General features: G+C 38.6%; 3 protein-coding genes across 6 annotated transcripts; 2 read left to right on the forward strand and 1 right to left on the reverse strand.

Annotated features, from left to right (window-relative positions):
• Window positions 1-1,832: 1,832 nt before the first annotated feature.
• On the reverse strand, window positions 1,833-8,069 carry larp6a (La ribonucleoprotein 6, translational regulator a). The gene is made up of 3 exons (XM_084928718.1): window positions 7,074-8,069; window positions 5,189-5,387; window positions 1,833-3,820 (listed from the first exon to the last, which is right to left on the reverse strand). The coding sequence occupies exons 1-3, from the start codon at window positions 7,838-7,840 to the stop codon at window positions 2,726-2,728; spliced, it is 2,061 nt and encodes a 686-aa protein (XP_084784844.1). The 5' UTR covers window positions 7,841-8,069; the 3' UTR covers window positions 1,833-2,725.
• A 12,487-nt stretch (window positions 8,070-20,556) lies between these two features.
• Window positions 20,557-52,288, forward strand: lrrc49 (leucine rich repeat containing 49). Of its 3 annotated transcripts, XM_084928753.1 has the most exons (19): window positions 20,557-20,645; window positions 20,733-20,854; window positions 20,980-21,045; window positions 21,141-21,189; window positions 21,643-21,846; window positions 21,975-22,068; window positions 22,606-22,809; window positions 23,602-23,668; window positions 26,397-26,540; window positions 31,019-31,080; window positions 33,964-34,111; window positions 36,037-36,120; window positions 37,409-37,584; window positions 38,495-38,590; window positions 43,986-44,220; window positions 44,767-44,952; window positions 45,555-45,664; window positions 49,069-49,222; window positions 51,489-52,288. In XM_084928753.1, exons 2-19 carry the CDS (start codon window positions 20,771-20,773, stop codon window positions 51,702-51,704), a joined length of 2,379 nt encoding a protein of 792 aa, XP_084784879.1. In that variant the 5' UTR covers window positions 20,557-20,645; window positions 20,733-20,770; the 3' UTR covers window positions 51,705-52,288. The 3 variants fall into 3 exon arrangements, with proteins under 3 accessions (XP_084784879.1, XP_084784888.1, XP_084784897.1); XM_084928762.1 differs by lacking the exon at window positions 22,606-22,809; XM_084928771.1 differs by lacking the exons at window positions 21,141-21,189; window positions 21,643-21,846.
• A 3,379-nt stretch (window positions 52,289-55,667) lies between these two features.
• thsd4 (thrombospondin type 1 domain containing 4) lies at window positions 55,668-104,374 on the forward strand. 2 transcript variants are annotated; one of them, XM_084928730.1, is made up of 18 exons: window positions 55,668-56,873; window positions 57,610-57,664; window positions 57,907-57,976; window positions 59,161-59,480; window positions 60,849-61,281; window positions 62,436-62,538; window positions 66,659-66,795; window positions 93,794-93,998; window positions 96,518-96,693; window positions 96,881-96,977; window positions 97,151-97,342; window positions 97,746-97,875; window positions 98,306-98,510; window positions 98,731-98,904; window positions 99,631-99,804; window positions 99,923-100,102; window positions 101,149-101,293; window positions 101,464-104,374. In XM_084928730.1, exons 2-18 carry the CDS (start codon window positions 57,636-57,638, stop codon window positions 101,604-101,606), a joined length of 2,913 nt encoding a protein of 970 aa, XP_084784856.1. In that variant the 5' UTR covers window positions 55,668-56,873; window positions 57,610-57,635; the 3' UTR covers window positions 101,607-104,374. The 2 variants fall into 2 exon arrangements, with proteins under 2 accessions (XP_084784856.1, XP_084784865.1); XM_084928739.1 differs by lacking the exons at window positions 55,668-56,873; window positions 57,610-57,664; window positions 57,907-57,976; ... (2 more) ...; window positions 62,436-62,538; window positions 66,659-66,795 and adding an exon at window positions 81,855-82,218 and having other exon boundaries at window positions 101,464-104,373.
• The last annotated feature ends 17,609 nt before the right edge of the window (window positions 104,375-121,983 follow it).

Raw genomic sequence — 121,983 nt, forward strand, 5'->3', positions numbered from 1 at the left:
CAATGCAATGATGGAGTAATTGAGCAGTATACTGCTTAATTCACAGTGGTGTTACATAAAGTTATACAATACTTAATACATATGAAAAGCTGTGAAGTTTTATTCTTTAACAAATGTACTCTCCTCATCCTTCTAATTCTCTCAAGTCCTAAATAAATAGCGTAATGACCTTACTAAATAATTTTATTCATATGTAACTGCACACTGCCCAATTACAAATAATGGCCCCTGTGATAGTTGGTTTTTCTATTATCTGTCTTTATCCTATTTGGTGTAAGTATGAAACTCTCCCTAATGGTTATTATAGAGAATCATCATATGAGAATAATAGTTTAATCTTGTGGTACTTTTCTCAAACAGTCATTATTCTCCCTGCTAACATTAACAGTTACGTGGAGTTGAGCCAAAATATCTGTTTAAGGCAGACAGTATCACGACTTCCTAATTTTGAATTGCTAATCATGCAAAGAGAACAAAAGTTTATTCATCCCTCTCTTACGCAACCACACTTAGTCCCTTTGCATCTCTGAATTTTAGAGCATAGTCCCTGAACCTCTGCATCCAACACTGCCTAAGAGCTTGTGTCCTCCCATTGTGCTTACTCCTACAGGAAATAAGATTTCTAACAAAAAAGTGGATCGACAGAATGATGCAACCACATGAATTTAAAAGTCGTAACAGCTCTACGAGCATCCAACAGCACGGTCCCTTCTTTCATATCTAAATGGTTGCTCAGAACTATTGGAAACCGCCTGAGGACAAGGCACAAATTACATTCTCATAAAAAGTAATACCCACTATTGTATCTTTTCATTTGGCTTTGCAACAACATGGGATCACAATGGAGTAATTAGTTTTATACAAATGAGCAGAGATGATTTATCTGTGTAAAAAGGGAAAACAAAGCTCTGAAATATCTGAATTGAGGACAATTGGTTTTGGCCTCCTTTGTTCTGATATTTCACTATTGTGGTAGGAAGTTGTTTTTGTAGTCATTGAGTGGCTAGCAATTTTCAAATACATAAAATCTGTATGTAAAATGCAGAAAAGGAACATCTGCAGGAAAAATGTAAATGTATAAGGAAAGCAACATGGACATGCTTCTCCATAGCAGACCCTGAAAGGCTTGTAAAAGAATCTTTACATAAACTGAACAAACAGACAAAATCAAGGGGGGGGGGGGGGGGGGGACCATGCTGCAGTGTACAAAGACAGATGTGATATTCCCCAGCAGACAACACCAATCACCAAGCCAAATTTAGACAGGAATGTACTAAAACAATGATCCTGTCCAATAGTCACTTCAGAATCCAAACCTCAATCTAATTAAGATGCTGCGGCAAGACTCGAGAACAGCTGTTCACTTGCAGTCGCTGTGCGACCTGACAGAGTTAAGTGCATGAATGGTATGTGTACGAAAGGTTATTCTCTTAATCTAAATTCAATGGATAGTTTGCATATTACCATAGCAAGATGCAATAAATGATCAGTATTCTAGTAAATACATGTTGCATTTTTTAAAATAATCCCCGCCCCCCCATGTTTCCTTTTCTCAGATGGTTTGTTATATATCCATCCAATGATAAAGTCATAGGATCAAATAATCCAAAAAATGTCATCATCCTCCCATCTGTGCAATTCATTTAAAAAAACAAAAAACCCAACAACTTGAATGAGCCAATTTTGCTTTCCAAGTTTGGAATAGCTTCTACAGTCTGGGCACAGTAACAACATCTCACTTAATCCTTCTCACATATTGAAGTCAAAAATAAGATTAGTCGTGTTCATTTGAAATGACCAAAAGTAATGTCACAAAAAGAACTCAGGCAGAGTGCATATTTAGTGATTTATTTGTACAATAGGAATTGCAGTGTACAAATACCCCAGCTCAGATGTAAAGGCAAGAACATAAGAGCATCTATTCTGCCCGACCTGAAAATCCCTCAAACCTCATTGTGGGCTTAGACTGATGAAAACATGGAAAGGAGAAGTAAAACTTAAAAAAAAAAAAAAAAAAAGCAGCAACAATCAGGCAGCTAACTGCTGAACATGTATAGGGATAAGGAGAACCTTTCCAACCAAGTGTACCAAAAATAAAAATAAAACAAATTTACAAAAATAATGTCCAATTTGAACATTCCAATCTTCGTGGCAGTGGAGCAATTATGGCCTCAGTTTAAGTAGTTTGTAAAAATGGAACTCACATTAGACAGACACAGAAAAGGCATATGGCGATATCTCTATCAAGTCCATGTGCCTGTGAGACTTACACATTTATACGCCATCCACAAACAAGATCTTTTTTTCCTTTTTTAAACACATACAAGAGGACAAGACAACCCCCCTCCCCCCCAACTAAAAAAAAAAAAAAAAAGGAATTCCTTCCTCCAGGTCACCCCAAGTAGAACAAGCTCTCATACAATGGAGGTGGCATGGTTCATGTCAGTGGTGTATTCAAAGTTCTCTCTCAAAACAATATTAATTTACATTCACTCAAATTTCCATTAGTAAATCACTAATGTTACCATGGTAACTCAAAATGTTGTATAAAAATATAACAAAGACTCAAAACTGATGCACTAAAAAAAAAAAAAAAAAAAATTATATATCTACACAGTCTGAAATGTGGGGTGGGGCTTGAGCAACATGGCCAAGAACTGTTTAAATTTCCAATATCTCATTTTATTTCTGGGGGCTCAGCGAATACATAATGAGGCTCAACATATCAAGTCTGAGTAGCAGCAGTCTTTCCCCTCTCAATCGCCACACAGTGAAAGCCACGAGTTCCATCAGGACCCCTTGGCAGCCTCATTACTCCTGGCGGCAGGCCATCAGCATTCTGGATCTTTCTACCTAGCATCGGGCTGCCGACCGGGCTGCTTTCCTGTGATGCCACCTGCTTCCGCCGCTGAACCCACGGGCTCCCTGAAGGTGTGAGGCTACTGTCTGAGGAGTAATCTGCCCAACGACGCCCGGCCTCAGGGCTCAGTCTACCCTCAACAGCTAAGGGAGACTTGTGGGAATGAGGAGATTTGCGCTGAGAACACGGGCTGGCACGAGGGCTAGACCAGGGACTGTTACGTGGGGACATACTTGGACTCAGGTGATTATTCTGGAAGCTAATGCCTGCAGTGGTGGGGCTGAGCTTGTTGCACGACTGGGATTTTCTAGCCAATCTGGGAGATGTAGGGGTGCTCTCTGTCTCTGAAGAGCTGCAAGCAGAGTCGTCCCCATGATACTGAAGCTCTCGTACCCGGCTATTTAGAGAGCGGCTTTTCCGCATCCCTCCTTCCTCACGAGGTCGTTCTTTTGGTACCTTCTTTTTAGGCGGCTTGGTGCCAATCAGAACCACTTTCAACCCCAGTAAACTGGGTCCTCCGTTCTCACTCCCCGCAGCTTCGTTGGCTTTAACAGCAGCCTCCACCTCCTCAAACTCCACAATGGCACATTCTTCAGTGCCCAGCTGAGCGTAGCGACCACTCAGCCTCTTCAGGTCAGCTGGCAGGTCCTTCCCAGGTTTCAAGACTCTAACAGAGGCAATGGCACCGTATGTTCCAAATGCTTTCAGTAACAGTTTCATCAGCTGCTCCTGTTGAGTGGCTCCTCCTTCAGCACTTCCATTATCCTTAGTGAGAGCAGCCAGCTCTGGCCACCTCTGCAAATCACTTAATAGTAGCATGCGGCTGGGCAATGACTCGCTGGCAAAGACTGGTACTGCGGATTTACGTCGCACCTTACGCCCCTCATCATTCAGCTCAAGGATCTTTGAGTGTCTCAGAGCATAAGCAGTGGTTCTCCAGTCACGAGTTAAGTGTTTCACCTGGGGAAAAAAAACAAAAACAAAAACATCTTTGTTACAGTCATATACCCAGTGACCATCGGGTCACAATTTCAGTGAAACTACCTTTAATTATGAGTTATTAAGCTTCAGTAAAAATTGCCATGCTAACTTCAGTCTGTCATCAGGATAGACTAAAAATGTTTCACAGCTTCTTGTTAGTCATACTTCCTAAATCTCTAATTATACCCATTAATTTAAGCCAAAAATTCTGACTTTACTATATTGCCCAAACTTATGTTTTAGCTCAGTGATTCTGAGCTCATTGTTGAATCAGATTAAATCAGCAAGTGCTCGTCCCTTACTATAGTCAGTTTGCCATATAGTACATTCCAAACGTGTAGTGACTAGTACTCTGTTAAAGTATCTCACTATGCCTTAAACTGGTCTACAGCTGTCACTACCCAAATACTGTACATTGCTTGATACTGCACCGAAGGAAAAATTAAACTGACTAGAGTAAGGAGTATGATGTTCTTTATTGTCTACCACATGTACTGTTGCACAGGTGTATACTTATTACATAACAAAAAAACAATGTCAATATGATCCTCTCAGGTACAAGTTTTGGATGTCATCAGGACAGTCCCACCCACCTGCTGTTCAAACTGTTTGCAAGAAGCAACCGGTCATGACAGTTGGCTTTTTCAGAACAGAGCCTGCACCAAGTGCAAGGCAAATAATTAATTTGAACTGTAGCACTATTCTGTTTGAGTCTAAAAATATTGACCTGGAAAGATTTTTATTCATCAAATTCAGAAAATATTTTTTTAGAAAATGCACATCAGTATTTTTCTTCTGGCCAATGTATGGAAGCCCGTTTCCGCCACACAAAAAAAAAAAAAAAAAAAAAAAGGATCCATAACTCAAAATTTCGAGTTAGCGCTGCCAATCAGTGATCTACGTGAATGACGTCATTTCCTCATTACCCGGAAGCTGAAGCCCTCAGCTACAAATGCTACAGCTAAGCTACCGGTATTACATCCAGTCGTGAATGCACAGATTGCTGAGTGTTTTCAGCCTGGCTTCACAAATGATGAAATCCCTGTGTTATTAGCTGAATCACATGGTGTTACTATCAGCAAACGTACTCGCAAAAGCGCCAATTTGTTGGGATCCATTTTTGAGTGCGCGTTCCTCTGTGCCATATGCTTCCGGGTAACAAGAAAGCGACCTCATTCAGGTATATTTTTGATCGGCAGAGCTAACTCAAAATTTTGAGAAAAGTAACTCGAAATTTTGAGTTATGGATACTAGCTTTTTTGTTTTTATTTAGTGGCGGAAACGGGCTTCCATAGAAATGAGACCTTGCCGTGTTTCTAGACTACCCCAAAATTTTGCCACCGTTACCTTTTTGAAGGAGGTGAGCAACTTGACGCTAACAAACCCGAGTTTGTTACGTCTGACATGTTTAAGCAGGAAGGCATCATGCTCCAAGTTTTCATCAGACAGGTAGTACTCAATCTGAGTAACCAACTTCTGGATAAGCTCTGGATCCGGGGGCTGCCAGCTCTCCTCCTCCAGTTCTCCTCCACTGGTCCCGGCACCACTGTGTGTGGGAAGATAACGTGCATCATGGCCAGAGAACCTTTTTTTTTAGTGCGTTACCGAAATAGCAGAATGTTTCATATTCTCAACCACCAACATTACAACTGTTACACATTTTACTTTCATTAATACAATAAGCCAGAGGCTTACAAGTTTTTGGCAGTAATACAATCTTATCCTGTCAATTCTCCAAACAACATGCTGGCATGAGAAGCGTTTGACCGTTTGCTTCCCTTCTTCCTGATTTTTCTTTCAGCAGTTGACAAGCTGCGTCTCTAGCCACAGTCACCATGCCTCAGTGCCAGACCTTTACACCAGTGTCCCGCCAATCCTGAAACTGCCAAGACCTCTCCATCTGAAGGCCAGAGACACAGGCTCTCCCTCCCACATAGAATATGGTGGTTCACCACATCAACTTCACACAGTTTACAAAAACTGGTATCAACAGTGCATAACTGAAGCTTTGAGGCATAATTTGACAGCAGCCTGACAGCTGCCGTAAAGCTGCACAGTCAGGTAGTCTTACAGATTAGAGTGAGGGTCTGAATGAAATTTTGTGGATGACTCATCACCTCCTCCAGCCTCCTCCCTCACACACCCTCGCTCAGCAGCTTTCCAGCCCACTGACCATACAGCTGGCACGAGCCCACATCTTCCCCAGGATGTCAGATAAAGCACGACAAGAATTTAGAAGAGAATACCTTCCTGCATTCCTCAAATAATAGGGCGAGAGGCACGAGCAAAGACAACGCAAGAGATTATTAGATAGTTAAACATTTATTTTCAGGTCACTCTACACAAGTTCTATGGAGGAATGCAGGAGGAATATTAGACTAACAAACCAACAGCTTACATTTAACACGTCCTAAAAACGATTCCTAGACCTTAACCAATTAAAATACCAGCTGTGTGAAAAACGTGCTGTAAAGCAGTAGCTTGCAGGCATTACCTAGCCCTTTGTCACACAGGTCACACCTCAGTAGCTCCAAGTAAACAAATGCTTGGTATGAAGAAAGCGATTTATTTTCCCCTTTGGCCTTTCTATCACTGACTCACTCTTTGCGCATGTAGTTCAAGTAGGGACCTTATAGGCCAGAGGATAAAAATAGCAGGCCATGACGCAGGGGAATTAGATTAAAGTGAAGGTGCCATCCTTTATCTCTCCGTCTCAGGTGTCTAGCTTTATAGCTATGATGCTGCCTACAGGTGGTTAAACACTTCCAACCCAAAAGACAATAATAATAAATAATAATATCCCTCAATAATATCCCTGTCAGGATTTACACTCCCAATTGTAAGCATCTATTTTCATCTCTCGTACTGCACTCGTTGCCGGGTTTTGTTGTGCCTGTGATGCACCTGTTGGAATTTGTGACATTTCTACAATAGCCTTTCATGTAAGTGGCATTCTTATACTGAAACAAAACAGTCCAACTGTGCCAAAGCTGCTCCCGTGCTATCATCATCAGCTTAAGAATAAAATTCAGAGCACAAAGACACTCGTGGGGCTCCAGTAAGAACTAACAGTCACTTGTTTTACTTCCAACCTTGCTGAACTTCTTTGGAGGGAATTGAACAACTAAACTAACAGGTTTCACATAAACGTGTAGGATATGATTTAGTTAGTTTGAGTTTTCACAGCACTAGGTATTACGGTAATTAACTTAAAGTAGCAAATAACACAAACCTCGATTTGTCATGTCTTCCGATTTCGTCCTCGCTACAGCTACCTCCGAGGAAGTCAGCATTATTGGATGTCACTTCCTCGGGTTCCTCGTCCTCAGCCGCTTGAATGGCCACTGTTATCGTCACCGTCCCCATCTCCTGCGAGAGCTGGTCCACGGTAATTACCTCATCTATGCCCTGCTCCGCCGACGCATCCGAGGCGCATTCCGTTGAGTTCACACTGGGTACCCCCACGGACCCGCTCATATTCTTCGAATAAGTAGAGGTGGTTTCACCCGGTCCCTTCACGTCCACGATTTTAGCAGCAGCAGCAGCGCCTCTCTGGAAGCTTTTAATCTTACCCGACTCGAAGGCACAGACAGGATACGGGGCGCCCAAAGCTGCACGTCGCCTTTTCGGGCACAGGTGATGGCGGAAAAGGACCCAGGGGGCTCCGAAGACGCGCTCCACGGCTCGCCAAAGACCCCCGATCCAAATCAGACCCGACGAAGGGCCCTTAGGAGCAGCGGGGCTTGTAGCAGCCAGCGAGACGCAGTCTGGACCTGGTGAGACCGACGGTCTGGAGCCTCCTTGTGCTTCTGCTTCTGCTGCTGCTTTTACTTCCTCATATGTAAGAGGCTCTCTGCTTTTGAAACGAGCTCTGGGATTGGGCCGCTGTAGCGTCTCTTCGCACTCATTCCCAACCCACAAGCAAAAGCTGACACAAAGCCAAGAAGGAGGCAAGAGAAAGGAGAGGCAACGCATGAAGGCGTTCACCAAAGCGTACATCTTTTGGTTTTTAGTTTTCCCCCCAGACAGAGTGTTGTCTAAGTCTGCGAAAACACGAACGTCCCGGCCACATGTCTCTAAGTAGGGGAGCAAATTCACGTGTTTCTAATTGGAAAATTGCCATGCCAAGGACGAACCCCTCCGCTAACGCTGCTAATTGGATAATAGGGTTTTAGCGTGTAGTGGCAAGCAGGAGGCAAGTTTTACAGGTACATGTCCCCAAAGCAAGCAGGAAAGTAGAACAACAGTAACCGCTCGGGAACGGTAGAGGCGGCAAGGGGTTAAAAGTACAGATAACTAAACGTTATATTTGTTTTATTCTGTTATACTTTATTCAAAAACGATGTATTCAAGATTTGTATGCAACTGGCCAAATGTACGGGCCCACTGAAACCGACCCTGAACTGGCAGTTTAAGGTTTAAAAAACAGTTTTATGTTCTTGTTATAGAATTTTTTTTCCTGCTAAGTTATTGCAATATACTGTTTCGAAGCCATGTCAGGATTTTTACTTTTTGTTAAATTTTATTTGAAATAAGCCTCTGTCAGTGCGCCCCAGGGTGGCTGTGGCTACAATGTAGCTTGCCATCACCAGTGTGTGAATGTGTGTGTGAATGGGTGGATGACTGAATGTGTAAAGCGCTTTGGGGTCCTCAGGGGCTAGTAAAGCGCTATACAAATACAGGCCATTTACCATAAATTAATCCAAAGAATATTAATTCCAAAAATGATTGCCAATATCAGTGACCATTATTGATGTAAGTAAAAAAACCCCAAAAAAAACAGTAAATATTTAACATTTTTATTTAAAATGTGTGCATTTTCTACCAAACCATACCTCTCTTGTAATTATTACTTTGCTTGCTCTTTAATGAAACTAGTAATATAAAAGTGAAACTTTTTGTTCTTTGACTTAGGCCCTGAGCCCTTAATAAGAATATTATATTATATTATATTTTCAGAGTCACTGATTTCATTACTGTTGTAGAGGAAATGTATGTAGGTGTCCAGCTAGAATATTAATTCTAATCATATGGTCACTTTTTTATAGGCTTTACCTGAGGTCCATTTTTGCAGCTAGCCATTGGCTTTCAGCTAATAACCCTGCAAATCACCCACACCGATGTCATGCAGCTCTGCGTGAAATATCTTTACTCCTCCCCACTGGCAAGCCAGGCTCACAGCTGGTGGGCAGTCTGACTCATTCTCTGCACCACATGCCATACAGTGCTCCAGTTTGTGTACAATGCAACATGGGGAGAGAAGGGGGGAAGGAGAGAGACAATGAGTGAGAGAAAGGAAAGAAAAGTTTGCCAACAAATAATCTAAAGCATTTAGTGTCTTATTGTATGCGTATCTGCTAGGATCAACTGAGAGAGCCTGCCAGTTTGTAGAAATACCCAGGATTGCATTTGTGTTTTCTGTCTTTTTCGGTTTGTAAATCTAGTGAATTAGAAAAGTTTTCTGTGAAACAGAAGTCAGAAAACACTGTTAGGGTGATTGTGTTCATGGTAAAAACCTCTAAATAATCCCGCAGTCCACTTCCTCTTAACTATAATTGTTCCTTGGCATACATAGCCACTTTCATTTCTTTTTTCAAACATCTGTTCATCTCTTTATAGTGTTTACAAAAAATTTACAATGAGGTACAAAAAAATCTTGTTTATGTGATTGGAGTGGCTCTGTATGATTCATCTGCATTTCATAACAAAAACAAAGTAAAAAAGAACTATGGGGAGTTTCAAAAATCAGAACTCTTTGATTGGACTATTTGCAGGCACCTTTGTCCACATCTTACTCTTTCATCTTTCATGATCAGTATTTTCTACTTCTTGGACCAAGAAAACTCTGAACATTAACCATGAAAGAGGGAATTTAAAGAGTTTTTCACTCCTTTTTTCCCACTTTTTTGAGGTTTTCTGTTTTCAATTAGATTGTTTGTATAATCCCACTTGGGCATTTAAATTAGTCACAAACAGAGTATATAAACTAATCTAATGCATACAAAGTCTGGAAACAATTTAAAAGATACAGACATATTTATAGATTGCAAAACTGCACAGTTATTAAAACAACATTAAGAGCATAACAATGAAAAGACATTTGTGCACTGCACAATAGCAGACTTGATATAAAACATGTTACTGAAATGCCCCAGTGAACAGATATGCCTTTAGCTAATTTTCTGAAGTCTGTATAATCAGCAAATCTCAGGTGAGCGGGAAGAGCATTCCATAGGTCAGGTGCCATGGCCTCAAAAACCTGCATGCCCACAGGCAGGTTTGTAAAACAGACAATAATTTTCTGGTATTCAGTTATAGAGTAATGAAAAGGAAAAGGTTCGGCTCTGGTAAGGAAGCAAATGTGCTGTCACCAATGATTAATTGTCCAGCCTTTGATTTAAATCCAACCCAATATGGCATTGATTTTATAAAATAAAGCTTGAATTCCTGATGCTGTGTGAGTCCTTATTAACCAGTCATTAGGACTGAAACCTCTCAGTTTTAGATTTTTACAGATTTACTTTCAGAAGACAAATGTTACCATATTATTTAAATATATCAATGTATTATGACCTCAAAGCAGAGGTCAGTCATGCTCATAACTTTCTATTAAAATCAAAAATTCTAAAATTCACAGACCTGGTTCATTTTCTCACTGCACAAATTATGTATAAAGCAATAAATAACCTGCTTCCTGACAATATTCTAAAACTGTTTTCTAAAAGGGAATGGGAATGCAATTTGAGGGGGAATTAAATTTAAAACATCCTTGTATCCGTACAACATTAAAGAGTTTTTGCATCTCTGTGTGTGGAGTGAAGCTGTGGAACAGACTAAGTAAAGATACGAAGCAATGTCCGAACATGGCGCAGTTTAAAAAGCGGTTTAAGGATATGGTTTTTACAGGGTACAGGGAGGAGGTAGAGATTTGATAGGGTGTTATTGTCCAATATTTTCATGTGTGTGCGGGTGCATGGGTATGTTGGTATAGGTATATATATCTGTAGGTTGTGTATCCTTTGAGGTGTTACTGGGGTTATTGAAAATGTGTATATGTGTGTATGTGTATATACGTATGTATGGATAGATAGAAACATAAAAAATTAATAATAAAAAAAACACATAACATATAATGTAATTGCAAGGAGGTATTTCTGTTGTCTATTGATTACTAGATAGTGGAAAAGGGGTGGGATTAAATAAGCTTGTGCTTCTTCCTGCTCCTTTTTGAACATGGAAGTTATTTGTAGTTGTGGTTGCTCGTTTTCCTTTTGTTTTGCTTTGTTTATTTGTCTCTTTTACTTCTATGTTGTTGTACTTTTTCAACATGTTCAAAATAAAGATTCAATCAATCAATCAATCAATCAATCAATCAATCACTTTAACATTTCCTGTTTGGTCAGTGTTGTTTTGTCAGTTTCTGGGTTTCATTACTTTGGACTAAAACATCTCAACAGCTGTAGGATGGGTTATGATGAAATTTTGAACTGACATTACCCTAAAAACTTGTGTAACCCCATGACCTTTCCCCTAAATCTATGACATTTGATCTACGTTGCCTGTCCTTTATCTTTGTTGCTGGTGCTAATGTTACTATATTTATGTTAGCACAGCTGTGCAGCCTGACAGCCGCTAGCAAATGTTTAAAAGCAAAGGAACCACTTACAATGACTCATTTAATTCAGAGAAAGCTTTCAGATGGGCAGTATATCCAGCTGAGTTTAGGATTCTTAAATAGAAAGAGTACCACTGCGAAAACCTTATTTGCTATTTTTTTGATGTTGCTGTCTTGTTGTTGTTTTAAGTATGTAAGGATGTACACTAATGCTCGTCTCTTTAGCAGACCCTGCCATTATTGGTATGATTTCACATGATTGAACGAATGGTGCTGAACAACCAGGCAAATTTTCCCTTTCATGTTTCTATTTTACTTTCCTGTTTGAAGAAATGAGTCACGGTTGTAACCCTGCTAGTCCCCACTTATTCCAATCCACATGACAAATAAAGTGCTGTTTGGGCATGCATACATTAAAGTAATTCTTTCAGTTTTGTTCCACTGTGTGTTTTCTCTTATTGCACTTTTTTTTCCAAACACTGACCTTGTTATGTAACATATAATGATACTGTGGATCATACAATCTGTCTGTAGGCAAAAAGACAGAATTACAGTTATAGTTAAAGAAGCACAAGGAAATAAATGTTTAAAATGATTAACCCCTCATTGTCATGTTCATTTAATTTCACACAAACTGTGATGTGACATAAATTGTTTCAGCTATTAAGGGTTAACCAAAAATGTTTGCTAACCGATTTGAATGACAAGAAAAACTGGAGCGAACTCAGTCACCCCCTTGCACTCTTTCTCTCTTTTTCTCTGTCTCTCTGTCTTTAACCCAAGTGTTCGCCCTACACTGTAACCATGTACACGTACATGGGGGTTGCTTTTTGTCCGTAGCAGGGAGGCAGATCGCTTCAATATGACTAAAGGGGATCTGTTTTATATCCCCACAGCATGAGAAATGCAGGCATACACACACTTCTTTCTTTTTTCCTTTTGAATGTTTAGAAATGATGTTTGTACATCTAGATTTCATCTGTCAGTCAAGGCAAAGGCCACGCTGTGCTTTTGCCAACAAATCAGCACTGCTGGTACAATTACACTATATTTTGATTATTTGTTGTTTCATGATGAAAAAACACATCCCCCGAGGGTATACGTTTCTCTGGCAACCAACAATATATGTCCCTTTTGCTGTGTTGTATGTCAGACTTATACAGAATGTGATATTTTCAGGTTCACATTTCAAATGTTTGAGGGCAAGCTGTACTCATTTCATATTTATGTGTGGACGTATCTACCTCTTTGATCTTTGTTAACTATAATTATAATCTTTTGTAGTTGTTTTTTGGTCAATTTAAACTTTTGATGTATTAACAAAATACGTAATGGCAGAAATTTGCAAAACAAAAATTTGGTGCTGTGTCTGTTTTCTGTCCAGGAAACAACAATCTGAATTAGAGCACCAAATATCTGTCTATATAGAGCTAAATTTAAATAGTACTTTGTCAATATGGCCTGCCACTCAAACTGTTCATCACCTCCCATCATATGTGTCAGCCTGTGCTTCATGAATAGACAATGACAGGCAGTGTGTGGGATGTCCCTTTTGATGAATCTGGACTTGTCTTCACTTAGCAACAGCTTATTACTGCCAGAGTAAAAAGGGCTGAAAATACATCATAATCTATTTTATGACAATTGTTGTTTTGGCAAGGCTGCTGACTAACCAACCCCTGGATTAAATGGTTCTTAGAGTGAAAAGACTGGTAAATCTATGGATAAAGACAAGGTGCAAAATACCCTCTGTTTATGATATTACAAGAATAAAACAAAAATATAACTTGTATTCCGACTTTGCTCTGTACTTTGTTGAAGCACCTTTGGCAACAATTATTGCATATGATGCAACGAGCTTTAAATGCAAGAATGCACACCTATTTTGGGGCAGAACCTCTCAAACGCCATGTGGCTGGATGGGGAACAGCAGTGCACAGCCATTTTCAGATCTCTCAAGAGATGTTCAATCAGATTCAAGTCTGGGCTCTGGTTCTGATAGGACATTCACAGAGTGGTCTTGAAGCCACTCCTTTATTATCTTAGCTGTGTGCTTAGGCTTGTTGTATTGTTGGGAGATGAACCTTAGCCCCAGTCCGAGGTTGGGGGTATTCTGGAGCAGGTTATCATCAGGCATGTACATTCCTCCATCCATCTTTCCCTCTACCCTGACTCAACCCTCCCACTTTTGCTGCCAAAAAAAAAATTATCCCCACAGCATAATGCTGCCACCACCATGCTTCACTACAGGGATGATTTTGGCCAGGTGATGAGTGGTGCCTGGTTTCCTCCAGACATGACACTCGGCATTCAGGCCAAGGTGTTCATTCTTTGTCTCAGACCACAAGACCACAAGAAGATATGATTTTATCCATGACAATGCCAAACCATTGTCATGGATAAAATCATATCTTTCCGAAAGGAGTTTTTGTGTCAAGCTGGGACTGGCCGCTTCCTCTGTGGCCCCTCTGCTTTGGGGTGTGCCCCAGGGATCTATCCTTGGGCCATTATTTTTCTCGCTGTATTTACTCCCCCTTGGTGCGATTTTTCGTAAACACGGAGTGTCATTTCATTTGTATGCCGATGACTATCAGCTTTACTTACCTTTTAGTCATTTGGATACCTCCCCATGTCAACCACTGCTTGACTGTCTTAGCGATATTAAATTATGGATGGCAAATAATTTTTTGAATTTTAATGGTCGCAAAACGGAAGTAATTTTATATGGCCTGCATCGTTCTACTGATACCCCAGATGTTGATTTTGGTGATTTGACCTCTCATCTGAAAAGTTCAATCACTAATCTTGGTGTTAAACTTGATTCTGCGCTTACTTTTGAAGGTCATGTAAATGGGGTGGTAAAATCAGCTTTTTATCACCTCAGACACCTGTCGAAGGTTAAGCCTTTCCTTTCTAAACCCAATTTGGAAACTCTTATTAATGCTTTTATCACCTCACGTCTGGACTATTGTAATTCCCTTTTAATAGGGGTCGGGTCGGGCACCTTGTCACGCCTGCAGTTAGTGCAAAATGCGGCGGCGCGATTTTTAACCGGTAGTAGGAAATTCGATCACATCACTCCGGTTCTGGCTTCCTTGCATTGGCTTCCCATTGAATTTAGGGTTCGTTTTAAAGTCCTTTTATTGGTTTTTAAATCTTTAAATGGCCTGGCTCCCGTCTACTTATCTGATTTGCTGAAGCCACATGTTTCTCCTCGCTCGCTCCGTTCAGCTGAGCAGCTGCTGCTGTCAGTCCCTAAGTCGCGGCTGAAATGCAGAGGAGACCGTGCCTTTTCAATTGCGGCTCCGATGCTCTGGAATAACCTTCCCCTCCAAATTAGACAAGCGTCATCAGTGCAGGTCTTTAAGTCCAGATTGAAAACCTATTTTTATTCCCTGGCTTTTAACTCTGTAGGAAACTGACACCTTCTTATTTATTTTATTGTATGTAATGATTTTATGGTATTTTTAATTTGGTAGTTGTTTTGATCTGTGTTGTTCAGCACTTTGGTCTGCCTGGTGTGTTCTTAAAGTGCTATACAAATAAACGATGATGATGATGATGATGATGATGATGAATCAGCATTCTGAGAAATTCCAAAATTGCTGTTGACTCACTGCTATGACTTACCGACACAGCTAAATAGAACATAATTAGTGCTATGTGTTGCACCTGTGCCTTTTCTTATACTTACAGAGAAAAACAGTGCAGAAGGTCTGCTACGAGTGTTAATGTGCGTTTAATTTTATTTTTTGTCAGCACTGCATCAATTATATGGAGTGCAATAAAGTAGTGAAAAAACCCCTCAATATTTTCACAGGTGCAGGTCGAAGTAATTACAGGGTTTTGAAATACTTTGGTTTAATTGTATTCAGAAATTTGATGGGAGAAGTGCATACAATACACAGCTAATGTGTTTTATATGCAAATGTTGTTTAGTTGTGTTACATATTACACATTACACTACAATTAGGATATGTTGAAGATACTGCTGCTCATATTCTTTCGACCTATCTAACTTTCTTCTGTTGGTTGGCTGGCTTGAAAACACTGACTCGACCTCAGTCTCAAAAGTTGGTGTGACTGACCAGGGCAAAGGTTAATAGTCTTTGCTTGGTCTACCTCTATGTCAAAGCAGTGCTTTTTTCTTCTGCATTAACTTTGAGATAGGTGTCTTCTGAGAGGGGATATTGGCTGATTGGCTGAATGCTATCCCTGACCTGTTTAACTGAGAATGATCTTCAGTGTGATGTAAAATGGAAACAAGACTCAATACTCTGTAAACACGGATAGCCCTAAGTGACCCTCGTACTGCCCACTCTCTGTTATGTATGTAATTTGTCAGATGCAGCTTATACAGTGAAAGACTAATTACAGCAGCTTAGAGAGCCAGTGCTGCTGCTTTGGGATACTACTTTCAGTACCCCAGTTCTACTGTTTCATGATAATTTGACCAAAAACAAATTAACTTGTGACATAACCTTGATGCAAACATGGTATGAAATAATAGCTTACAAGGCAATAATATATTCTATTGAAAGATAAACAAATTAAGCACAGGGTGTTAGGATGCCTGGGTCGTTGACCCAGGGTTTTTTGAGTTTATTATTATTTATAAATTCTAGTCTTTGGTTTCTTTGTTAGAGTTCTGTCTTTTGGTTTATGTCTCTGTCTTCTCTAGTCGCTCTGTCTCCCCTGTCAGCTGTATCCCCTTGTCTAGTTCGCGTCTCTGTGTATCCTTAGTTGCTATATCCCCGTGTCCAGTCAGTGTCTGTGTCTGCCCTGGTCCCACGTCTCTGTTCCCTCTGTAGTGCCTGCATGTGAGTCTGTGTCTTTTGTTCAGTCTGTGTTTTGTGTTTCCTGTTTTACTTTGAAGGTCTCTGTCTCATCTCAGTGTGTTCAGTTTACGCTTCCTTGTCTCGTCAGTTCTGATTTGCCCCAGCTGTGTTTCCCTCCTGTTACCCATTCCCTGATTGCTCCCTCTGTGTATTTAAGCCCTGTGTTTCTTTGTGTCTGGGTCGCGATCTACTGTTTACCTAGCTGTGTGTTCTGTCAGTCCTCCGGTTTAAGTTTATTTTGATTTTTTCCCCAGTTATGTTATATTTGAGTTTAACATTAAAGCTGTTTTGAGTTCATGTTTGTCTCCTGAGTCTGCACCTTGGGTCCTATTCCTGTCTGCACACAGCCGTCACATAACAGAAGATCGCGACCATACTATGGACCCAGCAGACATTGAACTTCAGGAGCGACGCCGAGCAGCCTTTGCCCAGCTGGAGGAGGAACTCCGCTGGAACCCTGACGTTGGGCGCATTTTCCATGGCACTCGGCTGGCTCTCGGCGGTCCCCGGAGCTGCCAGAAGTCTCCACCTGTTGCTCCGCTGGCACTCAAGATGCGGCCGCTTCAGTTGGGAGTCCTCCGTGTAGCTTCAGGCGCTCACGCTCCAGCCTCAGCGTCACCGTTCTGTGCACCAGAGGCTCAGTTGCTCACACCGCCAGCTACCTCTGCCCAAAGGAAACGGCGCTCACCTCGTCGTCATATGGACACTTCGGAGCAACCTCCGGTGGTGAGTCAAAAGGACTACACTTTCCAAACTCCACCTGAGCCGTTAAACAGTAAAGACTATGAACTCGCCTCAGACACTTTTGGGATTTCTTTTCTCGACGAGGATTTGGATTGGGAGGCCAGTTTTGGTTTGAATCTTCCCGCGCTAGTTCATCACAATAAGCATTCGTCTGAGATTTTTAGTTCGAGGTCTGCTCGTTGGGGTGGGAACAAATTAAAACCTGAGTTTGCTGAGTCTGTTTTTTCTGAGACTGTGAACACTGCTAAACCTAGGACTGTACAGACTGTTAAACGTGGTGGGAAAGGGTCTTCACCTATTTTTGATGAGCCAGTTTTCAGTGCGCCTGCTCCTTTGCCTTCCGGTGCTCCTCCGCCCAGGGCAGCTGCGGTCCAGCCATCTCCTGCACCTATATCAGTTCCTCGGGTGAGGGGGGCTAGGGCCCAGTTTGTCTCTGCTCCAGTTTCCAGGCCACCTGAGGCTCTGCTAGTCTCTGCGCCCGTGCCCATTCCGCGGGTGGGAGCGGCTACTGCCCAGCAGGCCCCTGCACCGGTTTCTGTCCTCGCTGGAGGCTCAGGTGAGCCCGTCCAGCAGTTTTCCGTAGGCTCGGAAGACATAGCTCAGCTTAGTGCTCATCCACCACCTCACCCACCATTACTACCATCGTTACAACAGTCAATACAATTTAAACTTCTATCCATAGCTCGAACATTAGCTCACCTATCAGTCCAGCCTCCTGCCTCGTCAGCTGGGGGGCCCGAGGAGCCCGTCCAGCCTCCTGCCTCGTCAGCTGGGGGGCCCGAGGAGCCCGTCCAGCCTCCTGCCTCGTCAGCTGGGGGGCCCGAGGAGCCCGTCCAGCCTCCTGCCTCGTCAGCTGGGGGGCCCGAGGAGCCCGTCCAGCCTCCTGCCTCCGCTGGAGGGTCCGAGGGGCCGCTTCAGCCGTCTGTTCGCGCTGGCGGGTCCGAGGGGCCGCTTCAGCCGTCTGTTCCCGCTGGAGGGTCTGAGGAGCCCGTCCAGCAACCACCTGCGGCTCCCTCGCCTGGTCCCGCCTCCGAGTCGTCAGCTCTGCCTGGTCCCGCCTCCGAGTCGTCAGCTCTGCCTGGTCCCGCCTGGTCCAGCCGTCAGCTCTGCCTGGTCCCGCCTGGTCCAGCCGTCAGCTCTGCCTGGTCCCGCCTGGTCCAGCCTTCGAGTGTTCGGCTTCGTCCGCGCCTGAGGTCCCCATGCCGTCTAGGCCTGCTCGTCCTGTCCGGCCTGCTCGTCCTGCACGTCCTGTTCAGCTGCTTTCCAGGCCGATGACTGGACGTCATTGCCGTCATGGACGGCCCCCTGAACTACGTCGCCGCCGGTGCCTCCCGCCCGGACGGCCCCCTGAACTGTTTTCTGGGCTCTTGGGCCGTCAGCCTCTGGGCCGGCCCCCTGACCTTTGTGTGAACTGTTTTTCCTGGCCGCCTGCGCCTGTCGTGAGCCTGTGTTTTGTTATGTTGCTTTCCGGGCTCCGGTGTTTGCACTTTTTTGTTTCTGGTTCCTTGTTTGGTTTGTTTCGTTTGTTTTTTGAGTTTATTATTATTTATAAATTCTAGTCTTTGGTTTCTTTGTTAGAGTTCTGTCTTTTGGTTTATGTCTCTGTCTTCTCTAGTCGCTCTGTCTCCCCTGTCAGCTGTATCCCCTTGTCTAGTTCGCGTCTCTGTGTATCCTTAGTTGCTATATCCCCGTGTCCAGTCAGTGTCTGTGTCTGCCCTGGTCCCACGTCTCTGTTCCCTCTGTAGTGCCTGCATGTGAGTCTGTGTCTTTTGTTCAGTCTGTGTTTTGTGTTTCCTGTTTTACTTTGAAGGTCTCTGTCTCATCTCAGTGTGTTCAATTTACGCTTCCTTGTCTCGTCAGTTCTGATTTGCCCCAGCTGTGTTTCCCTCCTGTTACCCATTCCCCGATTGCTCCCTCTGTGTATTTAAGCCCTGTGTTTCTTTGTGTCTGGGTCGCGATCTACCGTTTACCTAGCTGTGTGTTCTGTCAGTCCTCCGGTTTAAGTTTATTTTGATTTTTCCCAGTTATGTTATATTTGAGTTTAACATTAAAGCTGTTTTGAGTTCATGTTTGTCTCCGGAGTCTGCACCTTGGGTCCTATTCCTGTCTGCACACAGCCGTCACATAACACAGGGGTGTTTAGTAATGGATTACATGTAATCACAATTATATAACCTAAATACAAAAAAGTAAACATAATTAGCCTGAATTAGATTTGCAAGATGTGAGACCAGGTTATAGTTACAGTACTTGATTGTATTTTGATTACTTGGTAAGTAAAGTTTATTTATATATTGTTTTTCACAGTCAAAGCACTGTACAACTGAAATTACAAAAGAATGTCGACAGAAGGAATGATTAAATAGAAAAGGTTTTAGCAGTTTTTTAAAGAGTCCACAGTCAGCTAAACTGAACTGATGCGGTCAGCTGTTACAGAGTCTTGGTTCTTTACATATATTATGTATTCTTTCAAAAAGGACAATTTGATATGGAATCCATTGTTTGCTATTTTTAAGGGATTTTTTTTTAATTTATTTTTTTACCAACTTTAAGTATCTAGATCAGGATATATGATTTTAAGTTAAAAATTATATTTATAATTTTTATGTTTAATGATTTGACAACATTTTAAACATATGTTTAAACAGGAGAATGACAAAAACACTTACATAACACTAAATGATGGCCGGGTCTTTTTTCTTCAACAACTGGGCTTAAAAGACAAAAATATGAATACATGAACACAGCTGAACCTTTTGTGGCAAACTGTGATTATTCCTGACACATATTTTAATAAAGAATATATTGCGATCAAATTCAGAAGCAGCACAGCTTCTGCTGTAATGCTATGTGCATGAAAGCAGAATAATAGCTAAGAAGGAGTTAGAAGGGAGAAGGAGAAGGTCTGCCATTAGGAAGTTTTCCCTCAAAGTCTAAATAGTAAGCAAGTTGTTAGATGTTGCTACTTTTCTAGATAATTCTAGGTAATTTTGCCTGCCCTTATTGTGTTAGTATAGATTTTTCTAACATAGTCTACATCATATTTATTCCTAAAATTATTCCCAAACTTAGGAATGACATGTTTTAAATATGTGGAAAGACTTGAAAGAGGACAGAATTCTTCCTGAAAGAGATATGAGCTGTTAAAAACCGGGAGTTGATAAAGTAATATGAATTGATTTTCTTTGTCATGTACATATTTCAGCAGTTTATTTCTCAAAAAAACACAAAACAAAAAAGCATCAATCAGGCAGGATGCACACCGACACCAGAGCACAGCAGATGTTTTCTATAGGCTATGTGTCTTGACTCACTAGCAGTAATATTAAATAAGAAATATTCAGGATCAGTTTTTGAAAAAGGCTAAGGAGACCCACGTAAATTCCCGATTATTAAGTCTTATTACTTAGAAAAAACCCACGTTGACTTAATTAAACACCACCGAAGCGGGAAACGTGTTCTCATTTCCTTGCACAGTGCTTATTAGCGACACCGGAAGTGAGTGTAACCAAGCAACGCCCGTCGTTGCCGTGGTAACAGTGTTGCCCTCGGGGAAGTTTGTAGCTGCAGAGGTGAAGAGCTATTCTGTACGAGAAACGAATCTAGGGTATAACTTAGCTGTAGCAGTTGAATTCACATATTTATTTTAATCATTCATAAATAATACGAGTTTTCTTTTGTTTTGTTTTGTCAGGTGTGCTTTAACTGCCATCTTCAGTAAACGTTAGCTAGATGGAGCAGGATTTGGCCGAGGGTAAAATCATCCGCTCTCATAAACAGAACACAAGCGAAAAATGGATGTTTCTCACCCCTATGGTAAATACCGTTTTTAATAATTTTACGGACGTTTTCCAAACACTACTTAAAGTGTCGATACACGGTTATGTCTGAGCATATTTGCCTGTGTCTTATTAAATAAACACTGTTCAATATTTCTGTAGATCAACAGCTGCAAGTTGCACCTCACGACTGTGAAATCTCTCGTGCCAGCGGGAGCACAAGCGATGGTGAGTCATTAAAAGAGCACACTGGAATAGTAATGGCTATGTAGTGCTTATAGTTTTCAAGGCGTTTAGAGGTTGGTCTCTTTATCGTTTTTCAGAGTGACTCTCAAGATCATGTAAAAGAAACATTTAACCACTCTGACCTAGGTAGGTTTGACCCACTTAACTCATTCAAGTACTCACCACCCAAGAGGATTTTGTGTGATTCAGCAGCATATTAGCATATATTAATTACTGGGCATGGCTGTGGTTCTCAAACTTTCTCTGGAGATGCCCTGCTTCAGACGACAATAAAGGTCATCTGGCATCTTACAGTTTTAAAATAAATCATCAACAATAGTAAGTATCTATTTTGGATTATAGAGAAATAAAAGTCAACATAATAGTCTCAGCAAAATCTGTTTTGTGCATTTTCCCTTCAGGGTCATATTAATTTAACCAAAGTTTACATCACACATTTCTCTGGTTGTCCACAGCCCACTTGCAATGGCTTAAAGTCTAATCAGTGGGGCCTGCTCCGCAGTTTTAGAACCACTGACATGCAGCTGCTGTGTAAAAATGTTTTCTTTGCACTTATTTACTATATTTTATCTTTCGTAGAAAACAGTTTACATGCAGGCATCCAGAAAAGAGCTGTACAGGAACTATTTGCAAGTGACAAATGTACATATAATCAAAAAGTGCTGCTCAGTAGAGCTGCCGTTTCAAATGCTGCATACAAAGCAAGACACAAAGCAAGGAGACAAATCCCGTGTACGGGGGAAACTTTTGGCCAGAATGCCTTAAAAAATGCAAAACCTACAGGTACTTTTCAATTAAAAAAAATTATAGAATTAAGATAACCTTTGCATGCACAGTTTTGTAGACATATTTTATGTTGTGCACTTTGCTTTTAAGTGTACCCTGATTTCAGTTTGTGATATCTATTTCAGGTGATTTTCCTGGATGTAATTACAGTGCTGTGCCTGGTTTTCTCTCCACTCAATTGCCTTTCACATCCAGTTTTCAACGAATTGACTTGGAAAGGTACCCTTTATCTGCCTATGTATTCTATATTGTCTGTAAAGTGTATGTGTTGTAGTACAGAGTTGTAGTACATTGTTGTCTAGCTTAAAGTCACTGTAAGCTGGAACTATCTTTAACATGTCATATGTGTCAGCTGTTCTTTGAATCTTTTACCTTCAAAGGCATTCATATTCTTCTGACATGCTTATGCCACTGAATTTTATTAACTCATTCTGACCTTCACAGTCGTCATTTGCTGTAGGAACCATGAGACTAACTAAAATGGCAAAGGCTTAAGATTGCCACAAGGGAGCAGCAGAGTCTCTTTAAATAACTAACCAGTATCTCCAGATAAAATGGCAGTAATTCTGACTAAATATTCTACTGACAGACTGAGCAGAAATCACTTAGTTAATATGTATATTGAAAAACTGATCTAGTTATTTGAATCATTAACCTGAGCTGACAATATTTGTTTCATTAATTATGTCACAAAAATGTATAGATTTTATTTAAAGTCTAAATCTTGTAATATGTTTTTTTCCCCCAATACTTTAGACAATCTCTGGAGGAATGCCCACAGTTGGACTTTGTAAAAGAACTGCAGTTTCTCAACCTTCAGCACAATCTAATTACAAAGATCCAAAATTTGTCACATTTGCAGCAGCTGGTTTTACTGAATTTGCATGACAATCACATCAGTGACATGGCTGGCATTGAAGTTCTGAGGTCTCTCAAGATCCTCATACTGGGGAAGAACAGGTTAGTTGCCATGACAGGAAGTGTAAACAAACAAAGACAGCACAGATAGTACAATTATAGATACTATGAAGCTTATTTTTAGTATGATAAAAACTTAATTGACTTTGACAATGTGCAGTTCAGTTGTGCTAGTGCAAGATAACCAGTTGAGTAGCTTTATTGTTCTTTTGTTAAACATCTCTAATAATATGGTCAATATGCAATGAAAGTTGCAGCATTTATTAATAGTTAAAAGGGGTTCAACAGTGCTGCCATGAAATGAAAATGTTGTTTACATTTAGCATTTAATGCATTTGAATTAACTAGGTACGGCTACATGGTCAGCATCAGAAATGATTAAACCCAGTTTCATTTGAAAAGCAATCATCTTAGTGACATTTTTGGTCAGCAGGTTCAGGATCAAAGTAACATCTTTTTGACATAAAGACCTTGCAGGTGAACTCTGGCATTTCTTCCACTTTCTTTCAAACATGACATTTGTCTTTGCAAATCAGTATCTGAGGTCATAGTAACTGAACAGTAAGAAATTCCTCTACTTTATTTGTTGGCATTTTCAAAAGACCACAGCAAATTATTGTTCAGTGTTATATGATCTCCATCCACATGGAGAGCTCTGAACAATATATTACTGGATATTATCTGTACTGCTGCTGTTCCCTCAAAAACTGCAACCTTTTTAAATTTTCCTGTTGGTTTTTCATTGAGCCATAATTAACATAATACGTGTTATGTAACTGTTGTTTCATGTTGTGTTTTCCCATTATGTGTCACATTTTTCCTTGTACTTTGCAGAATTCATGAAATCTGCTGCCTGGACAGGTTGTCTAAACTGAATATGTTGGATTTGCATGACAATCAGGTGCTGTTCCTTTACCGTCATCCCTCCTACAGGACATGTATATTAAACAGTGTTAATTTAATTGCCAGTGGTGTAAAGGCTGATCATGGTTGTAGGCTTCAAAGTTCAGTATGAGCGGATTGACTCTTCCATGTTTTAAACCATGTATTAGGAGCAGTTAATTCACTTTAATACTGAGGTTTATTTTTAAAGCCAGAAATCTGGCTCGTTGTTTTGGGCACTTAACTTCAGCTTTTCACATAGTTCACAGCACTCTAAGAGAAGAAAGCACTGAAAACCATCAGAACCCACAAGCTGTTGTCTAATACCTACTCCCACATTAATTTCCTCAGTGGCCATCGCATAATTTATCGAACAGATGGAACTGTTTTTTTTATGTTTTCAGCACTGGGTAATGTTTTGAGCTCTTGTAGATTATAGTGTTCCTAAATTAATGTATGTCTCATTCTATTATTATCTATTATTATACTGTTTTGTTCCTTGAGAGTAGAGCCTGCTTAATGATATTAAAAGCCTGAGAAATAAAATTATGTCAAATGAGAATTTTAACAGCTAATGGAAAAGGAAGACAACGTAGAAAGGCTTCCCTTGGTCAAATTAGTGTTTTGCCAGAATGCCGCCTACACGCCTCCTCAGAGAGCTACTCCAGAGCTCTGGTAAGACTTGCTCTCTTTCTGAGGTCGGTTGCTCTTTACATGAGCAAGCATTACAGTTGCCATTCAATGATTGTTAGTTTTAGGTTCTTTTTCCTGACAGAGATTTCTTTGATGCCTCAACAGTGTTGACTTGTGCTTACTAACTACATCTATATGGTTAATTTTAGCAGTTTTTATAATCTTGAAGTTGAATTAATAATGAAACTTCTTTAGCTCTTTTGCTCTTATTTGTAATGCAAGCACATTATATTTAGGCTCGTACTCTGGCAGACACCTATTGTGAAGCAGATGATAAATCTATCATTCTGACAGGGCCAGTTTGTCTTTCAAACACTGAACTTAAAACCTTCTGTTTTGTGCAGCTCAATAACTGTTCAGTCATATTTTTAACACATTTTCCAAACTCACAAGCGATCTGACCACCCAAATGTATTCTGAATTGCTGCATAATGATAATTCAAGATTATGAAGTGGATGAATTATAGTTGTTGTTTAGGAACTTTTGGCTGCAGAACACCAGCTGCTTGTCTTTTTCCCCCCCTTTTGACCACAAGCTTTGCATCACTGTTATCCTTTCTTCCCCCCATCCTTGAGCTGGGAAGCTCACAAACATCTAAAACTCAGCCATTTTACCCATTTATTGCTGTACCAGCGAGAGGTTTCTTTTCCAGTTTGCTGGAGCTATTCAGAATGAGATATTCTCTCTGGGAGTCGGCCTTCAACCCACTCAGTCTCAGTGACCAAGTCTTGGGGTTACAATGTGAACTGAGATTGTTGAATAACCAATTCTTTACTTAGGCTGTGATGTTTTCCACTTGAACAGTTTGACTTAAATGTTCTCAAGAAATAGCTGAGAATGCCCTGTGGGGTCACTGAATTGAAAAACAAAAAATATCACTCTCTTAGAGAAGTTGGCTAGAGTCATGTAGAACTCTCGCTCCTACAAATGATGATGTTGATTAAGTTTGACTCTGTCTGCCATGTTTGGTTGGCACATCACTCTGGGATGAGGTGAAGTTTAGACAGGATTTCCCCACAAGAATATCCGTGACCAACGATACTTGTGACACATACTTATTTTTCCTATGTCATTTGAAATAAACATACCAAGTTTATAAGAACAAGCCTTTACCTGTGAGACAGAAGCCTCTTGCCAAACTCCGGGTCCTGACCTTCTTTACTGGAAATCACCAAATTCATGGTCTGTAACTCAAGATTCTCATATATTTTAGAATGGGGCTATCCAAAATCTATTTCAGTGTGTACAGAGATACAGAGTTTATGAATTCATATCCATGTGTCTGTCCGTTGTAAAGGTTATATCCTTTGATTTTAAAATGCGTGTTACAGAACAATTCGTTTTATCAATTCCCAAAGTGAGATATAGGTAAAAAGTCTACACTTGCCCCTTTGTTTAATGATTCTCAGCAACATTTATCATGGTGGCTCGATTGTTTAATTTGATGAACACTTACAGTGTGCAGACTGTATTTCGGGCCAACATTCATAATCTATTTATTTCTATTTTAATGAACGCCTATCTGAGCTCCCAAAACAAGATATAAATCAGATGCAATTTATGCTGTGGTGCTGACTAAGATCATACTGCAGTGTTTCTGCTTTATATTACTAAATAAATGTCTCTTTAGCTTTTACATTTATAAACACTGATATTTCAGACCATCTGAAAAGACATCCTACAAAGACACGAACTTTTTTAGTCTCATGTTCAATATAGATTTTCAATCCATCTATTAAAAATGTCACTCTTACAGAGGTTTATACATGTTTTTCTCCAAGCAGTATGATGGAGAAGGTGGGGTAAGATTCCACCATTGACTGACTCTTAGTTATTTCTTTTGTTTTCATGATTTGGTTAGCCAGACAGCATTATGGAGTGTCATTTTAGAGAAAGAAATTCAAATGTACAATTCAAGTATGTTATACTCTGCTAATCCAGCCTTAATCTGTGCCTCACTGCATAGAATTGGGTAATATATGATATGATTGCTCTTTTACATGCATTTTAGTTTTGTTTTTAACTAATTTTGTCATACTGTGCTTTCCTTTAGATCTGCAGGATAGAAAATGTGTCTCATCTGAGCGAATTAAGAGTGTTGAACCTAGCAGGAAACAACATCTCCAAAATGGAAAACTTGCAGGGTCTTGACTCTTTGACTGAACTGAACCTAGGGCAGAACTGCATCTCTGTTGTGGTGAGGGAACTCTTTTCCAACTAATTATAGATTTTTGTATGTAAGTGTTTTGCATGCGTACTGTCCTTTTCCTTCATGTTAAAAAACAAAAAACAAAAGCACTTCCTGCTTTTTGGCCTTTCTTTCTGTTCCCTTATTCAGTTCCCTTATTTCCATCAGTTTGAAAGTACAAATACAAAAATGTTTGCACGCTTAGATCTTACATTGTGCATTGATTTAACTTAGCTATATCCGACTTGTAGACCCTAGTGTGATGCAGCACACAGCTATATCCCAACACTACAGCTACCCCGTGGTTCTTTGAAGTTCCTGCAGCTACCAATTATTTTTTTTTCTTATTACTGTTCAGAAAATGTGCCTCTGAAGATGAAAGCAATAGCAATTGTACTTTATCTTTCATGTTCAAATTACCACTTGTGGACCAGGTCCCTTGGATGGTTACTGTTACCTTTGCTATGGATCAACATATCAGTTTTTACAGCCACAAAAAAACAAAAATAAAAATAACATTAATGGAACCTTTGTGAGAAAGTGGTGGTGAAGTATATCACTGTTGGTGTTACCTAGGGAGACATAACTCATTACCCACAACCTCCCACCGACTTTCTGGCACGCTGAAAGAGAAACTGGATATTCTAAACACGGAAACTTACTCCCTTTGGTTTCTATAGTTTTAATCTGATAAACACAACAGTGCATGCCAAAACAGGCCCCTTCATTTGTATGCAAATCCCCTAAGCCCTTTCAAGCGTTTTAAGATAGAAAATAAAAACGGATTTCAACATTTTGAATCAGTTGAAAGCCCTTCCCGTCACTCATCCTGTCATCTGCCTGCAATTTCTGATCACAAAACACTTCCAGTCCTAATTATCGGATGTTGTATTTTATTTGATACACAGGAGAGGAAAAATGCTACCCCTCAGCAGTTTCTCGGTCTCTGTCATTATTGCTGCTTGCTGCCAAGTGCTTATACCTTGTACAAACTAAATAACCACGTTCCAGGTGCTCAGGTTTTCTCTCTGTCATGAAAGGGAAAGCAGATAAAAAGTGAAATTCTTAACCTGAAAAAAACACTGACACTGTCTTTCTTTGAAAGCAACTCTTAAACTTGATTACTTTGCACCCAGTCCTCCATCCTTCCTCTTAGGTGTTCCTTTCCATTATGAAATTCACTGCATGTCACTAAGGGATCCATTTTATATTTTTGGCTGTGGGAATGATGATTTGTTTGAAAGAAAAGCGCAGTCAGCTTGAGCAGTGATAAAGCAGTCTAAGAAAAAAAGGCATGGCACTGGCAGACTGACTTTATGCATTAACAGAAGGGTTTGTCTGTGAGCCAAAAGACTACACCATCATCAAAACATAGAAAAATTTAGAAACTCTATATTCTCTTTGGTAGTTTTACTGTAGAATAATTAATTAGGTGAGTTTTATATATTGACACGGTTTATGGGAAAGAGGATTTTTGGATGTTCCTGAGTAAATAGCTTGAAGTGTTTCCGAAAACAGGTCAGTAAACAGTAACAGCAACTTAGTAATTTCTATGTTTTTCCAGTATGACCTGGGAACATGGAAACTGTGTGTTATGTTATGTTGTTACAGGGAGAAACTCTTAACTTCTACAATTTAAAAGCCAAGTGAAGACCACAAAATGTTTTGGCTGACATGTGAAGTGTCTCAAAGGTCATGCAAGAACAACACAGGAGTGTGTCCCATGTCACAGCATCTGCAGTTATAATGCACAGTCGCATAAAGCAGATGAAATCACATCTCAAGCCTGTGCTATTGAAGGAACTTCCACAAAACCCACCAGCTTACGGTCTTAGAAACCCCCCCAGCAGCCACATGTACCTGTGTTTACATGAGCAGCTTTCTTGCTCTTTTGTGGTGTGTTGGTGTTGCATGCAGACGAGACAACGGTGATGAGAGGTTTTTCTGTGTTTATTGAATAATGCCTCAGCCAGAGCTGAGTATGAGTGTGAAAAATGAAGACACGCAAGCTGTCAGTAAAGAGAGGGTGGAGCTGGGATAAAGAGGTGAAGGCACGGGCACACAGATACATAAATACACACCCGCAGGCATACAGGCAAACAAGAATACAAACACACACCGCTCTACCCAGCCTCATAAGAGATCCTGTCAGCTGATCTCTTATGAGACTTTCTAAAAAAGGACCACATTGGTGGGCGATTGTTATGCAGCTCATCAGCTCAGTGATGACATCATTCTGTCTGAGACAGGGCTGCTATATTTAGTTTCAGACAGCCAGGAGTGGCTGCTAGTTCACTAGCATCCATACAAAAGCAGGCATAGACAGAGACTGTAAATGTGGTTGATGGTTGAGTTGAGTTGGTTGAGCACTGCATAGCATTACTTGCATTTGTCATAGAAGAAAGAAAGAAAAAAACCCTGCTTATCTATCTATCTATCTATCTATCTATCTATCTATCTATCTATCTATCTATCTATCCATCCATCCATCCATCCATCCATCCATCCATCCATCCATCCATCTATCCATCTATCCATCTATCTATCTATCTATCTATCTATCTATCTCAGTTCTATTGAATTATCTCCTTTGAGCAATAGCTCTCGTATGTGTTGTTAGATGTTGTTTTTAGTAGAGTTGTTGGGGGCAGGGATAGCTCAGTAGGTAGAGTAGTGGCCCCATGATCGGAAGGTCAGGGGTTCAAATCCACTGAACGTCTACCCTGAGGTACCCCTGTGCAAGGTACCGTCCCTACACACTGCTCCCCGGGCGCCCAGTGGCTGCCCACTGCTTCACTGAGTAAATGGGTTAAATGCAGAGAGGAATTTCCCCACAGGGATCAATAAAGTATAAATGATTATTTATTACATATATATTACATATATTTATTACAGGACCCACCTTATGTGCCAATTAGAAATTTGAGTTTACAACCCTGATTTAGTGTTTACTAACTCCTTGTCTCACCACTATTTCATGCACATATGCACATATTTCTAATTCAACATTTTTGGTTATCATGATGCAGAAGTCTAGATAAGGAGGCATAGTGTAAACTAATGTAAATTAATGTGTTAAACAAGCTAAAACATCTTGCTAAAATCTCATGCAGAACTTAAAAATTAAGTGTAGGTTGTTACTAGCTTAAAAAAGCCAAGTTGTAAATATTAAATGTTTCTTTTAACTGAGTTTTGATGTGTATAATTGTAGGGGAGGAACGGCACAGTGATACAGTGGTTACCATTGTTACCACTGTGTCTGTATGGATTTTCTCTCGGTACTCCAGCTTCCTACAGATGATCTTTGGCATTGGCCTTGTGAGTTTTGTGTTGGTCATGTGATGGACTGATGACCTATCTAAGGTTAACCCAGCCTATTGTCAGCAGGAAAAACCTCCTCCCCAGTTTTTTCTGTAGAAATCTTTCACAGTTATCAGTATCTCTAGCACTACTGCTGATGTTGCATAGCCTACTACTCTATCTGTAGTAAATATACTGTACTCAGCTTGTTGGTCTTATATGCAGTTGATAACGCAGTGTTGCATAACTGTGTTATATCTATATGCTTGTGTGGGAGGGAATTTTGTGGATTTCTAAATGATGAAACCTGCCTGCACTGTTCTTCTGCAGGGGTGCTAGTATGACCTGAACACCAGTCTAACCTCCTAATAGAACAGAGCCTAGCAGGAAACTGAAGGAGGTTTGTGAGGCGTTGGCTGCAGTGTGGGTGGATAGTGACGCAGCCCAGTCAGACTGCTGATGGGAGTGTCCTCTTTGCTTCCAATATAGCCAACATTGTCCAGCGACACACATAAAGAAAGCCCAGACCTTGATACTAGAGAATGTGATTTACCCCATGCTGTCATCCAAATAGTTTATGTGATTATGACATTGCACTTGTCCCTGTGTGTCCAATTCAGCGTGCCAGCTGCCCAGCTGCTGCTTTTCCCCCACCCCCTCAGTAAATTGTGCATCGATTTTTGATGCTGAGCCTGCCTGATGGTAAAACTCTCCACATCCCTGTCAGTTTCCACTGAATTTTCTCCAGCTATTGCATGATGAGGTGCACTACCTTAGTTAGCTGCTCGTTTTATATCACTATGCTTTCCACTGAGCATTTCAAGTTAGCTTCCTGCAGCAGGGGATCTCTGCATTAGCGCAGCACATTCTCCACTCTCCCCTCCCCTCCCCCCTTTCCTCCTCATAGTCTATCTATTCTCGCTCTCTTCCTCTCTCTCTCTCTGTTGCCCCTCCTCTCCATGTGCAGACAAGGCAGCATGCTGTATGTGTGTGTGTATGTGTGTGTGCATGCGCAGGGTGGATGGGGATGCTGCATGCTGGAGCTGAGAGCTGCAAGGTGACTGAGGGAATGGAGAGGGATACAGAGCCTTGACGACAGTGACGATGCAGTGCCCTCTTCCTGAGCACCTTCTCATCTTCACATCCCTCCATCTCTCTGTCTTCCCTCTCCCTCTTTCTCTTTATAGACTGAGGTGGACCGCCTGCCCTTGTTGCAGCGCCTCTTTCTCAGCTGCAACAACATCACCAGGTAAGAGCTTGTACCGCTTAACTCCCTCCTCCCCGCAGGATAGAAATAGGGATGGTGGCCGGACAGTGCCACGTCCCCTCCCATGGCTTTGGGCAGAGAATACATACCCACAGCCAGACACACTCACAGATTTGCTGTAGTGGGCAATTTCTGCAACCTAGAAAATAACAAATCCTCGATGTGTTCTTTATTGTTAGTATTTAATCATCTGTTACCTAAGAAATGGGTGTGAGAATGTTTAAAGTTATTTGGGCAACAAAGAAGCAGGTTGTGAGAAGATAATTATTGATGACAGATTTGGAGGTTGGATGAATTAATGGAAAATATACCTAGGTAGGGGCATGTAGGATGAATGAGAGGTATGATTTTTTTTGTCTTAGTGCTAACTGTCAAACAGCTTTACACACTTTTTTCCAGTATCTGTCCTCCTTTTTTTCTTTTATTCTTCATTTCTGAGCCCAGCAATAAAAACCTCATAGAATAAACTTAACACAGCATCATCTTGGCCCTAAATGAGGCCATTTGCTTTATTTTTGCCTAGTGGAGGATAATTTCTGAGGGATCATTGGCTTCCTTGACCATAGTCACCTTGTGCTCTGATAGATCTGAGCTGACAGTCCAAACCAGCTTTGCTGTTCTTGTGTCTCCATGCTTCACACATTGTGAGAATCATGACATAGTCGCAAGGAATAAAATCCTATATTCTTAAACTTCTGATTTTACAGTGACATCTAGTTCCAGATATAATATGTGAATAAAAATATAAGTAAATTTTGATTATGCGAAACATATATGTATCATTTATCCTGCTTCATGATAGGGTATTTTAATGTATCGTCTTTAATGTACTCATGTAGTGGCAGTATAGAAGGCTGGTTAGCGTGTGTGCACCTTTTTGAACTCTTTAGTGCTGATAAGAGAACAGCTGTGCTCTGTTGCTAGGTAAAGAGACAGAGCACACTCATCACCTTGATGGAGTCAGTTTACCCAGTTCAGGATCTTGGATCAAACATCTCTCATGAAATAATATTAAGACTGAAATATTCATTTGAGCTTACATTGATATTGCTTTTTAAAAAAACAAAACAAAACAAAACAAAAAACCCCATGAAAATAGGATCAAAGCAGAACTAATAATTACCAATAAGTCATTGAAGAATATGTGCAGGGTAGTGCTAGTATAGATAAAGCCTGAAGCGACAGTTTTCATTCACACCGCACTCTGTACTCACATCTTAAAAATAGCTTTGATATTCACTTTTTATTGGACCATTAGTAGCAATCAGAAACTGGTGGATGGTGCAAGAATTAGAAGTTCTGTTTTTGTAAAGGTTCTGGTCTTCATCATTAATGTTATTATTATTCCTTATTATGAATACACCAATTAGGCAGAATGTGTTAGATGCACTCAAGCACCTCTTTATTATGTTTATTATTTTATGTCTCTTTTATATTTTTATGGTAGGAATTGATATTCCGTAACAGAAAGGGTCTAAGCTACTGCATGTGTTTGAGATTGGAAGACCCCTGGTATCTCCAGCATGGTGTTTAGCATTTAGTTAAACCTCTGGCTAGGAACAGGCACAGTGTACTAGGACTTTGAGTGGTTCCAGGCAAATGATTCATCAAGGTTATTATCATAAATTAGCAACGATAGAATATCCCCTGCCGTGCATGGCGTGACTTTGCTTTTTCATGTTTCCTTTTGCCATAGGGTGATATCAACAGTGTAGCAGATTTGTCTCTCTTCATTGCCCCCTGAGTAATGTCAGGCTGCCAGAGTGCCTGCTGAATTACCAGCTTAACATGGCATGTGTTAGCCCGGCTCCATTCTGTCAATACGAAGTAAGACAAAATGTGTCAGGAATAAAACGAAGATAGTGAGATTGTCTGGTGGATGATTCAGGTTCTGCAAAATGTATTATATATATATATATATATATATATATATATATATATATATATATATATATATATATATATTTTAAATGAGACTTTGAGTAAATGATATTAAATATATATATATATATATATATATATATATATATATATATATATATATATATTTAATATCATTTACTCAAAGTCTCATTTAAAATTGTCAATTTTTTTCAAAAGTGACCTGAGGGCAGGGGACATTGTATAAAACACATGCACAGTTGTCATACAAATTCAAATTAAATGCAATAAGGTAAAAATAGATCAAATTTCAAATAAATTACAGTAGAGCTTTGAGAGCAGTCCATTGACCAAGAGTACCTAAATTCCCAGCTGTACAATTTCAGGTCCATCTGTAGCTTATATTTGAAAGCTTTTTTGCCTAATGTTGTTCTGACTCTGGGGAAAAATCCTGGTGAAATTTTGTGAGAGCTAAAGCCATAATAATTTCATTTTTTACACATGCATTTAAAAAAGGGAGGGAACCAGAGAGGGAACCAGAAAATTAGAGATTGATGTATAAAAGCATATAAACATACAGAGACAGCCACTTTTTAGCAGCATATTCCACACTGAACAGTGGCCTATCTGATTTCGACAACCAGTAACAGAGAACATAAAACATAGGGTAAGGATTGTCTAACTTCTTAGCTAAGGTGCTGATCAGTAGTAGGTGATTGCAATGTTTTTTGTAATGTGTAATACAACAAATTATAATTGATAAGAGTTCTTTGCTATATGAGAATCAAACTTGGATATGACTAACTTAAGTTGAGTTAAATGGCACTCAGGCAGAGTGCAGGAATTCAAGTGTTTGCATGACTTCCCAGTATTTGCTACTGACCGTAAAGCATTTAGCGTAGCCAGTCTTTGTACTGGAAAAGTACCCCCCCCCCCCCACTGAAATTCATGAGTGTGTTTAAAACATTCATCCTTTGTTTCTAGTTTTGACCAGCTAGCCTGCCTTGGAGAGTCGTGCTCCCTTTCTGAGCTCACGCTGGATGGGAATCCTGTAGCCCTGGAGACATGGTACAAGCAGGCCGTCCTGCGCTGTGTGCTTCATCTCAGACAGCTGGACATGAAGCGCATCACAGTAAGACTGATGTGTTCGACTGTGTGTGTTTAAAAGTGATAAACAGGACACCAGCCACCAGTTAACCAGTTCAGCTGTGACTGTTAAGATATTTTGTTGTCCTTTCAGATATTTTTCTTTTCTTCTTACAACAAATTGCACAGCTACAATCAGAGAACACTGTGTTACACTGTTTGTTTTGCTATATTTTGCTTATTAAAATTAGGGACGAAATATCCACAAATATTTTTAGAAGCAAAGAGCTGCCTTAAAGCGATTAAACCTTCACAGCTTATGACTTTGCTGTGGTTGATATTTAATAAACCTATGCCATATTCTCATTGCACATTCATGTTAAGCTAATGGTCCAAACTTTTTGTCCCTCTCTGATGTTCCTGAAGGCAGCGTACATGTTGATTCTTGAGAGTGAATCATTCTTGAAATAAACGTTTTTATGATTTCACACTTCAAATTTATTTTGAACCCACATAGTTTCCCATTCACTGTCACTCTGTATCACCAAGTTGTATGAACAACTTTACAGTGCTATATTCTGGAGTCTGACTGTGGTACAGCATTCATTATGCTCTGTTTTATGCTAAAAGCAAAGTGGTTCAGTGACTAAGTTATGACTCTAAGCTACACGTTTACATATATTTTACACACAGTGTATGTAGCAAAACAGTGATTATTCTCAGAAAACATGAAATCATCTTTGTCGTACAGTTTGCCAGAAATGTGCTATCATGAAATGTCAGCGTGCTTTTAGAAGCTGTCAGGCAGAGAGCACCCAGGTCTGAGCTTGCACTTTAAAGGAATCTGTAAGTACCACACACCTTGCCCTCAAAACATAGTGCTGATATGAAGTAAAACCAAACCCCCAAAAAAACAAAACTTGTAACTCAGATTTCAAAATGTTTTTACTTGAATCTTAAGAGGTTTCAGGATTAGCAAATTTCAGGATTATTGTGGTCCAATAAAAGCACCTCCACCACACTTATGCTGCCAATTCCTGATACAAGTCAGTTACATTTTCAGAGTTTACTTTAGGGAGACACACAGCATTGACTTAATGACAGAAATGTTTGTCTAGCATTGGGGTTTCTATTTCTTTAAGCATATTATAACTGATTTGGAATATATGTCTCCAGGGAACCATACTACCTCTATGCTGTGAAAGCCCATGCCTGGGTGACTGGTGGGTAGACTGTTCTTTATGAATCAAAAACGGAAAATGAGAATAAAATTCAAATAACAGACATCCGCTAGACTAGAGCATTAATAGTCAACTATTATGTTTCAGAAAAATACCTGAATATGTTTAACATTCAAATTTTAACTGGGAACGTTATAGAAAATCTTAACAGCCTCATAACCGAGAGCTGTTGTCCAAACATTCATTGTTTTGGCAAGTGCACAAACAAAGAATGTATTGACACTGAACAATAGCATCCTTTGCAGTCAAGAAGTTATTCATCAGGTTAAAACAACTTTTTCATTTTGATATTATATGTTGTTTTTATTATAAAATTAATTTTAAGGATTGTTATATGGGTTTGGATTCTTAACCGTCTCTACCAGCTGACAGCATTTTGCCTGTCTTTATCAGACTTGAGCATCATTTTGCGTCATTACTAGCTCGCCATAGACAGCTGAATATCCCCCTGCACTTTGCTGGCACACTCAGACTGTGTTGGCTGCATTGCATTCTGGGAGTTTTGGCTTTCCCCAACAGCTGGGCTCAGTTTATCTGAGACTGAAAATCAGACAGATAATCCCGTGATGCAGCCGGTTTATGTGAGACTATCTACCAGCCTCCATAATGGTCCATTTCTAGTGTAGAGAACAGTTGTCCTGACAGGGTCTTTTGTCGTTCCCCGCTCTCTTGAATAATTCAGAACTCTTGAATGGAGCGACACTCTGATTGCACAGGCTTTCTTTTTCAGGACGAGGATCGGCGCATGGCAGGTGTACAGGCTCGAAAAGAGGAGGAAAAGAAGAAGGAGAGTCACAAGCAGACCATTCATAAGGTACCAGTTTGACAAGATTCACTCTTGCTGTCTTGAGCTGGCAGGATGCAAATGCACGTTGTAGACGACAGCAACACAACAGTCTGTTAAGAAGTAAATAAACTCATAATTACCCTTTATATGGTTAGTATGTAGAAGGACAATAATAAGCAGTAAGGTTTTTAACATTCTTAAAATGCCACATATAGGTGATGATATCTGATTTGTATTACTGAATTACCCATAATTATGAGATTCAGGTTCAGGCTTAAGTGTGCATTTAGAGAAAAAAAGAAGCTCATCAGACATCAGTCTGCCCTTCAAAACATATTTAATGAGAAGGCTCTAAAATATTTAGGTCATGATAAGGATTTTTATTCATGAGTTTATTTATTTCTTCTGACCTATGTGTCTTGGGACTGATGAAGCTCATTAATAGTGTACACATTTTGGATGCTTCATAGACGTGAATTTTTTTTAATGCATTCTCTTTTCTTCTGTATGACACAAAAACCCTTTTAGATGGAATCTGGAGTATTGTACAGAGTTCACAGGGGTACTGTATTTGTAAAGGAGTCTGTAAATTACACTTTATAGCTTTAAATGATCTAAGATGTTCTGCTTTGCACATGCATCTGTTTTGCGGTAAATATGTTTGTGTGTGAGTGCCAAAGCTCCTGCTGCTTTAACTGTTAGATGGACCCTATGCTGAAACTCGTTGTCTCTCAGTTACCCAACTCTCTTTAATCCCTGGTGTTGAGAACATTTTATAGTGAATGCCGCAGCCAAGGGTTCACAAAGGCCAAGGACTTACCATGAACTGATACTCATCCCTGCTTCAAGGAGTGGCACATTCCTTAGCTGAGCATATTGCAACTCCAGCTTGTCCAAGAAAGAGTAATTGAAATAGAACAGAGAGGCAGAAATCTTCTCTCTTGCAGGGTGGGATGTCACATTTTTCTGGTGTAAAAGGCAAACACTGTTAAACCATAATGCTGTAGTGTGACAAAAGAAGCAAATGAATTGGACTAAGAAATCACTATATAATTTCAAATCTAATATAAATTGAGTTCTATATCTGCTTTAGTAAAACGTCTTAGTTTATTGTACTTTATTGTATATGCTTTCTTTAACAATGTATCCCAGTAAAATGTATATATGAGGAAGGCAAGAAGGATATGATTTTCTGTGACCTGATGAAAACACACAGAGGTTCTATTAGCATGCTAGCTCTGTCCTGCTCAGGAGATTTGACACTTGAAACCTTCTTTGTTCTGTGTATGTTTGTGTGTGTGTTCTGTTCATCAAGGAGAAGCGGCGTCTAGCAATCCGTAATGCTGCACAGCAGTGGGAGGGTGTCAGGGCCTGCCTGGAGCTCCCATCCACAAATGGCGCTAAAGAAGAAGTCAGTCCAGAGAACAGCCCGGCTCACAGCCCCGCCCAGACCAACGGCCTTACACAGGAACCTTCCCCTGATGAACCGAGGTACACACAGCATGTACAGAAAATTAAGATGGATTTTAGAAGTAAAAATTAGACAGTGACTGGTTAAGATACTGATGTTATGAGCAAACTATATTATACTACATATTCCTGGTCTAGTTAGAATTGTGGTTTCAGTCATGGTTTATTTTTGACTGTTTTTACTACCTTTTTAGCTTTTCACAATGGAGATTGGTTTCCAGTTGATCGATCTACCAACTTGGTTTTGAATGAAGTAACTCATGGATACATACAGTGTTGCCTTTAGCCAACTTCTTAATTTTCCTTTTGAGCCAGAATTTTGGCACAGCGATTCATGCCTCCCTCAGGAATAATTGTAATTACTTTGGTAATCCCCTCATAATTCATCTACCACCGTAACTGAGTCAAAAAATGTATTTTCATTTAACTAGTTCTATGGTTGATAAACAAGTACATGCAAAACTAAAAACATTTCCACCATTCATGAGTTATTTAAGAAAAAATTAAATATGGCAGTTCTTCCTGACTGTACACAAAACAAATCAATGAAAAACAATTCAATGAAGTTGAGCAGAGCAGTTAATACTTAAATTAGTGATCATGAATGAAAAATGTAGTCTTTTTGGTAACTGATAGAAGTAAATTAGCATCGTGTGTGTAGGTGGGAGGAGAGAAAAGTGAAAAATGCAACTGTGAGGGAACTGTATACATTGCTGTGTAAACCTTTGTGTTGCATATAATTGTCACATTTCATCCTGTGTGCAGATATTTGGAAGTAGAAAGATGAGACAATATAACAATGATTGTTTTTGTGATTTTGGCTTATTATCACTATTACTTATCTTTTATTACTTATTATTTTTTATCTTATAGGATTTTAGAAAGAATTGTTTTTGTCTGTTGTTGAAAATTTTTGTTTATTTTTCATCAGGCGGGTAAGCCCAGGTTCAGGACCAGAGCGGCCATCTGGGGGAACAGAAATCAGACTCCAGACCAACAGCCGTCCAAACAGCCCACGAGACCCCAAGTAAGACAAAAATGCCACAATGATATATTTTACTTAAATATTTAAAGTGATCACAGGCACTGAAAAAAATCTCACATAATTTGACTCCTGCCCCCTTGAAACATCTATTAACAAAGTACTGTTTGTCACATTTAAATGCAGTGTTTTAGCAGCTGCTGTACCATTTTAACTTATTAACAGATGGCAGAATGGCCTAGACAGAACATGTAGGGATCATTCTGGTGATATATTCAGATACTGCAACAGCTGGTGTGTGAAACATACCTTAAAATATTCTTTTACAGCACAGTTACCCCTTTACTTACTTCAGGTGTGTTGCCTTTGGTTACTCCTCAGCTCTCTGAACTCTGGTAAGATGAGCAGATGCACATGTAGATGTCTGAAAACAGTTCTTTTCTTTCAAATGTTTATAACATGACATTGCAAAAACTTTAAATCAGTAGTGTGGACTCAGTATAATGTGGAAGTAATGCCCTCATATTCTTTCCTATCAAGACTGATACAAGTCTGGATGAATTATAAGTGGGAGGGTTGAGATGAATGTGTGCGCTGTGTTAAGGGCTATTATTACATGTTTCAAAGAGGGCGCTTTCTTCCTGCACCAGGATATGAAAATGGCCCTAAAGCAAAATCTTCAGTGCCAGTGGTTTTCTTTTACTGGTCTATTATAACTTCACCAACGTGGCTTAACAGGTCATAGTGATGCGAAGTCTGCCATAGTCTTATCAGCTAAGACTTGAATTACTTTGGCTTGTACTGTGTGACAAAATACAAAGGGAATTTACAAACCATGGCACCACTACTAACATGAAAGAGAAGCAACATGTATGAAAGGGTCAAGGGGTAAAAAATCAAAATGCTTGGAAATATGAGAATTAGGAAATTTAAAACTTGTTTTGTTCACCACTGGGTGGGTGTACAGAATGTTGTAATGCCTACACAGTGTGGTCCTGATTACCTCAAAGAGCTGTTGAAGTACTACACCCTGAAGAAAATTACAACATCCTCCCCCATAGAGTGCATGGATACATAATGTCATCTCTGGTTCTTTCTTTAAATACAGAGATAAATCACCCCTTTCCAATGATACGTAAACGAATGTTGATGCCACTTTTAGCTTGATAGTATCATCGTGCTCCTAAAATTTATGGGACAATAGTTTGTATCATTGCCAAATTATGGCTGTTATGTAGGCTTGATTGTATTCATTTTTGTGAAATCTTAGATTTATTTAACCTCATTATCCCTGACAGATGGAATAAGGGTTGCATGGCAATAGAAGAGTTATTACCCAGAAATTCAGCAATTGAGTTGGGAAGAGATGGAAGAGGCTTTGTAGTCTTTATACATTGATGAAATTGAGAGATCCTGAACAGGTTAGATACCGGAACAATGGTGAGAAAGAGATTTAGTGGGCTATATGAGTGAAGGAAGAACTTAAGACGTTTTAAACCAGTGCAAGCTGTAGGAATACTTTACAGAAACAGGACTGTTCTGTGCAACACTAAGTACCCAGTAAGCCTGCATCTTAATAAATTGCATTCACTTTTTACAAGATGGAAATGATGGAGTGGCGTGTTAAAATAACAGCTCAGTTCAAAGTTTCATATGTGTCACTACCTCACAATATTTAGGCATTTGTACAAGCTGTTTCTGTGGTGGGATTCAGTTGTTAAGAGATGACAGATGTCCCTTTTAAACCTCTTTTGGATTATGTTAAATAGCTCTAATTGAATTAAATGTTGTTCTCTATAATTCTTTGAGCGAGCAGGAGCCGTATAACTGTGATAGATTCTTCACTCCGTCTTCCCCGCCTTGCTCTCTTCTTCTCTCAGCATTTGTACATGGGTTCATGTCATAAGGGGATTCAGGGCCACCTGGAGCCTTCAGCTGTGCTGAACAGTATGTGACAGTGCAGATTGTGTTGATGGCACGCTGCCAGGTGTTTAGAAGTTACTCTCATTCTTGATGTGACTCATCTACATACTACACTCCATCTCCTGCACTGTTCTTCAACTCCTTCTGATTTATAGCCTTTGGCATTCTTGCATCTTGGGGGCGTGGCATATTCCTTAAATATATTAAACTGCCTTTCAGAGTCTGGCGTCTCCCCGTCTAGTTCCATGTTTTTGTCCATGTGTGCACTTGAAACACGACCCCCTTGGATTTTACGGTTTTAAAACTTCTTTGCTACTACTTTATCTAACATATATGCTTGCAGTCAGTGAGATTTTGATTTAGAGATCTTGTCATCTGAAACAGTCATCTATCAATGTCCACACACGTTTTTAAAATAAAAATGTAAAAAATGGATGCACTCCTTCTACTGCACTTGTTGCAAGAATTATTTGAACCTTTTGTTCATGTTGGCATCCATGTTTGTAAGGTTGGTATATGTACTAATATAAAAAGCATAATTCTGACCTTTTGTACTGTTTTTGTACTGTTTTTATACAGTTGTGGAAAAAAAACAATACAAAAAAACATTTGCACAGCAGTCTGTGCAGTCTTGTACAAAACTAAGAACAGTCTTAGGAACTAGGAGGATAAGTTGCAAGAAGATACTACTAATCAAATGCATCAAATTAACTGATCATCAGCATGTGGGACCACCTTTATAAGAGTAGAGTTTGTGGCAAAAAAATTGTGGCTTGTTTGAAAAGTTTACCAAGCAAAAGTCTATTTTCTCTGAAAAGAACATAGCAGCCATAAGAATTCTGGAACAGTGTCTTTTTTACAAACATGACCAAAGTGGCGTTGTTTTGCCATACTGCACAACACCACATTTGGCAAAAAGCAAACACAATATCAGTACATTCACAGACCAGCTGTCATTCATAGTAGTGCAAATTTGTGTTCCTTTTACAGCTGCAAAACATGGGTACCATGTAGCCACTGAGTCAACTATGAACTCCTCTGTATGCCAGTGTGTTTTATGTGAGGCCATGTCACTGGACAGTATAAGACAGCAATCTCAAGCACAGCATCAAATGTATAACAGAATGGCTGAAAAGGAAACAATCAAGGTATTTGAATGGCCAAGTCAATGTCCAGGCTTGAAGGTTGTTCTGCAAGCTATTACATGATGGGGTGTTCCTAGTTTTTCACATGACTGAATACGATGTAATCACTGTACTGAAGAAAATGCTTTTTAAACTTTCAGGGTTTTTCTTTTGAGTGTAAGTTCAATTTTTGGCCATTGGGGAAAAAATGACAGAAAGGCTGACTGTTACACATATCAGTTTCTTTAATACATCTGTGGAATCCCCCACACCATGACCGTCCCTTGACATTTGACTAACAATCCACAGAGTGGTGGATCACATTCGCTATGTTGGAGTAATATGTCTAGGTAAAAACATAATGATTGAGGGGACACTCCTCATCAGTGAGTGGTGCATTGTGAGAGGTTCAGGTTGTATTACATGATTAATTTAGTTCAGCCTGGAACAGTATAGCTTGAAAATGTTACTTCCATCTGCAAGGATTTATATATATCTATATATATACACACACACACACACACACACACACACACACACACACACATATATATATATATATATATATATATATATATAATTCTTGCAGATGGAAGTAACATTTTCAAGCTACATATATATATATATATCACATATACATATATATCATACATTTTTTCCGGAACCTGCCCTAATACAGGAGGAGTGGTAAGACTAATCACAGAACAAAGCATGCATCAGTTACAATGGATATTAAAGTGATTCAGTTAGTTGCAGCATGAAAGGAGGGGTCTTGGTTGATGTGGGCTGAAAAGCTGCTTGCAGCGGTGTACCTTGATTTGCGGCCTGAAATGACACAGTGCCTGATTTGTTGTGATTACTGGAAAGCATAATTTGAAGCATGTGAGCTTATGTTTAACACTAATTAAACTGTGTTTAACTCACTGAAGTCTTATGTAGACTACTGTATTTATTTACGACTGTACATTAACACAAAAATAAATCCATCACCAAGACCAATCCATCACCTGTTGAGAAGCACATTGTCAATCAGTTGTGTCACTTATTCCCCTAGCAGGCTGAACATGTTATATTGATAACTATAAGGTTTCACTATGACACTCTGATAATCTTATATAATCATTCTCACTGTCTTCACTTTTTAATATAATTAGTAGAACATGTAGTAGTTCTGTCTCATTTTTTTCATCTTATTTGTGCGGCTACACAGTTAATTAATCAGCATATGAATTCTGTAAGTATGAAATTTGTAGACAACACATGGACTTTATGATTTTAATTTCTTCCAATTTGCTTACTGTTTATTAGTTTTTACAGCTTTTAGACCAGTGGTTAATAGATTGAGACAACAAACTGCAGATTCACAAAAAAATAAAATATTAATACCAATATTTCTGTCCAAAGAGTAAACACGTTACAGATTATGAAATTATGAAATTACACACTAATACACACAAAAATGTGCAAACCTGTTTTTGTTTGCATTTCCTTTACTTGGTCAAGCTTGTCAATCTAGTTGAGACACAACACTACCTGTAGCAAACTGCTCATTTTAAAGAGGTATGTTACTGATTTAGTTCAATTATTCATTGACAGTACTTGTTTGGTTTTTAAAAATCTATGGCAACCTTTTTTCCACCTAGGAGAGGAAACTGCACCTACTCGGGACTATAGAAAAAGCTATTGTTTGAGGGCCACTCTCTAAAAATGGTGACTTTTTAAACAAGCCTTATATATGAGACAGCCCCATTATGGAAAACTAAATATACTCTTTTTGTTTACATTATATTTTGTGCCCCTGACTATCTATTTAACCTATCTAAGGTCACAACTCAAACTCACACTTTCTAAAGTTTGGTCTCTGTGTAATCTTGGATTAGACTTCAGTAATCAAGGGATTAATCTTAAAAGTACTTTGGCTTTCTGTTGCATTTTGTCAAGAGGATATGAAACATGAATAGGGGTTATTTGTCTATTGGCGGCCTGAAGTCAGGATGATCACTGTTGAATAGGGTGGAGCCAGTAGCCATCTGATGCCCTGCTATGCTGAAAAGTCCCTTGAGTGTCAGCAGACCCAGACGGAGATTATGTCTCCTTGAGACTCGCCAAGATTCTCTACTCTCACGACTCTCTTATCAGAGAAGGGCACTTCAACTGTTGTCTAGGAGTATAGAAAGCAATTGGGCAGCACAAACAGGACATTGACTAGACCAGTGAGTGTTCTCTTGTGTTCCACTTCTCTTAGCAACAATGCCTGAATTTTCAAGCAAATGTAGCATACACTTTTTTCATGAAGACATTCTTCAAGTTTCACAAAAAGCACAATTTGCGCATTTAGTATCAGAAAATTAACTTAAGGAGTGTTTTCGTGTGTGTTTGTATGTAATTTGCAGGCTTGTGGAGGCAGGGAGTGGCAGTGTTCAAAGCTTGTCCTTGTCTGACAGTCACCTGGCAGAGCTGGATGGAGACACCCTGCGTTTATTTGGACTTGGAGCCCTGGAGGCCCTGGAGAGGGGCTGGGGTGTTCAGACTGCTGGTGCTGTCACTGTAATAACCTTCCGCTACATCAACTTTGATGCCATAGTACCAACACTGCCACGAATAAGAGTCAAGTTCCCAAATCTGTCGGTGAGGCCATGTTATATTATTAGCTGTGCAGCTGTGATGACTTAATTAATTAATTAATTAATTAATCAGGAAGGAATACGGAAGGAAGGAAGGAATACGCTCATTGCATTTTTTATTTACCTTACTCACCAAAGTTCCATGACATGACACCAAAAGACGGTCTTGGCTAGTGGCTATTTGCCAGATCATAGCCAGATAGTCCTTAGTTATTGTCCCTGAACCTTTAGTTAATTTCTCTTATTACGTAATGTATCTTGTAGAGCGCCACATTAATCCAATATACAATAGAAAAATACATTTAATAGTCAGTGGTAGGGCCCATAATTTATACTTATAGCTGCCTCACAGGTATATTGTTGAAGCAGTGTAAATCAAGGCAGTATAAAAAAAAATCACATCATTTAATATTTTAATATATTGTATATATCTTTTAAACCCTTTTTGCCAAAGGCCAATCTTTTAAGTCCTAGTTGAATTTAGTGAGTTATTGATATAAACAACTACTTATTGCTTTAACACGTACCAACTTTTGTTTCTTTTCGGTAGCATATGATATTCCTGGAAACCAACATCAGCCGTCTGCCGCAGCTGGCAGCCCTGGCTCAGGTGAGGCGCCTAGACCAGCTGACCATACACCCAGACGGCAACCCAGTGGTCAGTTTGACTCTTTGGCGCTCCTTTGTCATCTATCGTCTTCACCACTTCAACCTGCAGAGGATAAATGGCCAGGAGGTGAGGATTAGCTTGGTCTTTTAACACATTCCTGGTGCTTATAGATAGTGAGATATTTTGGCAAAAGCCCCCTGACAACGTGGTCCCTGGAATCCCTCGGACACACAAACCCCTCCACCACGATAAGGTAGCGATTCACAGAGGGGCAATTAATTAATTAAAAACATGTCAAACCATTAATTTACTGTTGCCAGCCCTAAATGAATTCAATTCAATTCAATTCAATTCAATTTTATTTATATAGCGCCAAATCACAACAAAAGTCGCCTCAAGGCGCTTCATAGGTACAATTATAAATTATAGGTCTGTGTCTCCTGGAATGCTGTACCTGAGGATATTGCCTCTACATTAGATCCCATTTTAGACTTGATTTGATAAATGACCTTTAAATTAGTTTTCACCTGCCACTTGTCTCTGTATTAGCTGCCACTTTCATGTCTTATCCTATCTTGCATCTGTTAAATGGGATCAAACCTTTTTGCTAAGCCGAATCCATGAATAAAGTTGTAAATTTTCATTTCGTATTGGGAAATATATGAAAAAGCTTGTCACTGAAATATATTGTGCTGTGTGTATGTATGTGCTTTGTGTATTCACCTTAGGTGACCATGAACGATGTTATCGCTGCAGAACGTGTATTTGGAACACTGGGCCATATAGCAGCCACTGAAACTCCACGTTGCCGGCTCCTTCTGCTGCTTGAGGAGTCCAGGTGAGAACTTGATTCCAGATGTTTAACCATAACATAGCATTAACTACAGATTAATGGCAGGTGTGTGCTGTGTCTTGGACCATGTAGATTGTTTGTTTAAGTATGTCAAAAATGTGTGGATCCTTAAATGTGTGTCAGATGTAGGCTTCTGTACATGTGTGTACATGCCTGTGCATAGCGTTTTGTGGGTATATGAGTGTGAGTAACAGTGAGACAGAGCCTGGCACTGAGGAGCCAGGGGAATTAGACTATGTGTCTCAGGATAAGGGTGGGTACTTGGCATTTAGACACAAACATTCCTTTCTCTCACCAGCCAAAAAGCTCTTGAGGTCTGTCTCTCAGGGTCAATTAAAAAACATCCTAACAAGGAAAAGAAATCTGCTTGTCACGCACAAGACTACTTTGGCCAGATTTCTTGTAAAGACATTTTTTGAACTCAGTGATATCTACCTGGATAATAAATAAATTAAGGATTATATACTTCCCAGATAATTGAATACATCTTGCTTGTAACAGGTTTTACCCCATGTTGGCATCAGAACTGCCTTAATTTTTGATTGCATAGATCACAAAGGAAACATTCCTCATAGATTTCAGTTATATTGACAGGAAACATTTATTGAAAAAGATTGAAAAAAAAAAGATTGAAAAAGATTGAAAATCTCTACTGGATCTGGTTCTACTGGATTGAGATCTGGTGACTGTGTAAGTTATTTGAGTACAGTGAGCTCATTGTCATCTTCAAGAAACCAGTTTGACACGATTTGAGCTTTGTGACACTATCCTGCTGGAAACAGCCGTCAGGAGATGGGCACACTAATGCACGTTGAATAAAAATGTAAACAAATTTATTTTAAACAACCTAGAACTCAATTTCAACTGCCTTTGTATCCTTTGTATCTCACCTCTGCTTCATGGAGTCTGTTATGAATATATAACACACAACACCCCAAGGCCAAAGATTAATTTCATATCAGTGCAGAAATCTTACTCACTGTTATCCGCATGCAGGATCTTGAATAATTTGTATCCATCTGACTCACTTATTTAAAAAAAATCTGAAAACTGCTGTAGATTGTTTCTCACATAAAATGTGGTTTTAGTTTCCCAGCATGAATAATAAAAAAAAAAGAAATTACTGGAAACAGCGATTATGAGTGAGCAAACAGTATTAAAAGATGGTAAATTAATGCTGAGCTCTTGTTATGTCTATTTTGTTTAGAGGGGTTACCTTAAACGCTAGTGAGGAATTAAGTTCCTGCAGAGGTCAGTAAGTTGAGGCATTCTGCGCATTTCAGGATTTGTCCCCACTGGGATTCTGTCACTGCAGCGTCTCCTCGATGCAGTTATGTATGGCTGCATAACTCTGCATCAGTGCCTTCATCAGTAAGATGTTTTGATGGGTTTCTTTGCAAAATGATTTTAAAAGTTATGGACTGATTTGACCTGCAAGATATAGCAAAAAATCATGTGCATCGCATTTTGCAAAAAATAAATAGCTAATAGAAATAGAAATACTAAAAATTATTGTACATAATTTTTTATGTAGTCAGATATGCCTCTGGATCCAGGCACTCAACTCATGTAGCATTTGTAGCCGTGGCAAAGGTATGCATTCAGACTACGTTTATCTGTGCGCCACAGGCGTTCTAGTAAAAAAACTCAAAAAACCCATATCATCCTACACTATGGAATTTAAGATCTCATTATAATAAACACTTTCAGTTTATCACACTTTGTTTTGCATCATAAGGAGCTGACACTGGAAACACATGTGATGCTGCTTATATTGCATATATTAGCTATCTGATTTTTCTGTGCACACGAGCTCCTCTAAAATTTGGCATTGAGTCAGTCTATAGTCATCGCTTACTTAGCTAATCATTTAATTGCCTTAATTCCATACAAAATCTGTGCTTCTTGTCTTTCCTGTAATAGATGTGAATAGTCCTTTAATGGACCAGAACAGAGATTGCTATCACCAATCAATAATATTTTTTTTTTCATTTATAAAATCATTTATAAAATGCTAATGTCCTCTCTCTGTCCCTTGCTTCTCCTTCTCATATAGCATGTGTTATACCTGCATTAAGCATATTTCATACTTCCTCTCAGTATAAAGTTACATGTGTAAGATTCAGTAGTGTGTATTCTCTGCTTTCAACAACTGTTCATTTTCACTCATTTGTAGTGTGTGACAGTTGTATTTGTGTTTGTATGCGTTTATAATGGTTGTAATATCCTCATGGCCATTTCTTGAAAAGGAGAGTTATAATGTAATTTATCTGGATAAGTAATAAAGATAATAGAATATTGTAATAAAGTATAGAGTATAGTAATATAAAGTATAAAATATAGTAATAAAGAACTGATGCACTGTGAACAAGCTGCGAGAGAGAATGGCCCATTTATTTATCTATCTACCTTTAATCAGTTAAGTTAAGTTAAGTTAAGTTAAGTTAAGTTAAGTTAAGTTACCTCCCCCACCCACACCCGTCAGGGTTCTTTAACTTCAGTCTGAGTGAAGACATCAAAGGGAAACTAACGCTGTAACTGGGCATGCTTGCTATATTGCTTAAGGTCTCTGATGGACAAAATACAACTAAATTCCTCAGCATTAACCAGATGCCATCTGCACTGTGTTTGTAAAATTCAGGCTGAAACTGTGGGATCATATATCAAACCCAAGGTGTTGTTTCAAGTTTTTTTTAATTTATTTTTTATCAGATCTAACTTCCACGCATCTGTATTATTGTGTTAGTCATTACAATGTGTGAATGACACACACTGATGTGTTTTGGCATACACATGCATTCACACACTCTACAAACTGTCTTATCTTAAAAGGAATGTTTGCCTCCAGCTTCCTCTGAAAAGACAGTTTCAGCATCCTGGCACTGACCTGTGGTACATGTTGGTGCAGTAGTGTATCACATGACATTTACTTTTGATAGACAGCAACATTTGATGTAGTTTATGTTAGAGCGCTGTACTGCTTTAATAAGTGTATTGTACTTCTCTGTGTTAAAGACATTAAAATATTTATGGAAACAGTTCAAAAAGACTATTAACATTTTACATATTGTTTGCCTGTTTGCTTGGATTTAATCCATTATGGTGTTTTTTTGTTCAAAGTATCTGAGTGTTGCTGACCTTTCTGAACTGTCAGTGTTTGTTTAAATGCTGTCATTTCTGACGACTTCTCAAGTGAGCCCTTTCCCTTATTTCTCAAGAAACTGTTTTCACAGTATTAAGTTGAGATAGTGCCATTTGATGGATACAAAAACATGCCTTTATTATAGTGGTGCCACTCACTTGCAGCCACTGTTTCTCCCCAGGTGTCTTTGTGTTTTTTCAGTCTATATCTGACTTACTCTTCTTTCTTGTCTTTCTTCACCCTGAAGGAAGCGGCAGTTGCAGTTCCTGTTGGAGGGGCGTGGCCGGCGGGCAGGACTCAGTCCAGAGGAGCTGCGTGATAATGGGAAACTCCTGGGAGAAGGCCTGAGCAGAGCATTGTTTAACTATCCAAGCAGAGACTGCAGTGCAGAGAGCCCTGAGGTTAGTTCTTATTTATAGTGCTGACTGTACTTCATCTTCAAAAGAAGGTTAAGAGAAAATACAAACAATGACTTGAACAGGAGTCAGCTTCTGGTGTCATTCATACAAATAACACACAGGTCATTAATGCACCATCGAACAGGAATCAGTATTTGACATCAGTCCTTTCTAATTCATGCGGGACTACTGTACTGTGAAACTTGTATCTTGATCTGCAGTCATTTATATTCAGAGAACAAAGCAGGCCTCTGTTACAACAGTTATGGCATTGATTAAGTCAGATAAAGCAGGAGTGAGCAGTATGGGTGAGATGGACTGAAAGTTGGTCTTCAACTATTATAGCAATAAAAGATATTGTGCATGCTGTTTTATCATCATCATTGCTAAAGGTTTCACTAACAAGTGCAACTAATACTACCAGTGTTGCCAGAAACTTTGCATTGGATGGCATAGCTTATAAAACACACATTATAAGCCGAAGAAAAAACAGCAATTTCTGAAATCTTAAAATTACTTTCCTCAGCCAGATACAGTTAACATGGTTCCACTTGGGATTACTTAATATTACTCAAATCTCTATTTTCTCTTAAATTCAGCAACAATAAATACAGTGAACTTGGGATAACAGCACATTGGAGAAGCCTCTAGCTAATGTAGCCTCTTAGTAACCGGCACTTGCACTAATGCAGTTTCATCCTGTTTTATTTGGGTGCAATTTAACCTCCATTTACTGAGGACAGAGTGGAGCATCTGACATGTTTGTGCAGATCAGGCACCAGTACCTGTTTTGGCATGACAGTACTCTTGCTTTTCTGCCCCGTGTTCAGGTCACCTCTTTCACCTCTCTTTTAAAGTTAGATAAAGGCTTTTTACCCAATCTCATTATAACATCAACACCAGCATTGACTTTATAATTTAGTTGTATGTTTAACAAAAGCGTGCTGCGATATATAAGACCTCTGTTTCCACTAATCTAAGACACTCCTATCATTTCTGTGTGAAAAACAAATGTATTTATAAGATAGAAAAATGAACAAACCAAATGTATTAGAATTTGTAACGCAAACATACAAATTGTGTTGTTCTGTTCACAGTCTATACGTATGTTTAAATAAGTATGGAAATCATTTGAATGTTGACTCAAGAAACAGCTTAGTGGAATAGAGGAATGGGAGTAAACTATCATCTTAACATCTCCAACAGTGAAGCATGGCATGCTCAATGAAGAAAGATCTTTATTACACACAGTGTAGGGTAGACCGTAAAATGAAGAGAGAGAGATAGAGTGACTTGCAGGAAATACTCTTAAGTAGACTCAAACACAGGGCACAGCGGAGAGAAGCATAGCCTTCGGCATATTAGTTGTCTGCTCAACCACAGTGCTGTGAAAAAGAATTTGCCCTCCTAGTGATTTTTTCCTTTTTTGAAAATTTGTTACAATTACATGTTTCAGATCATTATGCACATTTTAATGTTAGACAAAGATAATTCCAGAAAATATAAAGTGCACTTTTAAGAGATGATTTCATTTATTGAGGGGAAAAAAAGTTATCCAAACCTACCTACCTCCATGTGAAAAAAAAACTGTGGAGGAATTTTTGCCAACTCTTCTTTGTAGAATTGTTTCAATTCAACCACACTGAAGGGTTTTCAAGCATGAGTGGCCTGTTTAAGTTCATGTCAAAGCGTGTCAGTAGGGTTTAAGTGTGGCCTGTGATTCAGGCACTCCAAAATCTTAAATTTTTTTTGAATTTGTTTTTTGAGCAATAGCTTTTTTCACACAAGGCCAGGTAAATTTTGATAACTTTAAAGGAAAAAACAAAACAACTTTTTTTGTCATTTATAAGCTGCTTTGTTTTTCTAGACTTCCCATCTTTTATTAGCGTGTCTTGCAGGATAATATGTGGTTAGCTGTCCTTGAAACAAAGCTTAGTAGATGTTGGGTGTTGCAGCAGTAGAAAGTGTCAAGAAAGCTTTTTGCACCAGAGATCATTAGAATTTATCCGATCCGAATAGTGCAAATTTTCCTTGTAAACTAAGAATCTAAGGTTTCACTTTTGCACTGTGATTGTATTATGGGTGTGTTTAATAAAGACATGTAGGATTATTACTGTCTGTGTGTTATTATCTGAAGTTTGTGTACTTATTATATTTTTCAGCCCATTGTGAGCAGTTCATAGAGAAAATAGACAATCTCAATGGTTTCACATGTCCCATGCCATAGAAAAACAGAATCAACAACAATGAGCTCTCTTTCCTTTCACAGGAGGGCAGTGTGGAGTCGTCAGAGCGTGCTACTATGATAGAGCAGTACCTACAGGAGTTGGTCCAAAGTGCATCAGACACCAACCTGAAGGGCGAGGCTTTACACAAGCTCTGGCCTTCCATGTTTGCAGAGATGGTGAGAGACTGTGTCTTGGAGATGAGGGACCGAGCGGCCTTCCGCCAAGCCAGCCTGGCAAAGCTCTCTGAGACCAAGTGAAAAGGACCAAAGGTTCACTGTTAGGCAACATACATGCACACGTGGACAGAGCTTTCTTGGGCATCTTTGTCCTTTAATTTCAAAATGGATAACACATAATCACTTTATCAGTTTTAATGCATTTGGAAACACAAGGGTGTATTTCCTTAGTCTGTTGGAAGCTTCTGCTTGAAATGTACGTAGACTATTTTATAGATGTCTGAAGAAATTGTCTGAATGTAGATTTTTCACTAAAAACCCACAGTTTGATTCTTCAGAGCTTGAAGGTAAATAATACTTGAAGAATGTTAAAGAGACTTAGTGACTCAATGTGCATTGTTGCCCCTAGGGAGCATTGTCTGCACTTTAAAAGCCATCTGAATGACCCTTCTACACCATTAATATCATCAGCTGAAAATGACCAGTGTCTCTTTTCTTGAGACTAGAATGATTTTTCTGTCTTAAAGCCTGTCTCATCCATTGCTCTCTCATTTCTTCCTGCGGGGCATAAATGCAAGGGCACAAACAAGGACAAGGTCTTTTCTTTGTTTACCACTGATTTTCTGTATTGTGCTTAGTATTAAACAATTCTGCATTAACACTGAGATTGTCTGCATAGTATGCCTAATTATTTTTCTGATAAATGTCTCTACTGGAATGAAGGGGCTAGGTCATCCAGTTAGATCATTTCTTAAAATATGCTATTCTCACTTTGAAAGTCAGTCACAAGCCATTGGTATTTCAGAAGGCGGAGGCTCTACATTCATGCTAGGAGGTCCAAAAACTAGGAAGGTAGCGTGAACTAAGACTGGAATGTCCCCGAAGGTGTAGAGGCTTCACCTGTTTCCCACCACCTGCTCTTTAACCCTACAAAAAATGCTTAACCCTTATTTAATCTGACAGTCAGCAGGGAATGGCACCAAGCCAGAGGAGTAACACCACGAGTGTCAAACAGCCCCACACAAACTGATGGGTCGTGTTGTCATATGTCATCCACCTCACTGGAGATCAGTGCCTTTCTTGGGGCATTTGACTTGAAGAAGGCAAGAACATCAGTGCCCGGTGGCTATTTTCTGGTAAAAAAAAAGTAATGTGAGTGACATTCATATTTACTTTTCTCCCACAACAATCTTCTGCCCATGCTACAGAGTATAGTTCAGCATCTGTTCTAATAGAGCAGTTAAATCTAAGAACCAGAACATCGCAGTTGTTGTATAAAAAGAAACACAGTATAATGTGTTGTTTTTGGGGGAACTGTCCCATGATGATTTCATATGAAGGCTCATTGTTCTGCTTTGACAGGAAAGCTCTCAGTGCAAATGTCTGCTATCAGAAAGCGACAACTTGTTTACACGCAACATTGCTGCCTATCAGCAATGCACTGTTGTTATATTTTGTCAGTTTGTGAGACTACAGGTGTCAACACTGCAAGAAAAGTCTAGTCCCAAAGGACTGACAGAACTTTGTGACTAGTGACAGCAAACAGATGCAGAGCCACAAAATGAGAGCAATGTCTCATTGCTGGAGAGAAGTCCAGACAGTTTAGTATTTCCTGAGCTCCATCCAGTCTAGAAAGCTACACACATGAATATGTGCTCCATATGTCTTGGTGAGAAATAACTGTCAGTCAATCTGCGGCACAAATTAAATACATATTTGTTTATCATAGGACGTTACACTGACATTTGTATTAAATGTGCAATGTGTATTAAATGCAATTTTATTATGTCTGAATATTAAAATATATATAGTTCTTTTTTCAATTAGAGTTGCTGTGTTTGCAGCAAGGATTAGTCTGGTTACATGATAGTAATCAATAGCTGTAATACTTAAAGTGGGTGAGTAAAGCACAAGGTTTTCAATTTATCTCAGTTAGCACTGGCTACAGTAGATCATCAAAATAGCTTTTATCTACGCCTGAAAACTGAGCACTTGGATCCTTGCTCACAGTAAATCAATGCACTTTTTTTCTGTCACAACAGCAGCACTGTACGTCTCAGCTGCCAATGCACAGTGGCCATCAGCCAAGAAGAGCTTGGATAATGAGAGGCAAACTAGTGTGAGGATTTCTGCAAGGCTGTGAAGACGATCTCATTTTCAGAATGCAAATAATGGACTAACTTTCTTTCCATCTTTGTGTACCTCTGATTTCTCAGACAACTTTAAACCTCCACGCCACAGGCTTGATTGATTCAGCTGTGGTTTAAAGCTTACAGTTGTCTGTTTATGAGTGTAATGGTGTAATTATAATGTAGACACACGTAGAAGGTCACAGTAAACCCAAAAGGGGGAGTGAAATGAGAGTGAATTCATTATTGTACTTATTATAAAATAGTTGACTAAACCCATGCAATATTATCTGTATAATCTCTGTTTGGGTGAATGACAAGCTAAAATCCTAAGAGCTGGTTTAGAAGCTGCAGTGTTGATATGCTCAACTCTGATAGATTTTTCTGCAGTCTGGAGAGCCGGCTGCCAATTCGTTCCACCTCACAGAACCAACTATTAGTTTCTGCTGGAATGAACCAAGTGTATTGTTTATTGTGAGCCATGTGCTGCAAAAAATAATGATCTGAAACAGTGGTTTGACTTGTTAGTTAATCAATTGCATTTCAGAATTATAATGAGTTAGATGTAGATTGCAAAATAAATTTCCCCCGAAGATCAACTTACATTAACCCTTAAAAAAATGTAAATAAATAAAGGGAGATGGTGCTTTACTATAGCTTGTCATTCTACTGCTCCCTTTAGACACATTTATGAAATCTTTTTGAGTGTTGTCCAGAGACAGTGTACATGTTCACCCTGTGTGAGACAGTAGTGTCCACTGTCTTTAAATCTTGTCTAGACAGACTGTCAGCCAATCATCTGAAACAATATTGTTTGTCTAAGAAAGGTTTAAAAACTTCAAGGTTAAATGCCTGAGCAGTCTCAACATCTATGCACTAGTGAGAAAAGTCAGTGGGGGCAAGCTCCCTTTACTTTACTCCCCATACTGCAAAGAGACATACTGCAGTGCAGTGGTACATAGTGCCACTAGTACCACTGGTGATGGATCTCTATGCACAGACTTAGGCTGCACAGACATATTGGCATACTGATTTCACAATATTTGTAGATTATGTTGGCTATACTCTATAATAAAGGCTGCATGTTTATGAATGATGGCTATAATAAGCTGCTGTGGTATAAACCACTCTGCTATGCATAGCTCTGTTTTTCAAACTAAATAAACAGACTGAAGAAAACAATACACTGAGCTTTTTTACTCTGCAAAAATAAAACAGCAAATCTCTGTGATTCAAGCCTGAAGCCAAATGTTACTCCACATGTGACCTACCTCATATAAAAATGCCTCCAGTTTTCATTTAGCTAAAAAGTCTTAGATTATCCAGTTTTTGTATATTTGCTTTGGCTGCATTCGAGTACCAATCCCACTTAATGAAGTCTGCTCCTTTGAGACATCCTGGAAAAAATCAAGACAATTCTTGTGAATTATAGTTTAAATTCACTGTTTTGTGGTTTTCTGCATTTTCCCAGTATTGAAACAGTATAGGTGAAGCTGTACATATAGCACTATGAGTTGGTTTATTGGATGACCAAACAATAAATCCATGCAAACAAAACTGTGCAAATTGCATTTCTTTCAGAACAGTTTCTTCAATGACTCTATGTCATTGTTACGGCCCTAGCAGGGCCTCCTCCTGAAGGTGCCTGTGTGGGCGTGTCCCACCACCCCTTCTGCCTGAGGTGCCACCTTTCCCTTTTACGCAGGTGACTCTCGTCAGTAATTAAGGAGATTTAAGCCCAGGGAAAGGTGAGCTCTGGGCCAGAGTGCCATTAGTGTGTTTGTAGCTAGTGAGCTGTGTGTTTGTAGCTAGTGAGCTGTGTGTGTGTGTGTGTGTGTGTGTGTGTGTGTGTGTGTGTGTGTGTGTGTGTGTGTGTGTGTGTGTGTGTGTGTGTGTGTGTGTGTTGTGGTTTTTTTTTTTGTTTTTTTTTTTTTTGGTGGTTTTCAGCTAGTGAGCTGCTCTTTCTTTTTGGCTTACGTTTTGCTTTATTGACCAACGCCTGAGTTTTGTTTGTTTTCTTAAATGGTGATAGCGGCTTGTCCGTCTCTTTTAGTTAGTTTTAATAGAAACTTTAATAAAACTCTTTAATTTAACCCTTATGCCTTCTTGTCTCCTTTTTCTGACCCGGACACTTTTTGTTACTTCCCCCTCACCGCCTAGACCCCTCAGGGGAACGTAACAGTCATTTTGTAGAAGCTAGATAAAAAAATAATCATGTTACAGAGGCATGAACTAGAATATCTAATGAGTCCTGGCTGTATTTTATTTGTGGCAAGAAGGGGAAGCATTATTTTGATAAAACTGCCCTTTAACTTTCCTGTTTTGTTATTTTATATATTGAGTTTGTTTTTAATTGCTGCTGATTAAAACTATTGCAAGTTTTACAAAGACTCGAGCAATATTTTGAAAGTGTAATATAAGTTACTGGCATCCTTGCGGCGTTTCGTATGCAGTGTTAGAGAACAAAAGCTAAATGCAGCTAATACACCAGCATTTCAGTTTTTCAGCACTTAGATCCTTTTTGTGACCTCTGTCAGAGACACGGGAGTAGCTTTGACTTGATTAAGGAGATCGTTTACCTGCATGTGGCTCCAACATGGGCAGCTCACGGCGAGAGGAGTGTCGAAAAGACTTTGGAGAGGAACATAAACCCCCCACTTCCCTCTCACTTTACACATAAATGCATCCAAGCTCGCCACCACCTTTCGCGGAATTGGAAAGGAGGCGCACACCTCAATATTTACACGAGACACAAACACACACAGTCAGACAACGTAGTCACAGCGACAGGGGGCGCAGCAGAGGGCGCATTCTGTGGGTTGTGTCAGTTTCCAGCTTTCTGTCATTCAGTGGCTTTGTGCGTAAAAGTAGAACCACCGGAGTCACCGTGATGATTAGAGTCTGGAGTTTACACTCTGCCTGGATTTGTTTCGCAACTCTGGTACGGATTAACTGATTTACATGGCTCAGCAGCAAGTTTCTAGAGGGAAGTCCTGCATTTCTACCTGGATTAATGTTTCGACCATGAGGATTGCGCGTTGATAGGACCTACTACTACTTAGAGCTTACAGTGAGGCAGCAAATAACTTCACCATACACGCGTCAGTAACTAAAAGTACAGGTAGGTGGAGATGATGCTATAGGCCTTTCTGTCATACTATTATCATTTCTTGTTATTTTTCTTTAACTATAATAAATTAATCCTCACAGCGAGTAAAGTGAATGTGTATTACGGGAAGTGGCGTCCTGCGTCCTGAGGGAAGAATCGCAGTAATTAATCGAAAGTTACTGTCTGCTGGGCGACCTTTAAAAAGCATTATGCTATCCAAAAGGGTTAAACTCTATGATTTTCAGCACAACTAATTATCTACCACCCCCATTCACCTTTCAGTGTTTTCCCGGTGTTTGCTAAGTGGCAGTTCTCAGGTCTTTTTGACCATTTCATTTGTGTCAATAAAATTCATGTAGGAAATGTGCAAAGAAGGCCTAGGTCATAGGGTCAGGGGTGACAGGTGAAAGTTTTTCTCTGACTGCAACTCAAACCTGCTGTCAGCGGTGATGCAGTTTTTAGATTCCAGAAGTTAAGAGGTCATCACAGGGTCAGGTGGGTAAAAGTCTTTTTCAAATGGATTCTAGAGTGAAGTGGTAGGAAAAAAATGTACCAGTTTTGATAGAAACAACGTTTCCTTTGAATATATGCCAAGCTAAAAAGGTAAACTGAGTCTGTTCTGTAGATGGACAGTGATTAGACAGAATCTAACTCTCTGAAGCTTCTGGACTGTAGCCTCACATCAGCACTGAAAATGTCACCACCACTCAGGTGCATGCTAATGTCAACTTCTCTTTTTACATTTAAGTGTACAGCTTTAAGAAACCAGGAAGTATGAAAGGAGGCTGTGTCTGGACTGTCAGGTAAATTAATATTGGGTGCATTCATTTGTGGTTAACCTCAGATTTATGTCTGTGTTCCCATTTTTTGTGAGACTGACTCATTCTCTGATTATCCTTAATAGAAGCTGAATAACAGTATGTCAGTATTTCAGCAATATTTCAATAGTAGTATCAGCAAATCATAATTTATATTGTAAGCCAATAAACCAGTTGGAGTAAAGCTGTAAATATGACCAGTAATTACTTCTCTCTGGTTTGTACAGACTGTCTATGCTGCTATTGTTACTTTGGTCAGATCCCCTGGGCAGCCAACACACAACAGACCACAGAAAGGTGAGCATGGGAGATGGAGCTACTAGAAAAAATATGTCAGTGTTCTAACTTGAGTGATTTGCTTGATGTCCTAATTCTCATGATGGTAGACCTCCATCAAATGTTTCCTGGAATTTTTATTTTTGGTGTTTTATCTTTTAGTCTAATTGCTTGGTTGGAAAAAGAGACAGGAATGCTCATCTCCAAAGATGGCATGCATGATTGTTTCTCACCAGCACAGCCAAATGCCACCCAAAACAGTGAATGAGAGTATTCCCAGGGGTATCCTGACCACGGTGATAATCTGTACTTGTAGAGATGGAAAGTGAAAACATCTGTCGGCCTTAGCCAAACAAAGAGGGCTGATTTTTAGTTGTCAGCAATCCACCTCTTGACCCCTGCAGAGACACAAGTAATGGAAGATGGCTGACCAACAGAACTGTCAGAAAGAAGGGTGTGTGTGTGTGTGAATTGCCTCCGTGTGTTTCTACTGGGGGTCCAGCTGTGTGACCTTTGGGTGACCCAGAGATGACAGTGGCTTTGGGTTACAAAAGCCGAAGCTGCAGAAGAGGCGGAGGGGTGGTCCAGGGCTTCCCTGAATAGCTGCACAGGCTGACTGACAGCAGAAGAAGCTCCCTGCCAACTCTCCCTACTGCTTTTGTATTCTCTTTCCATCCACTAAAAGTCAAAGGCAGCTGAGCTTTTACTACAGTCATGTGTTTGCCCAGAGAGGTTGTTGTGAAAGGCGACAAAGCACTCCTTAAAGACAGGATTTCCACGCAACTTTGCGGATAAAGGCAGCTTGGAAAAGGACTCCTGCTGGCAAATTCCTCAAACAGAGAGCAGAGAGTGATCGCTGCTAATATGTCCCTGGCACAGAGACACAGAGGCATACAGTCAATAGTGAGAAGCACAGGTAGCCAATAGGGGATAGACCACAAACAGACACCCACTAATCAGCCAAATCAGGGCTTTATTCCCATGAACAGAGGTCTATTTCATGAGCACTGGTGGGGGGCAGAGAGGCAGGATAGTTGTGGTGATGTGATGAGGCCCCCAATGTAAGCTTTTATTCAAAGCCATTATCTTTAAAGATTAAAGTCTTGCTGAGGCTTTCCACAAATCCTTGGCATTCAGATCTTGCAGCACTTTTCCACTTCTTTGCACTTTGTGATGCCCTTAATTGATGTTTCATTTCCATGCAGGTTCCTCAGAGGGCAGAGCACCACGAGGAAGTTAGGGCAGAGCATGGAGAAATTCAGGGATCTTGGGGTGTCTGGGGTCCCTGGTCAGCTTGCTCCCGGACCTGTGGAAAAGGAGTACAAGAACAGACTAGGCCCTGCCTACCTGTGTACGCTCCATCTCAGTACCCCTCCAGAGGGGCTGGTGTTCAGCCTCATCAACCAGGCCATATAGTTTCAGCTCTTCGGCCTACAGTTCCTCTGCACCGCAGCACAGCCAGACCCTACAACAGCAGCAGCCGTGGAGAGCTGAGAAAAGAGAAGAACAGGCCTGGTGGGCGCAGGTACACACTTTTAGCAGATATTATTCTGCACAGAGACATGGGATTAATTGTAGGACCAAAAGAAATCTAATAGATGCATTTGTAATTCCCAGGCATTCGTTTAGGCCACAATGAAAAATAATATGAGGGAGAATTTTGGTCCTCTGGCTATATAACTGTAGTAATAATAAATAAATGATGAATAATAAATGCCAGTACAGAGTACAGACTACAGGTTGCCAGCACAATAGCAATCTGACCCAACAGACAGGGGCATTGCAAATGAAAAGAAGTTGGGCCCAGCAATTACTGCTTTTAGTCCATATAGGGTGGAAGATGACTAATGTAGCATCTGGCACAGGTTGAGCTATCCTGACAAAAAGTACAATGTCAAAAATGATTTTCCATATTTCATCTTGCTTGACTGTGACGTACTCTGTGACACTGATGGTTAGACACACTATGTAAATATGGTGGAGTGAGGATGTTTTACTTAATTTCAGTCAACTCATAACTGTTTGGCAATGTTATCGGTCAAGACCATTATACGAAATTAACATCATCCTTTCCCCTCTGTGTCTTCTGTATACAACCTCCCCTACCCCCTTTTCCACAACCACACATTAGTTAAAAGGGCAGTCTGCTATGACTTATGACCAGGTTACTGTCAGAATTCATGACCCTGCGACTACTTAAACTACTAAACTTTTTATCTGAAAAATACAAAATGTTTAACATTTGAACAAATATTGCAATTCATATTTCTATATCTATGCATTTTATGCGACTATGTTGATGTGTTATAAGGCACAATGAGCCTTTTTTAAATAAAAGTATTTCAGCTTCTGTGCTTTTTCAGTGAGTCATGTATGGCTGTGCTGCATGCTGAGCAGCGCAGCCTAAAAGTGACTCTTTGGAGCCATCATTGTGTGCACATCTGACTGCCCTGCAGTGGAAACTAGTCTTTTATGGTTGGAATCAAAAGCCCGGCTTGTGCTTGGCAGCTTTGTGACCTCCTTCCTGTTGTGGTTGCCTTTAAACAAATAGCACTGACAGCTGAGTAATGGGGGGTTGTTTGAGTTGGAATCGAAGGAGCCAAATAACAACAAAAGCTCCCAGAATTCTGCCAATGAGATCCTGGTGCATCACAAAAGTTGTAGTTCAGAAGACAGGCCTTGACATTTTCTTCAATAAAAGATGGCATTTAGCTAAACCTAAACCTTTCCAATAAAAAAGATATTGATTCAAGTTTAAAACATTGTCAGTAGAAATACGGTAGCAGACTGGATTCAGTTCTGTGGTATTCGATAGGGACATGTGTAGCCTAGAGATGAAGTGATAACTACACTTGCACACTAAGTGTTAATATCCTCATGTTTGTGTTTTCAGGAGGGTAACAAACATTATCCCAGGGAAGTATGGCTATGGAAGGGCGCCCTATGTTACTTCACTGCAGACGGATACAGGCCAGGGCTCTAAGATCCCTCGCCCACACAGACACAGACGCTCTGCTGCAGCTAATTCCCACCACCCCACAGCTAGAGGCCATGGTAGCCACAGGTTAAACAACCCTAATGCTTCCAGCAATCTCCATCTCTACAGCAGACCCTACATGAATGCCAGGACACAGCATCCCAGAAATAACCAAGTCTGGGCTCCCCTTTACCAGCCTAGTTCAGCCAACAAGGCTGAGGTCCAGCAGGAGCACCATACAGGCAGCCACATGTCCAATCCTAAGCAGCATCAAGTGAGACCTTACAACCCTCTCCCTTCTTCCTTCTGTACTGGGGAGCATGCTCGCTACAGGATCTGCAACAGTAATGTATGCAAGTCTGCGTTTTGTTTGTATTCTCAGACTGGTTTGTTAGTAATACGGATTTCATTATTTTTAATGCTCCTTTTGTTTGTGTGTGCAAAGGAAAAGCTAGCATTCAAATTATAAACCATTAGTTTTAACTTTGAAGCTCTGATGAGGAAAAGAACACATTTACATGAATTCCAAAATTTATGTCTGATAGAAGGCAAGGAATGCAAGATGTCCCCCCTGGAAATAGAATATACTGTTTGGTTCAATTATTGTTTGTGGCATTTAGACATGTAGTAGATGTGTCCTCTACTACCATAACAGTTTAATTCAGATAATCAGACCTGGTTCAAATGTGTTTAGAGTTTATTAGTCACATTGTCATTGACTGAGTTGAAGAATTGAACAAGAACACCTAATATTAATTAGAAACTAGACAGCCTACGCTATTTATTGCACTGTAGTGGACTGATTAGCTTTGGGTGTGAATAGTTTATACTTTTCCAGAGCCACATGGCCACCGCTCAAACTTGAAACCAATCTTCAAAACCATCTCAGAATCTATTTTTGTAAAGTTTTTGATTGAGTTACTGAACTTATGAGTGGATGTTTTATAGCAGAGCTCACCAGAGAGCTGCACTTGTCTGTGTGTTTGAATCAAACATTAAACCTTATTTAAATTACTAGGGAAAGACCCATAATCTTAATAATTCATACAGCACCTTCACGAGTTTAACACCAGCTTAAATGCATGAGTCTGTGGATAAGCTTCTAGGTTATTGAACTGATTCTGTGCATTAAAATGAATTGAAACAGCCTCTGGTTCTGCACATTATCTCTATGTTGTGTGATGACAGATATTCAAGTAAAGTAAAGCAGACCAGTCTTGTTTAGACAAATGATATAATGTATGGAGACTTAAGGGAGGTTGTGTTTCACTCTGGAGCCTTCATATATGCTTGGAATCTAAGTGCTTTTGTTAAAAAGACAGCGCTACAAGTGGAGGAGTGGAAACAGTTAAAACAGTGAAGGCTCACTGTAGCAATCAGTAAATCAGTGGCTACAGAGCGTGACAGTGAGACGCGGTTGTAGTTACAAAGGGATTTACCTGTCGGACTTGGTGTTTTCATGGAAAATAAATGCATGTTTGTATTTCACTGGTCCTTCCACAGGCCTGTCCCCCATCCAGCAGGCACATCCGGGCTGTCCAGTGTTCATCTTACAACAACCAGCCTTTCATGGGCAGACTGTACGAGTGGGAACCTTTTAATGAGGGTAGGTTACATTTATGAGCAGTGTGAGCATACATAAACTGTATATATGGTTATGTTCATAATCTGCGGGACAAAGACAAAATTTCTTGTAGTTTTGCCTCTGTACACCACCATAGTTGACAGTCAATCAGACAGTCAATATATGATCAAAATGTAGAGTTTCTGCTTTAATTCAGAGTTGTCACATAACTTTGTATTACCTGTTTAAGAATTAAAGACTTTTTTACATTCAAAAATAATTGCAAGGATTGTATATACAAGCAGTATGACTTTTTTTCTCTTTAAAATGCAAAACATATAAGCAGGAAACTAATATGTTAGGATTGTACATCCTGACATATTAGTTTTTGTTAGAGACGAGAACGAGATGACTGTCTGTAAGGATTGTATATATTGTTTTTAATACTTGGATGAAAATCATTTTTAGTCAGTGACCACCTGAGGTCTAGAGCCCATGGACATCGTGAAATGCTGTGTTTCCCTTCTGGAGATTCTTTGCCAGGCCTTTTCTGCAGCTGCCCTCGGTTGCTACTTTTTTATATTTCATACCTGAAAAGCATACTCTGTTGGATTGAGATCAGGTGACTGATCCCATTTATTTACCTTGAGAAACTCTTGCAGTATTGACTAATTGACTAGTTGTAAAATAATTTTTCTTAACCATGAAAATAATGGTCATTGTGTACTTTAGTACTGAGTTGGCCAAAGCACTCCTTCTTTTTAACAATATACCAGATTTTTGATCTGGCTAGTCCTACAGTTTTTTGTTCTCTCTCTGAGGCTTATTTTGGTCTTTCAATCTCATGATGGCACCTACACTGGCATCTGTTTGGGCCTCATATTTAAAATTACAGTGGAATCCTATAAAACACTAATTCAAAACTTTGGATCAATGTCAGACATTATGTTTCCTACATTTGCGATAAAATAAAATGAAAAAAGCCTCACCTGGCCACGAAACTATTTGTTAGTCACCTGTCCAGGTAGTTTTTTAGCCTCTGAAAATGTGTATAAAAATTCTTAAACAGTTAATGCAGAGTTTTTGTTAAACCCCTTGAAATAAAGCTCAGAGCTCATGGCTTCATTGTCATATAACTGATTTGATTTTAAAATCTATTGTAGTGGTATATAGAGCCAGAGCTACAAATAAATAAATTTTCACTTTATTTTAGAATTAAATGCATATTTACCCCAGAATAACAGATAGCATATAACAAGGACACTGTGTCTCTACTGTCTTTAACTGAGCAAAAAGGGCAAAAAGGGAAAAATTTCCTCACATATGTCAATTTTGCAGTCAGTATTGATTTGGGGTACCGTCACTGTAATGGTCTTGCCCTTACACTCTCCTAATTTGCAGGTAGATAAAAAATATTCTAATACTAAGTCTGACTTTTTACTATTAAAAATTTTGAGTTAATGATGCCACTTGATGAAAAGCTGAGAGGCCGCTAACAGTTCATCCTGAGGGCGACATGATTAAGTCAAGAGGCTTGAGCCATGAAATCTCTTGGCAGAGACAAACGTTGCAGACTTTGAGACTGACAGTACTCAATTAATCCCCCGTAAAAACTAAAGCAGGGGTTTAGGGCTGTCAATATTAGGATTATTTTTTGCTTCTTTTGTGTATGTATGTCACAATGTCTGAATACCTGTAAAGTGTTGTTGAAGAAGTAATAAATGCTGCTCAAAGTCAGTAGCTTCACCTAACCCCCTGAGGTCACACATTTCACAGTTAACTGCATGTTCACACTGTGTTACACCATCCGCAACCTAGACATCTGCATTACTCATACTCTCATAACATATACATATAGGGCCTTGGGGGTGGACACGTTATACAGCATCCACAGGATGGTCTGTGTATTCAAACCCACCTCTGGTGCTGGTGTCCTACCCTCAATTTTAAATGCACTGAGGGTTTTCGGGAGGAGCCTGCTGCTCTCTGGCAGGAAGCACCATGCCCTCCTGTGTTTTAAATGCACTTTAGAACAACACCCAGCAACACTACATATGAGCAGGCGGAGGGAGGTTTGGGGTCTCCACTCACCCCTGTTCTGTGAACCGTCAGGGGTGAGGGGCTGGGAGGAGGTGCTGGCCGTTTTTTTTTTTTCTCTTTTCTTCCCCCCCTTTCTCACCATTTCTTCTCCCCTCTATTTTTTTCTCTCCCTCTCTTTCTTTAATTTTTTTCTCCCTGTCCTATCCCCCAGTCATGTCTGTCCCGTCTGTAACAACCAAAAATCAAATCAAATAAATACATAATTACAATAAAGGTCAATCAAATGGACCAATATGGCAAGGCCATGATGATCCAATTGGTAAAGTAAAGCCGCTTGGCATCTTTCTTGGCCTTCAGACAACAATTCTGATGGCTAAAGATCCAAATGGGACAGGCAAAAAAAAAGAAAAAAAGAAAACCTAAACCTCAGTTTAAAACACAGAGATGACTAAATACCTGTAAAGTGTTGCTGAAGAAGTAATAAATGCTGCTCAAAGTCAGTAGCTTCACCTAACCCTGAGGTCACACATTTCACAGTTAACTGCATGTTCACACTGTGTTACACCTTCAGCTGCCTGACCCATGACGTATTTAAACTGATGTGTAGCTTGATGTAAGGACTACGGTATGCCACCTGTCCGTAGGCTTACTGATGAATGTTCATACGTACGAACTCATTTAACGTACTCACCTGAAGTATCCAGGCAACAGTCAAAACAACTGACTATCTGTCATTTATCTGAGCTAATGGAAATACCAGCCTCCAGAGTTAATATCCTGTCAAACAGATGTGTATTGTGAGATCTTGTCTGTGTGCTGTGGCCTTAACTGATGGATAAGACAGATATAAAGATTAAATAACCCCAGGTACACATACGAGGTTAAGTCTGGGTCATTTGACACCCATCTTGAGCAGTGCTTAAACATACTCTTGTACATCTGTTTAAGAAATGCCAGGCTTTTGGGCTTGTAGCATATCTAATTGGTAAAGCACATGAATAAAGGAAAGCGGAGGTTAGACTTTGCAGCTTTTATTGCATCAAACATAATCCTTTGTCAATATTAAAGATCTTTTTTTGTAGAACATGTTTAACATTTTAAAGAGAGAGAATTTCTCCTTTTAGTTTTAAAACAGCAGCCATGGCCAGTCCAGTGCTGTTTTAGTTCTTTTCAGAATACAGCCACAGGGTAAAACTGTAACACTTGTTTTTTTCACAGAACTCTAATGTTTTGGTAAATGATGCGCTTAAATATTATATTGTTATGACCATAACAACTCTTATGATTTAAAAACTTGGTGAATATGACCATAAAAGGCAAAAACAGCACTTGATTTAGATATGGTTGATTTAGAAATGACCTCCCCTTTAAGCTGCTTCCAAAGTGCCTGCTATTTTTGATTTAAGTCCTAGTTTGACCACTTGTGCAAATGCAGTGTTCATTAGATATTCTCCATTTTATCAAAACTGCAGCTTAACAGTTGGAACTCTTCTAGGGAAGAGGACAACGTCAGAGAGGATGGTTGAATTCAAAAACACTCATGCCCTTTTAACATGCTGTGAACTATAGATGGACATAAAATGGACATGCTAAGGTCATGATGTCTTACATAAGGACTTTATGGTCTTCTACTGAAGACTGTTATTTGGTCTTTGAATCATAACCTCAGTTCCCAGTTTGAAACAACAACAACAAAAACCCAAACCACTGATTTGTCCTCTGCTCAAGTTTAATATGCCTGGTCAGAATGGTGCCTGGAAAGTGTCCAAAAGGATATGTGCTTGAAAAGATTAGCAAATTTAAATATATGATCAAAGTACAGTTACTCCCCATGTATCATATATGCATATGCAATTTATTTCAATGTGGATTCAGTCTTTAAATCCAGCTGGATTTCATGTAGTTACAAAATAATAAACTTAATGGTAAAATCTACGTTTATTTCATTCACACAATGATAGTGTCAAATTTTTTACACATATTTAAAGATGGATGTCAGCACATTCATCTGTGATGTGTTGATGTTTTTTTTATTTACTTTTGTTTGTGTGTATTGTGAAACCAGCATATTTTCATATCTTGAAATATGTCTTTATATCATGATACCTAAATCTGTTTACAGTTCCTATTGAGCAGCAGTGTGAACTCAACTGCCGGGCCACAGGGTTCAGGTTCTACGTGCGACAGTCAGAAAGGGTGATCGACGGGACGCCATGTGGACAGAATGAAACTTCTCTCTGTGTGGCAGGAAAGTGTACGGTAGGCCACACACTGACCCTTTTTCTGACATACTGTAGAAAAGAGAAGGATTTTGTATTATTTATTGTAATGCTACATGATTACATCTATTTACAAGATCCTGCAGGGCTTTGCTGAGATGGGCAACATTTTGTTCTAACTGTTCTCACTTGTATCAAACATAATATGTCATCATCAAGCTCTGTATGTTTTCATGCTGCATTTCTGCTGCATCCTTCATGACCTTAGAGTGGAGCTTCACTTTCTCTTCATGACCTCTTTTTTTTTTTGGGTAAAGCAGCAGTGATTCAAATGTACAGATGGAGTGTAAAACATTTATAATATAAGTAAACCTTTACACACTTAGGCGGTAGCACTGGTGTAAAGATGGCTTTGAGCACCAGAGGGCAGCACAGCATAAGAATCATGACTGTACAGTATCTGTGACGCAAAGCAGCAAAAATAAAAAACAGCGGAAACAGGACGCTGTTGCTGTGTGGGCTTATAGTTAGGTATGTATTCATTGTGCTGGATTCACTGTAACTCTTGTTTGATCAGGGTTTAACTCCAAGAAATGTGTTTAAAACACGGCTCAATTGCAATTGGTTATGCTGACCTTACTCTTTTAACCCAGTGTCTTTCCCATGAACTGTCCAGCAACAGTCTTTGCAACATTAAGATTTAATCAAGACAGAAAGCCTTCTGATCTCACATTTCACTGCTAACGCACACTATTCATCGGCATCGTCATCCTTCACATGGGTACTGTTGAATCATCAAAAATAAATTGTGTTTTGCGTGTCTGAATCAAAAATGATTCATCTGCAAATGCCCATTTATGTTCCAGTTTCTGATGTTCTGGCTTATTATTTAAAAACTGAAACTCATAAGACGTTTTTCCGGAAAAGGAGATTTTGTTCTGCATCTCTTTCTCCACTGAGATTTTCTCAGCTGGTCCAGGCTTCTGAACAGGACATCCCCCCCAGCTACAAGCCAAGATATAATGTGAAAACATCTGGATAATTTAATTTAATCAGAGCCATGATTGGAATTTCATATTATTGTGCGAATTTATAAATTTTTGCAGTTGACGCTGAAGGTTTTCCCTCCCCTCCTGGAGGTTACAGGGCCTTGAAGATATATACCTGACATATGGAATATACATAATCTCTAAAACAAGAGATATCATTGCAACTATATTGATAAAAAAAAGACCACAGTGGAAAGAGGCAGGGCTGGTAGAGGGAAAAAGCAGCAGATCCAATCATAAGTAGCAACAGCAACAGCATGGAGCAGGAAGGAACCGCGGGGAAGTTGGCTGCTTGAACAGACTGTTTGAAGTGTCAGTCATCATTGGTACCTCTTTGGATCAGCTGATAGTCAGCTGGTTTGATGCACTCTGCTTGACCCACATGATACCCTGTAGCTTGTCAAAATGCTGCAATAACTAATTGATAAAAAAAAAACCCTAAAACTAACCTAAAAACCTTTAAGTAGAATACATTAAAAATCAAATCAGTAGCACAATGTTTGTGGAGTCAAATGTATTAGTGGTGTCAAGTATTTCAATAATAAGACTTTTTCTGATGGAGATTGTATTGATCCCCACAGGATTAGTCCTGCTGACATAAATGTGATCCTCTAACTTGATCTTTGTCTTCTAGAGTCACGTATCATAGCTACTGATATTCAGTGGTTTGCTCAGGATATTAAGTCCCACTCAACATAAAATTTTAAAACTTTCTACTCATCTATTTTTTAATGCGAGCAACAGATCAAAATACCAAATTACTCAGTGATTTAGTTTGCTCTGCTGCTGCTCTGCTTTTAAAAGCCCAGTTGGACCTAGGAGCCAACCTACTACTATGCTCTATGGATGAGCAGAGAGTACTGCAAGGTCAGGTCAAGTATGGAAGTAACATTTCCATACCTGACCTGACCAGTAACTGGCCTAAAAACCAGATTGGTGATGATAATAATGATATTTTTATTGCCATTCACTCTATATCTATTTTGGATATCCATGCATTGTTTCCCGTTAAAACGCATTATAATGTATACTATTTCTGGCATTTTATTGGAGAGGAAATGTCAGTCGTGCTGGTGTGCTAGTGGGTAATGTGTTACCTCTGAAATATATAACGTTATTGCCACTTTGCTGAGTTCTTTTGGAGATTGAAGCTGCATGATTGAAAGTTACAAGAGGAGCGCTTTAGAGTTAAATACCAGATTGTATTTTACGACATGTTTCATACATTCATTGCTGTTTTCAGTTGCTTCTCCATGGTAATCCACATGGAATAGAAAAACACAGAAACCTTTTTTTAAAATACTTAATTCTGATAATTACATTAGAAAATTTTGAAAGAGACAAGTAAATGTTATAAGACATAAAAAAACCCAAATGTTTGGCATACGTCATTTCTATTTCTTTTCCATATGGGAAGGCCAAAAAGACAACAACAATGGCAGGCCAAGATGGATATTATTATTTTTTTTAGCTCATATGGGAAATGTTGGCTCTAACAAATTGAGTTTGGTCTGTGTTTGGATGGTTGTTATAGCACCACTTAAAGCTCTGTGTTTCTTTAATTGCAGTTTTCAGTGTTCTCTTTGTCTCATCAAAATCTGCGTACTTTCTTTTGCCTCAAACAGTTTTCGTTGGCTATTTGCTAGACTAGACTAAATTAATATAAAGTAAACTTAATACTTATTACATTTCTGTGAAGAAAAAGACTCTGACACCAAATTAATCAGAAGATATCTCACACAAAGCTACTGCACAAACTGTTAAACTGTCCCCAAGGCACAGAGAAGTGTTACGGATATACTCATAGAGCTCTGCCAGAGACTCTGATGCTTCTGTATTTGGATGAGAGCCAAATCATACAATAATTTTTCACCAGTTATTCAAACTTAGTCGATCCAGCAGGTCAGAGCCCGTCTGTACATAGCACATACTACTGTTGTACATTTTTCAACACGTCCAAAGCACATTACCAGAGAAAAAAGGTATTTGTCCAACTGTGTGCTATTCTCGAGAAGGAAAAAATTGTTATGTGTAACGTTTGCTGTTTATAGTTAGTGTTTGTGTATCATGTTTCCAAAGTAAATATTTAAAGCATTCATCATTTTAGCAAATGATACCACAGATGAGAGAGGGGTTCAGAGTGTTTCCTGAAGCACTATAAATACTCTCAAGTCCTGCATTAAAAATGGGTTCATTAAGGGGGAGGCATCAGTAAATATCACTAAAAGTCCAAGGTTCATGCATATTACACCAATGATTAGATCAATAAATTATTGTTAATCATGAGATAAAGTGAAAGCCGAATATTGTTGTTGTATTTAGTTGAGTTGGAGCAAATGTTTCATACAGGACTGTAGGATCATTTTTATGGATCTTTTAGATAATGTATCAATTTTTTTACTTTTTTAAAAATTAAACTAAATATGAAAAGTGACAAATCTAAAACTATGTTTTCCTTTAAACAAGGGCTCAAACAGTTATTCCAATTTTTTTCAGATAACTAATAGATTAATTATTTTTAGTTTAACTCATGTAGTTGTTTAATTTATATCCAATCATTACATTTTATGAATTTTTCTTACTTTTATTGTATAAATAATTTTACTTGTAACTAGAGCTGTTAGATAATTGTCATGCCCTACTAAGTACATTATTTCCCTTTAAATTCTAATAGAATAAAGCTTGGTAAGAAGAACACATTTAATTAAATATGATGCTTGATTAAAAGTACTTGCATACGTTGTTGTATATGGATTGTTACTGGATAACTTAGGCAGTTTTTTTTACAGTATTGATTGACTACCCCAACACGTTCTTTTACACCTGACAAGATAAATTAATATAACATGTCTCAAATGATACATGGTGTTTTATACATCAAGCTCTTCGTTTTGTAGAATGAGGAGCGCAAATTATTGCCTCAGGTGATTTTTTTAAAATGAATTATTATTAGGCTTATAGTCTATTTTCTGACTGAGTGAACCTTCCCTCTGTTGGAAATTCTCTTTTTAAGCTGTGTGTGAATATGTGTGCATCATTGTGCTGGAACTAGACCATCTCACACATACTGAAAAAGGATCAAAATAACCCCTAGCATTATGCTCAAGGCAACATTATACTGAGCAATCTCTAGGGAGATTACTGCAGCGACTCTGCTGCTGGTAGTTTGATTCCAGTGCAATGTGTTTTATATGTGACCTGTTCAGTAGTGCATGAGATAGTTGGCAAGATGTAGGGCAATTTAACTGTCAAAATAGCATTTGGGTTATTGTAACGTTAATAACATTTTCAGTGTAACCTTTACCTACATTTTGATTCATCCAGTTTATGGCTTTTTTGCTTTATCTAAATCCTTGTTGCCCGCAGGAGGAAAAGGCTGCCCACCCCTGACATGTAACAACAGAGATGAGCAGTCAGGAAGAGCAAGGGAACAAAGTCATGAGTTTAAATCATTGTTACAGTCTCATGTTACAACCACTACCTCACAGTTCTTTAATATCTCTTTAAATCTTGAGCTGTTTTTCTTTTTTTTTCTTCTTCTTCTTTTTTTTTTTTTTAAAAAAACAAACCCCACAAACCTTCGCACTAGTGTCTGGAGGTAATTTTAGCTGTGGAATTCATATTGGTCTCATTGTGGTTTGCAACCGTGACCACAAGAAAATTTTTGACACATAATCATAATAATGAAAAATTAATTCATAACATTTGGACTATATTTTTGGGTTAGGAGGAAATGTGTCTCAATGAGTTTATTTTATCTCTCCATATTCAAACCATAAAAGTTATGCGCTTGCTGTGGTGATGATCTGTTACTGATTACAGAGAAAACATGGCCTTTTACCACACAGTTCATAGTTACTGTGGTCCATGACATCTTTAATATTATGCATAAAGCTGCCCTCCTCTGTTCTTTCTCTTCCTCTGACCTTTGGACTTGGTCACATATTTTTTAACCTGATGGACAGACACCTAATTGACTATGATTTCTTTTCTTCTGATTGGACAAATTTATGGTATTTTATTCTCAATTCACTGACTATATTGAAATTTCTTGCTGCATGTGCACTTAAAATGGCATAACATTTTGGAGATGTGCTTGGTTATAGGCTTAACACATGCTGCTTGTGGGTTTAGTGGTCAGGCTATTATTGTGGGTAACATGCCCCAGAGATTGGACCCTTTGGTTGGTGGCTTCACATGGATCATTTTTTCTGTATGGTAAAGTACTTGGCAGATTTCAGGATTACTTTCTTGTTCTTGCCCTTGCTTTCCATTTGTTTTTACAGTATCCATCCATCCATTTACTTAGCCTAAGTTCCAGTTCTCATCTCATTCATCCTGGATAGGTCAACATTCCTAGAGCCCCCCACACTATTAGTAAGAAAACCCCAACAATCAGATGATAACATATGATTGAGCATCAGGTGACAGTAGTGAGAAATAACCTCTTTTAAATTGGATGATGGGTCAGCTATCTACTGTGATCACTCTGGGGTGAGGGGTAAGAGAAGGAGGAAAAAAATGAGACCATTAAAAAAAAAAGGACAAAATACAAACTATGGGAAAGAGAAGATAAATGAGAAACACTGACCACCATTCATGCTCTCATTGACTCCTACAGCTAGTTCAGGTTCACCAGTGAACCTAACGTGTGTGTCTTTAGACTGTGGGAGAAAGCTGGGCTCCAGGAGTCCTTATGCATGAGGAGAACATGCTAACTCCACACAGAAAAGTCAAGCTAAACAGTTAGTCATTGTTCAGGACATTAACACATAAATGGACATGTAATCAAAAGGTTCTTTTGGTTCCATAGGGATTAGGTTAGACTGTTAAACTATTATATATGTCACATGTAAAGTTTTAAAGAAACCAGTTAACAATTTTAGTAAAATTATAAGACTATGTCTCTATGATCAGAATTTTTGACTTGTTAAGGACATTTAATATCCTGATTGATAAGTTTTTGTACAAACACCTTTATCTTTTAAAAGCCGAAACATTTAATATTTCCAATGAGCTGTATGTGCAATGTGCACATGGGAAAGTCCAGGTCCTATGAATGTAGTTACTCATTTCAGATGAACAGTGAAAGAAAGATCCCTTTATGTTGGGAATTCAGTGCAGCTGTGAGTTCTCTCCTTCTTATACTGAGGAAGTGCATTTGAGAAGGGTGTGTATATTTTTAAAGGGCGATCACTGACCACACACTTTTCTACTGATGGTGGTGGGCCCACCTGAGGAAAGAAAATCTATCTTTTCTAAACTATTACAGAGGCAGTAGTGGATTTGCACTACTCCCTGCCATTCAACACAGTTAGGCAGGAGCCATCTAAATCAGGAAATCCAGTTCTGAAAGCTGAAGTTTAAATTTTCTTGATCTGTGTGGACAATAAATTGATTATGTCTCGTATTGGTCTTTAAAATATTTTTGATTTGGGCTCTATTAGGATTAATGTTTGCTGATAAGAACTGAAAGGTTGACCAGGCAGATTCCAGTATAGGTTTTGATGAATTGTTCTTTCCTAATGAAGATGACAGAATTATGGGATATCCAACTCGGTGCAATGGTGAGGTCTTAGCAATGGCCTTCCTCTCTGACTGGCATGTTTCCCAGCATCCAGAGCATGGCTCAGGCCAAAACTCATCAAACAACAGCCAAGGCCACTCCTCACTTCTTTACTCTGACAGCTGCATCTGTTTTATACATCCCCAACTGTAGTGGACAGACAGACTTGTTAAAAAGGGGATGAGAGCTCTGCAATGCTGCCAACCTGGCACAGACTGGCGGAGATACCTCAATCCCATCTCTGTCAGTACAAGCCTCAGCTGCACACTCATAGGGTGTTCCCCATCATCACTCACTGCATGGTTACAGAGCCTGTCTTCAGCTAATAGACCTACATCAAAAGATATGATATGAAATTCTTACCTTTAGCTCTTCTGATACTTTAGCATGGTGTATGACCTGGCATGGAGGTTAAAGTGTTTAATATAAAACTTGAAAAAAGCACATTAAGTTTTTAAATGTCTTTTCAAAGCATCACAATTGGATATGATTATGGACAGTCACTTGGACCCTGAATTTTCTTTCATTCAGTGGTGGACTTCCTAGTGTCTTTATAATCACTGCTTGAGCTTCAGGGCATGAACCCATGGCCGGACACTATCATCCAGGATTTTCTGGTAGAAAACAGAATTACCTTAATGACCTTAACTGAGAGCTGAAAGGCCTCCAGTTGTTTAGATGTTGTTCTGGGTTCTATTGTGACCTCATGGATGAGTCGCTGATGCGCTCTTGGAATAATTCTGATAGGTCGGCCACTCCTGAGAAGATTCACCATTGTTGAAGTTTTAACCATGTGTGGATAATGGCTCTCAGTGTAGTTCACTGGAGTCCCAAACCCTTTGCAGACTGATAGGTGTGAATTATGCTTGTCAGCTGTTTCTTTAGATTGTGGCATGGTGTGTTGCTTTTTGATACTTCTGTCAAGTTCCTGGGACTTTGAACCAGTTCTGAGTTTTTGTATCCATGTTTTTTTGTTTTGTTTGTTTCTTTGGTGTGGTTGGGCCTGCGCTTACTTCTTTGTGTTTTTCAGTTCGTTATGGTGTATAGTGGTCCATCTTGCCTTTGTTGTCAAGGCTCTATATTAGGTGTCTCTCCTAACACAGACACAAAGCTCTTGAAATGTGCTTGTAATTCCATTTTTAACTCTGCATTTTCAATTTGTTTAAACAAAATGTAGCATAAAATGTACAGAAAACAAGACACAAATTTCTTACAAAATTCCTGAGACACAGGTTCTTGCTCTATTATACAGGGAATGGAAAGTCAGGTTCATGTATACAGCCGCAGCACTGGACCTACCAGAGTTACTGAGACACTTGTTATGGCACTTGTCGCTGTCAGGGGTCTTGGATATAGAAATTCCAGTTGGATGACAGTTAAGACAAATGAATATAAAGATGTGAGGGAGATGACAGATTAATGTCTTAGTCAGGCCTCAACTTCCTGGATCTTAATGGGCCCCTGCTGCCCCCCACCGGCTCTAACTGGGCCACATCGGCCTGGTTACTGCCTCTGTGTGACCTGTGGAGCTTCAGCAGGCTTCAGCACTTCAGGTTCGGGGTCAGACACTTGTTCTGCTCCATCACGTCTCTCCTGGTCTCTGCTGGTTTCTGCTACAGCTCATAAAGTCTTTCCTTAGGAGATTGGGGGTATTTAACCTTGGGCCTCAATCAAGCTGTGAGAAAGAAAAGTGTCTGCATTTGATGGGATCTCCATTTGATGTATTTCCTGTATCTTACTTTTGGTTAAGTGAGGAGTTGCAATGACATTTTCAGATAGAATCTTGATAACCTTAGCTTGGTTTTCCATTTGTGGGGTCAGGTTTGTTTCTTTTTTAAATAAGAAAATGTCTTGGCAGTTATTGAATTACATTAATTACATGGCTGATACCTAGAGTGACTAATAATTTTGTGGTTCGTGATTCTTTTATGTTTTGCCCTCATATTCAGACAACTGTTGCTTTGATTGGCATTAAATTTGGTATACTCATTAATGCCTACTGTGGGCAATTTTATTATATAATAGGTTTCCTTAACTTTTACAAGGTACCATTATTATATCGACATTTCAATTTGTCCATTAGTTCATGATCAAATGTAAATGAATGCTAATCGAGGGCTTTTTGTTTACTTCAAATTAAGAGAAGTTGCCATATTAACACATTAAACTGAGTAGCTGAACATAGTAAACATCAGTGTCAGTGCTATAAGGTTACTGTAAGAGCTGCTGGACTAGCTGTAGACTTTTGTTGCTGTGTTGTCTGAGTCTTTAGCCTCCACATGGGGCTATATGACCACAGGAAGAGCAAAAGTGTTTGAACTTCCATTTCCTGATCATATTCTCACAGCTCAGCTAAACAACATCTGGGCTGGCACATTAAATATGGGTGTCAGCAGAAATAAACTATTTGTACAAGCACCTCTTAAAATACCTTCCCTAGATATTGGCAGATAAATAACTTTACACGATAAGCAACCAAAAATTAAGGAAAACGTTGGCTGTTATGAGGAAATTATCATTTATATACTAAATAGTTACATAATTGGTTTTATAGAACCACATTGTTTCTCTGTATCTACTGAGCTGTAGATTTCATATTGGTCTCATTTTTCAGCCTGTGATGCTTTTTTTGTCACAGTTTGGCACTTTACCTTCCATCTTTTAGTGGATCCTTCTCTTGCCTTGATGATCATGTTTGTGTGACTGCAGCTAAGCTGTGGGCTCAACATGTTTGGTTAAGGAGGACACCAGATAGAAACTAACGTTTCTAAATAGCTTTGAATAGTTTTGGAGTTTCTGTATAGGAATGGAATAGCTGGAAAACAAGGCTGTTGGAGGTAGAGGCATAATTGGCTGATACAACAGATTAACAGCAATGAGTGGGCTTTAGCTAATGTATGGTACATTAGATGGATGATAAACAACCTGTTGAACTACAAATGGAGCAATGACTCCTAATATCTCACGGTCTCCCATACAGGTTTATGAGGGTATACTATATGGATACAAAACTGTATTTTTAGCACTCAGGAGTCACAGAGGTCTTCTTCAGAGAGACGGCTGTTGACAGTAATTTGCTGCTGTCTGGGTGGCTGTCAAATGAAGAGACAGTTGAGGACATTTAATGCCTCATCGGTTTGTTTGGAATGTCAGTGATCTCAAGCACTCAATATGTGGTCAGGAGGACTTATTTTAAAATAAGTTAAGAACTGCAGGTGTGAATAGGTATGTATGGGTTTTCTGTGCTCTCCTCCAGGTTCTTGCTGCTCAGGGTCAAACTCCACCGTGAATACGATTTTATCTGATGACGTCTAATTCTAACAGCTTTATTAATTAAACACTGCCAGCAGATGTATAAACTCGTTTGACTTTGACATTAGCTATCAAAAACTCCTATACACTTTCTTCACTTATCACTTAAGCAGGATAAACACTGTGCAGTTTTGAGCTGCCTCATACAAAAGACAAGACAATAAAAGAATTATAGCAATATCTTTGGCTGTGGTTTCACAACTGTGGTCCATCATACATGGTACATCATAATCACCAGGTTAGTGAGAGAGGTTCAAAGTTGTTTGAAGACACTGACACCAAAGATTATCTGGGAAAAAAATATGACAGAGCCAAAAAATGAAAATACTCATGTGAAAGACTGAACAATCAATTCAATTGTGAAAAGCAAAAAAACTCACAACAAACAAAATATGAAAAAAACCCATGTTTGATATTAAAGTAAAGAAGTAAAGAAGTCTAGTGTAGTTGAGGCAGCAGAACTTTGTTTTTATGTTTGACAGCAGCTGTTGTCGTGACTGTACTGATGAGAACACAGCAGGAAGACAAACTGTCACTGTTATTGTAGTGTGTGATTCACTAGGTATTATTATAGTACACTAAGCATGCATTAAATCATCGATGTTGCACAGCGTGATGAAATCTCACAGTGTGTAGGAGCCCTTAGAAAGGTAGTTTATGTGAACATATTGTGAAGAGTTTTGATTTAATATCTCCTCAGGCTTTGTATTTTAAAGTCTGGTTTAAAAAATGATATCGTTGTGAAGTTTGTTTACGGAATCTGTCGTTAGAGACTTTGGGCTGTTGCATTTGAATGATGTAAACAGGGAGGGTCTAATTAAGAACTATGAAAATATATCATTCCTACATTACATTCCTCCGTCTGCAGCTTCTGTTTTATCTTCATCTGTCTCAGATAAAGGTACTGATATTATCAAAGCAAAAAGGTATTTGTTTGGAATGTGATTGCTCATGCAGAAGCTTCCCATTGCTCCGTAAGAAAATACAGGGAACCAACCCCCACCCCACCCCACTACTGAATTTACTGACCCACTGAATTCAAATTATTATATATCTGCAGAAATATTATTTACTACAATTTGATATTGTCATCTAGTATGGCAACATGTCATTAGGTTAGTCCTATAAGAATCAAAGTAAACTTTGACTCTATCACATCAAATCTTGTTTCATTACACAAAAGCATTTGCAGTCGTAGCACCTAAGCTGTGGAATAATTTACCCCTACACGTCAGACAGGCTCCTACTGTCAGTCTTTTTAAATCTTATCTTAAAACACATTTGTACTTACTGGCTTTTAATACAGCATGAGAGTTATTTGTTAATTCATATTTGGTGTTTTGCTATCTCAATACTCTAAGTTGTTTTATAAGGTATGTTGTATTTTTGTACAGCACTTTGGTCAACGCTCCTGTTGTAATAAAATGTGCTATATAAATTAATAAACTATAACTATAAACTATAAAAGTGGTTGGAGTTGAGCAAGTCAAAAGAAGATGAACCTATAACATGAATGCAGGTACTACCGCTGACATTTACGGTAGATGTACAGTATAGCATCAAGCTACAGTGATAGCCACGTAGGAGGACACGTAGTCCATTATGCTAATTCAAACAGCACAGGCAACGATGAGGGACTAATGTTTGACAATGGCTGCTATAATGTTTAGTGAAGAACAAACCTCCCGTTCATGACTTTTACACTTGGCTTTGCACAGCTCGTGGCAGGAATATAACTTCAGCTGCAGAGTCTGTCCATCACAGGCCAAGGACAAATAGAAGCAGCAGCTTACTTCAGCCACACCTTGCCCCTCCCATCCTAACTCCCTTCTCAACCTGCTTTATTCATTAACTTGCCTTCCTCCACTCCAAACCTGCCTTCTTCAGTCAAACACATTGCTTGAAGGGAACAATCATGGGACCTACATGTCTGGCCTTGCTGACTAATATGTATCCCAGATGCACCAAAATGATGATGTTTTCTCTCCTTCCTACTTTCTGCCTTTTCTTGACTTTTACTGACCAAATTAAAATCAGTGTAAAGTGTTTACAAGAGGTCTATAAAGATCATTGGAGGGGTTGAATTTCTGCAGGTATTCTTCTTTCTACTCTGAAGTAGCACAAGGAAAGAATGATGTAAATGTAAAAGAGTAGTAACAAAGATATTACAGCTGTCAGGTAGACAGTCCCTGAGGACACACTTGCTAAAAATGTTTGCTGTCAAATTTTGGCTACTTAACTTTAGATTTAAATACCACCCAAACAGCAAATGGCAAGAAAATAAAAACATGACAGAGAATAAGAACAGAAGCTGAATACAGGGTTATATGAGCATGTGTCTGTTGGACTCTGACAGTATACAGTAATGTTGAGCCCACCTGCAGTAGAGCATGACTCTGGCGTGTGTGGGCTGGAAACTGGAGGAATCAGTCGCCTTAAGCCAAGCTTGCTTCAGAGCTGACCCACTTGTAGAGGGAAGGATCCTGGGATATACCGGAGAATCAGTCTGGCTCTGTCCAACCTCTGGGCTATGCCTCTGTAATGAAAGAGAAACATCAAGGGAGAAGAAGATGATGTCTGTATGTTCATCATGACGGATGTGCTGCTGAAAGGGGCCATTCCCATCCTATGTGTCTGCAGCTGTGCTTGACTGGAGAGATTATTGTCACTTGGTTGCTTACTGTGCAAGATGTACATGCTGGTTCATGGTATGTACTGTATGTGTGTGGCCCACGTAGTACTCAAGCCATCCTTATGGTGAAAAAAAGCAATTCTGGAAAGCGATCAGTTTTAAGGAGAAGATAAGTTTTAACTAAAGGGGAAGGTTAGGGAAGTAGTAGCTGTGTTTACAGTTAGAGTGGTTCAATAAAATACTGTGTGTGTGTGTGTGTGTGTGTGTGTGTGTTTGTGCATGTGTGTGTTTGCTGACATTCTTCCAACACAATCGAAGCCAGATGCAGGTGTGCAGATATTTGTTTCTTGGTCCTCCTTCTTGCACTCAGTGCCTAGCTCTGTGAAACAGTTTAACAGCATATTAAAAGAAGGTGGAAGGGTGTGATTTATTAAGAATACTGCCAAAATACATATCATTACCAAGCAAATATTTGGCAAGCTGTTCAGCTCACTTAAAACATGTGACTGCACACATAAATTTTAGGTTCCAAGCTTCATAGTAGCTAATAGTTTTACTGGAAGCAGATTAGGCATGAGCTGCTGTTGAAAGCATTTCAAATTTGCATTTAGTTGTATCAAGACAAAGCGAGTCTTGGTGTCCAGTTTATTAAATAAACATTTTCAGTTCTTCTGTGTAAACCTGTGTAGTTTTTTTTTATCCTGTTCCTATTTCCTGAGATTGTAGTAGTCTTTTAAAACAAGTTACATATATGTATTTGGTTAAATTTATTTCCCATCAAGCACTGAAAGGCTTTAAAAAGACACTCACTTCTGAGGAAAGCGTGTCACTAGTCCAAGTGATCAGTGTAGAGAATAACTAAACATATTACAATGCTCTTTCTCATCTTGCCCCTGGTGGAAATTTACAGGAAGCAAAACTGTTGTACAGTGGAGCAGAAACAGAAGGGGCTTTTGGCTACAGCTGCATGTTGGAGTGCTTTGTTCTGAAAACCAAAAGAAAAAGAACACACGGCATAATGTGGACAAGAAACTGGCTGACAGAATGGAAAGCGCACACCTAATGGCTGTTGAAAATGTTCATGTCACTGAGTGTTACTATACATAGCCACCCCCCCCCCCCCCCCCCAAAAAAAAAAAAAACAAGTTAAAGTAATTCTAACCATAATCACCAAAAGCTGCCTTAAGTCAGCTGTGACTGAATCTGAATATGACCACCTTACACTAAACAGTTGTGAGGCAGAATCACACCTCAGCTTAAGGTGTCATGGTTTTCCCAAAACAGGGAACACTGAAAATAGGAGTGGCATAAATTGCAGGGTCTGTAGTTTTAATCGTTGTGCAGTTAAACATTTGATGTGAGTGGACAAAATACAAGTCATATGGAGCAGTCATAATGTAATTGTGAATGTTGGTATGTGCGTGATACCTTACTGTGAACTAAATTCAATTTTTTTTCTATTGAGAAAAAAATGCTGTGTTACACAACGATACGATTGTTTGAATAAATGTCTGATTCCGTTTCTTGCAAACATATCATGTTTTCAAAGTAGTCACATGGTATTCATCACAAGGCTCACAAATACACATCACTGTCAAAATCTTTGAAAACAAAGAATCAGTGAGTGACACTGGTCGTTTGTAGTAATTACAACCTATTTATACCTACAGTCTCCACTCACTCTCACAATACAACATAAATGACAATATGTTAGATATTAAAACATAAAGTCTTGAAATAACTTACTGAACTTTGGGCACAAGATTTAAGGGCTTTATCAGTTTAGTTTTTCTTTCTGTTATTAAACAGAATGTCTGACCTTTGTTTGCTCATCAGAGGTATAACCTTATAGTCAATAAGCCATTTGCAGGAGCATGTTTCCATGGTTTCCATGTGCCTTTTCAAAATAGAAAAGTTTTCAATTATCTTAAGCTTATTTCTGGCCTGTGTTTGCAAGGGTCTCTTTGTGCTCCGATAGGTCCAGCCACAACGGCCCCAATGTGCTTGTGCTGTGTATATTATATTATGTGAAAACCAACTGTCACATACTATGATGAAGAGTGTCTTCCTTACCTCAAAATGTCCTGGTGAATTAGGATTTAATGTTGTGGAAACAATGGTGGTGCAATATAGGAAAACCATATGATGAGTCAGGTCTTCTTGGCTACAGCAGTTATCCTTCCAGCGCTGCAATGTGGCTCCAATAGGACACAAGAATCTTATTGTTTTTGAGTTGTTCGCGAACAAAATGTGTTTTTCATATGGGGTCTTTTTCACTTGTAGGTGAAGTTTTTTCTGCATTGTGTCATTGAAGTATTAGCAACAAGCATGAAGGTGAACTTCTACTTAAGTGTGTAATTCTGTAATTGACTTTTTTTTGGCATCTTTTGAAGATTGCATGCCTACCTGTAGTAGCACATAACCCTGGTGGTTATCTTACACTTTCATTTTAGACCCTCAAGAATTTCCTTCCTCTCTTTTTGCCAAACTGAAAAAAAGTCTTCAAAACTTCCTCTCTAACTTCCAATTTACTGTAGTTGTAGCTGCCACACTCTTACACTCTGCCTGCTTTTCATCTCTTTTCTCTCTCCCTCCAGTTCATTCTCTACCGCTCACCCTCCCTCCTCTAAAAAAGAAAAAAAAACCTGGTCCCCCTTACCTCCCCCAGCTGCACCTCCCCCAGCTCAGTTTACAAGGGGAGCTCATAGAGATCAGTTCAATAGTGAGAGGGTTCTTTTGGCATTCTCAGAGCTACAGCAGTATAGAAGAGGCTGACGGGAGCAGCCACTGGACCCAGTGACCGCTTGAACATTTCTGTGCCCACATGAGAGAATGCTGTCAGGACTGGCTCTTCTGCTGCTCGTCTGCCTCCACATGCGTGTGCAGGGGAAGCTGCGGTCACAGGTAGGATCTGCCTCACCTCTGCTGAGTCCTGGGGGAACCTGGTAGAGAGGGGCGATTTTCATTGATACCAATACTCTGGCCATGACAGAAGGGGGATTTCTTCATTTTTTCAGTTTGTTTTGTACTCTTTACAGTTGCTGATATGTTGCTGATATGTGGCTTCATGCCTGTCACCATGAGAAATGCTGTTTACTTTATTGATTAGAGGTCTGAGTAAAACATCCAAATCTATAGAGTTAGTTGCAAGTAGCCTGTTACTTCTTTCCATCTAGTGTCCTGTGGTTGCAATTAGTACTGGGCAGTGTCACTCCATAACTTGAACTGTCATTATAGCCCCATGATCTTGTGGTCCAACTACTGAGTGGAAGTATTTACAGTATTGCTGTTCTCACTGTGGCTCTGCTTGCTCTCTGGGCTGTTTATTTTTCCACAGCACATTCACTGGCTGCTTGTGGAGTTAGATTTCCCTCCTAGTGGAAGACTCAGTGAGTCAGGCCTGTCTTGGGACTATAAAGATGTACTTAAAGCTCTATTAAGGATAGACTGTCATCCTGCATTAGCCTGTCACCACTTGTGCATCAGCTCATCTGGTTTTACATCACCTGTATTTGCCTGGAATGAGGCCAGTGTGAGATGCCTGCGGGTGTTAATGTAAACTCATGATGTGCCAACAGGCTTGATGAGGATGTCTTTCCAAATTTTATATGACTTTAAACTACATGCCTATCAAGCTTAAATAAACATTATAATATATCAGTACATAAACAGCGGGTAAGACGTGGCTGAATTGATGAAAACCCCTTTGATGTTCATTTACGTTCTCAATAACTACAGGATAAAGACAGCTGACACTGCCTCGTGCAGGAATAACTCTGTTATATCTACTATTTGCCTGTATTTTCTGTGAATATCTTTATGATATTAGACTGACCCCACTGCTCTACTTGCAAACACAACATTTAAAATCAACTCAGTTCATTTAGTTTTCCTTTAGATAGTTTTATTTTGACTTTTTTGTAAACCAGATATGTTGACAAAACAGTAGAATACAGTGGTTTTACTTGCCACAAAGCCATTCACAGATAATTGCAAAACAATTGTCAGTCTCACCCTGATATAACTGGCTGATAAACGTACTGCTGAGGAAACCCCCAAATATACTGGCTACATTAAGCACCCACTGTGAAGCATATATAATGCGTAATGAATGTTTTGAGGCTGATTTTTGTTAAAACTGGGACAGTAATTGACAGATGGAGTTCTTAAAGGCCACCTAAAGTCTCAGAGGCCCCCAAACAGAATATTATGGTTACAGCAGTATTGTGGTTTATATCACATACATTTTACTGGCACACACTGCAAAATTCTGGCAGTATTTCGTTTGCTCAGCCCCTGTGATTAGTCTCTGTCTTTTTTGTGGATGTTCTCAGCAGGAGCTGTTCAGAGTCTGTGATTCTCTTTCCGAAACAGTTCTTCTAAATCAGGGCTGTGAAGTCAGGAGAAACTCTATACGTTTTAATGGCTGTAGATTGATCACACTTCTATTTCTGAGTGTTTTACAAGCATGGATGCCTTTAGTGAAGTTAAGAGTAACTGTGCCCTTTGCTCTATAGTCTGTGAGGGTATTTTGTGGTTTGGATGAGGCTTCTTTTTTTACTGTTGGGATCAAACATCTTGCCACTCTCTCTGTACATAAAAGGTTACAGATGTGCTTTCATGCAGTAGCCTGAAATCAAGTGTGGAACCTTGTCAATTCAAAAATAACATTTTGGTAAGTTGCTTATTTATTTATTTTATCGGCAGAAGCAGAAATTCAGTTTAAAATTCTTCATCGTCTTCATTATACAAGAGAGAGGCTTTCAAAATTTTTCCCAGAAGCCGATCCTGCCTGTCCCAGGTGTGGACATAATCCAGCAAATGAGGGTCACATGATGTGGTCTTGTCCGAACCTGGATAATTACTGGGGAAATATATTTAAAGTATTATCTCATATCAGTGCGCAGAATTTAGTGCTTGATTTCCGCATTGGCATTTTTGGAGTTATGCCATCTCAATACAAAATTAGTAAATCTCAGGAAAATGCCATAGCATTTGCTACATTGCTTGCCCGTAGACTTATTCTATTCCACTGGAAGTCTGATAAGGCTCCTTCATACATACAATGGTTAAAGGAGGTGCTTTCCTTTTTACCACTGGAAAAACTTAGATACAGAGTTCTCTCATCACAACAAAAATTCTCTGCGACTTGGAACCCATTTATTGACTATATAAAAACGTGTTTTCCAGATGTGTGACATACGTTTTTTGTTTGTTTTTGTTTTGTTTCTGTTTACATGAGCCTCGGGTGGGGGGGTTTCTCTTTTTTTTTTTTTTTGTTTTGTTTTGTTTTTTGTATAATGGCAACGTTTTCATTATGTATTGTGACCATGATTTGTGGGAAAAAAAAAAAAAAAAAAATTTAAAATAGAAGTTTAAAAAAAAAAAAAAAAAAAAGAAGCAGAAATGCAATGCAATTTGTATTTTTTTAAACCACAGGTGTTTTGTCCTTACTGCTTATCCAATGTTACAGTAAATACTTTAATTCCAGCTTGTCAGACCATTTTGGTTGAACTTTTTTTGCTATTGATTTCAAAACATGCTGTGTTTTGGAGAGTGGGAGGCTGAGTGATTATCATAAAAAAACACTAGAGCTTTGGTTTCTATTCATGGCTACAAACCAGCATATTCGAGATAGAAGCAAAATCTGAGAAAAAGTTCTAAACTGATCAAATGTGCAAGTACTGAGATATTGATGAAGTGCCATTTTCATGTATACATTCATAAACAGACTCTAGGCTATTTTTGCATCATTCTTTTTCTCATAATATGTTTAATTTGTGATGGCAGATTTAAATCATTTAGCTATATATTTAGCCAAAATGTGTTTGGCTAAATTAAAAGTATAAATGTAGCTGAAATTACCTGCGGTGTGTGTGTATATGTGTGTGTGTATATGTATATATATATATATATATATATATATATATATATATTAGTGGCAACTGACCAATTGCTAAGAACATGCACTTTCTAGGTGACTGGTGTAACTATAATGAAAACACATTGATTGCATGAGTCCTCAACCCCAACTTGTCATGGCAGATGGCTGCCTCTCCCTGAGCCTGGTTTCTTCCTGTTAAAAAGGAGTTTTTCCTTCCCACTGTCGCCAAGTGCTTGCTCTTAGGGGCTAATTGTTGGAGTTTTCTCTGTAGGGTCTTTACCTTACAATATAAAATACCTTGAGGCAACTGTTGTGTTTTGGTGCTTATATAAATGTAATTGAATTAAACAGAACTGAATATCATTGTTATCTTGAAATAATTAGGGTTAGAGTCAGTGGACAAACTCGGTTTGTTTCTTTTCTACCATGAACACTTAATGTTTAATTAAGCTTAAAGACGGGCTGTTCAGTGTTTTTTGTTTTTTTTAAAGGAGAAACTTGTAAACGAAGTCTTAAATACTGCATAAGCTTGATAGCTGGACACATGATATTGTGTTAAAAGACTCTAGCTTTCCCTTATAAGGTGACCTTTGCAGAAGACGTTTTTGTTTTTGTGCAAAGCTGTGTGATAAAGAGTGTTTGCTGGAAGTCTGTTTACTCAGTCCTTTGTAACTTTGGTATTTAATGAATATGCTATCATCCAGCACTAGCTGTCACCGCAGGGAGAAATAGTAAACAGTGTATGAGGTATCAGAGTGGGTCTTTTTTTTTTTTTTTTTTTACTGTAACTTGCTGCTTTATATTTTAATGCAATTAATATTCCTTGTATCTCCTTAACTAAGGCTCTGCTGGTAATAAGCTGAACAATAACAGCTTTTTGTTTTGGGTTTTAAAGGACACAGAAAAGACTATCCTTCAGTCTCTTTAAATTCTTGTCTGAAATACTACAACCCCAAGGACACACAGACATGTGGACAAACTCAAAAATAAAAACAAGGCAAACATTGTTTAGAGGAATGGCTTAGAGAAAAGTCATCTCTTTTTTTTTTATAAACCAGATTTCTAAAACTAAAATAAATCTGCAAGTTTTGGTCATATTGTTGATTTACTTCCTTAAAAGTCTATTATTAAATATAGAAATTAGCATAAAGGTTAATGTGATCTGCAAAACAGTGAAGGAGGATTTTCTTTCTCTGTTGTTAAACTAAATTGTTTACACAGGAAAGACTGTAAATCATTCAGTCATGTCAGTTTATGTTTAAGATTGTCATGCGAGAGCTCAATAGTAATGTTAACTCCACAGATACAGATGTGTTTGAAGTGCTGACTGAGGTAAAAGCAGTGTCGCAGGCCTTTCCTCATTAAAGGCAATTAAAGTTCCATAGCATCTTAACATGTGGGGGACAGATGCTACTATGCTCTGATGTGCGTTTTGTGTATTTTATTTAAATCTAAACCAAACCTCCAACCATATTTGATATCAATCTTTACTGATTTTTTGTTTTTTGGTCCTAGAAATGTTTGTACAATATCCATAATGTCATTTCCAGACACAACATCACGTCTTGAAATTACTTCCACTGTAAATTCTTTGTCGTTGGGATGATACTGCCTCTTTATTCTCAACCTGGAAGCCAAGTCGGGGCTGTATTGAATTTCCAGATGAACTTGAGCGTCACAGCTGACCAAGTCATGATCACTTCATTGGCCATTTTCCAAAGAATTTTACAACCTTTCTATGTGAATCTGTAGAAATGCCCAACATGTGCACCAAACAGGCTCCTTTAACCTTATGCTCATAAATATGTTTTATAGTACTGGACTAATTCCATCACAGGATGCATTTTTATGTAAGAGTAGTTTTATTGTGAGAAGCATCTTGGTGGAAAGCACGATGTCTAATTCATTGTCAGTTAAAGAGTTAAAACCTCCACTTTTTTGTCAGTTTTGTTTACACAAGTGTTAGTAATATTGCTTTGGTATATTTGGTATAATGAAAATGGAGAAAAGGAGACAGCAGTTCATGGCTCACAGTATTGTTATTTTGCTTTTCTTTTGGGGTTGATAGGAAAGCTGAGGGAAAAACTGCCAAAACACAGGTTAAAAGGTTATGGTGGGGATCCAGTGTGGATTCATGTGGATTAAGACTTGGGGGGGCTTAACCACCGCAGCCTCTCCAGACTGAGAAAACATCCTTTTATTCATAACCGCCTCCATTACATTTTTTTTCTCTGCAGAGTTTGGCCCAGCAACATGTGAGTTATTCAGGGTAAGACAGTCAGACCTGAGAGTTGTCATTTTAAACTCAAATTGCCATAAAAAAAACCCAACCGCAGAACAATGTGATACAGCCACTATGTCACCCGCTTATGACCCTCGTTTTTTGATGCTCTGATTTCTTTTTATTTGTTTTAGGTTTTTTTTTTTCAAGCCTGGAGGAAGCATATTTTTAAGTGGAGTTCTCCGTTATCAGCTAACACTATAGCTTAAAACAATAACACAGTACATATATCGACTGTGGGTGCGTCCTACAGGCGTGTGTATCGTACAAATAAAACACTAGAATTTTACTCACTAAAACAGAGCACAGGGGTCTTGTACCGCCTGACTACACAGTGTGACAAATTATTTGTCATATCGTTATTTTAATGCTAGCTTTTGAAACCAGTCTCAACTGCTATTTCAAGGAACTGCAGTTTTACTCACTTTAGGGTTTTTTTCGCTTTCTTTTCTTATAACTTGCTGCCAGCTGTCTGTGCTTTCTGCCGACCCTTTTATGTACTGTTGAAGTCAAAATGCTTTACTGCATTCATATCATTAAACAGAAAGAAGAAAGCTAGAGGAATGACGTAAATATCATACTTGCAGTAGCTGTGTCCATGCTATCTGTGTAAGACAGTTGGACAGAATTTACTTATATCTGGACATAACAAATAAACAAGTCTTTGAAGCTGAAATATGCAAATTTCTATTGGCAATGCATAACATGTAAATCACTGTGTTATGTTGAGCCTAAAACTGAAAACACATCAATGGACCTCATGTAGTCTCCTAGATCCTAGTTGGTATAGTGCAGCTGCCCACATCTGGATGCTACGTTGCAGTGTAGCTCGGTGGTCTAGCCACAAGCATGTGCTGCTGTAAGTCAGTCTGTCACCCCAGGACTGGATGTGTCTGTCAGCTGCAGATGATTCTGTCTCAGCACCCTAAACACCATCTGACAATGTGCAGAAACTCGTGCCTTTGTTTTCCCAAGCTTGGAGCTTTGTAGTTCGGGTAGTTTGTAAGAAATAAGATGTAGGCCACTGCCTTCTATGAGCCTGTTAATGTCAAGAATTAATTTTATGTGAGTAAATCATGATGTTGAGAAGTAAGCATCATTTCAACCAAGGATTAAATTGCTTTAAATGTGGTGTCAGGCTCCAGACATGTGTCACAAAGAGCTGTTATCCCTGTTAATATGTGGCAAACTTTCAAAGTGCAAAAACACAAATAACCCTGCCTGGCGAAACCTCACAAAAGATTTAGTTTCTGCAGCAGTTACAGTGTTTTTCTGCTTTGAGAGGTTCCTCTGCCAAGGAGTGCCTGTTTTCCATGACATTTCTAACTTGATTTACTACAGTAGAGATGAGCTACATCTAGCACTGTTGTTAATTTCAGGATGATATCATTCAGAGCATTAACTTTTTATTCATGATTATATTCATAATGTGTAGCCACAAACCAGGCCTCCAGCATGGATAAAAGCAGTATTATTGCAAGGTAATTGTAAAATTATTCCAGCTGCTGTTAGGAAGAAAATATCATTTCTTTGCATTCTTCGCAAATCTGATATTTTATTTATTCGCTCCCTCTAAACATGTATTGCCCTTACAGCTGCGTGGGCTCTGTAAGAGCAAAGTTGCAACAAACTGATCATGGGCACTGTGTTAATCATTTACTGTATTGTCCCTTTATATCCTTTTAATATAATGTTAAACTCATAAGACTTATAAGAATTTAGTTGCAATGTTTTGATAAAGGTTTTAGTTACAATAACAATAAAGAGTAGTGTATATGAGCACATGTGACATCAGATTTGCATATTGACTCTTTTAAACTCTTTATAACTTCAATAATGATTATTGAAGTTATAAAGAGTTTAAAAGAGTCAATATGCAAATTTACATTAACAGTGCACAATATGTCTCTGCAGTACAGTGTACAGATTTGCTCACTTTGTATTTTGGTTTTCTGTGCCAAAACTGTAGATAATTCAAATCCATTCACTGGTTTTCTTTTCTTGTTATCATCCTAATTTCTAGGAAGTTGTTGTTGAAACAAAGATACAGCACTGTGTGGTGATAAATCCACTGCAAATTATCACCCTGGTGCCAAATTGTAGACTAGAATGTTTAGCAGCTTACTGGTGGATATATCAGGACATTTGTTCTATCTGTAATTATTTAAAATAATGTTTTAAACATTTAACTTCATAAAATAATTTTATTGCTGTAGTTCAAAAATGAGAATTTTTAATCTAGCTACACTAATGGCTTCTGTTTTTTTTTTTTTTGTTTTTTTTTACAAAATGTTCATTTTGGTTCTCAAATTCTGCAAATATGCATGGATTAATCAGTTACATACATAGATGTATACCTTTTTAAGTCTAGTCTGTCACTAGTTTTTTAGTCATCTGGTTGTTAGGTTAATTAAAACAGTGTACAAAAAACATCCAAAAATAATATATATCTAGTAATGTCCTGCTCTAAACTATAGATCAGGACATACTCCCTTGTTGGCCTCATATGCTGTCTATACAGTACTGTATACTGACGGGAGTTTAGATAAACTGGAATATTAGAAAAAGCAGCTGATTATGGTGGTCTACAGTCACTGTTATCACGTGGTTGATGTTTAAAATTAAAATAATTATAAGATAATTAATATAAAAATTGTTTAAGAAATACTTTAAGTCACAGGAAGCCATTTTTTGGGTTTGTTTAATAAAAAAAAGGATATTGTACTCATAAATGTACATTGTTAATTATGGCTTCCAACAAAATGATGCATTAATTTATCCATCCTCATTAACTTGGAATGAATCCATTAAAAATACAATGGTAGGGGTGCTGGTTTGTGCCACGTTGCCCACCATCAGCGGCTGAGATGGACATCACTGTTGTATTATTATAGATTTAACCCGTTCACTCAGTGAAGCAGTGTAGGGATGGTACCTTGCTCAGGGGTATCTCAGGGTAGCCATTCAGTGGATTCGGATCACTGACCTTCAGATCATGGGGCTACCACCCTACCTACTGAGCTATCCCTGTTAATAGTGCCTAAGGGCAGTTGTTGTTGTGATTTGGCACTATATAATTAAAACTGAATTTAATTGAATTGTTCTGCCTAATGGCTCTTTATGTATGTGACTAGATAGGTAGAAACGTTGTAGGTAAAGGTAAAGGTGTAATTGAAGAGCATTGGACTCCTTAAACAATTTGAACCGCCTGCCCAAAGTAAATAGACGTGAACACACATTGACAGCTGACGGCAGATCGAAAGCCTTCCCTCAATACAGATAAACAGAGCTCTACAGACGCCACCATAGCTAGGATTATGCACTTTAATTGAGAGGGGAAAACAGAACTTAGGTGACTGCAATCTGCAGTCTACTGACATCTAGTGGTGAGATTTTACACACTGTAACGTTTCAATTTTACATACTTCTACTACAAAATCGACTTAATAACAAATCTAAAATAGAATTACATATATTGTCTTGACCTATTAAAAACATAAATAATCATCTGATGACAGCAAAGTTATAAAGTTGGAATATGAACAATAATACTACTTTTAATGAACAAACAGTGTCATATATGAGTGGCCTGAAGAAGAAGACATGTATTGGCTATGCAATAAAGCATTAAAGCAAAGGAGTACAATAGATTATTGGGTTCAAGAAGTTAATGTCTCTGCATTTACATGACATCATTATTAGTGTTTTATTATTTAGTCATATTAAATCATTTTAGGATTTTCAGTCATGACCACAACACTAAGCAGTGGGTCCTGAGGTCTCTGCTCTACTGTTTTTCAGTATTCAAATATTAAAGCTGCAGCGAGAAGTACATTGAAATATAGGCCACTAAGGACAGACTTGCTGTTCAATAAGAAAGAGACTAACTTCTGAGGCTCACTTCTCAGGATATCTGTGTCTAATTCTAAATGTCTTGTTGTGTTTTTTGGGAGTAGACGATATCTCCAGTGACAAGTGCCTTTGGCAAAACTGTGTAGAATTCAGTTTGTTACAGAAAACTCTGCAATATGATGACTTTAACCCAGCTGCATTGCATGGGAAAATACGGATCTGCTTTAAGATGATGCTGTTTTCAGTGTTCATGAGGTCGACTCCACTGTCCTGACACATGTAACCATTTCCAGATGAAGGTGGGCTTTAGCGACATTTTCAAAATCCTGTTACAGTTCCACTAAAAACAGGGTGGTTTTCCTCAACAGATGGCACAAACCACCCACAGAGAGAAGGCGAAAAAAACATTGACGTGTTCTCAGAAACTAGGGTGAGGTTTAAAAGTTGTCTCTTTTTTTTAACAGCCACACTGAGATTTCTGTTTGAGTTTAACTTGTAGCAGCTAGTGATATATAGATGTTAAAGATGTATTAAAATGTCACCGTCTTCACATCATTTTGATGGACTCACGTTTGTCAGAAAAGTATGCAGAGCAATGTTAGTGCTTTGTACAACTTACAAGACCAAAAAAACCTTGATTTTAATCAAGATATCGATATCGAGAAATTCCTTACCTTTCTAATATGTGTACAGAGTGTAGAATCTCTTGGCCCTTCCTCATATCAGAAGAATGAAAATCCTGGTTGTTTTTACATCCACAGTCACAATATATTACACTAACTATTCAGATTTGAAGTCAATAAATTCTCCACTCCTACATTAACATGTTTTGGTTTAAACATTTTCCCATCCAAACGTCCACAGATAACCTCTCACCATGTCAGCATCTGTTTTATGAGAGGCACTTTTTTCCCTTTTTCAGGCAAATGCTGCCTCGCTTCTATAATGGTGTTGTTTTAGTTTGAAGGGATTTACGATGAAAATGGAGATGCAGAGGAGATATTCATTCATTGGTAGTCATTTAAACAGACAGCCCTATTTGACTCCATTTTAATTTGTTTTCCATGGTAGATATGCTGTACTGTAGCCAGTTTAAATGTCCTCAGATGCGTTTTACCATATATTATGCATTTCGTTACAGCCAGACTGTAGCTTTTGAATTGCTCTGTATTTGTCGATCTGTAAAGTGAGATCATAAAGTGCAACGGTGCTTCTCTGAATGTTATTCTGTTATGTTTAGTGATTTTCATACAGAGTTTCCAACATAATTCCATGCTGACCACCAAAGCTTTTGGGAGTTTTATTTAAAAAATTTTCAGCACTCTTAGTTTGCTGTTCTTTTCTCCCATCACTTATTTCCTGTGTTGAAGAAGGCATTTCATGTTTGCTTTGGCCCAGCTGATGCTTTGGCCAAGAGCTGACTGGCCTGCTATGGGTGGGAGAGAGCAAGAATTTCATTTTGAGTTCACCCCCTTAGTCCACCCATGGCCACTATTTCTTCTTCCACCTCTCCATTCTCTCTCTTTTCATCACTTTCTTATACCCTTCTCCACCTGTTTCTCCATTTTCCACTGTGTTTCTGTATTTTCACTGTTCTGCAACTGATTTATGGTGATCTATTTCTGCAAAATCCATGGGGATGGTCCTATTTTTTTCTTATATACTTCCTTTATTTTTGTTTAGATCATTTCACTACAGGAACATATGTGAAATGGTGCAGTGAAATCGACCAGTATTGGTCTTTTTCGTTGAGGGTTATATTTAACAGTTTTTTATGCTGAGTGGAGTATGCTGGGGTTACACCAAGTGGAATGCATCAGCTGCATCTGTGAATTTACATTAACGCCTGGTGAAAGTTGTAATCTGATTTAGAGTTTTGAAGGTGGCTCTTTCGTGTCACAATTTCTTTCCCTACCGTTATGTTGGTAAATGTGGTTGTACTGGACTTAAGCTTGTGCTGTGAGATCTAAAGCTTAGCATGTCTGACTGTACGGTAGCGCACTGCAACCAGTTTTGACTTCTGGGCCACCTGTTTGCACAGCGACAGACTTTTACTGCCGGTTTGACTCAATTTATGGATTGCTGATGTTAACTGTTCTATTTTTACTGTGACCAAGTATCCTGTAATTTATTGCCACCAGTGTGATGAAGAAACCTCATACTGTCGAGAGGAAATTTGCCATCAATTCAGAGGCTGTCATTCCAAAACGATGCCTTCTGGAAAGTAACGATCATCATGCTAATTAGCCTTTCTTATGTTATAGTTAAGTAAATGACTTCATTGTGTTTATTTAGCAGATTTTTTGATCTATATGATCTGTGTTTATTCTACATAATCTCTGTTATTACTATTTTTTTCACTAAAAATGTTTTATGATTAGCACACTTTACTGCTGTTTCACTAAGTAAAGATTATCACTATATCTCATTACCTCCTTATTACTTTTGTCTCTGTCCCACAGAGTCTAGGATGCGATGAGTATCTCGGATCAGGAAGGGTGGTGGACAAGTGTGGCGTGTGTGGAGGTGACAACACAACCTGTAGGCTGGTTTCAGGAGTGTTCAAACATAGTTTATCCAAAATCGGCTATCACAAGATAGTGGAGATCCCAGAAGGAGCCACCAAGATCAATGTTACTGAGATGGTGAAGAGCAGAAACTACCTAGGTGGGTGGTAAACATACTCACAGGATACTGTGCTGTGGCTGTACTGATGAAGAATAGCCAGTTAGTGCAGTTTAGTCTTCTTGCTCATGGCTGGTTTCCTTAATTTTATTCTAGCTGCTGTATTGCAGCTGGGTGAATGTATAAGTTAAGTTTAGCATTTTAGCCAACAGAACTGCTTTAGCATTTCACTCTTTTCATTATGAGCACTAACAAGTAATTTAAGGCACCTAAATTAAAATTACACCCTTTTTCCCACTTTTTTTGTTACTCTTTATTAGTTCAGCATTCGTTCAGGCACTCAAGATCAGTCATAATCTTCAGTGGATCTCACCCATGCTCTATATCAACTAATACACTCTGTGTTTTAAGCTGCATTAGCCTGACCACAGTTGTGCCTGAAGTCGCGTTGTAACTCCCCTCCACTCCATCTTCCTTTCATGTTCTTTCGGGGCCATACCTGTTGTCACTGAAGCCTGATGTTCTGTACAGTCTTACAGCTGGTATCTCCTCCTCTGGCTTTGTGGAATTGTGGAGACGTGTGCTCTCCTAATAGAGCCAAAGAGAGTTAAATTACTGTAGAAGGAAATAACAATGTTCTTTTGACTACAGTGGCCCTCAATGACCTGTAATCTAAAAGCCCCACCTTCCTCCATAGTGCTTACTCCTAGTCAGTCTTTACTCTCTGCCATGCTGTGCTGGGCATATTCTTTATTTAAACGCAGATGCCAAATATAAAAATGTTTCCGTTCACATCACATTATATTTCATTGCATATGTGACAGCTGAATGAATTATGTTTGGGAAAAAAATAACAGAGATCGTTTCTTAGCAGCACATCAGTCATACTATAATAATATTTTGACATCTGCTAGTTTGCTTGAGAAAAGAGGTTTTAGGTATTAGTTGCTAAAACTGTGTGAACAGTATAGAAATGCTTGAATGTTGGCCATATACTTTAAATAAGAGGCCTCTAAGAGTGCTTGTCGTTGGTAACTGCTAATTTAGCTGTCTCGCAGCAAATAGAGCATTTAGTTTCCATCCTGGTTTACAGTTTCATTAGTCACAGTTTGCTGCAGAGTTCTGCTTTCAGCAGCTCAGAACATACGTCAGAAAACCTCCATCTGCCATGTGTAGTGTTACATGTATGACACCAGTGAAAAGAAAGTCATGAAAAGAAATCATTAAATGATGAATGTGAGAAATGTTTGTTACATTAGCACTAAATAAGCCTGAGCAGGTAGGAGCTGTTTGTTACATTTGTTTTATTAAACAGCATTTTGCTTTTTAGGATTTCTTTGGCCTTATGCCTATATCGCCACCCACTGTGTCTTACCATTGTTTAGTGGAGCCTTTGAGTGACCCACACTTTATAGATATTTGGACTTTTTACTGAGGTGCAACAGTGGGACAGTAGAGGCTTATTTATTCAGAAATGACTGTTGGAATGTCAGACATTGTTTAATGAGAACCTTGCCCTGACTCAGCATTGGGTTTAGAGGAAGAGGAGAGCAGTCCTAGTCCCACCCACCCACCCGCAACTGCTTTCCCTGAGGAAAGTGCATAAACATGCTTTCATCAGAGGATCTTACCCTTCAGGACTCACAATCTTTTTTAATTAAAGTGCGGAATTTCACCACTCAGTAAAAAAAAATAAAAATCTGGAAGCATTAAGACGACGAATTCAGTGGCTGTCTTTCAAACCCCAGCTACCTAGATGCCAAGTATGCTCAGCTTTCTTTAATTTGAACTGACCATTTATATACACAAGTACACAGAGTTATGTACAGACAAAAAAATACTAGTATTTATATGAAAAACTTTGCTGCACCTTATACAGCATTTACAAACTCTTCATTCTTCATTCACACATAACAAGAAATAAACGTGTGTGTTCTAAGTGGATATGTTTTCAGTTTAAAAATCTGTGGCACATTTATAAAGATAAAATAAAGAGGAATGATCTGAAAGTGTTATGCACTGAATTGATAAAAAGATTAAAAAGTTCCAGGGAGCAACATATGTTTTAAAATGCAAACGAGACTAGAATCAGGAAGCAGCCATCAACTATATCCTCATCACGTCCCTGATTTTCCCTTCAATAGGCCTTTGTCTACGCTCTGCATCTCTAATAGTGCTTTTAGTTGTCCAAACACTCTTTTACAAGCCTGTCTAATGTTACACTTCTAATGTCTTTCTAATGGCCCTTTTGTATTTAATCCATGAAATCAGTGGAAAAACCTCTTGGGAGATTTTGTTACAGGATTTGCATGAAAGATTTGCCAGCACAAACAGATTGTCACATTTGAAAAAGACATTGCTCTGAAAGGGCATGTGAGAGCTTTTATTCAGTTAGCTACTGTAATTACCTTTTTGGGTTTGAGCCACTTTTAAAAAGAATACAGATCCCATTATGCCAAATAGTTTTATATTAAACAATAATTATATAGAAGAGCTTTTTGGTTACATGTTTTTCTCATGTCTTTGTCAGTCTTGATTGTCAGTCTCTCTGTGTCTACCAGCTTTGCGAAGCCGTTCAGGGCGATCAATCATTAATGGAAACTGGGCAATTGACCGGCCAGGAAAGTATGAGGGTGCAGGGACCATGTTCACCTACCGCCGACCCAATGAAATCAGTAGCACAGCTGGGGAATCCTTTCTCGCTGAAGGCCCCACAAATGAGATTCTGGACGTTTATGTGAGTAAAAAAAATCAGCTTGAACCCCAAGAAAGTTACGGTGGTGGGTCTCCTTGTTTTGTTTTGTTTTGTTTTTTTTGTGTTTTGCTGACCTGAGAAACGGCGTAAAATTTTGAAAGTGCAAATGTTGAAAGGCTTACAGTTCTGTTTTGAAATTGTTGTCTAAGTCTCATCTGCTTTCACTCAGATGATCTTCCAGCAGCCAAATCCTGGTGTTCACTATGAGTACATTCTCCCATCTGAGAAGCTCGTGAGCCCTCAGCAACCAAGCCGCAGGCCAGAAGGTAAATAAGACCCACTTTTGGCCCCTCCTACTGTGTACAAACGACCAAGCAAACAACCAGTGGAGAAAATAACTTTTAGATAAATTAATAAGTGAGTGTTCGTTGCAGGCCTATATATAGCTAGCTATATCTATCCATAGAGTATATCAAATTGATGACACTTCACATCTTAGGGAATGCTGTGAATGGACAGGATGGATACGACCAGCAGAATCATCGGGAAAACTTTAATTCAGCTGGCAGTGGAAGATATTCGCCTCCTCCCACTGAAAACCAGGTACCCTCAGTACAGCCACCCAGACGTGACAGAGAATACAACTGGAAACTGACTGGTGCTACAGAGTGCAGTGCTTCCTGTGGTAAAGGTCAGTTAAAGAAGTTTATGTTGAGCTTTTTTTTTTCTTTTTAGTTACAGAGAGAGTAATAAAATAACAAAACAGTGAAAAAAAGTTTGCTTGAGGTTTTACAGTTTTTTTGATGTGTATATATATCTGTTTGTGATGTAAGTCTGCATTTATATGGCATTAAAATTATGTTACATCCAGTTATCAATTATGTAAAAATTATGTGTCTCCATGTGCATGTTAAACTATACCTAAAGTCAAAACTCAAAAGTTGCATTGCTAAAACATTAATCATTTGGTCTTTATGACATTGAGTAAAATATGACTTTACTGAACTTTTAATTGCACAAAAGATTTTCCCATACGGTATATACAACAATCAAAATTAGTTTCAGGAGTTAGTGCCTAAATTTCTACTTTTTAGGTTTCAGATATTCCATCTTTCACTGTGTCAACCGGCTGACTCAGGTCCAGGTATCGGACTCTTTGTGTGACAGCAGCAGCCGACCAAGTCCACAGGAAGAGCCCTGCAACTTGCAGCCCTGCCCAGCATTGTGAGAAATTTCTTCTCTGTTTCTAGAGTGCAAATTGCAGATGTCTAAATTTAAAAAGTGTTTTTTATTCTACATGCAAGTTGACTTAATAGTATGCATGTACGCAATGAAGCCTTAATAGCTTTATAAGCTGTAAATATCACCCCAAGGTTCGATCCATTAAGCAAATTTTCTATCCAGGCATTTCAGATCACACTGAGAGATGACGAGGAAGAATGTATTTTAAATTTTACCATCCATGTGGAAATATTCATACAATTATTTTTAAACTGTTGTTTTAAAATATAGAAATTGATGATTTGCAGGTGAACCAAGTTTTTTACATCCTCTTAATTTTGTACAGTTTCTGTCCCTAAAGGAACAAATCACAGAAAATACAACAAATGAATGTCGCATTTTGGACACTAATGCTTTTCATTTTATTTAATAGCTGGGATATTGGAGAATGGTCAGAGTGCAGCAAAACCTGCGGTCTGGGCATGCAGCATCGGCAGGTCTTATGTCGCCAGGTTTACGCCAACCGCACCCTCAATGTCCACACGAGCCGCTGTCGACACCTGGAGCGGCCTGAAACTGCCAGTACCTGCCAGCTAAAGATCTGCAGTGAGTGGCAGATTCGCTCAGAGTGGACTTCTGTGAGTGGCAGCAGTCAGACTTAATTTAACTTACAAGACTTTTCTGAACTGACCCTGAAGTTATGAAAGTTATCTTGAATCTGTACTCCTGTTCTCTACTCTTATATCTTATATCTAAATTGAGCAAATAAGCACACTCATGAAAAGAAAATGGTACAGTCTCCTTAGCTATACATACCTCCATAGTACAACACTATCCATGTAGTATGTATCTTCATAGTGCTCTGTGCCATGTGGGCTGGGTCAGAGGTCACGAGAGGTACACTGTGTCAGCAATGTGGGCGACTTTGTTCCTGATGAGGAGTGCAACATGAATCTGCGGCCCAATGATGTGGAGAACTGTGATATGGGAGCTTGTGCCAAGAGCTGGTTCTACACTGAGTGGGGCAACAGGGTAAGTGTCAGCAGGAGACACAGTAACTTTCATTCATTTCTAATAACAGAGCTAGTCTTTGTATACAGAAGGTCTGTCTTCATCACTCAAGTAGCTATTCTTGATGGCCAGCTGATATAGATACCTTTTGATGATTTTGGCAGGGAAACATACAACTAAGGTCAGATAGAAACTTTCATGCCTATGAGGAAAACTATGAGAAAATAAAATCAATAAAGACAGTGGTTGCCACGCGATCATAGGCTGTGCTTTAGGCTGTTCCTGCTTTCAGGTTACATTGCATGACTTTTGTAAGCAGCAGAACAGATTAGCCATGAACAAATATTAAGTTCTTGCAGGGAAAGGAAGACCTCAGTGGATAACATGAGAATCCAACAGAACCGGGCACGTGTTTTTTGTTTTACAGTGATGATACCATTTAACTTTACGGCAATACAATAGGACTAAAAGAGGAAAGTGAATGACTTTAATTTTGCAACATTGCCTAGATTCCTCTAGATTTGAAACATACGAACTACAAAGCCAGCTAAGATATGAAGTTTCAAAGTTAGGTTCTCTATTTCCTCCTCACAAACTCATACCACCTTTGCACACATTTGACTTGTATGCGTTCTCTTTAATGTATTTTTCACCCTATGTTTCTACTTTGTGCAAAAATAAAAACATAGACACTTTCTTATTGGCTTGATTAATTTGACCTAAACTCTAATACTTTTTGCTCCACAGTGCTCAGCTGAATGTGGCATGGGTGTACGGACACGGGGAGTTCTCTGCCTGACCAACCAAATCAGCAGTCTCCCTCTGGAAGGATGTGGCAGCGAACGGCCCGCAGACTCTCAGGTCTGCAACAACGGTCCCTGTGAGAATCGAATTGAGTGGTTCACAGGACCCTGGAGCCAGGTATGAGCACAACTGGAGGTTACATTGTACGTACGGGGAAGTTGTCAAATATGTAGGACTTTACATTAATATGTCACATGGGTTTTTCTTTCTTGATTTTGTGTTTAACTGAACATAGTGCTCTGCAGAGTGTGGCACCGGCACCCAGCAGAGGTCAGTGGTGTGTTTGATGAAGTCAAATGAAGGATTCACTGTCATGCCACCGTATGAGTGCTCATCCCTGGACAAACCTCTCAGGCAGCAGAGCTGTAGCCTCAAGGCCTGTGGAGCAAAGTGGTACCACACTGACTGGAGTGCTGTGAGTAAGACATAAAACCCTCTATCACAGTTTAGATGCTTAGAATCCTCACAGTGCTTAAAACGACTGATAAGAAATCACTTTAAATCTATTGTAGATGGTTGCTTGAGTTGTACATAAAAGTGGTGTAGGCACTGTGATGTCACTCACTGGTTTGTGGGCACTGTTTTGAAGCCTTAGGTACTTTTTTAACCGCATATCACAACTGGTAGATCTGTCTCTGTGGAGACTTCATAGCCAATAGCAGCGACTTTCCAATCACACATAGCCCTGCTCTAAAGCCAATCCTATTTTTGTCATTTATTTTACTCTAAATAGTAATGAACGTCAAGCCTTATTAAAATTTCTTGAAACTTGCCCGTGAGATTGCAAACTCATCAGGATTTTTTTTGAGTTTATAAATTATTTTCTCTTGGCTTTTATACTATCTGCCTTTTTAAAGCAGAGGAGTCACTCCCTGCTGTTCATTAAAAAGATTGCAGGTTATAGCCCCTTTCCCATTCCGAGAGCTAACTATCTGTGAGAGCTAGCTGATGAGTCTCCTGATTAATAGGTAATAAGTAGGTTATAAATTTAGGTTATAAATAAGATTTATAACCTACTTATAAATACTTATAAATAAGTAGGTTATAAATCTTTATTTGCTATGTACCATTTTTGTTACCATTTAATATGTAACAGTTGTATTTAAACCCTCTAAAATGTGTCCTGGTGTTTTTGACATTAAATAAATATAAAGTTTAATTAATACTAATTAAAGTACATCAATAGCACAATTTCCCTTGAACCTTTCTTTTCAGGATTTTGACTGGTCAGATTTAACTGACAGTACCCAAGCAGCCCACTAAACTCGGATTGGTGCCTAGCATCACCTTTTTACATCTGACACCTCAAAACCAGATTATCCCATTTTCCCTATCAGAAATTTAATTGAAATAATTGATCAAATTTTGATCGTAATGTTTAGAATATTCGCTGTGATATCCTCACTGACTTTAGGGCAAGCATATGAAAATGATTACTGTCACTGACTCTTGCTCTTCAAGTGCTCCAAAACATGTGAAGGAGGTTTCCGTGTGAGAGAGGTGCGCTGTCTGTCTGATGACATGCTGTCCAGTGAGGGCTGCAATGTGCAGTTGAAACCAGAAGAGAAGGAGGACTGCAACCCAGAGCCCTGCATACCTCTGATAGGTCAGTCAACTTTTTATACGATTGACCTGAATGAATATTTATTGATGATTTTTGGCATCAACACATAGTGAGCATAATAAAGGTAATGTCCTCCCAGTTTCCCTGAAACTCTGTGGCTCCACTGGCATATCTTTATTGAATTATATTATCAACTCTTATTTTGTATTCAGATGAGAACTGCAGAGACAAATACTTCAACTGCAATGTGGTAGTCCAGGCTCGCCTCTGCGTGTATGATTACTACAAGACAACATGCTGTGCTTCATGTTCCCGGGTGGCCCACAAACAGTCGACCTATCGCCGACAAAGCTAGCGCTCTCTACCAGGGTCACTCCGCTCCATGGTGGTCCAGAGTCAGTACCCCCTGGAGGCCCTCTGGTCCTGTGGCAGCTGGGAAGAATAGACTGGCTGGACCTTGCCTAAAATAGGCACTTGTTGTTTTTGCCAACTGTGGAAAGTGAAGAAGGGACATTTTTGTTGGTTTATTTGAAGACAGCTGTTATGAGGGAAAAATGGTGTGTGCCAAGAATCCACTCACTGCAGATGTCAGCTGGGGTGAGAGGCATCAGTATCAAAGTGGAGAATCTAAAACACTTAAAGGATTTGATCTGTGTCTTATTCAAAGAATCCCTCTTCTTTGCTTCAGTGGGAACAGTTTGCAGGTACTGTTTACCGACAATGGCTCTTGTGGATTACTTATGAAGAGGAGAGCACGAGTTGACTGTGTAACATGGACCATATATGGTTACACAGCAGAACTCAGCTTTATGGCAGTTAATGTAATCGCACATGTTATCAGTTATTTCGCATCCACTGCTGACCAAAGATATGTAACCTCACCAAACTGCCGACAGTAGCAGATCACCACCTTTTCCTGAAAAACAAATACTGTGCACCTTCCCTGCTGCCGATTGCATATATTTGACTGTTTTCTGGCAAACCATGTCTTTTTCTCCCTACACAGCTACGAGGTCCAAAAGCAGCCTATGTAATATGTATGTATAAATGTATGTATGACAATGTGAATGATAAAAAAATGGTTTTCAGGCTTCTTGGACAGCCCAACACTCTGCCAGTAACTGAAGAGAAAGAAAAATCTCCCTCTTTATTTATTTGTGTGGTTCCCTGTTGTTACACGAACCACCCGTGGCCTCTTTTTAGCTGTGGCGATAAAACTTTTGTTGCCTTTAAACTAGTCACAACTTTGAACTCGGTGTAGGCATTTCACAGCCTGCTGGATGACAGAAGCAGATAATCAGAAAACTTTTGCATTTTTGGAGAGTTGAAACTAACTGTACATATTTCTTTATTTCTAGTGGGATATGATCATTCCACACTGTGTAATTCCTATGAAAAAAAAATATACTGAATTATCTATAATATATTATTTACATTTGACTCTAAAGAGAAATCATTTCAGTGTTTTACAGTTCTTGATATGATGATACATACATCTGGTTTGCATTTATAGTAAATCCTTATTAGTGACCAATCTTTTTCTACCATAAAACAGCCATTTTCAGTTTTGTACAAAAGTGCACACAGTACCTCTGAAATGCTCAGCTCTTGTTGTAAAAACTATTATTGTTTCCCTCCAAGAAAGATTAACTTACCTCTGATTCATAAGTACTGTATCCAGATATTTTGCAGATATTTTCCTCTATCAGAGAAATAACTATTTTGAAGTGCCAACATGATGGCATGATTTTTAATTTTAATCTTAATTCAATCATGAAACAACTGAATTAAGTATTCAATATATGACTGCAACTAATAAAACATCTGTATTTGCTTTATTTTAGATCCCAGCTGTTCCGATGTTAATTTTCTTGAGGAAATTTTCTCTAACAGGCAGTAGACTTTTCAGCAGCTTTTCCTTGTGAATCAGTTTCACATCACATTGTGCATTCTTTTTTTTTTGCAGCAGTTAGAGTTTGGCATGTAGACCCTGAGCTCATCACTCCCAACAAATATAATCAGCACAGAAATTGTGGTAGATCCTGGAGTGATGGAGAGGGAGCAGTGCACGCAGTGATTACTTATAGTCTTTCCTATGAAGATATTAACACTTTAAAACATTGAACTTAAGCATAAGCATTGAACTTGCAAAAGTGTTTTTGTTTTGTTTCTGGTCGATTGAAAAGATTAACAGGTTTAAACTAATGACATTTCACTTTGCCATCTAATCTGTATTTATTGTATTACTGTAAATAAAACTAGTGAAGCAAATTATTGCTCACAATATGAGCCATTAATATATCCACTGACTTAGCCCTGGTTCACAGCATTTTTCTTCTGCTAGTACGCATTCAGTAACTCCAGTGGAGCGTCAGCGTTTCTGTATTTAGCTGTCGAAATTGTGGAAGTGTGCAAAAATCACCACAGAATGAAACCATCTGTATTCAGAGCTCAAACAACATCTAATCTTCCCCTCACTCCTGCCCTCATCATGAACTTCTTCCTGCAGCTTGACCCCTTTTTATTGCCCTCTCACTTCTGCACCAATCTTTTCTCTATTATTGATGACACATCAAAATTCCAGGAACAGAAAAGTGCTTTTATCCTCTACTGTCTAGAGACATTGGCTGCTAGAGGAATATTTACTGACTACATGTTGTGATGCAGACAACCATAGAATTGTGTTCTGTTCTAACCTCAGGGTAACCTCCTACGTCTTGCACATTGGCGGTCAGTAGGTGTCTTAGACTATGGGGCATGAATACAGAGCCCACGGTGAAACTTCATTATATCCTCCAAACTGCCATACAGAATAATGGTCTCCACAATCTCTTCCGGGTGAATTCTTAACCAAGTGCTGCGTGTCAGACTACAAACTTCTTAAATAAAGAGCAGAAACCCATTTAACTTCTTTGAAAAAAACTATAATTAAATTATTTCATATATAGACCATGATGCAGGGATTAAATCTTTGCTTAACCAGTGCATAGTATCATAGGGGAGCTGCTGACAAATACAGTTGACAAGATAATAATGACCTCACGTATAAAAATTTGATAAGACAAACAAATACGTAATACAATTTTACCAGACTGTACATTAATATAATGTATGACTTTATTTTGAACATTTTAAAATAATACAACAAAGTATAAAGAAAAAATAATATTTATTATTTATTTATACTTTCTTTTAATCCCAGCTCCTTCAGTAAATAATACCCACTTTTTCTTTTTGTTCATGCCCCACCCTATCATAAATCCTTTCTTACAATGTGTTACATGTATTTGGTTGTATAACTCCATTAACATATAAATTTACAGATATTCAATACACATACACACATATTAACTGTAAATGGCACAGTAGTAGTTATAATTAACTATTTAATTTAACTTCAGTTTTGTTGTAAATCAAAATATTGTCCAAATTATTTTTTTAAACAAAAGTTATGATTTCCATTAAGTTGCATATTGCATTTTTATAATTGTATGCCTCTAAAAAAGAGTGGCATTTATTAAGAAAATGTGATTTGCAGGACTCTTCAAATAAATTTTTAGCTAATAAGCAGTTAAAAAATGATGTTTTGTTTGTTTGGACACAAATATGCCACGTTGATGCAAGACAACTTTTCTTTTGAACAGTTTAACTGGCACATGAAACTGTGTGAAATTTTGTTATAACTGGCGTATTAATACTTGAGTTCCCGGTAAAAATGTGTTCTGCAAGGTCACAGTAGCCCTGCCCAGATCATTTCATTACTGAGGTCGAGTCAGCATTTGTCTGAAATCTGAATAAATATCTGAATAATTTTCCACATCACTAAGTGATAATGTGTTCTGGGATTAAAACAATTAAATAAAGTATTTCAGTCCATAATCATATGGATTGCAGTCCTTTAAGTGTCCTTTAAGTCCTTTAAGTCTTAGATTTTAGTAAAAAAAGAAAAAAGAAAAATCCAAGAACTATGTTTTTTAAGCTCTCCATGACCGAGAAAAACACTCCAAGAAATATTCATTACTTGTGGCCTTCATTCTAAAAGACCAAACTATGACTAGAAGCAACATCTGAAAACACTTCTTCCATGACAATGCTGTGCGCTGACAGTTAAAAACCTTATGTCCCACAGATATTTGATTACGACAAATCCCTCCAGTAGTGTTCCAGGTTTCTGACAAGCTGAAAGGTAGAAAAAAAGCTAAAAATAAATAATAATAATTTATCAAAGGAGAGATCAGATAATACATATTTTTTTAAATAAAGGATTTATACTGTCCTCTTCCGCCTCCATTCTTTTTAAAAAATGAATTCACTACTCAATCTTTTATCATCACACGGTCAGGCACATCAAACACTTTTATGGCTCTTGACAGCAACTCGTGGTGTTTTATTGTCTTCTCATTAGTTTCCATTGGTAAAATACACCGCTTATTATCAATTTTAATACTCTGTTTGTCTAGCCTTCACATGCTTCTTCTTTTGTAGTGGGAAAATGCAATCATAATACTAGATTTGAACAAATCACAGTCTATAATGAGTTTATAAGGTGATGTATTTGTTATTAGTTGATAAACAATTTACTGTTACATTATAGTTCAGTTGTAACCTATTGATGCCAACATTATTACAATGGAAAATCCTCCTTGTTTTTGTAGTGAGCTCTTTAATATGTTCAGTACAACAACAAAATTCTCACTGCTAAGGGATTATTAGAAATTTAGAAGCACAACCCCATTCATTAGTGGTTTTAATAGCAGTATCATCACTCAGTACAATCAAAAAGTCATGTTTCTATCAAAACACTATATCTGAATTAAGTGAATTCCAGCATAAAATAAATAAAAATCTTCCAAACCTAAAGCAATAAATGTTTGCAAAGAATTTTTTTACATTGAATATAATTTTGTCTTTGAGCTGTACTATTATAGACCAAAAAGTGCCCCATTTTAAGTGATATTAGTCTCTGGTTTTTCAGGATTTGTCTTATTACACACGTGATTAAACAGTCCATTCGTTTACTCTCATAAAGATAATAAAGTTACACTTCTGAAAACATTAGGAAATTATTTATTACTTATTAATAATATGTATGAACGGCCTTAAATGTCTTATCAGAAAGCTGTGCCCTGGACTCAAATGCTTTGTTAAAAAAATATTTAGCACAATATCCTCATCCTGTTGATGAAGGCTATAGTGTATGTTGCTTCAACAGACTTTGTCATTCCTAACATCACCATGTGATGGCGCCAGTGTCAGCCTGATTTGCCTTACCTCAAAGTGGACTCCCTGCTCCTGGAGTGAAGCCCCTGCCACACGAGACTTTAACATTCAGATGCAACGTGGGGCTCAGGGAGAACTGCGGCCTGCCAAGTGAAGTCCTTATCTCATGTGTGGTTAAAATTTTTTAGAGTAAACATAAAACATTTCAAGGAACTCAAAAAGTACAAACCCTGAGGAGCCTGAGCAGAGTTTTCAAAAAGTTGAGAAAGTCAATGAGTAAGCCCTCAGGCACTAACTGATTTACTGTTTATTATTGCACAGCTCCAGAAGAGGTCATAACTGAAATTTTGTGAGACAGTATTGCAAATATATTGCTCTAATGTTACAGCTTATTGGTCAAAGGCAATTGTGTTAACTGCTCTGCTCTGAGCTCTTGTGTCAAGTTCAAATCAATACTACTTAAACAGTTTGCAGCCTTATGGGATCCTAGTATCTCGATTCCTTTAAGGTATTCCGTGTTTTAGTAGCTATTAGAAAGGTTTGTGATGGGAAACCAAATATTTAGATTCTTACTCGTTAAAAATGACAGAATTCAAGAATAGAAAGTAGTTACAAGTTAATTGGGGCAATGCTCAGCGTACACTGACAGCTTTATTAAAAAAAAATCATGAAACATTTTCAGCAAAGATATATTATTGCCAGCTTTGACAGCATAGTTGGTATTATTTTCAGCTTGTGAGTTTGTCTGCAGAAGTGTGTGCGTTATTCTGGCAAAAGTTGTCCTGGAGGCGCTGGTACCTTAGTGTTTTGAGTTGGCATTTTATGAATTTGTCAGTTCAGTTCTGTTAAAATTACACAAAGATATGGCTATACGACTAGAAAAAAATGAGGGCTGAATTGCAGCGTGTGATCTGAGATTTCACTGGGATTGGAGCAAAATGGTTTTAAGGTCTTTTCCAGGCAGCAATGCCACCTGAGTGCTGAAAGGCTGCAGCTTTGTGTATAATTTAAATGAAATGCTGTGATAACTATATTTGGCTAAAAGCAATTAATTTTTAAATTTCACTTTTGTAATTGAAATGAAGTAAATGGATTAAATTGGTTGGAAGGTCTGGCTACTCACCTAGAATTTAGTTGAAATTCATATTGTATTTTGTGAGTCTTCGTGACTATTTTCCTGTAGCTACTATCTATATATCATGCATACTCACACACCTATACATAGTTTGGGGTTAATTTAGGATTCAAGTAAGGTACATCAATATGTGCGCTAGAGAAGCCTGTCCAAATGTTGATGACCTCCTCTACTTCCTGCCACAGCCACCCTTGTTGTCCTTTGTAGAAATGTCATGGCTCATGTCATATCATCAAGGTTCAATTACTGCACAGAAAAAAAGGTCACATCAGACCTGCAGTAAAGACCAAAACCAACACAAACTTGCATCACGCTGCACCTCATAAATTGCCTTTTTCATGTTGAAGTGCTCTTTAGGAATGATCCTGTCAAGAGATGCAAACACAACTGATAAAAGTGCAATAAACTACAGAAAGAGCTTAGTTTCATATTCTTGTTTTTTAAAAAAGAGGTCATGTGATAGTATGGGGGGGAAAAAAGGATCCATGTGAGGAGATGAACTAAATTTACAGCATGTGTAGTCAAACGTGTCATGAGATTATTTGGGTGATAACATAAAGACTTTGCCTTTGAGCTAGTTCGCAGCTGACATCTGTGGACTAGCTGATGATGACTACTGGCTGTGCACACAGCTCTTGGGGGATTAGTGTGACTTACTTTCATCCATATTGTACAGCTCTCATGCAGTTTTTTTTTTTAAACCAAAAGGATGGATTTCCAAGAGGCCCCGTCAGTGGCTCCTCAGCAGTCATTTTCAGTCACTGCAGTACTGCTGATTCACATTTTGAAGGATATTAATAGGCAAGTAAAAGATCCAAATGTCCCAAATGGCTTTAAAGTATAAAGTAAATATTCTACAATATTAGATGGGGCCAACCAACATGATTAGTGGTAAAGCAGTCATAATTGTCAAAAAGTGGTGTGTTTGTGAGAAAGAAAATAGGAGAAAGAAAATAAGAAATATGTGGACCATAAAAGAGATGGCCTAAACAGAATGCCAGTCTCAATATAAGGAAACCTATTTCCTCTTCCTATAATGGCACAGCAGATGGTTTAGTCCACTTGTCTGGGTTTCTGTATTAAATCTTATGTCAACTTCACTGTGTAGACAGAAACCTAAATAAAGATGCTGGGATATAATGTGTTGAGGGGGGATAGACATCAAGGAAAAGGAGGGGAAGTTGTAGTGTATATTGGCACTATTTAGCTTAGTGTTTAGCAGTGTTTGTGCTAACAGGGAGGGAATGAGTAGATAAGTGAATCCATTGATTGAATCATAAACACTGTATCCCAAGAAAGATGATTTTATTAATACTTGTGTTTTCCACCAACCTGAAACATCCAATGTTGAAACAGTACACACAGCTGGATTTCAGGATATTTCAGAATATTGTTTTTTAAATCAGCAAAACATTAACCTATTTAAATTTTGTTTAACATTGTATGTATAACTGTGGGATGCCCTACAACCCAGCCAGAATTCTGGCTCCCTTGGACCTGCCAACTCGTTATGTATATAAAACACAACTGTAAATACATGGACAATAATTTCCTCTACGATTAATAAAGTTTTATGATTCTCTTGAATTAGTTCTAACCTCTAACATTCTAACCTCTCCATCATTGTGGGCAACACCAAAAAGCTGTCAAAGGACATCAGGGACAAAATTGCAGATCTGCACAAAGCTGGAATGGGCAAGAACCTGGCGAGAAGGTAACAACTGTTGGTGTGATTGTTCTAAAATGAAAGAAATATAAAATGAAGGTCATATATGCTGTTAAACAACAGAAAATACTTGAACTCACTGTTTCCAAGCTAATATTGACTTAACTTTGAAGTGGTTGAGTTACAGTTGTAATGGTTGCAAATTAATTCTGAACTATCAACTTGTCTTGGACTCTGACACCCTGGAAATTCAATAATCAAGCTTGCAATTTAATGTCAGATGTGTCCTACTTAGCATGGTGTCTGACATTTTGTCAAATAAATTTAATTTCAGTTTCAGAATGACAAAGAGGAAATTGATCAGTGCTTTCTGTGATGGATTCAATTATACACAGTTCCGTATATCTGACATTTCGGTTTAGCCATCAGCAAAACTGCTTGGAAGCTGCTTTAGGGAAACTTTACAAGAAAATGCAGGTTGTGGGTTTTGATAATTTATTTAATTGAAAAATGACAGACCCCCAGACTGAAATGTCTGAAGTGTTTTTCTCTCCTTCACTTTGATAACATGCCAGACATTAGAGAATTACACAAGTATGAATAGCTCATAAAGGGTTTTAGGAACAACTGTACACAAACCCCTACAAAGCTGCAGAAGTGAGCCAGCACTTGGTTGCTGATGAAGCAGTTCTGGGAAGGGTTAGCGGGGCCTAATCCAGCAGGTAGTTGATGTCTGAAGTATATGCCAGGCTCTGCTATGCTGATAACCCTCTGATCCTGCACCAGGTGGCCCATCAAAACAGTGCCAGTTCAATATGCTTGATGCCCCTAAAAATAGGTGAAATAATATTATTATTTTCACAATTTTCATAAAATGTTGGTGAACATTGATGCAGCTCCACTGGAGTAGCTGTTTTTCTATCTTTACTTGTCAAATGGGAGGTGTTGTATACAAATCCTCCAACACAGCATGAAATCTTTTGGATTCGTAGCTCAGACAACATTTCATCTTCCCCTCGCTCCTGCCCTCATCCTGAACTTGTTCCTTGCAGCTTGGCCTCTTTTTGTTCCCCTCTCACTTCTGCACCATTGGGCTCTTTATTATTGATGTTGCATCAATATTCCAGGAACAGAAATGTTTTCATTCTCTACTGTCTCGAGACTTTGACTGCTACAGAAACAACTACTGACTACTTGTTGTGATGTGGGCAATCTCAGAATTTAAGAATTCTGTTCACATGTTTGGATAACCTCATACATCATACACATCCCCAGCAAGTGTCTGACGCCACAAGGCACGAATACAGACCCAGTATGGTGACCTTGATCATGTCCTCCATGCTACAGGCAGCTTTACATGTTACTTAGGACTGTAATTTGCAAAGACGTTACTTTTCAGATCACTCCAACTTTTATGAATACAAAATAATACATATCTAACTGTACTTAAATCCTGAAAATATAATCCTGGAACTATAAAGACTAATTTTGGCCCCTCTAGGGAAGGACAAAAGATTCACTTTTAATGACATTTCCTTAAATCTGGTTGTTAAATGTAGTGTCCTTAGTAAAACCGAAAAGAATATAACCTGACAGCAGTGATTACAGTGTCTAAGGATTTCAGGATGGGGTCTTAGATGGTCCTCTGGTCAGGGTTGAACTTGCTGTTGGTTGGGAAGGAGCAGATGATGTCAGAGGGGTAGCAGTAGTACTCTCCACAATCTCAAACAGACTGCTGGGCACAAAACATCAGGTCATTAAGCAGACTTTATTTTAAGGGCAAGAAATGTAAATAGATGGCAAAGGGACTTAACAGCACAAGAACAGTAACAATAGCGCTTGAAGGGATTTTCTGAAGGGTATTTTAAAAAGACTGCTGGTTGGAATGTCTGGCAGTAATAAAATAGTTCCTCATTTAGGAGAATCTTTATCATGTTTAAGTTTAAAGCAGGAAGCCTGGAGTGCTGAAAGTAAAAATCATTGAAAAGTACTACCATATCTCCACCTGTAATTGTCTTGTCAGTGGGGAGAGCCTTGATAGCCATATGATAGAAAATTATTGCCCCTAGTGGGAATAAATAAATTAAAAAAAGAAATAACAATATAAAACTATTATTCTTCAAAATGAGAGAATAATCTAAAGCAGCAAATGTATTCCAATCTCATGTTTCAAGCTATTATTTTAAACAGGGAAATCATTTACAAATATTGACCACTAATCCCTAGAATGTACATATGCATGGACTTAAATAGTAATGCCAGAGCATGATTAGCACTGTTTCACAATTTTTCATCTTGATGCTTTTTCATCCAGGTACCCTGTTAAAGGGAGGATGTTAATATAGTGTTGTAGTGATAAAGATTTCGTTTTGACCACAACTCACCTGGAAACAACAACACAGTGCTCTCTAAAGGTAGGAGTAACAAAGAGACTTGTAATATATTCTGCATTATGCTAAAAAGTATTTATTTTTTTTCACAAGAGTGCCCAGTCGAACAGAAAATGTATGTATAAGGTGCTCTAACATTGAGCTGTAGTCTTGGAGACTAGTTGATATGCTACAATTGCTGGGATTAATTTGTAAATTAAAAAGGTACAGCTCGTCAACTTGGAGTTAAAATTTAATATGCTGCAAATACTGACATTTTATTTATAATTCAGTAAGACAAATAGGGATAGCAGGTATGTACAGATAATGTACATACTTCCACTGCAAAATGTAAGTATAACTTCAGTCAGTTTTAATTTGATTGCACACCTTTCTGATGTCAACCGAAATAAAACAGGCAATGAACTAACTGATAAACCATTACATTGTACAGAGGCAGGGTTATGAGGTGTGTCAGTAGTGCTGTAACAGATTGCAAAGAAAGAAGAGAAAACACTAATCAGCTTCTGTTGCGCTTTTTCTGACTCCCTGCTTTTTAAGAATTCATTCTGCACACAGTCTTTAATCACACTGTCAAGCCCATCAAACACCTTTGTGGATCAAGCTGTGTAAGATGTTTAATGGTTCCTCCATGTAATCATGCAATTAAGTGAGCATGATGGAAAGCCGCTCTGACATAGCATTATTAAAAACATGAACAAATCAAACTGAAATAATTAACCTTGTCATCCTTTTTTTAAATTTTCTATTTCAAGCCTCTGACTAAATGTTATAAGCCTGTGTCTGTTATATGTCTGTTAATGAGTCCAACATGACCACAACCATTTTCTGAATCTAGATCAAATCCCTGACCAGTTCTCTGTTTCATGTATTCTTGGCAGTTCCTGATCTATCACAGACATTACAGGCCAAACATTACATAATACTGTACCACACCTATAACCAGGGCAATTATTACTTATTTGAATGTAGTTAAAATATTAGTAATATGGTATTAGTAATATATCTATCTATCTACCTATCTATACATACATACAGTAGATGCACTTACATAAAATATGCTTCATTGAAAGTGTGGTAACTTAATTTGCATTGAAGTTGTATAAAACGGGACTAGTTGAAAGTCAAGTCAAATAAGGACTGCTTTAATTCATGCATGCACTGATATAGCCAGAAAAGACAGATATTGTCATGTTGTTCTTGGCATCCCAGTAAAGACATATTGATTGGTGGGGAGCTGAAAATGTTTCAATCCACTATAAAATGTACCAGTATTTTTTGCTTAAATCAAAACTTTGCTTTTTTCAACTGTTATCATTCCATATTGTTCTAATTTGTTTCTGTGTTCACTTGTGATTCAAGATTTCTACACAAATAAACCACACAACTAGTACAAGGCACTCATAAGAAACATTTAACTAAGTAAAGCCTACCAACAACAACAACAAAAAAAAACCATGCAGGAAGAGGGGTCAGAGGGTTCAGTCAAGCCTCGCTCCTCATGAGCTGTGCCTGAAAAGCATTTCTCCTCATCGCAGGCAGGAAACATCAATTCATCTGGAGAGTCCAATAATGCCAAGGACAACCAGGTGAGCACAGAGTCCATTATGTAGTTCTTATTCTAAGAGGGGGGAAAAAGGACAACAACAACCAAAAGAGAAGCTCCTATTTCTTATTATGATGGCAGACACATAATTACCTGACCGGGCTCCTGTAATTGCCAAGGTTTGCAAGAATCCGACTGATCAACCTCTTAGGCAAAAACCATTTTGTTCTTATTGCAAATGGGCTTTCTTAGTAATACATTTTAATTACTTACCATTCCACAATGACTGGGTGTATAAGAGTGTTGTTTACTTAGAAGCTAGTACAAAAAAATAATAACAGAAAAACAACAAAGGATCACATTATACTTAAAAATGCAATATGGTACAAATGGTTACATTTCGTTTAAAACAACCATCTCAGACTTTTTTTCCAAAAGGGTTTAGGGTCAGATTGGGTTGATTTAAAATTGTAAGCACATACAGTTAACAAAAGAACAAATACTAGTGCAAAGAAAACAACAGTAACATTATTATTAATCAACAAATAAAACAAAAGTAAAAATGCTTGCTTAATTTAATTATATATGAAATTATGTTAATCATCAATACTCAGTACATCTAAGAGTTTGCTGCATCCTTAAATATAAATAGAAAAACAAGATCAGCAAACAAATTATAATTATGTTTATGCAATTTGATGCCAATTAAACATACTAACTAATCCCATCAAAGGAGTTCTCATGGCAGATGCTCCCTCTATTTGTATTTTGACGTCACTGCAGAACAAGAATGCAAACATGCAAACAAGTCATCGTGTCCCCATCAAGAGTGTTCAAATGTTTACAGGAATCAGTGGTTTACACTTGTTCTCACACTACATCACAAAAAAGAGGTAATGGGAGTGAAAATGTTTGAGAGCGATCTACTAACAATGCAGCAATTTATATTTGCGTAATGACTAACACAGTCTGTGTAGATCAGTCCATAATTACACATTCTTACACAAGGGTGAAATCTTTAGTGAGACGGGGGGAGAACTGGAGAAACCAGATACCCAAAGAAGGGCTGCTTTACAAGCACACATTATTTCTTATCAAATTCTGAGCAGTCAAGTGTTTGTAGAGTTAATGCATCTGTTCCCTATGTTCAGAAAATATGGACTTTATAATGTAAAATACTTTCATCTTTTTAAATACCAGCTTCTTAGCTGGGTAACCCCAAAGCAAGGTCCACATGTCATCTCTACATTATGTACTCCTGTTGAGGTTTTACATACTTCCATAAAATATATTCACCAATAAATCAAAGTTTATGACTTTTCATGAATGTTCATTCAAATTTTAAAAAACGTGTTTTATTGAAGAGATGCACATGGAACAGGACTTACACTAATGATTCAATCACAACTTCTAGAAGATTGTAGTACAAACACTATATCTGGTGCCACAGATAATTTTTTTGTTACAAAGAGGTACAATTGAAATGACCACTTTCATATTTACAAACACTATTACTGTTTTCCAACATGAACTCTGGATAATGTTGGGCCAATCAGATTGGGAGAATTTTTGAAGTTGTCCTTCATCAAAGGATAGGATGGCTTGTGCCAACCACATTCTCACCAAAGGAAATGTAGTTTAGAATCTGGTAGAGCATACAGGTAATACGGAGCTAGCAGGTTAAAGACAATTTAATCAAAATTCTTTTCATAGTCCTGGGTCGGAGACCTAATGTTTTAAGCTCTGGTATTATTCTGTATTATGGGTTTTGTTCTGATTCTCTAGTATTGCTGTTTTTGTTACCTGGTGTTTCTGTTTTATTCCCATTAAGAGTTTAGCTCTTAGGTTTTGATTCCGTGCTCCCTCTGTTTGGTCTTTTTTGTCACTCTTGTCTCTGTGCCTCCCTTGTATGCCTGGTGTCTTATCCCTAGAGAAGGTTTAGTCTGTTCAGTTTTACGTTATGTGCTTGGTGTTAAACCTGTCATGTCCACGTCTCTGTGTCAAGTCTGCTTTTGTCTCATGCTTCCTGTTTTTTTTGATAGTCTATCGTCGGTGTGCTAGAAGCAGATCTAGTCACTTGGCAGCCCTACTAATAAGGCCATAGTTATCTAAGTTTAACTTTAATTTTAGTAGTCACCAGGATATAAAAACTGATGTATATATTCACCAGTAAAATCTGACAAAAACTGCTTAAAATATTATCTCAGTTTCCCCAAAATAATTTTTGGGGAAAAATAATTGTTGGGGAAAGCTTTCTTCAGCTGGAAGTTATCTGTCTACCACAACAGAATTCAACTTTGGATTCTTTGAGTGCCATTTTTTTCTCTTATAATGTCTCTGGTGGAATGTAGGGTAATGTCTAGAAAAGTTCAAGGATGCGGCGCAAGTGTTAAAAAGGCTTATTAAGGCACTGATATCCTTTAAGATATGTCTTAAGTTATTAAGATATTAACATTAAGGTTCAGTAATGGCACAGAAAAGAAGGTCACACTAGAACAGCTGGGCTTTAAAGATCATGACAGACATTTCTTGTATTTATTGCATAATATAAGAAATATAAAATGCTTTTTTCTTTACACTGTATGTCAAGTGAAAATAAAAATGAACCTTTAATATTCCAAAATATTTCTGGTCAAAACAAAATTCAAAAGTCAAAAGTGTGCAGGCTGGCCTACAATTTTGTTTCAGAGTATAGTATGGCGATTATGAGTCATAAGGAAATTTTCAAACCCTGACTTTGAATAGGTGAGATCGTTGTGCACTCTAATAAAATAACCTCTGAGTGGCACAGTTATCATCGGTTCCCAGTAAAAATGGGAGCACACACCCTCAGGGTGACAATAACCAGCCAGCACATAAGTCTGAGAAAACACAGACATCTGATGCTCTTTACCTGACTATTGTGTCCAAAAAGAATTCATTGTAATTATATCTCTGGATGTCAATAGAAATTTTTTTCTGGTTGTTTTGTTTTTTTGGTCATCCTGCCAAAGGACTGATGAGGTTCTGCAATCTGCATCTGTTTGTCCCTCCAAAATTCACAAGAACTGCTAGTCCTTTCTGAATTGAACTGTTTGTGAACCTCCTTGACCTCTGAATGGATTTTAATTCTTATCTTCTCAGCTAATGTCTGACTTACCTGGTCACTGGTAAATGTCCTGATGATCCAATCTGCTAATCTAGTAGATGGATTAAAACCACCTGCCTGATGTTGTGTAGATCTCCCTTGAGGTCAACTAAACAGCTCTGACCCACTGAGGCATGGACAGGGGACCTCTGAGAGTGACTCATATCTCTCTGGCACCAGGATGTTGCCAGTGGATCCTTTGGGTCCTTTGAGTTGTGGGCCTGGGCCTCCAAGGATTGGGCTTGTTTTGGTGCATAACACGGATGCTTGATCGGACTGGGATCCAGGGAGTTTGCATCATCCGTGCCCCGGGCTCTTTATTGTTTTCCTAAAACACTGCTGGGCATGTAGATGCCACTTGGGAGTTCTTGGAGTTAGTCTACAACATTTTTTAAGTGGTTAGTTTATGTCAAGGTAACATCCACAAGAATACCAGAATTCAAGATTTCCCAGCAGAAACTGCACTGTAAAGAAGTGATCGCTGCTATTCACTGCACCTGGCAGTGATATTAATCTTTTGGCTGACTGGTATAGATGTTATGTGATGTTATCATTTCATTCCACAATCAATATTATAACTATTATATCCAGAGTAATTACTCTGCTCAGCAAAGATAGAAGCTCTGGAGGTAATCCACAGGATTTGTTCAGTAGAGCAAGATGATACTCAGTCTGACCTTCCTTCATGAAGAGTGAAGACACAAGATATGGACCCATCAGCAAGCAGGTAGGTGAGGTTGTAAATATAAATCTTGGTGTCTGACTGGATCTTGCCTGATATCTGATTCAAAAGGATAATATATGTTCTCATAGAATTTCATGGCTGGCAGGTTTAGGTGTAATTCTGGGTTGAATGAGTTTGGACATCTGTGAGAACAGTGACACCTCCGTTAATAAGCAAGGTAGACACAACAATGTAGTAAATAGTAATCCAACCACCCTTCATGGTAATAGCCTAGAAATCAGGAAAATACATTTTTGAGTAAAAAGTGTATAACTGAATTACTAATTAGAAAATTTAATTTTGTGGATAAAACATCTGTGTCTGCTTGTGATTCCTATAAAATTTACTTTTCTTTCTTCCAAGACCAGTGTAATTACCCCCCCCCCCCCCCAAACAAAACAAAACAAAAACAAACAATGTGCAAAGACACCAATAGAAAATCGATCAGGTTATTTATCACCAAGGATTCAGTCAATAAAATTAATTCCCCTTTGATTTGCTGACAGTCTAAAGCAATTTTCACATTTTCTTTATTAGGCTCTGGGACAGCAACCTTTAATATTTAAATGAATCTCATTTCAGAGCTCTGCGGTTCTCAAATTAGAAATACACAGCAACGAGAGCACACTCAGTGTTAAAATAATAAACTTAAATTAAAATGTTTATTTCACCGCTGAGCTAACGATTTTCTGCAGCATTAATTTCTTCTGTTATTTGCAAAAAGGCTGCATTTTACTGCTGTATTTTCAAGTTCTTTATAGATTTAGAATTAGGATTACCCCAAGGGGAAAAATGCATCTTAAAATTGAAGCCAATGTGGGAGTGTTAAAAACTGCAGTTTCTCTGAGTGGGACTAGAAGCTAGATGCAAAATGAAATAAATCCCCATAGAGCCCTTGTGTAAATGGGCAACTTTACAGCATTAGAAAGAAGATTTAAATCCTGGTTTTGAAATAGTTGGTGCTGTATGGATAGTTTTTGTCCTCAATTTTATAACTCATCCACCTTGATAATTGAGTTAGGGGCAGGGCCACATTGATTGACAGGTGTCCTGACACTTCAAAATGCAGAGTCCAAAACCAGTGATAGTTATTACAGTAGCTACATCTCCTATACTCTCTATGAACCCCTGAAGTGTTCCAAAGATAGATGTGAGGTGTCAAAAACGATAGAGAATGACAATGTGAAATTTCTTGCTTCATTTTTGTGAAATGCTAAAATTCCATAAACTCTTCAACCTTACTTTTAAATGTTTCTAAAAAAATGTTTTGAGGGGTCACACTCATTGCATATACATTTTTTATTGGATTTTTGAAAATTCACCATCTGATGCAGCAGTTTGTGTGTCTTCTCCAATTTTTAGTTTAAGAAAGTGAAGTTAATATTTCACATGCTTCCAGCTTGACCTGCTCTGAACATTTAACTTTTATAGACAATAAATAAAATACACATTCTGTCTATAGTTTAGAAAGGTCTGAATGTTTAGTGATGGTAGATTTATCTGGCATCATTTAATTCACAGATAACTGGCATCTACAGTTAAGTCTATAAGTTTCTGGACAATGTGACAATGTTTTGTTTTTTAAAATATGTATACTTTTGTCACTTGATTTCAGACTTTAATAAACAGTAATTCTATGTAATTTGTTAGAACCCATTAGGGAAGGCTGAAACACTACACTTTAATCGGATCCTGGTTGTTTGATTTAAAATCTGCATTAGAGGCAAAATTACAATAAATAAATAAAGAGACAAATCTAACTCAAGTTGGCACTAGAGGAAAAACACTACCACAAAAAGAAGGTAAAAACAACCTTTTCATTAATATTGTCAGAAAGACCTGCACCAGCTTTGGTCCATGAACATCAGAGAATGCAAAATACAGGGTGGGCCATTTATATGGATACACCGTAATAACATGGGAATGGTTGGTGATATTAAAGTCCTGTTTGTGGCACATTAGTATATGTGAGGGGGCAAACTCCTCAAAATGGGTGGTGACCATGGTGGCCATTTAGAAGTCGGCCATCTTGGATACAACTTTTGTTTTTTCAATAGGAAGAGGGCCATGTGACACATCAAACTTATTGGTAATGTCACAAGAAAAACAATGGTGTGCTTGGTTTCAACGTAACTTTATTCTTTTATGAGTTATTTACAAGTTTCTCTTTGCTCACAGCCATTGACATGTTGAAGAGGTTAACACGTGAGGAGCGGATCGAAATTGTGTTGATATCTGGTGACCGGGTCATTGCAGCAGATTTCAATGCAAGACACCCTACGAGACCACCCATCTCCCATGCTACAGTTAGCAAACTGCTTGCTAAGTTTCGTGAAGCTGGTTCAGTGTTGGATTTGCCAAAATGTGGACGCAAGAAAATTGTCACTAATGAAGAAACATCAGCGGCTGTCCTAGCTTCATTCAGCAAAAGCCCACAGCGTAGCACTTGCCGCATGTCACTGGAGAGTGGCATTAGTCGAACACCCCTTAGCTACTCACAAATGGCACCCTTACAAACTCCAGCTACTGCAGCATCTCAACGAGGATGACCCAGATCGGCGCACAGAATTTGCAGTATGGGCAAAACAAAAATTGGAACAGGACCCTCAGTTCACGCAGAACATTTTGTTCAGTGATGAGGCAAACTTTTATGTGAATGGTGAAGTTGACAAACAAAACCACCGCTATTGGTCTGACACTAACCCACATTGGATGGATCCCTCCAAGACTGTTGGACCAACAAAAGTGATGGTTTGGTGTGGTATATGGGGTACAACGATAGTGGGTCCATTCTTCGTCAATGGAAACCTCAAGGCCACTGGATATTTGAAATTGCTACATGATGATGTGTTTCCCTCTTTGTGCACTGAAGCTGGCACGTTCCCTGAGTTTTTCCAGCAAGATGGTGCACCACCACATTATGGGTGCCAGGTCCGAGCATTCCTAGATGAACAGTTTCCTGGAAAGTGGATTGATCGTCGTGGGCCACTTGAATGGCCCCCAAGGTCCCCGATCTGACCCCCTTAGACTTTTATCTTTGGGGTCATCTGAAGACAATTGTCTGTGGTGTGAAGATACGAGAAGTGCAGCACCTGAAACTACGGATACTGGATGCCTGTGCTGGCATTTCTCCTGCGGTGTTGCTATCAGTGTGTGAAGAGTGAGAGAAGAGGGTTGCATTGACAATCCAACACAATGGGCAGCACATTGAACACATTTTATAAGTGGTCAGAAACTTGTAAATAACTCATGAAAGAATAAAGTTACGTTGAAACCAAGCACACCATTGTTTTTCTTGTGACATTACCAATAAGTTTGATGTGTCACATGGCCCTCTTCCTATTGAAAAAACAAAAGTTGTATCCAAGATGGCCGACTTCTAAATGGCCACCATGGTCACCACCCATCTTGAGGAGTTTGCCCCCTCACATATACTAATGTGCCACAAACAGGACTTTAATATCACCAACCATTCCCATTTTATTACGGTGTATCCATATAAATGGCCCACCCTGTACAATTGCGTGTTTGAATTACCAGACACAGGCAGACTTGTCAAAAAAAAAAAAATTGTTAAACCGATGAATGTGGCTGTATCCTGATTTAACATAACATCAATATTTTAGCTATTTCAGAATCCAGACCATGTCTCGAAAGGAAAAGGCTTGAATAAGCAATATTATAATATAGCTAAAGGAGAGCTGAGGGAGCTCTCAGAATCCATGCATCGTATGTGACTATCAATTTGCCTGCTCTCTTTTGCTCACCTATCCTTTATGTATGCAAGATACCCACTTTTCCTGAAGAATAGACTCCTGGTGTTATAGAAATGTAAAAAAAAGAAAAGGTGGAGCAGAGGGGTATCGAAAGAAAAACACAAAAGACAAAGGTGCAACTTATTGTTGGAACAAGGGCCAGTCAGGGAACAGATCAGCCATAAACACTAACAAACATTGTACATTGTGTATGAACTGTTCAGCACTAAGTTGTACTGAAACCTATGATAGTTAATAATTTAACACACATAATAGTTTCAATAATTGTGTAATTTATCTATTTGTACAGTTATGGCCACAAATGTTCTATCCATATTCACGCATAGTTTGAGCGTTTATTATTTACCAAAAACAATAAATAAAAAAACTATAAAAACATGTAAAAAGTGAATATGGCAGATAACGCTTCAATTCCAAAACAAGGAATTATAGTTTCTGGGCATAATTTCCTTTGTCTAGAAAATCTAGCCCCCATCCTGAATTTGATAAGGGGCTAAGATAATCGATGGATGAAAGGATGAATGGATGGATATAAAACCTAGATAATTTCCCTCTGTGCTTTTCAGGTCCTCGTTTTTAAGCTTGCTTGGATCAGGAATAAAACCCCCAAGAACTATTCATTACGCGTGACCTTTATACCAAAAGGTTAAATCGAAATTAGAAGCAACATCTGAAAACACTCCATCCATAACAATGCTGTGCGCTGACAGCTAAAAACCTTATGTTCCATGGATACAACAGAGGTACTAAAAAAAGATTAAACAAATTTAGCAAATCGGAGAAAATTGATAACTATCAGTCTTCCTGCTTCTTTTGAAAATTTTCATTCAACACTTAATCTTTTATCACCACATGGTCAAGCACACCAACACTTTTGTGGCTGTTGACACCATAGCAAAGCCATGTAGAGACATAGATTGTTTTTCCATTCTCCACTGCTTCATTCACATTTCATAATCATTTAGTACAGGTTTCACATGCTTAATGACTTACAGTGGAAAAAGTAGAAAAATGTGTTTTGCAGTCATCGACTACTGGGTCAAAACACACCGCAGTTTAAAGTGAATATTGATGCTTAATTTGAGCATAGCATTTTTGATTCTAACTTGACCATGGTTACATTATTTACTTATATAATTAATAGGTGA

Source organism: Perissodus microlepis, chromosome 1, assembly GCF_051167445.1.
Source record: "Perissodus microlepis isolate ML-2025 ecotype Zambia chromosome 1, ASM5116744v1, whole genome shotgun sequence".
Taxonomy (NCBI): Eukaryota; Metazoa; Chordata; class Actinopteri; order Cichliformes; family Cichlidae; genus Perissodus; species Perissodus microlepis.

Coding starts and splice junctions, on each gene's coding strand:
- lrrc49 (XM_084928753.1), top strand. CDS start 20,771: ATGGAGCAGGATTTGGCCGAGGGTAAAATCATCCGCTCTCATAAACAG. Junction 21,190..21,642: donor ATTTAACCACTCTGACCTAG/GTAGGTTTGACC, acceptor TATCTTTCGTAG/AAAACAGTTTACATGCAGGC. Junction 26,541..31,018: donor AGAACTGCATCTCTGTTGTG/GTGAGGGAACTC, acceptor TTCTCTTTATAG/ACTGAGGTGGACCGCCTGCC.
- thsd4 (XM_084928730.1), top strand. CDS start 57,636: ATGAAAGGAGGCTGTGTCTGGACTGTCAG. Junction 96,978..97,150: donor ACCAAGCCGCAGGCCAGAAG/GTAAATAAGACC, acceptor TTCACATCTTAG/GGAATGCTGTGAATGGACAG. Junction 100,103..101,148: donor ACCACACTGACTGGAGTGCT/GTGAGTAAGACA, acceptor TTGCTCTTCAAG/TGCTCCAAAACATGTGAAGG.
- larp6a (XM_084928718.1), bottom strand. CDS start 7,840: ATGTACGCTTTGGTGAACGCCTTCATGCGTTGCCTCTCCTTTCTCTTG. Junction 5,388..7,073: donor GGAAGACATGACAAATCGAG/GTTTGTGTTATT, acceptor TCCCACACACAG/TGGTGCCGGGACCAGTGGAG. Junction 3,821..5,188: donor TGCTCACCTCCTTCAAAAAG/GTAACGGTGGCA, acceptor TTTTTTCCCCAG/GTGAAACACTTAACTCGTGA.